The sequence below is a fragment of the Carassius auratus genome, chromosome 28 (assembly GCF_003368295.1).
Source record: "Carassius auratus strain Wakin chromosome 28, ASM336829v1, whole genome shotgun sequence".
NCBI lineage: Eukaryota > Metazoa > Chordata > Actinopteri > Cypriniformes > Cyprinidae > Carassius > Carassius auratus.
Window position 1 is genome coordinate 4874428 of NC_039270.1, and position 140701 is coordinate 5015128.

Genomic DNA, 140701 nt, shown 5'->3' on the forward strand with positions numbered 1-140701 from the left:
GAGTTTCTTCGAGGTTGTTTTTATATAACTTACAGATGCTTTTAATGAGTGGATTGAAGGAAGAAAATTGGTGCAAATTACAGACAGACAAGCTTACATTTGTGAAACGATCTGTGGTTTGTCTCATTTTTATACATCAAATTGCATTGCTGAGAAAATGAATGCTACATAATTACAAAAGCACTGTACAAAACCGAACCGTATAATTAATACATTTCTTTTTTTTTTTTTTACTTTCTATTCATAATATAAAATCTTATATAAAAATAGAATAGTATAGTAATGGATCCAAACTTTTGATCTACAATTTATTTTTATATTTTCATTGCCCCTATTTTACATTTGAGCCCCTGCCCGAGGAACTCTGCTGGTCCCTGAAGACAAATTATCAATATTAAGTAAGTGACATGTTATTTAGGTTTAAAATAATATATAAATAATGCAAAAAAAAATAGGCTTTGGTAAATTTGCAAAAATGTCAGGTTAAATTTAAAGCAATCATATTTTACAGAAGCTTGCATAGAATTATTTGAGTATGTGATTACATTTAAATCCGATTGAATTTTAGTTATTGCCAGTATATAATTGGAGCATTAAATAAGCTGTTTGACAAAGATACGCAATAGGCCTATAAGGAAGCGTCATGTTGTTTTGATATAGCTTGCTTTTAGACTGAACAAATTGCACAATAAATATGCAGTGGCGAAGCTATTGTTTTATAAGTGGGGTGGCCAAAGCTAATTCATGGGATCCATAGAACATGACAGGAAATCAGTATGTAACTCCAAACTGACATAAAAAAAAAAAACTTAAATTAAAATGCGTATAAAAGCAGAGTGATGAAAACCCAGCTGTGGATTTGGAAAAAATAACTTATTTTCATTTTTTAAGAAACCTAAAACTTGTGAGTTCAGCCTTGAGTGAGAATTATTCATGAATTAACAAGTTTGCTATTATTACTTTTTATAATTTCTTCTAAAATAACTATTTAGGGAACCCTATTGTTAAGATTAAAAATAATTGATATGTATTCAGGTTCATATTAGACCTTTCTTATATATATGAAAAACACCCTGGCTAAAACAACCCTAAGCTGGTTGCCTGATTTTACCTGGTTTAAGATGGAAGTAGCTGGTTTTAGTTGGTCTCCAAGCCTGGCCAGCTAAGACCAGCCTGACTAGCTAAGGAAGTGGCTAAAGCCAGCCTGCTGACCAGCTATGATCAGCCTCGACCAGGCTGGATGATCAGGTTGGCTGGTTTTAGCTAGGGGAGGGGGGTTCAGCAGGGCAGACCATACCCATTTATTTTATTAACAATAAAAAAAAAAAGAGCAAAAATTAGTAATTTAATTCTTGCAACATTCTTGTTGCCGTTGACACTGAATTGCTGTTATGTGACTATGTAGTCTAGTTGCTGTCTTTCCGCGGTCTAAACATTAATTGGACGATTACATGATATATTCACTATACATTTCGATAAGTCATAGTGTATCTTTTCAAATATTTTTATTAGAGCACATAATCACATCATTATATTATCTACATCATACACAAGAGTATAATGTATATCCACATAGAAATATGTGCAGTTAGGACCTACTGTCCTCTTTTTGTTTTTAGAACATACAACAATGGTAAAAGAAGAACAGAATCAACAGATAAACATACTGAGTACAGAGAAAAAAAAACCAACATCTAAATAATCCCTCATCCCCATCCTACCCAGCCTTATCCTTCTGCCTAAATACTACTATAATATAGTTAGAAGGAAACATTAATTTCCCCTGCCTGAAGTGAATGAGAGGTGACCACACTTTTTCAAAGTGTGGGAGTTTATCCATAAGAATATATTTTATTCTCTCTAAATGGAGAGTGTTAGGAAGATCACTAAGCCATATCTTTGTGGAGGGTGTTTCTTTATTTTTCCAATGCATGAGAAGTAGCTTCTTTGCAGTGATGAGACTATAGGACAGGAAGCATTGTTGGTAGTTGTTTAACCTTTTAATATCGTCTGAAATTCCTAAAATAATAATGAGTGGATTTGGCTCCAGTTGTATCTTGAGTATCCTAGAAATTAAACTGAAGATATTAAAAGATCTTAACCTTGGGACACAGGACGAAGCTGTGAAGCAACGTGTCTTCTGCAATAAGGCATCTGTCACATAGAGGGGATATCTCAGGGTATATTTTGTGTAACCTTTCCTTAGAATAGTGAAGACGATGTAGAATCTTAAAGTGAATTAGAGAGTGCCTAGCATTGTTAGAACAATGGTGAGTATGTTCCAAACTCTTTTCCCATAGAGGATCTGGGATCACAGTGCCCAATTCTTCCTCCCATTTTGTTTTTATGGAAGTGGAGATCACTGGATTGATAGACTGCAAAGTGTCATAAATATAAGATATAGATTTTTCTAAGCAAGACATGGGTCGGAGGCATCGATCAAGACAAGAGCCTGAGAAAGTCTCAAAATTTTGCAAATATTTTTTTACATAGTTTCTAATTTGCAAGTATCTAAAGAAACTACTACCCGGTATATTATATTTACTCTGTAATTGTGCAAAGGATGCAAAAAGGCCATTAATGTATAACTCTCCTATTGTATGGATGCCTCTATTCATCCAGAGATTAAAAGTATTATCAAGAATGGATGGAGGAAATGTAGGGTTTCCAGTAATAGGTAATGCATAAGATATAGGTTTCAACTTAAAGTGTGATTTGATTTGTTTCCAAATACGCACTGTACTGTGGATCATCACATTGCTATTGTACAAAGACTTCTCAATAGTGTAAGGAGCCAGAAGGATGGCACCTATAGAGTTAGGCTGGCATGCCTCTTGTTCTAATTGGAGCCAGTTTGGTGGAGTAGCATTGTTGTCCAGCCAGTACGTCATAATCTTGATATGTGAGGCCCAGTAATATGATAAAAAAATTTGAGAGTGCCAAGCCTCCTTCTATTTTGGATTTGCAGAGGTGTTTCTTGCCTATTCTGTGGGTTTTGTAGTCCCGTCAATTTAAAAAAAAAAGATTTGGGGAGAAACACTGGAATGGACTGGAATAAATATAGTAATTGGGGCAAGAAAATCATTTTGATAGCATTCACTCTGCCAAGTAATGATATTGGCAAGGTCTTCCAGAACTGTATATCTGTTTGTAATTTAGACAGCAGTGGTGGGAAATTCTCCTTAAATAAATTAGAGTGGCATTTTGTAATCTGAATTCCTAAATAAGTGAATTTTTCTGAAGATACACTAAAAGGGAGGTTCTGTAACCAGGCAGTATTCTGCACCTGCATGGGCATTAGCTCGCTTTTATTCCAATTTATCCTGTAACCAGAAAAGGTCCCAAATGAATTTATTTTATCTAGTATCTGTGAGATTGTTACTTGGGGTTGAGAGATAAATAATAAAACATCATCATCAACATAACCATGAATTAGAGGGTCTGAGCGGATACTCACGGCAAGGGGTTCGATTGCCAAAGAAAAAATTAAGGGGGGAAAGAGGGCACCCTTGTCTCGTTCCTCTATGCAGACTGAAACGGGGGGACAATATTTGATTAGTCAGTATCTGTGCACAGGGGTTGTTGTAAAGGAGCTTTACCATTGTTATGAATTTTTCTCCAAAATTAAATCTCTTTAAAATTTCAAATAGATACGGCCACTCGACTTGGTCGAATGCCTTCTCAGCATCGAGTGAAAGGATGGCTAGTTCTTCTTGTGTTCTATTAGTAGCATACATGATATTAAATAAACGTCTAAGATTGAAAAAGAGTTTCTACCTGGTATAAAACCAGTTTGGTCTGGATGTACTAATTTATCTATGAGGGGGCTCAATCTATTGGCCAAAATTTTTGAAAATAATTTCCCATCTTGGTTTAATAAAGAAATAGGTCTAAAAGAGCCAACCTCTTCTGGGTCCTTACCCTTTTAATGTATCACTGTAATAACCGCTTCTGTTAAAGTAGGAGGTAGGACACCATCCACTTGGGCTTGAGTGAACACCGTGTGTAGATATAGGCACAGGGTTACATTAAATTTTTTATACAGCTCACCTGGAAGGCAATCAGGGCCTGGAGCTTTATTACTTTTGAGTGAAGTAATAGCCTTTTTAACTTCTTCAATAGAAATTTCAGCTGAGCTGCCTCATTTTCATCTAGTTTGGGGAGATTGCACTTATTTAAGAAATCTTGCATAGCTGTATAGTCTGCATTACTTTTGGAAGTGTATACATTTTTGTAGAATAGGAGAAATCGATCATTGATGTCCTTAGGTTTAATCAGAATCTCACCTTTATCAGATTTAATTTTATGTATCATGCGATCATTTTCCTGCTTTCTGAGTTGCCGGGCTAAGAGTCTATGTGGCTTGTCATTAAACTCAAAATGTTTTTGTTTTGTATATAAAAATGCCTTCCTAATCTTTGCCGAAAGTATCTTGTTATATTCATATTTTAAGGCAGATATCTTTTTGTGCAAGTCACTGGAGGGAGTTTTGGCATTCTATTTATCCAGGAGGTTAATTTGGTTGTCTAGTTCGAGTAGTCTAGCTTTGTTCATTTTCCTTCTAGATGCTTGAAATGAAATTATAGAGCCTCTAATAAATGCTTTGAATGCCTCCCATAGAACCGAAGGGGTGGTTTCTGAATTATCATTAGTATCGAAATAAAGGGATATCTGAGATTCTAGGTAATCACAGAGCTCTTTTTCGGCTAATAAAAGAGGGTTTAGCCTCCAGTTCGTCTGTGGCTTCACAATGTTTTGAATATTCAGAGTACACGTAAGGGGACTGTGATGTGAGATCAAAATGTTGTGGTATTTCGGGTTTACAGCATAAGGTGTTAGTTTTGCATCTATAAGAAAATAATCTATCCTGCTGTAAGAGTTATGTGTTGCAGAATAAAAGGAGTAATCTCTGCTAGTCGGGTTGGCTATTCTCCAAATGTCAGACAGATTAGTATTGTTGATAAATGTATTAAGAAAGACACTTGACTTACTCTTCTCTGCTCTGCGAGTGGAAGATCTGTCTAAATACGGATCTAATACACAATTGAATTCCCCTGCAATAATCAAGATCGATTGGAATAAATCTGGTATAAGAGATATTGCCTTCTGAAAAAATGATGGATTGTCTATATTTGGAGCGTATATGTTCATCAAGGTGAGAGGTGTAGAATATATTTCCCCAGTTACAATCAGAAATCGACCTTCCTTATCAGATATTGTATCTTTGTGAATGAAGGGGACGCCTTTCCTTATTATAATTGCTGTACCTCTTGCTTTAAAATTAAATGATGAGTGGTAAACATTATTAATCCATTTACACCTTAACCTGATATGAGCGTCTTTTTTCAAGTGGGTTTCCTGTAAAAATATTATCTGGTATTATCTGGTGCCAAAGATTTAAGATGGGCAAAGATTTTACCTCTTTTAATTGGGTTGTTAAGTCCACGCACATTCCAGCTAGCTAAGGTTACCCCCCTCCTTCCTTCTCTTGTATTCAGATCATTTTGTATAGGCATAACAGAAAAAAAATAGAGTAAATAGCTGTTCCGATTAGTACACTTTCAAATTGTGATTTTATAGTAGTTAGACAGCTAAGTCCCACCCTCCCCCCCCTCCCCATCCTATAAACTCTTTTAAACCCTCTAGAACAAACTGAGAAAACAAAGAATAAGAACATTTCTAGCCAATACTAAACAAACGTATGGCACGAAAGTACTTCGGGAAGTATTAAAATAATTAATAACTGCTCTGTCCATTTAGCTGGGCCACCTGATGTGTCACTTCCTCTGTCAATATCTATTATGGCTGTCCAAAATATTTCTCAGCGTAATCTTGAGCTTCCTTTGGGTCGGTGAACGACATTTTCACTCCTCCGTGTGTCACCATCAGCCTGGCAGGATAAATCAGTCCGTATCTGACGTCTGACTTTCCTCGTAACATTTCTCTAACTTTAGTGAACGCCGCTCTCTGTTTGACCACAGAGGGAGGGAAATCTGGAAATATGTGTATTTTTCGCCCTTGGTATTCCAGCTTTTTCTTTTCTATGGCCTTGCGTAATATTTCCTCACGGTCGTGGCAGTAGTGAAATCTTAAAATGAAGGGTCTTGGGGGGTCCTCTGGTTTCGGTTTCTGGCGGTTTATCCTGTGTGCGCGATCTATCAGTGGTTGCTCCGGCAGAGACAGCGTTTCGGATAGGAGTTGTGAGATGAACTCTCTGGGCCGAGGCCCCTCATTTCCCTCCGGTATTCCTATAATCCTAATATTATTCCGTCTGGATCGCGCCTCGAGGTCCTCACATTTTTCATCCAGATGTTTAATTTTAGTTGTCAGATGATCCACTGTAGATTGCAGTGTGGAGAGGATGTCGGAGTGGGAAGAAGCGCTTTCTTCCAGTTCTTTTAGTGCGGCCTCGTGTACTGCTGATTTGCCTCTCAGCTCAGAGATAGATTTCTGGACGTTTTCATTAAGTGATGAAATCTCGCCCCTGATGGTAGCAGAAACTTCTGTCATGCGGTTTTCTATGGTGGCGCAAACCTCTGATCTGATCCGGTTCACATCTGTGCTTAAAGCAGCGATGGCTGCGAGCACCGTCTTATTAGAGGGTTCCTCCACAGTGTTGTCATCAGCCTCCGGGGCCTCTGAGCAAGGCGCGCTCGAGGTCTCTAGGCCTAACTCAGGTGCCTCGCTTTTCTTGACTTTCGGTTTAACCATTGTCGAAACCGAGCAGAATATTTTGTTTCCGGTGATTACCGCGACGTTTATGTTCTTCACAAAGTGGGTAACAATCTATGATTTTGCGTTTTTGCTCAGTTTTTGAACGGATTTTTGACGAGCTATCTGGAGGTGCGTCTTAGCATTCCATTGCTCGCTCCTCCCCCCATAGTGTATCTTTTAACATGCATCAGATGTTTATTGTGTATTTCATGTTAATAAGAAAGCACTCCTGCTTTGCTTGAACATAAGCAAAGCTGGAGCGCGCATGAACAGTCACACCACTGAAGAGCTCCAAAACTGTGGATGCATCCGAAAACGTAGGCAGCTGACTTGCTGCTTCACTACCGTATCATGCAATGATATTGCAGGCAGTGTTTTTGCAGGAAGGCACCTCATGAAACAGATTTCGGACAGACTTTCTGAGGCAACAAAATAGAATGAGTTTTGGTGACAACTAAATGGATACTTAATTACTATAAAACTGATTTCTTGCTTGAGCTAACATTAAAATTGTAAGAAGTTAGTCAGTAATACACATTTACACACAAACTGACCACCAACGGAACTTTCAGATGCAGATTTTTTTGGGCTGAACCATCATGGAATAGAACGCACAGGATTGTGGGAAGGATACATCTACACTGCCTTAAAAAATTCTATGAGAAAAAAGGTACCTCCGGAGACAGGAGGTAAAGCAGAATTTGGATTTGGACATGCCTTGTTGCCTTTCTGCCTTGGAAATTTGAGAGTTTTTGGATGTACGCACTGTTTGAATTTCTTAATCCTATTTTATCAATCTAACGTAGAAACGTGCACAGATCTGTGTGCACAAATCAACTTATGACAGAGTTCCTGTGTGATTCATGAAACATTCATATGATGCCAGTCTCATCATACGAATGATCACACGTTGATAAATGTGGTGGCAGAAAATAATCATCATTTGAATATCACGCACCTAAAAACATCCTGGTTTAGAAACCTTACCCCTGTAGTTTACAACACAGATAAATGAAACCCGGCTAAAAAGAGGAAGTAATCTCATGAAAGAAAAACTAATCTTACTCAAAAAACACCCGTTGCAAATAATTAGGCTACATTAATGTAATTTATAAGTATATTAAAATACTGGTAAATATAAACATTATATTATGAATGATATTTAGTTCTGCTCATTCTACAACAAATATTTTAAATTTAACCGTATTCAGAACAAGAATGAAAAAAAAGTAGGCTAGTTCTACAATTATATATTAAACTATATATATATATATATATATATATATATATATATATATATATATATATATATATATATATATAATAAAACACAAATTAGTCTACAGTGGCATTCATCATAAACAGCATACAAATGTCACGTAAAACTGAAACTGCAAAGGGCTCACAAGTCTTTCTTATATCACAAGCCATATTGCCATATTTGTAACATTTGTTTGCATAACTGTTATGCATTATGTAGCCTGAAAATGGAAAAAGTTCTAATATGTAAAATCCTTCACACGTGCAAAAATGTTTGTTTTGGTGCTGCACACTGATTTTACAGCAGACCTAAAATAAACTGTGTAACTTACGTTTGGTTGTTCAGGTAGGCCAACTCAACTTGCATACACGAGCTGAGTCCAGACATGAGTTTTGATCGTAGCCATTGCTCAAGTCCATATTGATAAATTCCAAAGTTTTTAATAATTTTATGTGATACTTTCGTTTCGTAAATGAGGCCCTGCTCTGTCGTGTCTGTCAGCTTGCTGTCTGTGAGTCCTCTCTGCTCTGCATTGTTTTTGGACACCCCTATGGCTCGGTCACATATGAAATATTTAAAATTAAGTTACAATGAATTATACTCACCTTCGTGGGACGCCATTTGAAGGACTGCAGCTCTGAAGTAAAAGCGAAAGTGTAAGGCATCTCTGTTAAATGCAAGGCCAGAGTTGGGGGGAGGGGGGTTGGTGGTTTGGCTTTTGGAAAAGTGTCTGGCTGTAGCCAGAGTAGTTGCACAGACGGAAGTTAAAAATGCTTGATCACATGATTTGCATAGACTTCAAATAGTTCCAGGCACTGACCCTTTGCGGAAAAAACACTTTTCCTAGTTACGGTTGCTATCCCTGAAAAAATGCTGCCCTGGCACTATGCATCATGTTCAAACACAATAAAAAAAAAAATCCATCAAAGAGCAAAAAAGAAAATGACAATGTAGGAAGGTTACTTGTGGTATGAAACAAGGTCTAAGGACTCTTTTTGTCAATTTTGTCAATTTTAAAGTCCCGGTAATGGCAATATTAAATATGTATCTTGAGTTTGTGTTCTGTGAGTTCTGTGTGTTCACACCACAGAAAAATGTATATGTATGATTAACCATTTAGATAAATATGAATGATGAAAAAATCCGGCAAGTAAATCAAATAATCCCAAGGTCAAAATGCACGATTTTAGCCCAATTTTTCACTCGCTGCCATATTTTGCGTGTCAGGTACCATGGTTAAATCAACATGGAAATACCTTTTGATTTTGCAAATTGGATCAACGTTTATATTATGTTTATTCATGGCTGAGAACACGACGTTGTTTCACCGTTTTACCATTCGAGTGTTGGTCTTTTGTCGATGTTGAATCAACATTAATTGATACAAACGGCTCAATTTACCATGTTATTTCAACAACTGCATATAAGTTGATTGAATTTGACACCTAATGCTTGCTAAATTTGCTAAACAATGCAACAAGATGACTTGACTAACAGTCCACAAGTCCACAAAAATTCATAATAAACGTGCCTCACACCTCTCCAGGGGGTGAATAAAGGCCTTCTGTAGTGCATGCATGCCTTTTTGTAAGAAAAAAATCCATATTTTAGATGTAATAAACTTTTTTTATTACACTGTTACTATCTGTCATATACGGAAGCCATTTTGGGGGATGATGTAGCACTTATGCACAGCACGCGCCTCTCTGATATCTGAGTTTGTTTATAGGAGCAAAGGAAGCAAAGTTTCCCTACTTTACGAAACGAAAGTTTGGAAAACCAAAACTTTGAAAAAAAAAAAAACGATCTCCTCTTGGTTTATATTAAAATCCTATAATTTTTTTTTTTTTTGCAAATCCTCGGTTTGTACTTCTAATTTGTGACTGGCATTTTGTTTTGTTCTTTCTCCGTGTTCGTCACTAATAACGTAATGCCTACATCCTGTGTCATCCGCCAGAATGGCTTCTGCGCGTGACAGATACTGGAAGTGAGAGAAAAGTGTTTATTACATTTGAAATATTTGTATTATTCTTACTAAAATGCATGCATTCAACCCAGGGGTACTTTATTCACCCCCTGGAACCACGTGAGGTACGTTTATTATGGATGCGGGCACTTTACTTGACGACTTGTGGACTGTTCGACTGCAACACCTGCTGACTGCAATGATGGAGCTTGGAATAGATAGGATAATTTTTTATTTAACCCCGACTGGATTTGTGTGAAAGAAGAAAGTCATATACCCCTAGGATGATTCGAGGGTGAGTAAAACAAGCTAATTTTCATTTTGAGGTGAACTAACCCTTTAACCCACTCTTTTGCGTTTATTGATGTCACAGCATCTTTGTATGTTTGGGGTTGTCATGATCCGGGTTCCTCCTTTCTCTGTCTCCCTCTTGTGGTCATCCTACACACTCTTTCTCCACACCATCACTTTAACTTCATTAGTCCCAGCTGTTCCCACTTACACTTATCTCACCCAATCCTCTCACCTGTTTCCCCTTTTCCCTGATTCTTCCTGCTATTTCTACCTCCGCTTTCTCTGCCCCTTTTGTCAGTTTATTCCTAGCTATCAATGCCGAAGGAGCATCTCCTACCTGCTGAGTAAAGTCCTGTGCGGTTTGTCTAGAAGCCTTTCTCCTTCATGCTCCTTACTCTGTTCTACCAACTCAGACACTGTGGTCCTGAACAGACTCGATATCCAGCCTACCCACTCTCTCTGTGGTCTTCGCCTCTCACCGTATTCTCTATTGGGATCTTCCACTGCACCTGGCGTGGCTGCTGCACATCCTGAATCCCAGTAATTAGTTTCTCTGCAATGTTTTGTTAATGCTCAGGGTTTACGAGCGAAGAATTGTTTTGAGTGCTACCTCTGTTTCCGGAGTGGATTAATGTTTCCCGTAGATTCTATGACTGTTTCTCATTTTCATTAAAAAGACTGATTTGAGAATCTCGCCTTTTGGTCCTCTATCTCCCACCTAACAAGGGTACATTGCATACAAGTCTGTAACGATAATCAATGTCAGTTACATCATTTTCAAAACCACAAACAAAATCATCTAAATAACCTACATTTTCCTCTCCCTGGTAGGATTTTTCCTTTGTTCAGGTTTATTTTCTTCCTCGTGTTTGGTTATTACACATTACTGGTTTGTTTGTTATGACCTGTTCCTGAGTACTTTGCAGATCAACATGAGGGCTTTTCCCAGATTCTCTTGTATTCTCGCTAACCCTGAAATCATCATCAGTTCGTATCATATCCGTCTCAGCACTCATTTTGTATACAAACTCTACAAGTCTGTGTTTCTGTATTTTCTTGTTAATAGGATAGTAAATCATGTAAATCATTCCATCCCAAAGAAGTTCAAAATCACTTTCACGGATCTTTTCCTGGACTGTGCCCAGCTGGAGGAATGACCTCCCAATCTCAATTCGTACAGCTGAGTCTTTACTCATTTTCAAGAAACATCTAAAGACTCATCTTTTTTGCCTGCACTTAACCAACTAACACTAGCACTTTTCCTTTTCTTGTCTTTTCATTTATTAAAAAAAAAAAAAAAAAAAAACCCTGCTATGTGTTCTGTGCTAGACTAATTGAGACTTGTCATGGCACTTGTATACTGTTGTTGTTCTCTTGTTTACCTGACTGCTTCTATTGTTCTCATTTGTAAGTCGCTTTGGATAAAAGCGTCTGCTAAATGATTAAATGTAAATGTAATGTATGCTGGAATATTCTTATAATATGCTACAAAAATAACCTTCTCAGACCTTAAGTCCAACTTTCCTTTATGTTTGTAAACTTAACACGCTAATCTGAATTTCTGCATCCTAGAAATGTTAGGTTGTCTGCCTGTTAACATAAAGCTGTCGGTTTATTGAGGTTGTTGAAACCTCTGTTTCTCACTACAAAAGCAGTGTAAACTGCATAGGTCCATAATATTTTTGGTAACCCACTTTCTATTCGTATGCACCTGGCCATGTCGAATAAGGTTCTCCATTTTTGTTCTGCAGTGGCATTTTGGTGTGGAGCGTATGGTGCTGACCTCTCATGTCTAATACTGCATCTACTTAGTAATGCTTGGTTCTCTACCTGTGAACTCTTTACCATTGTCAGACCTTATGCATTTACCCTTTCCATATGGAGCATTGCCAGCAAGGAATGTTTTAATATTCAAACTCCTCACTGGAATAACCATCTGTGAAAGATAATGCATACCTATGACCGTCTCTGGACACTGGGTCTAAAGGCCCTGCTAAATCTGTGTGTACCATTTCTAGAGCTGCTTCGGCTCTTGCCTCTGGCCCTCTGTTCCTAGTCTGAATATACTTTCCCTGCGTGCAGACTTCCCAACATGGGATAGGTTTATCTGTAACACTTTCTATGAATTTATATTTATAAAACATTATAAGGGTATTTTAAGGCATTATAATGAATCCATAATGCATTATAAAAACCTTATAATATGTTATATCAACTCATGAATAATCATAACAACAATTATAATACATCATAATACTTATGTATATGTGGTTATAAGTTTAAGAGTATGGTTATTTATAACACACAAGGAACTCCTATCAAATCTACTTCATTTACAGTATAATGGAGTGTATCATATCTTGACATTGTTTATTTAAGATCTGTACAGTATCTTACTACAGCTTGTGAGTGGTTAGATGTTGAGTGTTATTTGAGTGTTTCTGTGGAGCTAATGTTAATTAATTGATGTGAGCTTAGTACTTAAGTAACTGAAAAAAATGCACTGTTTTTTATGGTTACATTTTATTTTGATGGTCCCCTTAAACAATTGACTACAAGCAACTTTGCAACTACATGCCAACTAATTAGTATGCTCAAGAATGTTAGAATCTATTATGGTAGAATAAACTAATGTACTAACAGTATAGTCAGTTTATCTGTTGGTTGACCATCAAAATTAAGTGTCAGCATACATTTATAGTAGCATGCATACTAATACTCTAATGACCGCTAGTTGATCTAGTTGCAGAGTTACTTCTCAACAGCTGTCTAAAGGTTACCATCAAAATAATCAAACTGATATTACAATAAAAATAGTTCAAAGCAAATGTGTCATATTACACATTCATTTTTTATTTTTTATTATTATTATTACTACTACTTATAAGTGGTCTTTGACCACTTTAAGTAAAGTAGCATCAGAAAAATGGCAAGATATGAGACTTATAATACATTTTAACTATGAGAAATATAATCCATTGTAAAAGTGGATGCAACGTGTTCATTGTTATAAATCATCATACTCTTAAAAGCTATAACCACAAATAAGTAAATATTATAATATATTAAAACGGTTCTTATGAACATTCATGAGATGATACAAGATATCATAAGTAATGCATTATGCATTCATTATAATGCTTTAAGATACCCTTATAATGTATTATAAATACAGGCTTCATAGAAAGTGTTTCCGGTTTATCTCTTAATTTCTATACTGTCAACAACATTCTGCAGTTTAAATATATTTTCATAATTGCAACGATCTAATATCTCATGCCAAGTCTGCAAGTCATAACACTTCTTATATTGGTCAACTTATTCATTGTCTATTGTGTGCAAATAGTACAGACTGTGGAAACTTAACACTGGACTTCAAGCAACTTGGGCTATGAGCTTCTCCAGCCTTCCTCCAGACTTTAGGACCTTGGTTTCCAAAGGAAATACAAACCCTGCTCTCATCTGAAAAGAGGACTTTGGACCACTAGGCAACAGTCCAGTTCTTCTTCTCCTTAGCCCAGGTAAGACACCTCTGATGTTGTCTGTGGTTCAGCAAATTCCTTGACACTTCTGTGTGTGTCTCTGTGTGGTGGTTCTTGATGTCTTGACCCCAGCCTCAGTCCATTCCTTTTGAAGTTCACTTCAATTCTAAAATAAATTTTGCTTGACAATCCAACTTTCTGTTAACATGCTTGGAATGCTCTGTGAACAGCCAGCTTCTTTGGCAATGAATGTTTTACCACGTTTCCACCGCAGGAACTTTAACCAGGACTAAGGACTTTGGCCTGGTACTCTGTCTGTTTCCACTGCAGGAACCAGGAACTAAATAAAGTTCCGGGTAAAAAAATGCCCCTCAGAAAGTCCCTGCTGGCGAAGTAGTACTTTTTCAAAGTTCAGGAACTTTCGGGTGCGGGACTTGGACGCTAAACATCCTGATTGGTTGAGTTCAAGCAGCATTGGTTGAGTTCAACCTCTGGTTCAACCACCATTTATTCGGATAATTTTCAAAATATTACTGTTATTTTGTCATGAAATGTAATTTTAAAAGTATTTCAGGTGAGAATGTAGTTGTTTAAAACTCAAATCTGTGGTTTATTTATAAAGACAGCGCCTATTTAAAAATGAGTTTTGCCGATCTCGGAGACGGTGAGCTCCACTCGATCAGCGGGAGCTCAGTCCTCATGTATCCACAGAGAGCAGCCTCACCTCGGCTAGACCTTCTGATGTGTGCTGCTAGCTCTGATGTCTCTTTAGTGGTTAAACATAACATGTAATTATTTTGGGGTAAATCTAAAAGGTTATCTTTGGTCTGTATTCAATTTATCTGTGTTAAAATGAAAATAAAAAAGGGCAAATTTATATAATATTTAGTTTCATTGTAATGACTGTATATACACATTTACCTGAACTAAGTACATGTCTGCAGCTGTTATTATGCTTAAATGAAAATGAATGGAGGCAGTGGTATTTGATATCCTATTTCGTTTTATTGTAAATATAAAGAGAGGAAAATTGCAGTAGCCATGGTCAGATGACTGATGTTATCAAGCACGCTGCTGTTTGCAGATTTACCGGATTTGCGAAATCGGATCAAAAACACAAATCTGGTACAAACTAGCATGCATGCATTTTGAGTTTTGTGTGTTGAGGAATACGGTAAGACTTCAGTATAGGGACCAATTCTCACTATTAACTAGTTGCTTATTAGCATGCATATAACTAACATATTGGCTGTATATTATTATGTATAAAGCACATATTCTGCATGAACATGTTCTACATCCTGAATCCCAACCAATACCTAAACTTATCAACTTACTAAGCAGTAATTAGGAGTTTATTGAGGCAAAAGTTGTAGTTAATAGTTTATTAATAGTGAGAATTGGACCTTAAAATAAGGTGTGACCAGGAATATGGGCAGGTTACTGCAATTTTTGTAGGCAATTATTTAACTATCAGTTTATGATGTTTGCCTCTAGTTTTAAGAGGCAAATAATGTTCATATAGTAGCTTTGAAAATCAAACTTCAGAGGAAAGAACAAGTATTGTAACCCATTGCTTTACTAAATGTTAAAGTGGAAGTGAAGGAATCAGTCAAGTTTACAGTATATAACAAACATAATTAATGTAACCATTTTAAAGAATAATGGATGTTTTGTTATAGCTTTTGATGCAAGGACTTGCCATCTTGTGATACCACAACATGTGACGTCACAGGGTTGGTTTGCTCCTATACTTTTTGAACACACAGATATTATTTTAACACAAATATTTTGGTTTTCACCATAATTTGGATGAATATACAACATTAAACTGTCTACATCACAAAGGTTTGTTCGCAGTATCCCAAACATTGCTTTCGTAATGCGAGGCACAATGTAAACAAAACTTACAATATTGTTTATGTGGCATTTTATTATCGCGTCAGGCCTTTCAGACATATTTGCATTACATTGGCTCATTCACCATTAGTGGTATATTTATATGTTCACCTGTGAATACCTGTGTATACTTAACTGCAGTTAAAAGGATGCTCCAGTGTTTAACCCTCTGGAGTCTAAGGGTCTTTTTGGGGCCTGGAGAAGTTTTGTCATGCCCTGACATTTGTGCTTTTTTCAGTTTTTTTAGCCATTTAAAGTCTAATCTCACTGTAATCAGCACAAACTGGGCTATAATAATATGTGAAATGCATGTATGGACATAATTGAGTTTTTGAGAAAAAAAATGTTATGCGTGGTTAGTGAAAAACTAAAAATGTTAAATCACTTGAATAAGGCCATAAAACACATACAAAACATTGGTTCCCGGGATTGTTAAGAACGGGAGCTTGTAGCCTAGAATTTTTCTTTCTAAATTATATGAAAATCATCTTGTTTACTCACTTACAGAAAACAATATATTGATTTAAATTTTCTAAGACACTTTTTGTTGGTAAAAGTCATATTCAAGTAGGCGTCAACTATCATGAATATCATTGTGATTTACACCTGAGAAGACAAAGGCTGCATAATGAGCTGCATAATGAGCCGTTCAGTCAGGTGTGTGTGTCTAAGAGGGAAGAGTTACAAGAGAGAATGTGAGAACAAAATAAATGTATATAATTTTATGTTTGTAGTTTATTAAGAATATATTTAATTATCCCACAACATAATTAAATATCCACTTGGGGGAGCAGTTAAACAGTTTATTAGGAAAGCTGACTTTCAAACTTATTTTTTGGCATCATTACTCCAGTCACACAATCCTTCAGAAATCCTTTTAACAATCTTATTTTCTACAAAAAAAAAAACTAATTTATTGTTAGGATTATTATCATTATTATTAATGTTGAAAAGAGCTAAGAATATTTTTCAGGTTTTTTAGGGGGAATAAATTGAAAGAACAGCATTGTTTGTTACATTTGTTACAGTTATCTATTTGTTACATTTATATTATTTACATCAAGCTTTTGAATGGTATAGTATTGTATATTGTTATTGAAACTTCATAATGTTTCACTTGATTATATATTTAGTCAGGAATTATAGTTTGGAAAAAGTCTTTGGAAAAAGTCTAACTAGTAAAATGTTTACACGTTATTTGAAAACTAGTACAAGTATTTAAATAAATAAAAAGAGACTTATAGTACTCATGTTTATGATCTCTGCTGAATAAAGTGCTTATTTCTTTTTTTTCTGAGGAAATCCATTTCTCAAATCCTCAACCACATCACATCTTTTTGGGGTGATTTATGTCTTATTCCTCTCATCGCGAAGCCAACAGTAAATAAAAAAACTTGAAGAACAGTCTCGCTGCTTTTTCTTCTGTGTGGGTGTATTCAAGCCGTGCGCTTCAGTTTGAATCTGAATAGCGTGCATTAAGCGCGGGGGCGTGGTCACATTAGATATAATGAAGGGAGACATGAAAAACTGACATCGCGTTGTTTTCATATGGATTACTTTATCACAGAATATCTGTTTTCGGCGGCACTTGTTTAATTTAAAAATAGACATGTCAAGCTTTCTATAGATATCTCTCATGTCTTTTCGTTGAGTATTCATGGAGTTACACTTCATTTTAATGACGTGTTTGTAAATGAAGATCAGCGCAGACAAAGGCTGCAGACAGCACACCTTGTTTGTTATCTTTATTTTGTAAGTGCACAAAGTTTTGTTGTTATTATGTCTGTATTAGGGCTTGAAAATGAAAAAAAAAATTTAATAGGTTTACTCCAAGCAGAATTGATATTTTTACGTTCCTCTGATATTATTACCGTTAAGAAACTGGTAGGGGTGGAAGAAAAACCGGTTAATAACGTTATTTAAAAAATAATAATAATTTGCCTAATAATAATAACAATTATATAATAATGATAAAGTAAAGTGTTTTCTTTATTTAAAAAGAAAAAAATAGATCTAACGCTTAGTCACAGCCAATACAGCTTCATCTTCTCTAGATTTTGGCCAAATGTAAGATACTTACAAAAAATAAAAAAAAATCTATCAACACTTTAAAGACATCAAACTATTTTTAAGATATTTACAAATGTTTGCTGCATTGTAAAAAAAAAAAGAAAAAAAAGACACTTGCATAATATTGCGTTTTGAGAGTAAAAAAAAAAAAAACTTAAGTCACGGCTCACATCGCATTTTATTAGCCCTATTACTTCTGAAATAATGAAGGCTAAAATGCCTGCAACTAGTCTAAACTAAAATGTTTAAAACATTATAAAACAGTTATTAGTTTATCTCCAAAGCAAATCCTCTAAAGTTATAGGCTATAAAAACGTCAATCTAAAAACAAATGAAAGACGTTTTGAAATGTCGAAATTGGGTTGCGCATCTGTCTGTGCATGATGATGTCCAATGCAATCGGCGAGCAGAGCTTCTCAGAGTTGGGAATAATCAGAAGAGAGCCGCGGTCCTCAGTTGGGCAGGAAAGGTTAAGCATGCTGGCGCTTGAGTGTTGAATGCACATGCACCAACGCCGAGAAAAAATAGGTTGTTTTTGCGCTGCATCATCAGGCCTAATTTGTTCTTAACCCTTAGGGGACTAAGCCCTTTTTGGTCCGTTTTCTCTATTTTTACATTTCGGCTTATAAACCATATGTAATGAGGATGGACCACCATGTATTTGGTATCAATGGATTCAGAAGACCCTAAGCTACCATAAGCATGCATGCAATATGTCTATAAAGGAAGTATGACTGAAAAATTGTACAATAAACTAGAGAATTTCAAAGACGAAAATGAGATTTTTGTCAGTTATTACTGAAAATCCTACCTCACACAACAATAGTTAAAAGTTTTTGACCCAAAAATATATTTTTCAAACTCTTTGCTTGACAGAAATGGGTTAATGTTCAATCATATGTGTAAAGATCAATTAAATAATTAACTTTATTTACAAACAGTCCTAGGCGTTTTTTTTATTTTTGGGACTAAGCCCTTTTTGGTCTGTTTTCTCTATTTTTATATTTGGGCTTATAAATCATATGTAAAGGAGATGAAACACCCTGTGTTTGGTATCTATGGATTCAGAAGACCCTAAGCTACCATAAGCATGCATGCAATATGTTTATATAAAGGAAGTATGAGTGAAAAATTTTACAATAAACTAGAGAATTTCAAAAACGAAAATTAGATTTTTGTCATTTATTACTGAAAAACACACAATATAGAACAGTTTTTGAACAAAGAAAATATATTTTTTCAAACTTTTTGCTTGACAGAAATGTGTTATTGTTTAATCAAATGTGTAAAGAACAATTAAATAATTAACTTTTTTAAAAAAAACAGTCCTAGGCATGCCAGTGAGCAAAGAAACGCCTCTCCAGGCCTTTCCAGTAATTGTTCCAGAGCTTGTTCTGCCGTAAATCTTTTACTGCTTGCCATTTTGATAAAACAATTCTGTAATAATGCTGTATCTCTCTCGAATTTATCTCTTTGTGCTCGCCAACACTCCGATCACTTTCTGCTATCTCCACGTGATGCTGATTCTCCGATCGCTCGAATTTAGCTCTTTGTGCTCGCTAATACTCCGATCGCGTTCTGCTTTCTCCACCCTGATGCTGATTCTCTGAACGCTTATTGATTACATGTCTTTTACTTAAGTCCAGCCAGCTTTTACAAGGCTACAGCAGAGCTACAGAGTCCTCTGAATCGCTAGAAGACATAACCTTCCTCTGATTGGGTTAGAAAAAGACTCCTCCCAGCGGCAATTTTTCCATTGGCTGTTGCGTGTTGAATCTGCCTAGCACAATCGTTTTCATTGGCCTGTTTACGCAGTGGTATTGCGCAATAAGGGAAGTGTTTATATACAAACTGGACACCGCTGTTTTCAGCGGAATCTGAGGAAGACGGCAAAAAAACCCGCATCTCTCTAGCATTAATAGTTTTTGAGATAACTACACATTTGTAAAAGTATGCCATTTTGGGCGGTACCGCCTAATCCGTCCCCAGAGGGTTAATCTGGCCCTGAAGGCGGTGCATTGCCATTGCGATTTACCTATGATGAGTTCACAGCTGAGCGGACATTTCACTCGTTGGCTTCAGCACATTTGCGTATGCCGTACTGCTGGAATTGGTGAATTGGTTGACAGCAAATTTTAAATATTAAATGGAACGATAAAATAACGTTATTAACCGGTTAATGGCCATTTAAATTTTTCGATTCTGTTCGGAACTATAAAATTTGATTTCGTTTCTGTTTCTGGTTCTGTTCCTGTCAAAATTTTGTTCGTTTCCGGTTTCCGTTTTCGTTCTTTGAATCGGTTCAGAGCCCTGGTCTGTATCCAAAAAAAAGTAGACCCTTTACAGATTCGATTGATGTTTTGCTCTTATCTGTACGATTAAAAACTGAAAGTGTAATTTAAGTTCTTTTCGGGGTTATCAGGAGAAAATGACTCATAACGCGTATCCGCGTTAATCGACTCCAGAGGGTTAACTAATCACCTATCTCACGTGTCAAACACAAGCACGCCTATTTTGGCGCCTGTTGCCCATTATTTTATGTGGCCTGCGTGAGCATATGATTGTTTTAAAATAAAAAAATCTATGCTGCTTTACATCATAAATTATCATCACCAATATCAATTGCGTGTCAATAACACAAGCTTGTTTCTATTTTGGCGTTGTATTTATATGCAGAAATTGACTTAAGTGTGCATATGATACGCAATGTCATGACCCAGGCTTCTGTGGCTCTCTCCAATGGCCACCGGAGGGTACCTTCACCTGAGTACTAATACCTTCCTTGACTACATTACCCATATGCCCCGTACCTTGGACTAATCACTGCCAGGTGTTCCTCATTCCACGCCCTATATAAGCTGTAGCCAAACACTAACTGAATGCAAAGTCTTGTTTAGCCTGTCTAGAATTTCTGAGTGTTTATCCCTGCCTGTTTATCTGTATTAACTTGGATTGTTCTGATTCTGCCGATCCTCTGCCGCCTGCCCTGATTCTAGCCTGGTAACTAATCTTGATTCTGATTGTCTCCGATATCCTTGACTCTGTTGTCTGACCCCAGCCTGGTACATTTACATTTTCTAAATTAACATTGCATATGGATCTGAATGTCTCGGACTCCTCGTTACAGAAGAATTTGCCAACTCAGGATCCAGCAATGTTCTTCCAACTGTCTTCCGAGGTATCTGCTCAAGCTTCTGTGCTGGCCACACACCAACAACAGCTGCAGAGACTCACCTCTCTCACAGAGGAGCTCGTGAAAACACTAAAGGTCCTCAATGTGACTGCCCAAACAGGGAATCCAACACCAGCGCCCGCTACCGCACTCACAACTCCCGTTTCGACTCACGCATCACATGGTGTTCGACTCTCACTTCCGAAAAAGTATGACGGTTCCCCAAGCAAGTGTAAGGCTTTCTAATGCAATGCTACATTTGCATCAACCAGCAACCCCTCACTTACTAGACTGATGAGAGCCGTGTGGCGTTCGTCTGCTCACTCCTTACCGGTAAAGCCTTGGAATGGGCTACAGCGATGTGGCAGGGTAATCGCATGTCTTTCCCCACTTACGACTGTTTCATTCGCCAATTCTGGGATGTGTTCGAGCATTCTGCCAGCGGAAAGGAGGTGGGAGAGGAGTTAATCGTGCTACGTCAGGGTCACAGCACCGCTGCCGAATATAGACTGGCCTTCCAAACCATCGCAGCTCAGACGGGCTGGGATGTTGAACGTCTTGGGCTATTCTGTCGTAAGGGACCCTACTGTGGTCTACAGTCAGAACTGGCCTGCAGAGAGGAAGGAAAGACCCTGGAACAATTCATGGACCTAGCCATTCATCTGGATAACCTGATACGCTCACAATGCACTCCCACCTGGTCAGCTGCTCAAAAATTCATCAAACCAGAACTCATGCAAATCAGCGCCACTCAACTATATACAGAGGAGCGTGAGAAACACATCCGACAACATCTGTGCCTATACTGCATTCAGGATGGTCATCTGAGGGCTTCCTGTCCTACTCGGCCCCCTTGTCGAGATTCCACCGTGGTGAGTTCTAGTCTTCATTCATTTGGCGTACCGGTTGCTATTAGCACTGAAGGGAGGAATTTTGGGAACTTTATTGATGTATCTTTTGCTGAAACTCATAACATCCCTCTCCTTTCATGTGAATCCCGGGTGGCAGTGGGAACGCTAGATGGTCAACCACTGGGCTCAGGGAGAATTAAATAAATAACGCCAGAGATCCATCTTCAAACTGGGGCTCTCCACACAGAATCCATAAGACTGTTCGCCATTGAATCACCCCAGAACCCTGTCATCCTAGGACTACCCCGGCTAGAGAAACATAACCCACTCATATCATGGTCAACACAAGAGATCGTTCAGAGGTCAAAATCCTGTCAAAGCCATTGTCTCATCACATGTCAAGCATCCACTCATTTCCAGGTGGAGGAGCTCAAACCCTGCGATCTCTCAGGCCTGCCCCGCTGAATATCAGGATTTATCTGAAGCCAAAAGCTTCCAAGCTTCCTCCTCACCGACCCAGCGACTGTGCCATCGACCTCATTCCAGGTTCTACTCCTCCTAAGGGCAGGATTTTCCCTCTCTCTCAACCCGAATCGGCAGCCATGAGGAAGTATATTGTGGAGGAACAGGCCAAAGGCTTCATCATACCATAAAAATCACCAGCTTTTTGCTGGGTTTTTCTTCGTTAAGAAGAAGGATGGAAGCCTTCGACCATGCATTGACAACCGGGCACTCAACGAGATCAGTGTAAATTTCCGCTATCCATTGCCCCTGGTTCCTTCGGCCCTAGAGCAGCTCCGCAACGCCAAGTACTTTAGGAAATTAGATCTACAGTTACAGAAGTGTGAGTTCCACCACACATATTTCTTTCTTGGGGTACGTAATCAGTGCAGAGGGGGTAACCATGGATGAGAAGAAGGTACAGATCGTGTTAAATTGGCCAAAGCCATCCTCAATCAAGGAACTGCAGCGTTTCTTAGAATTTGCAAACTTCTATCAATGCTTCATAAGAAATTTCTGTGTAATAGCAACACCTCTCACTTCACTGTTACACGGTAAAGGTCAATGGTAATCCACTCAAACTGTTTCCATGTGCTGTCTTCTCTCGCAAACTCAACCCAGCAGAGAGAAACTAAGATGTGCGATAAAAATAATTATTAGCCATGAAGGCGGCTATTGAGGAGTGGCGTCATTGGCCGGAGGGAGCCAAACTACCGTTCCTCATACTCACCAACCATCGCAACTTGGAGTACATCCGATCCGCCAAACGTCTCAAACCCTGACAGGCAAGATGGTCTTTATTCTTCTCCCGTTTTGACTTCAAAGTAACCTATAGACCGGGAGTGAAGAAAGGCAAGGCAGACGCCTTTTCCCGACAGTTTGATCACCCTCAACCTATCTCTAACTTGAACCCATTCTCCTCTCCACAGTTATCCTAGCACCCATCCAATGGGAATTCATGACAAATCTCAGAAGCTCAGGCAGATGACCCTGCTCCAGCCGAGTGTCCACCCAACCGTACCTATATTCCTGCGGAACTTCACCACCGGCCGACGTTACACAATTCATCCAAGGCTGTGTCACTTGCAACATTTCTAAGTCCTCACATCAGCGACCGGCCGGTCTGCTCCAATCTCTGCCCATTCCACAACGACCATGGTCTCACATTACTAGTTCCAATAATTTCACAATACTCACCATTATTAACCGCTTCTCCAAGGCGTGTTGTCTAGTTCCTCTCCCCAAGCTGCCTAGAGCCTTTGAAACAGCCGAAGCTCTCTTACAGAATATGTTCAGGTTCTATGGTCTTCCTGGGGACATTGTCTCGGACTGGGGATGGAGAACAATCTGTCAACAACTGAATATAAATGTCAGTCTTACCTCAGGATATCACCCCAAATCCAATGGCCAGGTGGAACGACTCAATCAGGAACTTACCCACTTACTCCGCACCTACTGTCAAAACAACCTGACCGACTGGAGTCGCTATTTTCTGTGGGCAGATTATGCCCAAAACTCTCTCAGAAACCCTGCCACGGGTTTCACCGCTTTCCAATGTGTCCTTGGCTTCCAGCAACCCCTATTTCCATGGTCTGGAGATCCTTCGGAGCTCCCTGCAGTAGACAATTGGTTGAGAGGGAGCGAGGAGACTTGGAACACTGCCCATGTTCACCTCCAATGAGTGCTTCGCAGAGTAAAGGAACAGGCTGACCGACACCGCAGAGCTGGCCCAAGCTTCAACCCTGGTCAATGGGTTTGGCTGTCCACCAGAGATCTCCGTCTTCGTCACCCCTGCAAGAAGCTCAGTCCAAGGTATGTGGGTCCCTTCAAAATCATCAGAGAAATAACACCAGTCTCATATCGTTTAACATTGCCCGCCAATTATCGTATCTCACCCACCTTTCATATCTCCCTGCTCAAGCCTGACGGTGGTCCTGGAGGAGAAAGGGACCAGGAGTAAGCCGCAGAGGAGAGTACCCCTCCCATGATCATCGATGGTGAGGAGGCCTATCAGGTGCGAGCTATCCTCAACTCACGACGGCGGGGTCCTCTAAGTGCAAAACAGCTCAAATGCGGAGAAACGAGGCCAATTTCATTAGAGATGGCAGAGATGGGCTATTAGGCTATTAGATACTACAGATATCAGTAAAAAAAAAAAAGCTTTGGCTTAAAAGCACAAGTGTTTTATAGTGGATGCTGGCTGAAGGTGTTTTAAATTTAGATTATGCCGTCAGGTTTAGTAATTCTGGAACAGACAGGTCAAAGTAGCTCGTTTAGTGGTCTTTTGGCATCCCTGTGTGTTTCTGTTTGGTGTAGGGTTGCCACCTATGTCTGATAAAAAAACCTGGACATATTGATGACCTGACTGATTGCTTTGCTCACAAATGAAAATGTCCATTAATTAACATGTTATCCTTACATGAAACAATTTAGAACAGCATCACAGTGTTCTTGGATGTCAATTAACATACCTGTGTGGTAAAACACACAAACAGACAAGCACTGTTATTTGCAACACTTTTCTCTTTTGCCTCTTAACCACAAAATACATGTTTAAGTACACCAGTGTAAGGGAAACAGGTCAATTTAGCTCAAAGGGAATCATTTAAGATTTTAAAGGGAATTTAAACAGAATCACTGATACGCCATGCGATTCACTGAACGAGCCGTTTAACATAAAATCTTCGCTGGATATTAATATCCAAACTATAGTGAAAACACTATCAATTAGCACAGTAACAAGATCGGCAGTTTAAGACATTAACTTGTAAGCACAAAACACAAGATACTTCTCTTTTCAATATGAATAAGGCTTTATTAGATAAATCTAAGACGTATAAACTAATCTAACACAGAAACGCACGCACTCACACATTCACACAAGTTGCAGGAAGATCGAAAGTTAGGGAAAGATGAGTTTAAGATAATGGAAATGCGGAATCCCAAGTTTACAGCAATACATTAAATTGCATAGACATGAACAACCATAAATCACGTAATTAGCCCTCGCATTGAGTTCCTCAATGAGGTTAAAATTATATTAGATACACCAGTAAAGGTCAAAGTCTGGAGGTTACTTGCTTCTCCTGTGAAAAGGGAGTCCCCTTTGTTGTCGTTGAAAGGGGTATCCCGATGTCGCTGATTGGCTGGAAGTTCAGTAGTTGCTGAAGTGACGTCTTGGGAAGCCTGTGGTTGGGAGTTGGCTGAAGACGGAGTTGTGTGCGGGTTGAAGTTGAAACTCGATGTTACAAAACTTAACTCAGAACACGAAACTCTCAAACGGAAAAGAAAAGAAGTAAAGTTTGACGAGACTAGGTTGTGTTTCTTCTCATCGTGGCTAAGTAGCAGCAGGCATGCAGGCTGAAGCACGCTGGAACCTCGCTCAAAGAAAAGTGATGACTAACAGCATGGCTAGAAGCTAAAGCTAAGAGGCAAGACTAAAAGCTAAAAGCAAGCATGACTGATAGCAAAAGCAGAGCTAAAACTAAAATCTGGCATGACTAGTAGCAGAAGCAAAGCTAACAACTAAAAGCTGGCATGACTAGTAGCAGAAGCAAAGCTAGAGACTAAAAGCAAGATTTTATGGTGTCCTGAGTATTTAAACTGGCCTGTTGGCCACACCTCAAATGTTGTCTTGACCAATCAGATATTGTCTTTTATCTTACCAAGCATGTGGTCCGAATTTTCCCGCTCTTGCAGGGTCTAATTTTGGACATGATTCCTATAACAAGAATATGATACATTTGACAAATAACTGATGGCCTGTACTATTTCAAGCAAGCAGATTCGATTACATAGATACTAAGCATGAATATGTATCCTTAAGCTATCCCATAGTTATTAAAAGACATACACAATAAGTGATTATAACATGATAGTCAAATGTGTGGGTTACATATAAATTAATATGGAGTGAAGCGATGGACTGACATTCATTTATAAGTCTTTTTGAGTTAATTTTGGTCCATATATATGTAGAAAAGACAGTTTCTTAGCCATTCTCTTGACAAAGATTTCTGTGGAGACCAGAGGTTCAAAGGCCCTTCCTCCTTAGGAATTTCAGTCTGGTTCCGCTGGGTGGGGGGGAAGTCAAAAGATCTTGTGTAGTACTCTCATGGGTTTACACATGATGTCTGGCGTTGCTTATCAATTACGAACAACAAATTTGACAAATCTGTTCTCCAAAGTGAAATTGTCAATAATTGTTCTAGTGGTGTTAATGTTGAGAGCTGTTCTATGAAAGCGTTGGTTGGTTGGTTATCTTGCTTGGGGCTTGTGGCACAGAATGTTTTATGACTTCCTGTCGCCTTACTGAGGAATTCAGCTCGTGTTTCAGGCACAGCTCTGATCGACTCTTTAATTTGTCTGGTTCGAGTCATTTCTGCTACACCAGGTCAACTCCCTGACTGTGGGTGTCGCTGTTGGACAGTGTTTTCGCTGCTTCCTGCTGGCCTTGCTGGAGCTGATCGTAGCTCCGTGTAGCTGTTTATTTACTTTTTTACCGATTTTTTTATTGTATCCGTTAGGATTCTTATTATTATTCTGCTTCTTCTTCCGCCGTAAGTCTATGGCAGCCCATAGAACTGCTTGCGGGAAAGTTGTGCAGTTTGGCACACTGATAGAGGACAATATCAACATTAACCACAGCACGTTTAGAGACTCTGATTCCAAATCTCTAGCACCACTTCCTCAAATTTTCAATGTCTTTATGCTAATAACTTTTGAATTGTAAGCCAGAAAAGTACAATTATTTTTCCTCTGAAACACTGGCTCATGCCAAGTCAAAGGTTTAGTTTTTTTGCTGTATTTTATTGTTTGTTAAACCTACTTTTTCGAACTCATCCTAGACCGTTTGTCTGATTCTTACTAAAATTTAGTCAGATCATCTTCAAACCATGCTGGCAAAAAGTTATGGAATTCAAGTTAATTCGTCCAACCGTTCTCGAATAACACTTGAACAAATTTGACGAAAAGCTCACAAAAATGCATGTGAGGCTATATCTCGGCAACGGTTTGGCGTATTGAAACCAAACTTGGTGTGTGCTATAACAAACATAACCTGAGACTACCTGCAGTGCTTCGACAAAGTGCCACCTATTGGTCAGGAGATACGAAAAATTCATATTTTTGCAATAACTTCTGAATGATTTTACCAAAAACTTCAGGTCTCTTCAGATTCGGTGCATCATGTTGAATCGAATGATACCCAATTTTCCCATGTCAGCCATTTGTGGCGTCAGCCATTATGAATAATGTTTTAAAATGCTGTATTTTACAAACGAATTACCGTATCCTTGCGAAACTATTACAAAAATGTTTGCCACAATGCCCTGATGGTACACAAAAGTTTTGGGCGCAGCGCCACCTTATGGACAAAAGTTATAACTTTTTTTACAAAAATGCTAATAACGTTTGAATAAATTGGACTATTGGAATGAATGTGGTCTCCCTATATTCTATGGCTGATGCCGAGAACATCGATACCAATTATGACAAAATTGGCCAAACTTCCTGTCCTGTCCAAACTCCTCTTAGACCGTTAGTCCAATTTTCACCAAGTGTGACTCAGATCATCTTCAGACAATGATGGCAAAAAGTTATGTATTTCGTGTCGATATACTAAACGGTTTTTGTTTAGCGCACCAACAAAGTTGTTGGAAAGATGTCAAAATGTATCTGAGGCTATATCTCTGCAAATCTTTGACATATTTACACCAAACTTTGTATGTGTCATTTTCATCTCAAATTGATCACACCACATCCATTTGGCAACAGCACCACCTATTGGTCTGGAGTAATAAACCAATCATAAACCATTAATAATTACACTTATAAAATGCTAATAACTTTTTATTGCATTAGCCTATTGCAATGAAACTTGTCTCAAAATTTTCATGGGCTTATACCGAAAACGTATATACTAAATATGCCAGAGTAAGCTAAACTTCCTGTCCGCCATTTTGATTTATGTTGAAAATCTACTTTTTCAAACTCTTCATTAACCGTTGGTACAATTTTCACCAAAATTGAGTCAGATGATTTTCAGACTGTGCTGACAGAAAATGTTATGGATTTTGTGTCGATAGACAAAACTGGGGAAGTCGTGGCCTAATGGTTAGAGGGTTGGACTCCCAATCGAAGGGTTGTGGGTTCTAGTCTCGGTCCGGACGGAATTGTGGGTGGGGGGACTGCATGTACAGTTCTCTCTCCACCTTCAATACCACAACTTAGGTGCCCTTGAGCAAGGCATCGAACCCCCAACTGCTCCCCGGGCGCCGCAGCATAAATGGCTGCCCACTGCTCCGGGTGTGTGCTCACAGTGTGTGTGTGTTCACTGCTCTGTGTGTGTGCATTTCGGATGGGTTAAATGCAGAGCACAAATTCTGAGTATGGGTCACCATACTTGGCTGAATGTCACTTTCACTTTCACTTTCACTCACTGTTTTTGTATACCCGACGAATTTGAGGAATGATGCCAAAATGAAACTTGATGCTGTATCTCTGCAATGCTTTAGCATAATGACACCAAACTTTTTTGTGTCATTGACAAGTCACACAGAGTACACCAAATTGATTTGATAACAGCACCACCTATTGGTACAACTTGATAAGCCAAGTAATCATGCCACTAGATGTTGTATTTATGATTTTTTTTTTTTTGCCATTTCAATTACAATAATCCAAAAATTGCTGATATTGCTCATTAGTGCATTTGGTGTGACGCTACATGCCATGCCTAGCTCCTAAATTTGCCGTTGGAGTGCTTGGCCCCGTAATTGATGCTTACAGCTATATTTTTCTGTGAAGCTGCTTTGCAACAGTTTATCATGAAAAACGCTATACAAATAAATTTGAATTGAATTGCAAACAATTATGAGTTAATTTAATAAAGACACTGCCACGTGCATTTGCAGCTTTTGACCACTGAGTGGCATTTTAACCGCAAGTTATCAAACAAATGCATCAAAGCACATGTTCACAAATAGCCATCAGCTTTGCCTCACTGCTGTGTTACATATGACGACTGCAGTCGGGTGGAAAATGAAAGAAAAAGTGTAGTTAAAATATTTAAGATTTATTTAGACCAAACTAAAACAAAAAAACAAATAAAACCTTGCCAGGACTTGGCCAAATCATTGAAACTGAAAAGAATGGATGGATTATATAAACGGATAATAAAATTATTCTGCTTAACCTGTTAACTATACACCCCATTATGGGACTCACATCTGAAAGTGCTCTACCTAACTTAAAATTGTAACAGTTTCTTACTTCAGTGCATTACACACATCATTTTGGTGTCTTTGAAAAGAAGACTCTTTGGGCTGTACTTTTCACCAAAAAGTAGGAGTAGGTGATGCTCAATAAGCTTAAAAGTCATGGACACTGAAGTGCCTTGAAAAAAGCTTTACCATGCTGAATTTAGATTTTTTTTATTTGATATAAAAATACATGAAATCAGTCCTGGAGCAATCTAGAAAAGTAATGGGTCTTGCAACCATTTTTCTGAGACTATGTCTAGCATCCCCCCCCCCCAAATAAAAAAAAAAGACAGAATCTTAGATACCATATAAGTGATTTATTTGAGCACTAGAAAAATACAATAGACTAATTAGAGTAATTAAAATGAATAAGAAAAATATTTTTTTAACTATGTATGCCAATTACAGTACATCCTGAGATTACTAGAAATGCAAATTTACAATGATTTACAATGAAAATACGTGCTGATGTGCTGATGGCCAGTTATAGAGATGGTAATCATACAGATGCACCATAAAGTCAATAAATACACTCTATTCATATAGATGGCGTTCACATCAATAGCTGTGATTACACAGTAATAGCATGTTGATTCGCTCTAAAACAAATGGTAATCATGCAGATAAAACCACATTCACCATAAATCACTCACACATATGTGAAAAATGTTGAAAAAATAAATAAAATAAAGATGACAGGTGCGTCACAGCGCATGTCACGAGAGAGTGCCAGAATTCAAATAAAAAAATTTCTGCCTATCTTTGACTTTTTATTTGTGGGTCATATCATTCTGTTTATGATACTGTATGCTACAAAAACATGCTGTTTTTTATACCAAGACACAGTTTTCTTGAATGTGAGTTATTCCATAACGGACACAAACAATTCTGTCCCTAAAGAACTGAAAAATAAACAAAGGAATCATCATCCATATTACAACGTTATTGCTTTGTTAACATCAGAGTGCAAGATTTCTGCGGTGCACAAATCAAATAAAAATCAATTAATTGGAGCGGCATCAGCCATTAGATCATTTTAAAATGTCAAATAGCCTTTAATTTACAGGTTATAACTGCATCTGTCTCGGTTGCAGCCTTGTGAGCCTTGTGTTATTTTTAACGGATGCGGATCCTATACTGTAACCTAAAAGAAATGTGCTCTATTACTATTTAAGTGTTTGTGCAGAAAATTATTAATGCACATGCCTGACATGGATGCACCATGAATTTCAATTTACAGCTGTCAAGGAAACATTAGTTTATTAATAAATAAATAAAATGTCTCTTTTTTCACAATTATTGGGCTACTTCTGCTTGTGCTTTGTGGCAAACTCACTGCATGTGCTTGAGTGCAGAATATATTAAGGCTCATTATGGATTATAGATGTTAATTTAATATAAACATGCGATTAGTTGAATAATGACAAATGAATGACTAGTAACTAGAAAATCTTACATGGGGGCAGACCTATTAAGTACCCTCTAGACATCTCTGTTAAAGTGTTTAAAGTATTTTATACGCGTTTGCATACAGTCTGCTTTCAGAACGGTCCGTAATGGAAAGATGCCTTAACATTGATTTTTTTTTTCTCTGAAACACAAAAATGAACATAACGCATGTGTATTTCCCAAATCAAAAATAGCTTATAAAACATGTTCATAGATGGATAGTTTTCTGATGTCTAGACTCTGTTTGGGATTTAGAAAAACATAAAGAGATGGTTCAATATACTGGTAGCAAATGAATACATTCTGGTCGTATGAACTAGCCACCTCGAAAAACATGCAAGAACCAGTTGTGAGATAGCATTGCAGACACTTTGCCTAAACCTGCTCTGCAGGTTTGAAACCCTCATCAGACACTGTCCATATGAAAGAGCAAGACATTCACACCTTTATTTTTCATTCCCTACAAGCTATACAGAACTACCCCCAAACCCCTATGGCAAGCCTTTTGATTGTATTTTTTCATTCCCAGGATATTAATTCTTGATATCAAAAATTCAGTTTGAAATAGTTACTAGTTAGACATTAGATTTTTTTACTAGTAACAGTTGCTATTTTTGATATTAGCAATTACATTTCCACTAGTAACAATGTTAATTGTTGATATCAGGAATTACATTTCAACTAGTAAAAACTATAATTCTTGATATCTGTAATTGTATTTTTCACTAGTTAAATGTCACCATAGGCTGCCATTCAAATTTAATTGTTGATATCAATAATTGATTTCTTACTAGTCGAAATTCCAATTTCACATATCAGAAATACAATTCTTACTAGTAAAAACCTTTATTTTCGATATCATTAATCACATGGTTACTAATACAGACGACTATTCTTGATTTCAAAAATTTAATTGTCACCTAGTGATAATGTTCTTTTTTTGATATCATAAATGTGATTGTTACTAGTAAGAAAGCCATTTTAGAAATCAGAAACCGATATCAGATATACATTTTCAGACATCAGAAATGAACATTGTGTTGATATCAAGAATTAACATTTCAACTAGTGACAATGAATTCTTGATATTAAGAATACACATTTTTACTAGTAACGGGAACGGGGAAATCCGAACGGAGCCAGATTGAAACTAGCAAACACACTTGCGCTGCTTCTTGATATCAATCATTTAATTCTTGATATCAGGAATAACATTTCCAGTAGTACCAACACGAATTCTTAATATAAAAAATGATGTCATCACTTACAGAAATATGTTTATCATATCAAAAATGAAATTACAACTAATAATACACATCCTTCTTGATCTGTAACTTAAAAAAATTTAACAGTGAAAATGTAATTTTAATATGTAAGAATTATTCAAGAATTATGAATTCCTTTTTGGATATTTGCATAATTTAATGACGAGTTCAACCCTTTATGAATGTTTTTGGCAAAAGAGAATGGGCACGTTCGATTGCCCTCTCATGAAAATAAAACGCTCCTGTAGGCAATTTTTTAATCATTATTTTTTTTTTATTTTGGCAGAGGCTACTTACACTAACTATGCCTACCAACGTGTGGTAGTGTTACTCAACACTGCAAAAAGACTTTTACCAACTAACAGATTCTGTGCCCCTGCCAAAATCAAATTCCAAGCCATTTATTTCAACTGGAAGATGAAATCTTTGATATTAATTTTATCCACTAGAGGGAGCCACATGTTTTCAGTTTTATTGAAAATAAATGCAATAAATGTGTATAACCGTAGTGTAGTTACAGTAGTTTAATATTATTAGTGTGCATAGAAATATGTGAAATGCTTGTAGATCATTTACCCCAGTAAAACACACTTGATTAAATATACAGTATCTCAAAGTAGTAAGTACACCCCTTGCATTTTTGTAAATATTTTATTATATCTTTTCATGTGACAACACTGAAAAAATTACACTTTGCTTCAATGTAAAGTAGTGAGTGTACAGCTTGTATAACAGTGTACATTTGCTGTCCCCTCAAAATAACTCAACACATAGCCATTAATGTCTAAAGCTCTGGCCACAAAAGTAAGTACACCCCTTAGAGAAAATGTCCAAATTGGGCCCAATTAGCCATTTTCTCTCCCCAGTGTCATGTGACTAATTAGTCTTACAAGGTTCTCAGGTGTGAATGGGGAGCAGGTGTGTTAGATATGGTGTTATTGCACTCACTCTCTCATACTGGCCACTGGAAGTTCGACATGGCACCTCATGGCAAAGAACTCTCTGAGGACCTGAAAAAATAATGTTTGCTCTACATAAAGATGGCGTAGGCTATAAGAAGATCGATAAGACCCTGAGCTGCAATACGGTGGGCAAGACCATACAGCGGTTTAACAGGACAGGTTCCACTCAGAACAGGAGTCCCCATGGTCTACCAAAGAAGTTGAGTGCACGTGGTCAGCTTCATATCCAGAGGTTGTGTTTAGGAAATAGATGTATGAGTGCTGCCAGCATTGCTGCAGAGGTTGAAGGGGATGGGGGGGTCAGCCTGTCAGTGCTCAGACTGCATCAAATTGGTCTATATGGCTGTCATCCCAAAAGGAAGCCTCTTGTGAAGATGATGCACAAGAAAGCCTGCAAACAGTTTGCTGAAGACAAGCGGACTAAGGACATGGATTAGTGGAATCTGAGGGTAAAGGTGATGGATTGGTCAAGCATGGGCATCCTCAAACAGAAGGTGGAGGAGCGCAAGGTCTCTATCATCTGGAAGAGGACTCCAGTGGCAACCTGTGAAGCTCTGGTGAACTCCATGCCCAAGAGAGTTAAGGCACTGCTGGGAAATAATGGTGGGAGCACAAAATATTGACACATTGGGCCCAATTTAGACATATACACTTAGGGGTTTACTCACATTTGTGGCCACCGATTTAGACATTAAAATTATTTTGAGGGGACAGCAAATTTACAGTTATACAAGCTGTTCACTCACTACTTTACATTGTAGCAAAGTGTAATTTCTTCAGTGTTGTCTCATGAAAAGGTATAATAAGATATTTACAAAATGTGAGGGGTGTACTCACTTCTGTGAGATACTGTATAGTGCTGTACTACAGGGACGGTTCTAGACACTTTTAGGTGGGCTTCAGCCACCCTATTTGTGTGCCTCTGCCCCCTAGAACTATAATCCGCTATCTGAAGGATTTTTTTTTTTCTTTTTCAAAAGGTTCCGTATAGTTCACTTTAATTTTTTGCATTCAGTTTTGGCTTTCTCATATGTCCCTATTTCTGTTACATTCCTTTTTAGCCATGAGGCATATCAGGTGAATTAACTTAAGTTGACTGTTATAGGTTGACTTATTGTTTTCCTTTTTTTAAGCAGTGCAGCACTCAGAGTTTAAGGAAATGTGGGATCAATCTGAGTTTTTTCCCCTCACTGAATGTTTGTGATTCACCTGAATCTGTATTCATTTTTGCCACGTCACTCACACCAGGCTCCTGATCTTGATTCAGTACAGGATTCATTTCATGTGATTCTGTTGCATATTGATTTTGGTTTGATCCAGTGGCTGGAGTTTCATCAGATGCTGCTGCATTCTGGGTCTAGGATAAAGACAAAAGTTTTAAAAAACTTTATTCATAAGACAACTGTTCAATATAAAGTAAATATCTATTGTAGATAAAAAAAATCAGTACATCTGTTTATAAGAAATTAACCTGAGAATAGTGGTTCCCTATCTGTTGGTCACTACGAGTGACATCGAACGACATATGGGGTCTCACTTGGGAGGCCAATCATCTCTGTGCTTAAGAGAAAATGGCAATGAAAATTGGCTGGTGGATTTTACATACCTGAGGTGCATTCACTCATTCAGATTTTTGCTTCGGAGCTGAGTGGTGGTATGAATAGCGGTTATACTAAATAAAGCCATTCAACTGCTGTGTGTCTGGAAGCTGTTCTGGTTGGCGGTATGGCGCGAACAGCGATGTCCCATTCAGCGATTCCCGTGGGTGCTTCAACAAAAAAAACGGATGATTTGCGTCTTTTTAAACACACTGCGTGTGTGACCATTGCAACGCTGCGATAGCATCTCTCCTTTCTTAAAGGGAAAGCAGCAGACCAATCTGAAACTACCCGTTCCAGTTACTCTGCCACAAGCAGAGGACCGCCAGCTAGTGCTCTGAGAGATTTGAGGGTGACAGTGAAAGCTTCTCCGCTGGGCCATGCCCCATGGACCTCTCACCCCTTCCCCAGTGCTTGTCCTGTGCGGCTGCTGAGTGATTTCTGCTGGGCTGTCTTACGGCAGTCCCAGCATGTCCTTCAGTTTACGGCCGCCGGATCAGATGTCGATTGCAGCATCGGGGGATGGGCTGTTGACCTCTGTGGATGAAGATTCGGACCCAGAGTTGCCATCCATGCTTGCTCGGGCAGCTGTGAGCATCAGGTTGGAGGTGAATACACCATCCAGCCCTGAGTGCTTATGGCTGTGTGATTGGTTCTCAATGTAGAGTGCGGCTAAGCTGGTCTTGGGCTCTACCCTACCCAAGTATGCATTCCCCCAGTGAGCCTACTCGCACAGACACTGTGAAATGTCAGAGATTATGAGGAACGGGTCCTGTTGGTTGCGCCTTACTGGCCCACACCAAAATGGTTTTCGGAACTCATGCTCCTCGTGACAGCCCCTACCTGCCGCATCCCCCTGAGGAGGGACCTCAGGCTGTCACCCTCCACCTTGAAAGTGTATGTGCCTGTCATTGCCCATCATGCAGTGGATGGCCGGTCCCTGGGGAGGCATGATAGGGTTATGCCAGTAGACGATAGAATCATGTATCGACGATAGTCAGAGATATCGACATAAGCAGATGTTTCTGTCGATAGTCAAGATGATATTAGCCTCATTCTCCTATGAATGTATTAAATAATAATGATAACAACTATTATTATTTTTAATTTTATTAGGCGGCCTATTATAATTCGGCTATCAAACTGCCCAGCTTTTTCACTTCAGCACCGCATTTCACACACACACAGCGTGCACGCAAAAGAGGTTTAGAGCCTGTCGCTGAAGAAGTTGTAATGCTTTGACTCAGATAACTCGTTAAATCCATGAAATGAAAGAGATAGAAAATGACAAGTTGGTGTCCCACACATTTAATGGCTGGAACACGGCAACTCACTGTTCTCATACACGAGAGATCAACTCTTTATTGGTGTTACAAATAAAGTTAAGACAAAATAACAAGGCAGCAGAGTGAACTTTTCATCCATAGTGGTTCTCACATAGTCCTTCTCTTAAAGACTGATCACTAAACACACTATGTGGTGATGACGTAGAAGGACTACGTGAGAACCACTATGGATGATATCGCTTTGCCGCCTTATTATTTTCATGCACTCCGCACTATAATGTGATGCATGCAAAATACATAGTTTTGGCCGTTACAATGTCTCCATCCACAAACAGATGTACATCGTCTGCAGATTAAGGTATTTCATTGCACTTTAACAACTAATCTGAATGGCCTATATATGTGCAATATTTTAAACAAGCCCTCATTAACGGAGTTTAATGCCAAAGTTATGTTTGAATGCATCTCTTTCTTGTTTCTGTAGCGGTGTGTCTGTCTCATCATGAGGTGCACAGTCTGGAGCGCTGTATGACTGATGCATCAGTTCAATTCAACTTTATGCATGGTTAGTGAAAAATTAATAATGTTATATCACTTGAATAAGGCAATAAAACATGATGTATGTTCTGTATGTGTTGATGTATTGGTTCCCGGGATTTTTGAGAACTTGAGCTTGTAGCCTAGAATTTTTCTTTCTAAATTATGTGAAAATCATCTTGTTTACTCATTCACAGAAAACAATATATTGATTTAAATTTTCTAAGACACTTTTGATGGTAAAAGTCATATGTGAGTAGGCGTCAACTATCATGAATATCATTGTGATTTACACCTGAGAAGACAAAGGGCTGCTTAATGAGCTGTATAATGAGCCATTCAGTCAGGTTTGTGTCTGAGAGGGAGGAGTCACAAGAAAGAATGTGAGGACAAAATAAATGAATATAATTTTATGTTTGTAACTTATTTAGAATATATTTAATTATCCCACAACATAATTTAAAATTCACTTGCGTGTGCAGTTAAACAGTTTATTAGGAACAATCAAAGCTGACTTTCAAGGCTGATTTTTTTGCATCATTACTCCAGTCACACAATCCTTCAGAAAAACTTTTAACAATCTTATTTCTACAAAAAAAAAAAAAAAACATTTATTGTTATTATCATCATCACCATTAATATTATTATTTTTAATGTTGAAAAGAGCTGAGAATATTTTTCAGGTTTTTTTTGGGGCTGGGGGGATAAATTGAAAGAACAGCATTGTTTGTTACATTTGTTACAGTTACATTTATATTATTTACATCAAACTTTTGAATGGAATAGTATTATATATTGTTATTGAAACTTCATAATGTTTCACTTGATTCTACATTTAGTCAGGAATTATAGTTTGGAAAAAGTCTAACTAGTAAAATGAACCATTCACTGTTGCCGGGACAAGTTCTTGGCTCCTAAGCATAAAAAGAGTGGATGCACCTGTCACCTATTTATACCTGTAGACACGGGGAGTGGTTCAGGTATGTGAAATTCACTAGCCAATTTTCATTGGCGTTTTCTCTTAAACTCAGAGATGATTGGCCTCCCAAGTGAGACCCCATATGTCATTTAAAATAACGTCTCTATTCCCTCCATCAGGAACAAGGGTTATGTACGTAACCGAGATGTTCTGTTCTGTATCAGTGGATGGAATGCTAACTCACTTATTTTAGAACGGATGTGTGTAATTATTGAATTTACATTAAATGCATGCAGTAAATACTTTAAAAGTACTACTTTACAATAAGGTTTCATTAGTTTGTTAGTTAAGTACAGTACTAAAATTAAATAACACTAGATAATTTTCCTAAAACATTAACCATTAGTTAATGTTAATATCAACATGTAATATATATTATTAAAATTTATCGTGGTCCTGAGCTAACATAAACTAAAACAATTATATTCTGTTGATGAAACCTAATGATTGTACAGCAATACACAATGAAGAGCAATATAAATCCCTCATTCATTCATTCACTTAGCTTACATTGTTCTCTAGTTTGGCGTTTCCTTTACTTGTTAATCTCTAATCTCAAAGCCCATCTGCACCCCTCTTGGTTGTTATTTTTTCTCCTGAGTTTCCAAAATCTGTTGGATTTATTGGATTAAAGTAATTCTTTAATTATGTTATTCGTGTACTAATCTCTAAACAACCTTTCTCCTCCACATCTCTCTGAGCTGAGTGTAGTACACAATCCAGCTGGCCCCAAACTGAAATAATTTGCCATTATCCATCAGAATAGCTTCCGCAGTGTCTGAGTTCAAAAGTATTTTAAAAACTTATCTTTTTACTCCTGCTTTTAATGTTTTGTGATTGTGGTTTTCTAATGACGTGTTTATTGTGTGATTGGATCAGTGTAACTTTGGTATACTAAGTTTTTTTTTAAGTGCTTTATAAAAAAAATTGAACATCGAACAAAGACTGTTTGTATTATATTCCCCTACGTTAGGGGCCACCAAACCTGTATCTGGAGGGCCAGTGTCCTGCAGAGTTCAGCTCCAACCCTAATTAAACATATCTAAACCAGCTAAGCAAGGTCTTGCTTGGTATACTTGAAACTTCAGGTTAGGTTTTGTTGAGGGGTCACCACAGAGGCAAGATGGTCACCACACTCAGTCCTGGAGGTCCAGTGTCCTGCAGAGTTTAGTTCCAATTTACCTCAACACACCTGCTCCGAAGTTTCAAGCATACATAATAAGACCTTGATTGGTTTGTTTGAACTCAGAGGGAGTGTCAGCCACATTTAAAAAAAGTTAACATCTTAAGTCATTTGTGGATTACTGGTATTAGAGATGCGAACCGTTTAAAATGATTCAGTTCGATTTGGTGAACTGAATGATTCGTTCGCGAACCGGAAATCCAGACTGCTTTGTTTTGAAATCTCTCACACAACAGACACGGAAGAGAAGACAATGCTGAATAAAGTCATTGTTTTTGCTAATTTTGGACCAAAATGTATTTTCGATGCTTCAAAAAATTCCAACGGACCCTCTGATGTCACATGGACTACTTTGATGATGTTTTTCTTACCTTTCTGGACATGGACAGTATACCGTACACACAGCTTCAATGGAGGCACTGAGAGCTCTCGGACTAAATCTAAAATATCTTAAACTGTGTTCCGAAGATAAAAGGAGGTCTTACATGTTTGGAACAGCATAAGGGTGAGTTATTAATGACATAATTTTCATTTTTGGGTGAACTAACCCTTTAACTTACATTAATGGGACCTTATTGTAAAGTGTTACCAGTAAATCTAAGTACAGTGACACTAACCTGACAACACTTCAGAGACTTCGTGTCTGAAATACCTGTTTGTTAAGAGCAGCAAGACAAAATATGTTAAATCAATAAATAAACCACAACTGATGCACAGAATTAATGTGAAAAATGCTTTCAAAGTCAGAAAAATACAGTGTGATAGAAATATCTGCCTTGAACATTGTTGTACTTACAGCATCCAAACATGAGCAAAATCAGCAGAGAAAGAGTAAAGATGCTTTCAGAGGAGAAGACAACAATTCTCAAATCGCCAACTGCACGCTCACCATTAACTGAGGATAAAATATTATTCAAATCAATCTTTATGACAGTTTTGTTAAATAATGTCAAATTGATGTAAGTGGTGTGCTTGCTCACCTGTTTTTAGCATCATTTCTGTAATCAGTGCAACAGCATTCAGCAAAACAACACCAATGGATCCCAATGCATACAAAATCTTTTTAAAGGTGAGGGTTAGATCTGCAGATTCATGTAAATTTATCTGTTACATTATTTGTTTAAAATGCAGATGTCTTGTGGCAAAAAAAAAAAAAAAAAAAAAAATCCTCAGATGCTTGTCCAATTAGTTTTGATTGATTTTAATTTGGCAGACCAGTAGTTTTAACAGGTGTATAAATTTACCCTTACTCCTTGGATATGAATTGCAATTGTAAATTCAGTTTCATTTACTCACTACACTCTTTTCTAACTAAAGATCTGTCAAAATTAATGCTTCACTTCCAAATACTTCACATCTGCCCTTTGTATATTTGTGATAGTTTTATATTCTGTACTGTATTCATCAAATTTGATATTTTCTTTGGGTATTTAAGCCACATTTTTAAAGCTGAAATTTGGGCCGCTTTGATCTTTAAAGTGAGCCATAACAATCATACAAGTTATTTTTAAAACAAGACACTGAAATTGAAAATGAACAAATTGCAAAGTTATTGTAAGTAGATAATTTATACAGTACCTAGATTTTCATTACTATGATTATATATTGCAATCATCCACAGCGCTTGCTGAAATACAGTCATACAGATCCATCCTGCAAAAACATCTGTGAACAGATATATATTAAAGAAATTAATTAATTAATTAAGATTAACCTTTTTATCAGTCAGAGATATAAAATGAAGTTATTATACAGTGGGGGAAATATTTATTAAATATTATAAAATATTGATACTCTGCTGATTCTGTAAGTTTGCCCACTTACAAAGTAATGAAGTTACTCCTAATGTCAGATGGTTAGGTGTATAAGACACCTGTCCACACAATCTGTATCTTCCTTTCCAATCTCTCCCATCACCATGGGCAAGACCAAAGAGCTGTCAATGGATGTCAGAGACAAGTTTGTAGATCTGCACAAGGCTTGAATAGGCGTCAAGACCATCAGCAAGAAGCTTGGTGAGAATGAGACAACTGTTGGTGCGATTATTCGGAAATGGAAGAAATACAAAACAACCATCAATCCTCCTCGGTCTGGAGCTCCGTGCAAGATCTTGCCTCATGGGGTAAGGATGATCATGAGAAAAGTCAGGGTCAGCCCTGAACTACACAGGAGGAGCTTTGTAAATTATCTTAATGCAGTTGGTACCAGAGTTACCAAGCAAAACCGGTAACATCCTTGGAACAACATATTAACAATACTGGAAATCCTGCAACGCCCACAATGTCCACTAGCTCAAGAAGCCACATGTACAGGCCCATTTAAAGTTTGCCAAAGAACATCTAAATGATTTTAAAAAAGCTTGGGAGAAAATGCTGTGGTCAGTTGAGCATTTTGGCATTAACTCGACTCGAAGTAAGAGAAATGCTGACTATGACCCCAAGAACAACATCCTTACAGTCAAGCACGGAGGTGGACACATGCTTTGCGGGGGCTTTTCTGCTAAGGGTACAGGACGACTTCACCACATTTAAGGGGCAAATGGATGGAGACATCCACTGTAGAATCTTTGACGAGGACCTCCATCCCTCAGCCAGAGCACTGAAGATGGGTCATGGATGGGTCTTCCTGCATGACAATTACCGAAACATACCGCCAAGGTCATAACGCCTAGCCAGTCTCCAGACCTCAATCCTGAAACTTTGAGTTGCCAAACGACAGCCAAGTGGCCTTAAGGATTAAGAGAGGATCTGTAAAGAGGAATGGATTAAAATTCCTCCTCAGATGTGTGCAAACCTGCTGACCAACCAACATGACACTCCTTACCTCTAAGCTTGCCAGCAAGGGTTTCTGCACCAAGTAGTTAGTCATGTTTTGCTTAGGGATCAAATACTTATTTCACTCACTGAAATGAAAATCTATTTCTAACCTTTATATAATGTGTTTTTGTCTGGATTTTTTTGGTTGGTATTCTGTCTCTATCCATTAAAATAAACCTACCATAAAAACTTCATTTCTTTGTAATAGGGCAAACTTCAGCAGGGTATCAAATAAATATTTCCCCTACTTTACTTTCTAATATTAGAAGTATAAACTGGGTCTATACCTTTTTCAAATTTCATTGTTTCAATGCAGAAATAAATCACTACTACCATCATTATAAATGTGAAGGTTATCCATGCAGTTTTACGGAGTAAAACTGAACCTGAAAAATATTTGAATGTTTTTAGTCAACAAGCCATTTAAAACTCTTGAAGCATGAAGTCAAAAACACCAAACATGAAGACAATCAAGGAAAAGATATAAGATATAAAATAGAACAACAAATAAGTTAAAGTAAAAAAGTTCTGATTCAGTCAGAGAATTGATCCATAAACTCTGACTATTGAAATTCCAAATGTATGGAAACAGTTTTTTAAATTAAAAGTTTTACAGACACAGTTACCCAATTTTAATTTTTAGGTGAAATGTCTCTTTTAAACTGAAAGTGAATTTTCTCAGTATCACATAGAACTATAGACAGATGAGTTAACATACTTACATTTCCCCTTGTTTACGTCAGCCAAACAGAAGAATGACATAAAAAAGGTTATTGGGAAAATTATGGCAACAAGAAACCCTAAAAACAAAAATTAACAATGTTCAAGTAAGATTTCTGACAAAAAAAGGACATTGTAATGTCATTGTAATCACAAACCATTATTTTTCATCTCTCTTTAACCTTTTGCTACTTAATAAAGTATCTTATAATAAATCAGATTTTATTACTGTGAGGCTAATTCTCATTGTGCTGTTTGTTCTCAAAAATGTGATCTATGTTTTATTTTATTTTTTCTCTCTCAATATTGTAAATTCAGAAATGTCATAGATTTGATAAAGGTTTACTAACCTCCTCTGGCAGCTCCAAAAGCAATGTACAGGAGGGTGACGTGTAATGAAGGTAGAATAAAAGTAATGAATGCAGCAACAGCTGTTGATTTAACCCATATACATTCTGATATCTCTCCATGGCATGACTTTTCAGTCAATACTACAAAATGTAAAAAAAAAAAAATAATTCTAAGTACTTCAGTTCAACATTAAATTAAGGGGTTAAAATAATTAGCATTATTAAAAGTTGCAGACATGCTGGAATGGGAGTATTGATCCAATTCCATCAGAATATATTAATTTTACATAGTATTAATTGGAGAATTGATACTTCACACACAATTTTACTGAACTACTGCTTCACAGTCTAGTGATTGTTTAAAGTATGAGATGGAGATATTCACATTTATATAATATTCTTCTGAACACCTAACAAGATTAAAAGGTAGTAGAAAAATTATAATGTGTGTGAGTATACATATATTAGAGATGCACCAATTCAAATTTCTCCACTGATACCAGTGGCTGATTATTCAGAGTGATATCTGCTGATAACAATAACAATACCTATAGTTTGGTGTGTTTTTTTATAGTAATAATTAAGTTTTTTTTTTTTAAATAAGAAATCCAAATAAACTTTTGTGACAAATTGTTTCAGAGTAACTGGTATCAGTTCTAAACACATAAACACATTAATATTATTCATATTAATTTAATATTAACTGACATTAAATTCTGAAGATAAAATTACTTCTTTCTGGCAGTTATTAATTCATAAAATTACTATTAATATTGAACCTCAAACTGGTGAGGTTTCTAAGGCCACACGTCAACAGGTATTTTTTATAAACAGAGTTTTTCCTTCTTCCGTTTTTTAACTGTCCACATTAAAACGCAAACGCATGCTCTGATGCAAGAGCATGCCAAACCAATAGGGAGCGATATAACCTCAACCGTAAAGCCATGTTGGCCAATCAGTAGTGTGAAAATGTTTCCAGTAGGTGGAGATAACAGTGCATGCTCCAACGTCACAAGCCAAAAACTCTGGTTTCAATGTTTACGTGATTACACTGCAAACAGAGTTTTTGAAAATCTTTAACCTGGCCCTGTGTTTGCGTTTGGACAAATGGCCAAACCACATAGAAAAAGCTGCAATTTTAAAAAATAACAGCGTTCGTGTGGACAGGGCCTTAATAAATTCAATGCATTTCCTGCCCTCCTTTGATTGACATAATGTATTGGCCCTGATACTCTGCTGTTTTTAAACTAGTGTGAATAATTGCTTTTATCAGCCGATAACAATTCTACCAATTATTGGCCAATATATTGGTGCATCTCTAATATAATCAATTACTCATAAGCTGAAAATGCTGTCTTTACAAACTAATGGAAAGACTTACAGTAAATGAAGTAGATGACACAGAGCATAATCATGAATCCAAATATAATGACCATTAAGACTCTATCAGAGGCATTATAATGCACCATTGATCCCAAGGCTTTGCTGAAAAGAACTGAAGGAATATTAATGAACAACTTATGTTGAGAAATTCAACACTAAACACATGAAGAATCATACTAAATCATGACTTTCAAGTGAAAATAAAGTAGTAATACCGGGTAGGGCTGTGCAAAAAATCGAATGCCATTTTCATGCGCATCTCATCAGTAAAGACGCTCCTGTAATTAGAAGTATATCTCCAGCACGTGTGTTCAGATCAGGGTTGCCAGGTTTTCACAACAAATCCTGCCCAGTTGCTTCTTAAAACTAGTCCAAAACTAGCCCAATTGCGTTTCCGGGAGGTTCCCCGATAAAAATTGCTTCCCGGGGTTAAAGAGCCACACAGATGGGAAATCAAAAATTACCTGTATTACAGTGTATGATGTAGCTGTCCATCAGTGTAAACAATGTGCAAACAATTAAACCAAAAAGTACACGATTTATAAAGTTATTGGCTTCTAAAGTAAGGAGTCGACTCTGAATCGCTGAAACGAGTCGTTATAGATTTCAAATCTTTTGCCCATCTCTATGTACGTCACTAGGAACACTTTGCATAATAATCTCCGCCTACCGTCTTGGGAGAAACGGAACTCTGACCTGCCCCCCCCCACACACAGACGCTCTGGTTGGTGTGAGAGGATCATGTCGAGGAGACAGTGTGTTTTTAATTGTAAAGGCAAGTTTGTTTTATTTTCACTGCCAAAGAATGAAGATCAGAAGAACCAATGGCTAAAATTCATTTTCACCACAATACCAGAGCAGTACAACAAATCCCTTTTGTTGTGTTCACAACATTTCACTGATAACTGCTTTTCTAATCTCGGTGAGTACAGCGGGATTTTCAAAGCTTTTGGCCATAAAAGAGGGTTCATTACCACCTTTATTTAGACCAACAAGCATCTCCGAATCACAACGCGAAGTATGATATTGAAGTTATGTGGCATCTTATCAGTATGTGTGCTGTCTGCAGCCTGTCTGCGCTGATCGTCATGTACAAACACGTCATTAAAATGAACTGTAGCTCAGTGAATACTCAACGAAGAGACATTAGAGAGATATCTATAGAAAGCTTGACATGTCTACTTTAAAACTAAACAAGTGCTGCCGAAAACAGATATTCTGTGATAAAGTAATCCATATGAAAACAACGCGATGTCTGTTTTTCACGCCTCCCTTCTTTATATCTAATGTGACCACACCCCCGCGCTGAACGCGCTATTCAGATTCAAACTGAAGCGCGCGGCTTGAATACGCACACACAGAAGAAAAAGCAGCGAGACTGTTCAAGTTTTTTTATTTTACTGTTTGCTTCGCGGTGAGAGGAATAAGACATAATTCACCCCAAACAGATGCTAACGCATAGTTTACCATGGAGGTGTGTGCGGAACAACCAATCCAAACTGCTTATGTTAGTTGACCAATGAGAACACAGTATGCTACCGAAAGGTGGGGTTTAAGGAAACAGAATCATTTGAACAGCTTCGCGCGAACCGTTTGGGGATCTCTTGAGAATTGAGGTAATTTTAAAATGATAGTTTGACAAAATGACAATGTTTTTTAACCTTGGATGGATTTAAACCTATTGTACAGGACTTATAAACAGTGATAGGAAGCTTAGAATTTTCATCTTACTGGCTCTTTAAAATATAATTTTTTTGTAAAGGTTGCCCTGGTAAAATTAGCATTTTAGGGGCTAAATATCATGTTATTGGTATTGGGGTTGCTTCAAACCGCGGACATGAAAAACAACCGCAGCCTTGGCAACACTGGTTCAGGTGGAGCGGCAGTTACTACACAGAGCCGTAGTCTATGACAACTAACATAAAATCGTTTTCAAAATCGACAAAGAATCGCCTGCGATTTTAACATCGATTTTGTGTAGATTGTCAGTGAATTACGGCTCGGTGTAGTAAATGCCAACCGGTGTTGCCAAGTTTGTGGTTGTTTTTCATGCCCGCGGGTCAAAGCGACCCCAATACAAATAACGTGATATTTAGCCCCTAAAATGCGAAATTTACCAAGGCAACCCTGCTAAAATACGTATATTTTACCCTGGGAAGCAATGTTTTATCGGGGAACCTTCTGGAAGCGCGATTGGACTAGTTTTGGACTAGTTTTGAGAAGCAACTGGGCAGGATTTGTTGTGAAAACCTGGCAACCCTGATCTGAATGCACGTGCTGGAGATATACTTCTAATTACAGGAGCATCTTTACTGATGAGATGTGCATGAAAATAGCATTCGATTTTTTTCACAGCCCTAATACCGGGTACATGCAATTTTTGGTCGCTGCAGATTATTGAAACTTTTTTTGTGCATGAATGACAGCATGATAAACATGACATCATGTGTTATAGCATTTAGATTTACCAACCTGAAGAATAAACGACTATTTCCAGGAAATATTCAGATTGAAGAGCTAAATCTGCAAACAAAAATGATTTGGGGTAGCTTAAATTCTCTGTATCAGTGTCAATTTAAACCGAGTACAAATAGGCCACCTTGTTGGCAGAGGCTATTTATACTCATCCTGTCACAGTTTGTGTTATGTTATGGTCTTAGTCTTCCTTCCTCCCCTTTGATTCAACTGTGTATCATTAATTATCCTCATGTGCTCACTACTTAAGTTCTAGTCTGTTCTATGTTGGGTATTGTAGATATCTATGGGACTGTTTACACCTGGTCACTTCATGTGTTTTTCTGATTGGATAGCTATCCGATCGTGACAAGACCAGGTGTTATAGCTCTCCGAAACGCATTTGAGATGGATATAAATCCAATTGCTCAAATCACTTCAGGAGATGGTCTGTGATTTATTCCAGATGAAACTAAACAAGTGTAAAGGCATCTGGTTGATTAAACCCCATATGTAAATTTTACTTCTCTCAAAACGTTAAAATAATAAACGTGTGAGAGTGTGTTTTAGGCTATATGAGATTATAGTCAGATACGCATTCCCGCGGACGAGTAGCTGACCTTCTCTCTCAAACTGCTGCAACTGTAACTGAATATGAAATATGAGTAACGTAATCCAATCAAAACCCTTTTGTTTAGAACCATGCCAGCAAATAGTTGATTGTCCCCTGATGACCCGCTTCATGTTTCACAGGAAGAAAGTAATTTAGCTAGCGAGCTCCAGGCCTCCAGAACAAGTATAAAAGGAACAGCGATAATGTTTAAATGAACAACAGAACGTTGTATCTGGTAAGGTTCCAGTGACAGACACAGCAGGACACCATGACTGTTTAATGCATAAACTGATAATCGAATCAGTTAAATGGACAGAATTATACTGATGTTCCCCTGGCTTCATGCTTCACAGGATCGCCCAGCATGAATCTCAAGAATCTGGTCTAGGAACTTCCGTTCACTCACCGCCATCCATTGCACTGATAACACACACAGCTGAAACCAATCACACATTAACTATATAAAACTCACTCAGATCACACTTTCAAACTGCTGAGTATTGTTTAGCCCATGTTGTCTCGTTTCCTGCCTTGTCTTGCCTTCGTGTTTTGTCCTTGGATTGTTTACCTGGTTTTTTAGACTTATTTTTAGATTACCCTGTCTGAATATTGTTCGCTTATCGAAGACCCACACTTGCCCCTGGGTTATTATTGCGTCTTGCCCTCTATATACCTGTTTGCCATTGTTTGACCCATGCCTGTTATGACCACATCTTTGTTCAATAAAAGCTTGCACATGGGGATCTCACGTCTCGTCAACCCCGTGACAGTGAATTTCTTAACCTCAGGACTGTCCCCACTCTCCCCTTCCTTTCTTTACATTCCAGAAAACCAGACGTTTTATTTGCAATGCTTTGGTATGAATTAAATTAAATCTGATATCGTAAATCTCATGCTCGCTCCACATGTTGTCTATTAAATACTGTTACGGTCATGTTTACAGAGGATAACTGACATCGTGGAAGCTCTTTCATGAGATTTGATTTCTCTGATATAATACAACCTTATGCAAAATACAACGTAGGGTTGGGCCGAAAGACGATAGAATCGTGTATCAGCAATAGTCAGAGATATCAACATAAGCAGAATTCTATGTCGATAATCAAGACGATATTAGACTCATTCTCCTATTTATGTATTAGATTATAATAATAATATCTATTATTATTTATATTAGGCGGGCTATTATAATTTGGCTATCAAATTGCACAGCTATTGCGCGTGAGCACGCAATAGAGGATTAGAGCATGTATTTGGTGAAGTTGTAACACTTTGACTCGGATAACTCATTAAATCCATGAAGTGTAAGAGATAGAAAACAACGAGTTGGTGTCCCACACATTTAATGGCTGGAACATGGCAACGCGCTCTTCTCATACATGAGAGATTAACTCTTTCTTGGCATTACAAATAAAATAAAGACAAAATTCATCCATAGTAGTTCTCACGTAGTCCTTCTCTTAAAGACTGATCACTAAAATTATAACACACTCTATGTGGTGATGACGTAGAAGGACTACTATGCAAAATACATAGTTTCGGCCATTACAAAGTCTCCATCCACAAACAGACATACATCGTCTGCAGATATAAGGTATTTCATTGCACTTTAACAACTAATCTGAATGGCCTATATATGTGCAATATTTTAAACGAGCCCTCATTAACTGAGTTAAATGCCACAGTTATGTTAGAATGCATCTTATTCTTGTTTCTGTGATGGTATGTCAGTCTCATCATGAGGCACACGGTCCGGAGCGCTGTATGACTGATGCGGCAGTTCAACTTCAACTTTACTCCAAATATATGAACTTACCTGTTTTCAATACTTTATATATAACGTGTTCGATTACGTCCAATATTAGTGTTAAACTGTTGGACTTTAAAATAAATCTACTATCGATTTTCACCGTTGACTGGTTTTGCAGAACATATAGACTGATTACCTCAGTGCGTAGATGCTGCAGAGTTGTCACAGGACAAACGTCTCGGTTACGTATGGTAACCCTCGTTCCCTGAAGGAGGGAACGGAGACGCCACGTCGGATGACCGACGAATATGGGATATCGCTTCGATAGACCAATCTACTTCGAGTGTAAACTAAACGAGCCAATGCACATTGGCATGCAATTATTGCATCCAGCTGCCGCTGATCACTGCGTGAGTATAAGAGGGCAGCAGGTGCAATGCATACCAGTTTTTCGCTGAGGAGCCGAGCCGGGAACCCGGCAGCTCAGCGGCGGTACAGAAACCATGGCGACGGGACGTGGCGTCTCCGTTCCCTCCTTCAGGGAACGAGGGTTACCATACGTAACCGAGACGTTCCCTTTCAGTCGGTCACTCTCGACGCCACGTCGGATGACCGACGAATATGGGATCCCTATCAAAGCGCCATGGGTGCTGCCCCTTCCAGTGCCCTGTGCGAGCCGCCTGCGCCCCTATTAGGTGTAGGCCGGGGCTCAGAACAAGTAGCTCCACTCACCATTGTCAAAGCACTACCTCACTGGGTGAGATTGGATAACACTGGGAAAACGTACCCGGTCCGCTTGGAGCCGGGATGCTGCGGAAGCCCCATCCTTCCCGAAGGAGGTCTCGGAGGCAAATACACATATAGCATCCGTTTAGGAGTATACGGAAAAATTTGAGGTGATTAAAACCCTCTTGGGAAGGCAGAAGTCTGCTGGGGAAACACGGGCTCTAAGGCTATACCGTGGACTATACACATACGAGTACCGCTTAGGTCTCAATATGGAGCCCAGCCTTCCATGGTTCTCATGGATTCATCATGAAGGCCTGGCGCCGGACGTTCCGCCGCGTCCAGCTGCCTAGGGTGATGGAGGATCTCAACAGGGTCTACAGTACGGACACTCTGGAGCAGTTTTAGCAAGCCGACACTAACCGGGGCCTCTCAGTGCCACTACCCGTTTGAGGTGAGAACACAGGAGGATACCGGCTCTACACGAAGGCTATAGAACCTAGCGAACGTGTTAGGGGTCGCCCAGCCCGCAGCTCTACAAATATCTGTCAGCGAGACACCACGAGCCAGCGCCCAGGAGGAAGCAACACTTCTAGTTGAGTGAGCTCGCAACCTGAACGGGCAGGGCACATCCTGAGCCTGATAAGCCAGGGTTATGGCATCCACAATCCAGTGGGCCATCCTCTGCTTAGAGACGGCATTCCCCTTCTGCCGGCCTCCGTAACAGACAAAGAGCTGGTCTGAGGTCCTGAAGCTTTGCGTCCGGTCCACGTAGCACCTTAATGCTCGAACAGGACAAAGCAAAGCCAGGGCTGGGTCTGCCTCCTCCAGGGGCAGCGCTTGCAGGTTCACCACTTGGTCTTTGAAGGGTGTAGTGGGAACCTTGGGCACGTAGCCAGGCCGGGGCCTCAGGATTACCTGGGAGTCAGCCGGCCCGAACTCTAGGCACGAATCGTTGACCGAAAATGCATGCAGGTCCCCTACCCTCTTGATGGAGGCCAGTGCAAGCAGGAGCACAGTTTTCAATGAAAGAAACTTTAGCTCAACTGAATGCAAAGGCTTGAATGGGCCCTGCTGTAGTGATTTAAGCACTAGAGACAGGTCCCAAGAGGGTATACAGGGGGGCCGGGATGGATTTAACCTCCTGGCCCCTCTAAGGAACCTGATGATGAGGTCATGCTTACCCAAAGACTTCCCATTCACAGGGTCATGGTACGCAGCAATAGCGGCAACCTGGACTTTGAGGGTGGAGGGAGACAGCCTTCGCTCCAACCCTTGCTGCAAAAAGGATAGCACGGCCGCAATCGGGCATCTTCGGGGGTCTTCTCGGCGAGAAGAACACCACTCAACGAACAGGTTCCACTTCAAGGCATAGGCGTGTCTCGTAGACGGTGCTCTTGCCGAAGTGATGGTGTTAACTACCTCTTGGGGTAGGTCACCTAGAACCTCCGCGTCCCGTCCAGGGACCAAACATGGAGTTTCCAAAGGTCTGGACGCGGGTGCCAAATGGTGCCCCGTCTCTGAGTCAGTAAATCCCTCCTCAGAGGAACCAGCCAAGGAGGGGCTGTCGAGAGGAGCACTAGTTCGGGGAACCAGGTCCGAGTAGGCCAATATGGCGCTACTAGTAAGACTTGCTCCTCGTCCTCCTGGACTTTGCACAACGTCTGTGCGAGAAGGCTCACTGGGGGAAACGCATACTTGCGTAGGTCCCGCGGCCAGCTGTGTGCCAGTGCGTCCGTGCCGAGAGTTCCCTCGGTCAGGGAGTAGAAAGCCTGGCAGTGAGAGGTCTCTGGAGCAGCAAACAGGTCTACCTGAGCGGCTCTGAACCGCCTCCAAATCAGCTGGACCGTCAGGGGATGGAGTCGCCATTCTCCCGGGAGCATTGCTCAAGACAGCTCGTCGGCTGTACGACTGAGCAGGCCTGGAATGTGAACAGCACGAAGTGACCTCAGAACCTTCTGACTCCAAAGGAGGAGGTGGCGGGCGAGTTGCAAGATGCGATGAGAGCGCAGACCACCTTGGTGGTTGATGTACGCAACAGTCGCAGTGTTGTCCAATCGGACCAGCACAGGCTTGCCTCGTAAGAGACCTTTGAGACGGTTCAAGGCAAGGTGCGTTGCTAACAACTCTAGGCAATTGATGTGCCACTGCAGCTGCGGGCCCGTCCAAACCCCTGAGACTGCATGCCCGTTGTACGTGGCCCCCCCGGCGGTGGTGGAGGCATGCGTGTAAACCACAGCATGCCTGGAGATCTGCTCTAGGGGCACCCCTGCCCATAGGAATGCCAGATCTGACCACGGAGTGAGGGTTTGGCGACAGGCCGGTGTAACTTGGACCCGGTGAGTGCCGCGCTTCCACGCCCACCTCGGGACTCGGCCATAAGCCAGTGCCGGAGCGGTCTCATATGTGATAGGCCGAGCGGTGTAAGTGCCGCTGTGGCCACCATATGCCCCAGGAGCCTCTGAAAGAGTTTCAGTGGGACCGCCGTCCTGCTCTTGGACGTATTCAAGCAGGCTAGCACCGACCGCGCACGTTCCTCTGTGAGGCGTGCTGTCTGTTCGACCGAATCCAACTCCATACCGAGAAAAGAGATCCTCTGCAATGGTGAGAGTTTGCTCTTTTCCCAGCTGACCTGAAGGCCCAACAGGCTCAGGTGCCGGAGCACCACATCCCTGTGCTCGCACAACTGATCTCGAGACTGTGCTAGTATCAGCCAATTGAGAATGCGAACACTCTGCTCTCTGAGAGGAACGAGAGCTGCCTCCGTGACTTCCGTGAAGACACAGGGAGACTGGGACAGCCGGAAGGGCAGGACCTTGTACTGATATGCTAGTCCTTCGAACGCAAGCCGCAGAAAAGGTCTGTGGCGCGGAAGTATGGACACATGAAAGTACACGTCCTTCAGGTCGATCGCTGCAAACCAATCTTGGGGACGGACGCACCTGAAAATGCGTTTCTGTGTCAACATTTTGAACTGTAGCCGATAGAGGGCCCGATTCAAAACTCGCAGATCCAAGACCGGTCGTAACCCACCGCTTTTCTTGGGTACAATGAGGTACGGGCTGTAAAGCCCCTTCCTCATATCGGCTGGAGGGACCGGCTCTATCGCGGCCTTCGCCAGTAGGACTGCGATCTCTTTCCGCAAGACAGGGGCATCGGACGCTTCCACTGTAGTGAAGCGGACACCGCAGAGCTTGGGGGGAAGCCGGGCGATCTGAATCGCATAGCCGAGGCTGATGGTTCGCAGAAGCCAGCGAGACGGGCTGGGTAGCGCTGACCAGGCGCCTAAGAACCATACAAGCGGGACCAACAGAACCACAGCCGTACCTGCAGTGGGGCAGCGAGGTGGAACACAGGGGCCCAACTCGGGCGGCTTGTGAGCAGGCCGGAGTGTGGTGCGAGTGTGGGGTGCAGGGCTCACCTGGTTCCACGGGTTGGCAGAGGGTGCGTGAGTAGGGCCTTTGTTGACGCTCTCGAACCGCCCGCAGCTGCCATCTGGCGAAGGAGGAGGATGAGTGAGGTCCGGTGCTTGGCCGTCCGCAACTCTCCGTGCCCTCCTGGGACCCAGAGAGGGAGGAAACTACTCTCCGGTCGAGATTTCCAAATTCTCCGCCTGGCCCTCCTCCAGGGGAGGGAGAGGTGCCTACACCATCCCCCAGAAAGCAGCTACCTCTCTCTGGGTCACCCGTCCCAGGGCCTCTTGCTCTTCTGCTTACCGTCAGGTTTGACGGGGGCCAGGACGGGAGGGGCAGTCTGCCTGTGCCCAGCTCAACGGCACCACTTGGAGGCTGCTGCAGATGCGACGCGTGAGCAGGGGCGGATGCAGGGGGCTGCCCTCGGCGACGAGCAGGCTGGGGTACTGCAGCCGGCGGGTGGGTAGAGATAGCAGCAGCTGCCCGCCGGGGCAGGATGTGTCGGATCGCCTCAGTCTGCTTCTGGGCAGCCGAGAATTGCTGGGCCAAAATCTCGACTGCGTCGCCGAAGAGGCCGGTCTGGGACACAGGGGCATTGAGAAACCGGACCTTGTCGGTGTCCCTCATGTCTGCCAGACCCAGCCACAGATGGCGCTCCTGGACCACTAATGTGGACATCGCACGACCCAGCGAACTCGCGGTGACCTTCCCGACGGGATTCCTGAATACCCCTTCGCTGCACCGCCCTCGAGGGTGGTGAGGGAGGAGGAGCCCACCGGCTGGTTTCTGGCAGTAAAAGGTGCCATCCACGACTTGGTGAGCTCGTCATGCACTTCCGGAAAGAAAGGCACTGGGGTGGGGCGCTGAGAACCAGCGCGCACCACCCCGAGAAACCAATCATCCAGCCGTGAGGGCTCGGGACGCGGTGGGGGATTCCACTCGAGCCCTACCCTCTCGGCGGCCCGGGAAAGCATAGCCGTCGTCTTTACAAAGACGCACCCGTGAAGCTCTTTTAGAGAGAATTTGCTCTTTTAGGAAATGCTCTTTCAGTGCTGAGGCGCACAGGGGGGATGGCCGCTTGCAACACGACAGGGGTAGTGCAACCTGAAGTGTGCAGATCCACTCGACACAGGAACGACCGCCGCTGAAGCGCCGTCTCGCCAACACACGAAGCTTCCGAGAGCGTGCTGAACCCGTAGTTCACAGCAGACACAGTTGAGCAGAGCGATACTAACGCTCGGCTCCGAAGCGAAAAGCTGGTATGCATTGCACCTGCTGCCCTCTTATACTCACGCAGTGATCAGCGGCAGCTGGATGCAATAATTGCATGCCAATGTGCATTGGCTCGTTTAGTTTACACTCGAAGTAGATTGGTCTATCGAAGCGATATCCCATATTCGTCGGTCATCCGACGTGGCGTCGAGAGTGACCGACTGAAAGGGAATCACAGTTGCGTATTTTTTTTTTTCAGTATTTTTATATTTAACATTAGAAATCAGTCAGTATGTTTTAAGTATATTTTTTGATTATTGGTGATTCCATAGGCTCTCTCTCACGCATCTGCACAGTTTAAAACACCAAATAGTTATGCTATTAAAAGAACGAACAGTCTCTCTTTGCACAAGAGTATAAATAGCATAGCAAATAGGACCTTACTACTATTTATATTTAATCCAAAATAATGCTATTTTTGAATATAAAATATCTATTGTGATTTTCACTTGTGTAAATAGCCTCTGCCATGTATTACAACACATCAATGATTTAAGAAATCCACATTTTAAATATTCATTAATACAAATAGCATAAAATCGCTCATTTAAATTGTTAAATTCATTGCTGAAGATTGAAATCTGAAATTAAAAATCCAAACCTGACATGTGTTCTAAATATGGGGCAACATAAATCAACATCAGAGGCCTCTGGATATATAGAGCACAGCAAGAGACGGTCTCGTACAGAAATCCTGCAAAAAATAAATGATGTTTGAAACATCAAGAAATGTTCTCAAGTAAGGAACAATGTACATCCAACTGGTTGTTATCGCAGAATAACCACCAATAGGGTGGTCTTGTATCACCATGAGTGTATAATGAGATGTACATTATCCTTCTTATTACATGGCTACATGCCACATAAATATTTAGAAAAAAAATATTGATTTGTTACGTTAATATAATTTTCATTCAACATAACCTAATATTTAATAATGTTTTTAAAAGGTTAGCACAAAAAAAATTATGTATTCTTTGTAGACTTTTGTCCTCATAATGTTGGGTGAAAAACAATGAGAACAAAATTTTTGTAACATCCTTTGAATATTTAAAATGGAAATTAACTTCAAATGCACAAGGTTGTGTGCTATTTTGTAGTGTGACTTACATTCAGTGGGTCTCATTCACTAAACATGTGTTGACACAAATTTTTGCCTGAAATGTGGATACGGACGTTTTCATGAATTAATTATTAAGAGAGCGGGGTAAGTTGTCACACAGGTAAGTTGTCACACTGTTCATAACTCCAACACTAGAGTCTCTATCTCAAAAATCAAATAGCCACTTTATGTGACTTCTTCTTGTATAGTCAACTTCCTGTTCACATGTGGTCAAGATCACTGTAATCTGAGGTTAGCACAATTTTCTTATTTTTCTGCTTAAAAAGTAAAAAAAAAAAACACTTTACATTTTATGCAATACAACTTTGTTAGGTGTGAATGTTTAAAATGATTATTTTGCACAAAATAGAGAAGACAGTAACGTTTCTTTTGATACTTTTATCTAAAGTGATATGATGAGATAAACTTGAGATTTAGACAACATTAGCACACAAGTAAGTATGGGGCAAGTTGTCTCAATGACTTTTGGGGCAGGTCGACACGTGTGACAAGTTGCCCCTGTACAAACAAACACATCGAACATGCTCAGAAAACATGATAAATTGTGATATTGTAATTTATTTCTAATTGCAATAAGCTGTTTAAAGGAAGGAAGGAAGGAAGGAATTAAGGAAGGAAGGAAAATCAGCAATTAAGGAAAGAAGGAAGGAAAATCAGGAATTAAGGAAGGAAGGAAGGAAAATCAGGAATTAAGGAAGGAAATACAGGAAGGAAGATGGTTCGAAATTATAAACAAAAGACAGAGCATGGCAGTACACTACCTGACATAATGTTAAAGGCAGTCAGGCAGTTAAAGTTGCAGAACAAATCCATCAGAAGTACAGCAAAGGATTTTGACACAAATTACCGTACTCTGACTTGGTATTGTCAAAAGATTACCAGAGAAGAAATTGAAAGTCAGACAGACATGTCAACAACAATGGTTGGTTATACAACGCCACGGAAGATTTTTTCACCTGATTTGGAAAAGCAGCTTTTTGAGTATATTACCAGGTCAGCTGACATTTATTTTGGTCTGTCGCCAAGTGAGGTCAGAAAGCTTACCTACCAGTTTGCTGTGGCAAACCAGCTGAATTTTGCACCTTTGTGGTCAGAAAAAGAAAAGAGTGGTTTACAGGCTTCTTAAAGCGGCATACAACACTGTCGCTGAGAAAGCCAGAGGCAACTAGCCTTGCCAGGGCAAGTAGCTTCAACAGAAAGAATGTTAATGCTTTCTTTGACAACTTAGAGATTGTGTTACGCAAATATGAATTTGGACCAGGAGACATTTGGAATGTTGATGAAACTGGGGTCACCACTGTACATAAACCAGACAAAGTGGTGGCCAGACGTGGATAATAGGGTCAAATAGGGTCACTGACCTCAGCTGAAATGGGAACCCTTGTCACACTGGCCTGTGCTGTGTCAGCCACAGGGAATAGTATACCTCCATACTTTATTTTCCCCCGTGTCAACTTCCGTGCTCATTTCCTGATCAACGGGCCACCTGGCAGCAAAGGAGGGGCAAATTCCTCTGCATGGATGAAAGACACACACTTTGTTGACTTCCTGAAACATTTCAGTGAACAAACAAAGTGCTCAAAGGAGAAGCCCTGTTTACTCCTTTTGGACAACCACAAGTCTCATCTGTCCATTGATGGACTCAATTATGCCAAAGAAAATGGCATAATCATGCTGTCATTCCCACCCCACTGCTCACATTGGATCCAACCATTAGACAGGTCTGTCTACGGGCCACTAAAGAGGCACATCAACAGCGCATGTGATGCCTGGATGAGGAACAACCCTGGGAAGACAATGTCGATTTATGACATACCTGGGATTCTGGCAATTGCCTATCCTCTGGCTGCAACCCCCTTAAACACTCAGGCTGGCTTTAGGGTGGCTGGAGTTCAACCTTACAACAGAGATGTATTTATGGAAACCAAGTTTGCACCATCCTACATCACAGAAAGCCCCATTCAGAACCCTGCGCTGTCAGGCTCCAGCACCAACTCTGCCCTGCCAGGCCCCAGCACCAACCCTTCCATGCCAGGCCCCAGCACCAACTCTGCCCTGCCAGGCTCCAGCACCAACTCTGCCCTGCCAGACCCCAGCACCAACCCTCCCATGCCAGACCCCAGCACCAACTCTGCCCTGCCAGGCCCCAGCACCAACCATTTCATGCCAGACCCAGCACCAACTCTGCAGTGCCGAGCACACACCGAGTTATGCTTCTGCTATCACCAGCTCACCCTTACCCAGCAATGCTATTGCTGACAGTGGGCTACCAACTCCAGAGGACATTCGGCCATATCCAAAAGCCGGCCCCCGAAAACCAGCCAGCAAAGGAAGAAAACGACGCAAAACAGCAATACTTACTGACACGCCAGTGAAGCAGCAACTAGAAATAGAAAAGAATAAGCCTCAATCTAGCAAAAAGCTGTTTCAAAAGAAAGGGAAGCAGAAATCTGGACCTATGAAAAACAAGGCAGCTAGAAGAAAAATCATGCAAGAGTCATCATCAGATGATGAAGAGTGCTTCTGCCTCGTCTGTGTAGAGCCATTTTCAAAGAGTCGTCCAAAGGAGACCTGGGTAAAATGTGTAAAATGCAACAATTGGGCCCATGATGCTTGCACCTCAGGCCAGGCAATTTATGTGTGTCAGAATTTATGTGTGTTATCTGTTTCCAGATTCTCCAGGCACAGATGTTTATATTTCCAGTTTGGTTTGAGTTTAAAAATTAAAATCAATATGATTCACAATTAAGTAGTTGTGTTCTTATTTTTAGATAATCTAGTGTGACAACTTACCCGCCCTATTGTGACAACTTACCCTCCGATGGGGCAAATTGTCACAAGTGCACACTCACTATTCAACAGTCTACAACTCTGTAATGAGATAAGATATAAAGATGTTATGAATACAACATATGTGCCCAAGACTTCCTTCTTTTATTTGGTATGAGATTATACCATTTTGATGTATGGTGCTCAGTAAATGTTAGACAGTGTGAAAAGTGTGACAACATACCCCGCTCTACCCTATTCTAAATGTATGGAAAATTCAAGAACAACTTATAACACATGTACGCAATAATCATATACGACCAGGGCCTTATATGCATGTGTTAAGAACACTACATATGATTAGATATGTTATTTACAGGGTGGGTGGAAAGTAACTAGACATTAAAATTGATAATAAAGTATAAATAGAGATCCAAACACTATCACCTGATCCTTATATAAAAGGTGATTAATGTGTCTTATCTTGTGTTTTGAAGCATTGGCACACTTGGTACTGCTTGAAGACATTGTGGCGCGTGCTCTAAGGAGAGAACGCGTCTTCAGAGAGTGCACAGATATGTTTGCTGAGAGTGACAAATGGCTGTTCAGTCACTTTAGGTTGCCCAGAGAGGTCCTTATTGATTTATGCATATCACTGGAACCACACCTAAGCCTATATACAGCTCTCACCCTATACCACCTTATCTCCAAATTCTGTTTACTATCGGATTACTTGCTACAGGAAAATTTCAAAGAGAAATTGGGGACTGAGCTGGAATTTCCCAAGCCTCTATAAGCCTTGGAATTCACAAGGTGGTAAAAGCTATTATAGGTCTTGTGCCAATTTATGTAAATTTTCCTTATGACGTGGCACACCAGATGGTAGTTAAGAGGGGGTTCAATGAGATCAGTGGCATACCTAATATCATCGGTGCAAAAGACTGTACCCATGTACGTTTCAAAGCACCATCCGCAAATGTAATAAACTATGTGAACTATGTTGTAGGTGACGTTATGGTCTCAAAACCTGGCTCATGACACCTCTAGCCAACCCAACAACCCCTCAAGAAGTGCGCTACAACCTGAAACATGCCCATGCGTGCTTAGTGATAGAACACACAATCGGGTTACTCAAATCCCTTTGGATGTGCTTGGATGCAGCTGGTGGAATGCTGTTATACTGTCAGATTGTTTTAGCATGTTGTGTACTGCACAACATCACAATGGCACGGGATGTACCCGCTCCTTATGGACCACACGTACAGCCCGGAACTTGTGTGTTGCGAAATGCACGCACCAGCCCAAGCAGCGCTTCAAACACGCCTTCAGTTGATACAATGTTTATATTAGTATATAAGCACTCTATTTTCTAAATAGCTTTTGTAGTTTGCTCCAGTGGAATTCTATAATTAAGCAAATGGAATTTGTAAAAGGGTTTTTAACGATTGCAAAAAGGTTTTAGGGAATATAAAAACGTATCAGAAAACAGAATATTTATTTACTTATGCTCTCGCCAAATATTTATTTACTATGTGATCGCCAAGCAATGCTATTAATTTATTCAGTGACTCATTTATTTCCTGTAGGCCAGCTGCCACGTCCTTAATGGCAAGGATGAGGGCATCTTGAGTAGCGAGCACATCGTCGGTCAGGACTCATGCATTGGTGCACCTCTGTGAAGGTATAACAAACACCGGTGGATTTTGCATCTGCGTTCAGTATATGTTCTGTAAAAGCCCAATTTAATAATGTTTTTAAAAGGTTAGCACAAAAAAAATTATGTATTCTTTGTAGACTTTTGTCCTCATAATGTTGGGTGAAAAACAATGAGAACAAAATTTTTGTAACATCCTTTGAATATTTAAAATGGAAATTAACTTCAAATGCACAAGGTTGTGTGCTATTTTGTAGTGTGACTTACATTCAGTGGGTCTCATTCACTAAACATGTGTTGACACAAATTTTTGCCTGAAATGTGGATACGGACGTTTTCATGAATTAATTATTAAGAGAGCGGGGTAAGTTGTCACACAGGTAAGTTGTCACACTGTTCATAACTCCAACACTAGAGTCTCTATCTCAAAAATCAAATAGCCACTTTATGTGACTTCTTCTTGTATAGTCAACTTCCTGTTCACATGTGGTCAAGATCACTGTAATCTGAGGTTAGCACAATTTTCTTATTTTTCTGCTTAAAAAGTAAAAAAAAAAAACACTTTACATTTTATGCAATACAACTTTGTTAGGTGTGAATGTTTAAAATGATTATTTTGCACAAAATAGAGAAGACAGTAACGTTTCTTTTGATACTTTTATCTAAAGTGATATGATGAGATAAACTTGAGATTTAGACAACATTAGCACACAAGTAAGTATGGGGCAAGTTGTCTCAATGACTTTTGGGGCAGGTCGACACGTGTGACAAGTTGCCCCTGTACAAACAAACACATCGAACATGCTCAGAAAACATGATAAATTGTGATATTGTAATTTATTTCTAATTGCAATAAGCTGTTTAAAGGAAGGAAGGAAGGAAGGAATTAAGGAAGGAAGGAAAATCAGCAATTAAGGAAAGAAGGAAGGAAAATCAGGAATTAAGGAAGGAAGGAAGGAAAATCAGGAATTAAGGAAGGAAATACAGGAAGGAAGATGGTTCGAAATTATAAACAAAAGACAGAGCATGGCAGTACACTACCTGACATAATGTTAAAGGCAGTCAGGCAGTTAAAGTTGCAGAACAAATCCATCAGAAGTACAGCAAAGGATTTTGACACAAATTACCGTACTCTGACTTGGTATTGTCAAAAGATTACCAGAGAAGAAATTGAAAGTCAGACAGACATGTCAACAACAATGGTTGGTTATACAACGCCACGGAAGATTTTTTCACCTGATTTGGAAAAGCAGCTTTTTGAGTATATTACCAGGTCAGCTGACATTTATTTTGGTCTGTCGCCAAGTGAGGTCAGAAAGCTTACCTACCAGTTTGCTGTGGCAAACCAGCTGAATTTTGCACCTTTGTGGTCAGAAAAAGAAAAGAGTGGTTTACAGGCTTCTTAAAGCGGCATACAACACTGTCGCTGAGAAAGCCAGAGGCAACTAGCCTTGCCAGGGCAAGTAGCTTCAACAGAAAGAATGTTAATGCTTTCTTTGACAACTTAGAGATTGTGTTACGCAAATATGAATTTGGACCAGGAGACATTTGGAATGTTGATGAAACTGGGGTCACCACTGTACATAAACCAGACAAAGTGGTGGCCAGACGTGGATAATAGGGTCAAATAGGGTCACTGACCTCAGCTGAAATGGGAACCCTTGTCACACTGGCCTGTGCTGTGTCAGCCACAGGGAATAGTATACCTCCATACTTTATTTTCCCCCGTGTCAACTTCCGTGCTCATTTCCTGATCAACGGGCCACCTGGCAGCAAAGGAGGGGCAAATTCCTCTGCATGGATGAAAGACACACACTTTGTTGACTTCCTGAAACATTTCAGTGAACAAACAAAGTGCTCAAAGGAGAAGCCCTGTTTACTCCTTTTGGACAACCACAAGTCTCATCTGTCCATTGATGGACTCAATTATGCCAAAGAAAATGGCATAATCATGCTGTCATTCCCACCCCACTGCTCACATTGGATCCAACCATTAGACAGGTCTGTCTACGGGCCACTAAAGAGGCACATCAACAGCGCATGTGATGCCTGGATGAGGAACAACCCTGGGAAGACAATGTCGATTTATGACATACCTGGGATTCTGGCAATTGCCTATCCTCTGGCTGCAACCCCCTTAAACACTCAGGCTGGCTTTAGGGTGGCTGGAGTTCAACCTTACAACAGAGATGTATTTATGGAAACCAAGTTTGCACCATCCTACATCACAGAAAGCCCCATTCAGAACCCTGCGCTGTCAGGCTCCAGCACCAACTCTGCCCTGCCAGGCCCCAGCACCAACCCTTCCATGCCAGGCCCCAGCACCAACTCTGCCCTGCCAGGCCCCAGCACCAACCCTTCCATGCCAGGCCCCAGCACCAACTCTGCCCTGCCAGGCTCCAGCACCAACTCTGCCCTGCCAGACCCCAGCACCAACCCTCCCATGCCAGACCCCAGCACCAACTCTGCCCTGCCAGGCCCCAGCACCAACCATTTCATGCCAGACCCAGCACCAACTCTGCAGTGCCGAGCACACACCGAGTTATGCTTCTGCTATCACCAGCTCACCCTTACCCAGCAATGTTATTGCTGACAGTGGGCTACCAACTCCAGAGGACATTCGGCCATATCCAAAAGCCGGCCCCCGAAAACCAGCCAGCAAAGGAAGAAAACGACGCAAAACAGCAATACTTACTGACACGCCAGTGAAGCAGCAACTAGAAATAGAAAAGAATAAGCCTCAATCTAGCAAAAAGCTGTTTCAAAAGAAAGGGAAGCAGAAATCTGGACCTATGAAAAACAAGGCAGCTAGAAGAAAAATCATGCAAGAGTCATCATCAGATGATGAAGAGTGCTTCTGCCTCGTCTGTGTAGAGCCATTTTCAAAGAGTCGTCCAAAGGAGACCTGGGTAAAATGTGTAAAATGCAACAATTGGGCCCATGATGCTTGCACCTCAGGCCAGGCAATTTATGTGTGTCAGAATTTATGTGTGTTATCTGTTTCCAGATTCTCCAGGCACAGATGTTTATATTTCCAGTTTGGTTTGAGTTTAAAAATTAAAATCAATATGATTCACAATTAAGTAGTTGTGTTCTTATTTTTAGATAATCTAGTGTGACAACTTACCCGCCCTATTGTGACAACTTACCCTCCGATGGGGCAAATTGTCACAAGTGCACACTCACTATTCAACAGTCTACAACTCTGTAATGAGATAAGATATAAAGATGTTATGAATACAACATATGTGCCCAAGACTTCCTTCTTTTATTTGGTATGAGATTATACCATTTTGATGTATGGTGCTCAGTAAATGTTAGACAGTGTGAAAAGTGTGACAACATACCCCGCTCTACCCTATTCTAAATGTATGGAAAATTCAAGAACAACTTATAACACATGTACGCAATAATCATATACGACCAGGGCCTTATATGCATGTGTTAAGAACACTACATATGATTAGATATGTTATTTACAGGGTGGGTGGAAAGTAACTAGACATTAAAATTGAAAATAAAGTATAAATAGAGATCCAAACACTATCACCTGATCCTTATATAAAAGGTGATTAATGTGTCTTATCTTGTGTTTTGAAGCATTGGCACACTTGGTACTGCTTGAAGACATTGTGGCGCGTGCTCTAAGGAGAGAACGCGTCTTCAGAGAGTGCACAGATATGTTTGCTGAGAGTGACAAATGGCTGTTCAGTCACTTTAGGTTGCCCAGAGAGGTCCTTATTGATTTATGCATATCACTGGAACCACACCTAAGCCTATATACAGCTCTCACCCTATACCACCTTATCTCCAAATTCTGTTTACTATCGGATTACTTGCTACAGGAAAATTTCAAAGAGAAATTGGGGACTGAGCTGGAATTTCCCAAGCCTCTATAAGCCTTGGAATTCACAAGGTGGTAAAAGCTATTATAGGTCTTGTGCCAATTTATGTAAATTTTCCTTATGACGTGGCACACCAGATGGTAGTTAAGAGGGGGTTCAATGAGATCAGTGGCATACCTAATATCATCGGTGCAAAAGACTGTACCCATGTACGTTTCAAAGCACCATCCGCAAATGTAATAAACTATGTGAACTATGTTGTAGGTGACGTTATGGTCTCAAAACCTGGCTCATGACACCTCTAGCCAACCCAACAACCCCTCAAGAAGTGCGCTACAACCTGAAACATGCCCATGCGTGCTTAGTGATAGAACACACAATCGGGTTACTCAAATCCCTTTGGATGTGCTTGGATGCAGCTGGTGGAATGCTGTTATACTGTCAGATTGTTTTAGCATGTTGTGTACTGCACAACATCACAATGGCACGGGATGTACCCGCTCCTTATGGACCACACGTACAGCCCGGAACTTGTGTGTTGCGAAATGCACGCACCAGCCCAAGCAGCGCTTCAAACACGCCTTCAGTTGATACAATGTTTATATTAGTATATAAGCACTCTATTTTCTAAATAGCTTTTGTAGTTTGCTCCAGTGGAATTCTATAATTAAGCAAATGGAATTTGTAAAAGGGTTTTTAACGATTGCAAAAAGGTTTTAGGGAATATAAAAACGTATCAGAAAACAGAATATTTATTTACTTATGCTCTCGCCAAATATTTATTTACTATGTGATCGCCAAGCAATGCTATTAATTTATTCAGTGACTCATTTATTTCCTGTAGGCCAGCTGCCACGTCCTTAATGGCAAGGATGAGGGCATCTTGAGTAGCGAGCACATCGTCGGTCAGGACTCATGCATTGGTGCACCTCTGTGAAGGTATAACAAACACCGGTGGATTTTGCATCTGCGTTCAGTATATGTTCTGTAAAAGCCGGAAGTTTTGAGTTATGATTACTTTAATACATTTCTTAAAATAAGGATTTTGATTTAAACAAATTACCATGTTGTAATTGCTTATGTAATGCCACTCAAGCTTGACTGTCCTGTAATTGCAGCCATTCTTTCATTGAAGGCAGACAGATCAGGTGGCCCCTGCCCTCCACCCATGTCTTTTTTCCTCTGTGGAACTAAAATTCTTCTTTTGGCCTTGAACTTCATGTCTAACCACATTTTTTTTTACTTCTGCAACCGTCGCCAGTGGATACACTTTTAAATAACACATTTTCCTGCCTTCCACCTCCGACAGCAATATCTCACATTCATTATTGTTAAAGTTATTTTTCTTTGTCTTTTGTTTCTGTGCCATAATTTTCTTTCTCTGGACAAGTGGTGCTTTGTGGAAAGCCCTTATATGGAGCTGGTTTGGGCGTATATTATGCTAATTACTAACCTTGTGCATGCGGGCGCTCATTTAGAAGACTACAAATTCACTAACAGAAGAACTAGTTTAAGAACAAGCTCATGTGCGTATGCACGTTGTCACGGGAGGAGCCAACGACAGACACAGTTGGCGTGGCATCAGGCCTCAGAGAGGCTTTTATTAACAGAAAATAAAACAAAGGAGGGAATAAACATGGCCAAAGGGGGAGAGTGTCCAAAATAACCAGGATATCTGGTGTCCTCATCGTGCTGCTGGGTTTGTGTGGGTCGGGCAGTGTTCATGGAGGAAGGGTCCAAGTAAGGGGCGGAGTCCGGCGGCCGCACGCGCTCCCCTCTTCGGTCCGGGGCGTGAGGGGTGGCTTCTTCTAGGAGGCGTTTAAAGACTCCATTTGTCCATTTATTATTTATAAAGAAACACGAAAATGTATAAAAGGTTCCATTACATTGTATCTTACGTTATGGCCCATAGAAGCATATTTTGGAAAAATTGGCTAACGATTGCATCATAACCTGCGACTCTCTGTCGCAAAGTAGGGAAATTACCATATGGACAGGATGATAAGCTCACAGACAATCTTTTACTGTCTATGAGGCATAAAGTCAAGGGAGAAGCCCATAGAGAGTCCATAAAAGCAACAGGACAAAATTATTCAACAACGTCTGCAAGATTCGGTTGGTGATTCAGATTTCTCTTGGCACAGCTATTAGAAGACTTACAAGTGTCAGACAGGTTGCTCACGTGACATCTATGTCATCAAGCTTAGTTTGAGTCTGCGCAGTACGCCCGACCCCCTGGTGCATGCTTCTAATTGACTTGACTTGTCTCCGTTGAATCCAATGGGGTCGCTGTGTCCATTTCTTTTACTGTCTATGGGTGAGTGCGAGCATGAGTGCGGATGCATGAATGGCGCATCATGTGTGTTTTGCTTGTCTACTGTCTTCACCGTGAAACACATTTTCTATAATTATGTACATATGTTAATGTTTACATGTTTATTTACATATACGTATATGGTAATAAAACGAAAGTTTTTTTTTTTGGAGCAACTGGCATGGTGCCCCCCAGGAAGCTGGTGCCCTACGCAAACTGCATACTCTGCGTGTAGGGAGCGACGGTACTGCATATGCAGTACAAGGTTACGGTCAGGCAGTGCATGCGGTCCAGGAGGGGTGCATCTGCAGAAGTGCGGAGATTGTTTCTGCACTGAATTTAAGTGACAGCACATTGTTTGTGGTAAAAATAACTGTCGGTGCTGCTCCTTCACTGCTTACATATCACACATGGACTGCATGCGCACTGCAAACAGAGTATGTGTGAACCTGGTGTAAAATGCTGCCTCACATACAGCTCACTAAATCGAGCTTGTGCTGTGTGCATTGTCAAAACAAAAATGCAGTGTATGATCAAACATTTAAGTGATTATATATATATATATATATATCTGTTTGAAAAAGGGGATCCACTCCTTCTTATTAAAAATCACGTAAGAGTCACGTAAGAGGGGAATTCATTTAAATTAAAATTAAATTCAGGCCCAGAATAAATGTCTAAAAATCTTGATTTGATCATAAATATTTCTACATGATAAAAAGCTTTTAAAAATATTGGTATTAATGATCTTGTTAGCAGATACTGGTCTCTGTGATTGGCAATCGGTAATCGGCATCAAAAATCCTGGTGAGAGCACCCCTAACTGTGCCTACCCTGGTTATAAATAATAATAATAGTGGTTTTGTTATTGTGTGATCAACAGATCTGAAACACTCACCTTCTGTAACACCCCAGAGGACAAAAGCCACAAACATCATAATATTTGGAAGAAATGCATGAAGAACCCCAAGAGTCCTGACATGTCTGGTTGCAATTGGGTCTAAAGAACAAATAGAGAATGTAAGTGTATGTAAATCATCTTTAGACACTTTTCAAACTCTTACCCCTTTAAATGCTTACTTAGCTGTGACTGGAGTTTATAAGCAAATCCCTAATTTTCCAATTTCCAATTTCCTGTAATCTGACAGGAAATGTGATCTGTAATCTGTAATCTGACAGGAAATGTGTCCTGTAATCTGATTTAGCAAAATGTCATTTAAAATTTGCTGAAATATTCAAGAATATTACATATGAACAGTGTTGGGGAACTAACTAGTTAGATTGAATGGGATTATGTTAATTTAATTACAAAATAAATGTAAATGTAATCAATTACAGTTACCGAGGGGGAAAAAGTGTAATTGTAATCAGTAACTTATGAAAATGTCAATGATTTCATAGGGGGTTACATCAGAATTTTTTCCCATTCACATTTAATTGATTTCTTTCATAAATTGCACAATGTTCTAAATGAGAAGCTTATATATATATATATATATATATATATATATATATATATATATATATATATATATATATATTTTACATTTACATTTATCAGACGCTTTTATCCAAAGCGATTTACAGATGAGGACAGTGGAAGCAATCAAAAACAACAAAAAGAGCAATGATATATAAGTGCTATAACAAGTCTCAGTTAGGTTAACACAGTACACCTAGCATGGGATTTTAAATAATATAATAAATAAAAAGAAAACGGATATAATAGATAATGAAAAGAAATAATAAATGAAAAGAAAATATAATAGAATACAAAAAGATTCGAAAGGTAGTTAGATTTTTAAAGAATAGAATTAGAATAGTGAGTGTTAAAGTTAGAGGGTCAAATAAAGATGGAAGAGATGTGTTTTAAGCCGATTCTTGAAGATGGCTAAGGACTCAGCTGCTCGGATTGAGTTGGGGAGGTCATTCCACCAGGAGGGAATATTTAATTTAAAAGTCTGTAAAAGTGACTTTGTATATCATTTTAATATATATATGAGATTCAGAAAACAATGCAGTATGCATTTGGGGGGTTGATGTTAAGCAGTGTGAATTCCTGACAATAAAGTGTTCCACAAATTAGTATACCCTCTCTATAAAATATAGAGACCATGGTGAACATCCCCTACCCCCTCCCCTATTATTACCTTTATTATGTGCAGTGTTGATCTAAATGCAAACTAAGCTCTAATTGAACATACAGATGCCATGTTGCATTACCAATGTTGATTCAGTTAGCAAAATCAATACCTAATTCAACATTGATCCAACATCAGAAACAACATCATCAACAGAAAGACCCGTGCTCAGTGGTCGAATTATAAATGGACGTTGCACACCGCATTGCTCTTCACTGTTGTATAAAATTAGCATATTTATGTGCTGATATTCAGGAAAGTTTTTCATTGCGTGAATTATAAGGACATTTGAACTCATCGAGCAGTGAATGCTTCTGGACTCAAGATTTGGTTTTGTTTGTTTTTCCACTCAAGTGGATGGTTAGGGGGGATTGTGGCTTCAATGGGGGGAGCGTTTTGACATTTTTTTCCACCAGGGGGATCACATTCCCCTCTATTCGAGCCTTTCCCATGCTGAGGTAAGATGTTGAAACAATGTCATTATTTAAACGTTGAAACAATGTCATAATTTCAGCGGTGAAACAAAATCACACTATCAACGTTGATCCATTTAGCAAAATCGAATCCAACTATGATTCAACCATGGTACCTGATGTTAATTCACCAGTGAATCAATGTTTAAATGCCGGCTGGGGAGCACTATTGTAAACTAAAATACGAATCAAAGATAATCAGTTACATTAATAATGTAATTTAACTAGTTACATTACTTATATTTTAAATAGGTTAACTTGTAATCTGTAACCTATTACATTTCCAAAGTAACTTTACTAACACTGCACCTGAAACACTCAACATTTCAGACATTTCAGATGTTAATAATAAGTTTCTGTACAACAGCTGAACATAAGGAAAAGTTTGGTTTTCTTTTCCACTTAGACACATTAAAGGTTGGATGCTGTTAACTTTCATTGTATTGACCTGCAGAGATGGGAAATTGTTCATCTGTAGAAAGTCAGTCATGACACAAGGGACAGTAAAATAAGATAATTATCTTATTTTACTACAATTATTTTACTTAAATATTGTGTGAACTATCTTTTTAATGGTTTTTTTTTTTTTAAAATACTTTGTCTTTTATCTTAAAAGTCAACTAAGAGGTAAACATTCTAAAAACGGTTGGTTGATTTCCCTAAAACTGTAACACTGGGACATCGATCTTTTCTGTTTTATCGAATAAATTTATTGAATAAATGTCTTGAGTAATTTTCCTGTAAACATACCTGTGAAAAATTGAGATCTGCAGTAGATTAGCCACCAGAGCAGAAGTGCAGATCCAGATGCAGTAATAGAGAAAATCAACACCATCATGTGGGAAACAGAAAGACCTGTGAAATACAGAGATTAGACTATACACAGAACACAAAGTTGGTGTCATTTATTAGTGGGGCAGATAAAACATGTACCCACTATTGTTTGCTAAGTCTGACTTACTCCCTACTGAAACAGCATTCAGCAATATTTCAAATACAGAAGAATCTCCAACATGCAGTTTTTCCCTTTTCTGCAGATACAGGGACTCACTACCCAAAGCAGCAGCAAATAAACATATCCCTGCTGTGGTTTATTAAAATTAAAATGTATGTGAAGTTGGATTAGGTTAGGAAGGTGGACATTCAAATGAATCATAACAGACCTGATATGGAAATTAAAATGTGTCACAGAAATATTTAGATGACAGTGCAGTGTTGAAAGGTCCAGTCAGACCAACACCGTAAAGCATTGTCCTGTGAATTAATGGTAGAAAATTGCCAGAATTTTGCCAATAATTTACTGTTAACAGTTATTTACAGTAATCTACTTTACAGTAGATTACTCTTAACTAATTTACAGAATGTGAATGTGCATGATTATTATCCAAGTTGATATTCTGATCATAATTTTTTTCCAACCATATTGCCTGTTTTACTCTGTATTTCCTATCTCTTGATACAGATTTTTGTATGGGGTGGTACTACTCTTTTGTTTATACAGGCTATTCGGTCACTTGTTATTTTCATGATATTGTCAATTAATTTTCCGTTTTTTTTTTCTTTATTATGGTTTACTCGCAGAGTTTTGAGTTTGTTTTCTTTTGGTTTAGATAGATTGCAGACCCTTTCCCCTCAGATGTGTGGCTTCATTCGTATTTGTAAATATTGTAAACATCTTCTTGTACATTATTCTTCATATTATTAATTCTTCTAATTCCCTGTGTTTTCATCTTAAAGTACACCTAACACACGACATGAACAAAACTATACATTTAAAGCAGATTATACGTTCTATTACTGTGCTTTCTACATACTTTCTAGAATAGAGATAGATACAGTGTATTTGCAAAGTATTCACTAGTTTAGACTTCCAGAAAGCCCAGGAGTAGGCAAGTTCGGTCTAGGAGAGCTGCAATCCTGCAGAGTTCTGGAAGACAGTTTGCCTACCCCTGGTCTAGCCATTCTACCATAAAGTTCAGATCAGTCAAGGGCTGTAATGACCGTTGTCTCCACACCAGAGTATGTGAGTGGAGTGGAGTGATTTTGACTGGAGCAAGAAGCAGATTTTTTAAAAGTTGAAACGTTGTGGTTTCCAAGAGCACTCCATCACGAGTACAATTCATGCAGACAGCCAGTAATATAACTGCATATTTAGCTATTCACAGGTTAAACATATTTAGCTAGCTTGATAGAGAAGGATCACTCAATTCAGAAAGAATGAGAAGGCAATGATGACAGCAATGGACATGAGAGGGAAGTTATAGTTCTGAAGGAATTTGTATGTTTCTTCTAGATACATAATATTTGCAGCTGAAAGTGAGCAAGGCGTGGAGAGGGAAATGGTGAACCTGGAGCGGAGCAATTATTAAATACTTGGAATGCAGAGGAGAAATTGTTGCTGCTCCAATTCACTCACATACTCTTGACTTAGCTCCAGAGATTCTGTGTGGAGCAGAGTGACCAGCAGGTTCTTAGTCAGCTCTCTTACTAAGGTCCTTCTCCAAAGATTGCTCAGTCTGGTTGGGTGGCCAGCTCTTGGAAGAGTCCTAGTTGTACCAAACTTATTGCATTTGGGAATTATGTGTACTTGAGAACCTTCAGTGTGTAAGAAATATTTTTTGTAGCCTTTCCCAGATCTGTGACTCGATAAAATCCTGTCTCTGCAGTCTGCAGGCAATTCCTTTGACCCCATGGCTTGGTTTTCACTCTGATATGCATTGTCAGCTGTGAGGCTTTTTATAGAGATTGCTAAGACATGTGACCAACTGGGCGGCAACGTCATCAGAACGCAAAGAATTATGGGTATGTTTGGCCAGTTAACATGGTCTGGCATAGAAGGCTAGTGTTCTAGCATGAAAATAAGGAAAAATTAGCGTGAAAAACAGAATATAATACTACAAAATGCAGCGTGCTAAAGAACAAATTGTCGGACCATACCGCCTAAAACTAAATCCTAATGCAAAGATATGATGAGAAAATAAAGAGAATCAAAGGACTCGATCCTTACTAGCAGAGCGACTGGTCAAGGTAACACCATCCAGCCCAAAAGAAGAGCATGTGAAAAGGCTGTGTTGTGGTGCTTTGGCAGACAGCCTGAAGAGCTTGATGACATGTTTGCTTGCGATAATCAGAACTGTCCTATACAGTGATTCCGTTTAGACTGCGTGGGACTCAGCAGCGCACCAGCCAGAGAAGAGTCATGTGTCTGTGACTTATCACCCACAACCTACCTCATACATTTTCAGTTTCTCATCATTTCTATCGACTCTTTATAAATGTAAATGTATTCATCTAAATGTATTTACATGTTAAATATGTAAAGAAACTGAAATTAAGTTGGTTGTTACTACTATTTAAGTTATGTAATTGTGTTTGCAACCAAAGAACACTGATTTTGCACAATTCTTCCTTAATAAAGATAAAGGAGGCAGAATTTCATTCAATCTTTGTGCATTTTATTTACAGACGTGGCTAAAAAAACATTACATGTGAGAAGAGACATTACAAAATCTTTTGGAAAAACAAAAAAACATTTTACATATTAGATGTGAGCATGGTGCATAATTCTAACATGACGCCTTCACAACAATACTTGGACAGATATTGGTCAAAGCACAGCACACAACCACAATTATTATCCAGCAAAGTCTTCAGCTCAGTCTCATGACCGGTGTGGACAGTGCCCGGTGATGGGGGTGGATTCTCAGGACCTTCTATCTCAGGTGCAGGTGTAGTGTCTGACAGTAACAATATAAAGAAATTGTGTCATATCACAACCTCAATTCCTAAGGAATCCAGATTAGCTTTACACAGGGGACAACATACACTACCGTTCAAAAGTTTGGGGTCAGGAAGATTTTTAAATGTTTTTAAAAGAAGCATCTTCTGCTCACCAAGGCTGCATTTATTGGATAAAAAAAAAAACAGTAATATTGTGAAATATTATGATAATTTAAAATGACTTTTCTATTTTAATATATTTTAAACTAATTTATTCCTGTAATCAAAGCAGGATCACACTCCAACATTTCATAGGCAGGTTTGCCTGCAAACACAGTCACCAAATAAATAGCAATGTAGCCTAGATGTACAACATTTTAAAACTGATTAACGTTACGCTTTAGTACATTGGATAACTTAAGCTCATTTTTTAGCCATTTCATGCTAGTTAACAGTTAACATTTACAGAGAGTTATTGTAACTTACCTTTGTGAAAATGCTTTGAACACACCATCATGTGTGGTGGAGTGTTATCGAAGGTAATCTTGGCCTCCTTACTGCTGCTATCCATGCCATTTGTTGCCTTTTTGTCACCTCTGAAACATGGCTTGTACTATTATTTTTCCATTCTTAAGCTTTATGCCACTTCTATCGTGAGAACGACTATTGCAGTTTATAACACAGCAGGTAGACGGCATTTTGAACACTGCGTTCTTCCCTCCATGCAAAGAAGTCTGCCGCGTTATGTTTGTGCCGCAGATTCCCAAAATGCTTTGCGTTCACCACTGGGAATACGTCATGATGACGACACATTAGCGATCTCTATAGTGAGGTGTGTGTCTTTCCAAATCATATCCAATAAATTTAATTTGCAATAGGATAACTCCAATCATGGTGTAGAAACATCTCAACAGAGATCAAGAGAAATGGGAAGTACCTGAGCTAAATTTCAAGTGTTGTTGCAAAGGGTCTAAATTCTTATGTAAATGTGATATTTCAGGGTTTTTTTTCTCTTACAGAAATGTACAGACATTTTTAAAATTCTCTGCCATTATGGGGTACTGAATTTAAACGATTGTACTAACAGGCTGCAACATCATAAAACTGCAAAAGTGAAGGGGCTCTGCATACTTTCTGAATGCACTGTACTTACTTTCTTACAATTCCTTGCAGCTTTAAAAAAAAAAAAAGAAAAAAAAAAACCTAAACCAAAAATGTATTCATCTATTGTATTGACTTGAAAGAGTAAACTGGTTTGTTTGCCAGTTAGTTCAGTTGTGTAATGTTTATGTTAATCTGTTACTCACCCATCCGATTCAGTACTCCAGTTGCATTGGCTGAAAGTCCTTCAGCAAACACTTGACACATGTAAACTCCTTTATCCTCAGTTCTGACACCCTTCAGTCTGAGAGAGAAGTTTCCTTTAGGGATTTCAGCAGTGAAGAACTCAACTCTATCTATGTATCTCTCATCTGATGAATCTGGAAAAGTCTTATTCATTTGATAGAGCAGAACCAGAATATCTTCATCTGTTTTCCTCCATGAAACTTCTTCAAAATGTTCAGGTGGGATGTGAGAGTCTACAGAGCAGTTAAGTGTGACGTCTTCACCCACAGACACAGATATGGAGCGACTCGATCCTGATACTAGCAAACGCTCTGAAATAATTAAATAAACAGTTCCAACATCAGATACAACATAGTTTGAATTTTATGTACAGTATTCCTTTTTTTATCATGAAAATTATGGAACTCTGATCCAGACTCACCAACATCTTTTATTTGAACCACAGTCTCACCAGAATCCTGCTGACTGTGAACTGTACATGTGTATTGCCCCTTATCTTCAGCTCTCAGATTGTTCAGACGGAGGGAGAAGTTTCCATGTTGAATCTGATCAGTAAAGAAATGAGCTCTATCATGATAATCCTGCTGCTGGGCCTCTGGTCGACTCTCACCCTCTAGAAACAGATGAACCAAAGTCTCTGAGCCTTTTTTTCTCCATTCCACCTCAAGACCCTCCATTGATGAAAGCTCATCAACATAACAGGGCAATACCACTGAAGATCCCAGAGGAGCAACCAGAGGACCAGGGGGACCATGTACAGTCAACCCTAAAATTTGAATAAACAATATTTATTAAATAAAACACCAGGATGCTCAGCATTTAACAGCTATAAATACAGAAATTACTTCTTTCTGCCATGTAGAAATTTGCTGTACAAATTCCTTTGTATAAAAAATGTGTATTACTGGAGCACAGAAACTTTTCTTTTTACCTTTGATTGAAAAGAAAAAAAGATTAAAACCCATTTCTTGTCAGGTTCTTGGTAAGGGAGGAACTCAGGTGCAGACAGGGATTCTCAAACAAAGGGTTTATTACAAAAAGGGGAAAACAAAAACCCACGAGGGGGAAAACAGGACTAGGGCAGATACAACAAATACTAAACAGGACTGATCAGACAAGATAAACAAAGACTCAAAACTAGAGAACACTAACTACAAATAACACTCACGGTTATACAGGGACTTCAGAGGTACAATCACAAGGGTAGAACACATAAGTAGTACACAAATCACAATGACAATGAACCGACGCAAGACAGAGCACACTAGGAGATCTAAATAGGGGGAACAATCAAGACGAGACAGGTGGCACAGATGGGACAATCAAGACACGACTAGGTTAACAAGGGGGGCGGGGCAAGGGAACGAGACAACACAAGCACATGGCCCAAAGACAAGGCCATGCGCTTGTACACAAAACATGGGTCTGCCATGATCCTGCCTCAAGACTAGGAAAAATCAAGGACACGAGGGCAGGATCATGACAGAACCCCTCCCTTAAGGAGCGGCTTCCAGACGCTCCTCAAGGGAACATCAAACACGGGACATGACTGACATGACGGACTGGGACACCGACACAAACCAACAAGACATGACTAATAATAACAAAGGCAAACATGAAAACACAATGGCAGGGTTAGGGTGACATAACAAAAAAAACAAACAGGGAAGGGGAGGAGGCGGGAGCACAAAGTTCATGGGGGACAGGCCAGGGTGGGTGGGAGGGGTAGGGATTTTAGGAGGACAGGATGAAGGCTGACGACGGGGGGTACGGGCAGGTCTGGGTGGTGAGGGGCGGGGAGGGGTCTCGGGACAGCTGGCCGAGGACATGACAGGAGCAGACACGGGACGCGGGGCAACACTTACGGGACGCGGGGAGACGACAGCTGGACAAGGGGGAACAACATCTACTGGACACGGGGAGACAACAGGACACGGGACATCTACGGGACACGGGGCAATATTCACTGGACACGGGGCTACATCCACGGGACACGGGGCAACACTCACGGGACACGGGGAGACGACATCTACGGGACACGGGGCAACATCTACTGGACACGGGGGGACCACAGGACACGGGGGGACATTAACGGGACACGGGGCCACATCAACAGGACACGGGGCCACATCAACAGGACACGGGGAGACAACGGCTGGACACTTGGGACTTCTGGGAACAGGGTCAGGGGACAAGACAGGACTGGTGGGGATTTCCAGGATACGGACAAGACTAGACAAATAATCAGAAAAGGCTTTAGCAGCCAGGACAATTGGCATCTCCTTACGAGATGAGACAGACAGTACAAGAGTCTTTGCTGCAGAGTCGGCCGCGGCTCTCTCCTCCGCTCTCACGACTGCAGACTTGAATAAGGCTCTCTTCTTTGCAGGCTCGGGCACGCCAGCGCTCACCGCTGCTGGCTCGGGCACGCTCACCGCTGCAGGCTCGGGCACGCTCACCGCTGCTGGCTCGGGCACGCTCACCGCTGCTGGCTCGGGCACGCTCACCGCTGCTGGCTCGGGCACGCTCACCGCTGCTGGCTCGGGCACGCTCACCGCTGCTGGCTCGGGCCAGCTCCGCGGCGGCACGCCAGCTCTCGACGCTGCTGGCACGGGCACGCCAGCTCTCGACGCTGCTGGCACGGGCACGCCAGCTCTCGACGCTGCTGGCACGGGCACGCCAGCTCTCGACGCTGCTGGCACGGGCACGCCAGCTCTCGACGCTGCTGGCACGGGCACGCCAGCTCTCGACGCTGCTGGCACGGGCACGCCAGCTCTCGACGCTGCTGGCACGGGCACGCCAGCTCTCGACGCTGCTGGCACGGGCACGCCAGCTCTCGACGCTGCTGGCACGGGCACGCCAGCTCTCGACGCTGCTGGCACGGGCACGCCAGCTCTCGACGCTGCTGGCACGGGCACGCCAGCTCTCGACGCTGCTGGCACGGGCACGCCAGCTCTCGACGCTGCTGGCACGGGCACGCCAGCTCTCGACGCTGCTGGCACGGGCACGCCAGCTCTCGACGCTGCTGGCACGGGCGTCCAGCATTGCCTCCTGTCCGCTGAGTTCCATTCGGGTCGGTTCATTCTGTCAGGTTCTTGGTAAGGGAGGAACTCAGGTGCAGACAGGGATTCTCAAACAAAGGGTTTATTACAAAAAGGGGAAAACAAAAACCCACGAGGGGGAAAACAGGACTAGGGCAGATACAACAAATACTAAACAGGACTGATCAGACAAGATAAACAAAGACTCAAAACTAGAGAACACTAACTACAAATAACACTCACGGTTATACAGGGACTTCAGAGGTACAATCACAAGGGTAGAACACATAAGTAGTACACAAATCACAATGACAATGAACCGACGCAAGACAGAGCACACTAGGAGATCTAAATAGGGGGAACAATCAAGACGAGACAGGTGGCACAGATGGGACAATCAAGACACGACTAGGTTAACAAGGGGGGCGGGGCAAGGGAACGAGACAACACAAGCACATGGCCCAAAGACAAGGCCATGCGCTTGTACACAAAACATGGGTCTGCCATGATCCTGCCTCAAGACTAGGAAAAATCAAGGACACGAGGGCAGGATCATGACATTTCTCTAATACACTGGTTATGGTTTTCAATTAAAGGAATTATGTTGTAAAATTAGTCTAGATATCTTTATAAACCGCTAACTGGTAACTTAGCAGCTGCTACATACATTTTTAAAAGTTAGCTTTTAGTACAATATACATGTTTATTAATTAATGTTAGTTTTGCTAGCGTTCTTTAGTTGGTAACATATTTCCCCATTGACACATTCTGCCCTTCTGATTTCAGAGTCTCCAAACACTGCAGCTGATTCACCAGAGACAGCATTGGAGGAGAAATGATGTGTCTTCGTTTGTAAATATATCATAATATTCCAAATGCAGTGTAAACTTAACTTGTTTTGTTCATGTCAGTGTTCTAGTTTTAATTTTTAGAAATCTACAATGTATTTTATTTCACTTTAGACGTGATTTAATGTATATGTTTCGATGTGTATATATATTTTATGAATTTAGGTCAGATAGCAAATGTTGCCGTTCTTCTGGAAAACGTTATGAATGTAACATCTGTTCCCTGAGATACAGAACAAGTACTGCATATGGGGAAGAGCTCCTTTTTTTCTCGATACTGAAGCCTTTTTTCAATAACGCAGTAAATAACTGCACTGCCATTGGTTTAATCTGTGGTTTAACTTTTTTAAACCAATGAAAGCGTTGCGGCGATGCAGTGCACCAAAGCCAGCCAAAATGGGCAGAGCGAATGGCTACATAAGCAGGCAAATTGCCAGAGGAAATCAGGTCATACGACAGAAGCGACGACACTGAAGCCGCAGCCTCGTGGCATGGCATATAAGGCAGTACTCAATCTATATCTCAGGGAACCGAGGTTACGTTCATAAGCGAGTGTGTTCCATTTCCATACTTCACTCATAATGCGTATGCACCGTGCTACTGTAGGGAACAGCAAGACTTGTCTTGGACACCTTGGGGTCCAGGGGACAAGTGAGAGGGCCGGAGGCGTTGAACCCTTTACACTACACTTCTAAGAGGGAGCTAGCTCCCTGGAGTTGGCATGATGATGTAGTCTGATAGAGACAGTCGTTGTCATACCGAAAGGACCAGAGCAATCAAGGTCGGGATGTCCAGGTTATAGAATCTGACAAAAGTGGACGGCGAGGACCAGCCGACCACCTCACAGATGTCCTTGATAGAGACACCACTAGACCAGGCCCAAGAAGAGGCCATCCCTCTAGTGGAATGGGCTCTTACTCAAGGCCCATAGAGGAGTAACACAGAGCAATAGCGTCGTTGCTATCCAATGCGAGAGGTGCTGCTTTGAGACCACTTAGTGTGGCCACCAAAGCAGACAAAAAGCTGGTCAGATTGCAGGAACGGCTGTGACCGCTCAATGTATATCCTCAAAGCCATCAGCGGGCAGAGTAATTCCAGCTCTTGCTCGCCTGACAAAGGAGTCAGTGCCGAGAGGAAATTACCTGTGCTTTGAGTCATTGGGTCCAAACTCAAGTCATGCAGGGCTCACTGGGAGGGTGTTTTTCTCCATTCCACCTCAAGACCCTCCATTGATGACCAATGTACCCTGATGCAAAAGTGGGCATAATGCCAAGCATGAGGTGGGACCCGGAGTTTCAGCCAGTATTGAAGGGGCCGTATTCGTAGGAGGCTGAGCTGTAAAACTGGGGAGGCAGAAGCCATCAGCCCTAGCATCCTCTGAAAGATCTTCAGAGGGAAACAGGCTTTGTTCCTGGCGGAAGCTGCGAGCTGCTGAATTACCAGAGCGCGCTAGAATTCGGGCTAGAATGAGCCAGTCGTCGAGAGACTTCAGAACACGGATTCCCATCTGTCTCCAAGGGGAAAGCACCTCGTTTATGCAATTCGTAAAAGTGCGGTGAGCTAGAGACAGCCCGAAGGAAAGGACTGTATATTGGTAAGCCTCAAACGTGAATCTCAAGAATCGTCTGTGATTGGGGGGTATCTGGATGTGAAAGTAAGCATCTTTCAGGTCCAGTGAGAAGAACCAGTCCTAGGGGCAAATCTGCGTGAGGATCTGTTTCAATGTCAACATCCTGAACTTCCATCTCATGAGGGAGAGGTTCAGGAGCCTGGGGTTTAAGATGTGTCTGAGACCACCATCTTTCTTGGGGACAAGGAAATAACGGCTGTAGAAACCCTGATCCGCTTTATGAGGGAGGAACTAGTTCTATGGCTCCATTCCTTAGCAGAGTCATTACTTCGGTGCGGAGGACCTGAGCGCCATCCGATTCTACCAAAATGCGAATCACCCCACAGAAAAGCAGGGGTCTTCGGGCAAACTGCAGTGAGTAGCCGTGTTTTATTATCCCCAAAACTCATTTGGACACTCCGGGGATGGCCTGCCAGGCCTTGGCCGTGTGACAAGAGGCTGGATAGCGTCGGATGGCAGGCCGCTGAACAGGGGCCTGAACATTGACGAGTGTGGAAGAGGAAAAATGTTCTCTTTTTGAAAATGTGAAATATTTCTGTTCGCCATAATAATGGCACTTTTCATGGGGGCAACAAAAGTGGGCCCAGGTGACAGGGCAGGCAGGCGAGAGAGCTTTTGGGGTGGTCCGGCCGTGGTGGGACTTTGCGCCTTCCTCTTTCTTCCTCAATGATCAGGAACATTTGGAGGGCGTCGGGTCCAGCACAATCCTTTGCCAGGGGCCCTGACGTCTCAGCGGTTTAACGTGCTTAGCGGGGCTAGCTTGCTGATGCTGCTCCTTTGGGGGCACCCCCTGTGAGGTAGAGGCGGCAGGCTTGCTCTGATGCTGAGTTGGCGTAATCCTGGGGCAACTCGAGGCAGAAGCAAAGCTGGAGGGGGGAAGAAGTGTTGCATGTCCTGGGACAACTTCTGTGCTGCAGTGAAAGCTCCGTGAATCCCTCTACAGCTGGCTTGAAGAGACCAGATGGAGAGACTGGGGCATGGAGAAAGGCCACCTTGTCGCTCTCTTTGCTCTCAGTCAAGTTGAACCAGAAGTGGCGCTCAAGCACAATCAGGTTGGCCATGGAATGTCCGATGGCCTGGGTTGTGACTTTCGTGGCACGCAGGGCCAAATCCCCAAAGGCGGGTGCGTCAAAGCTAGACTCATCCAGGGAACAGAGAAGCTTTGCCTCAAACACTTGAAGAATGGCCATCATGTACAACGCTGAAGCAGCTTGTCCCACAGAAGTATAGGCTCTGCCAGGGAAGGGCTCTCTTGCTTTTCCACCCCACAGCCGCGGGGGTGGGGGTGGTCAGAGGTGAGCATCCACGGCCTCGTCCAGGGCCTGCATTAGCTTATAGCCATTCTCCTGAGAGCCATCCACTGAAGTGAGAGCTGCAGAGGAGGTAGTGCGTAAGCGGGTCGAGAAGGGGGCGCGCCACGACTTAGTCAGCTCGTCATGAACTTCAGGGAATAACGGGACAGAGTGCTGGTGGGGGGCGCAGAAAAGCTTGGCATCCATCCCAGCTCTGGTGTCGATGGGCTCAAGTGATGGCATGTGGGCGGGGTCAGTATCACCGGCCCAAGCCTCTGTTTCGGAAGCCGCGAGTGACATTAAGTCATCAAGTTGCTCGTCCTCTGATCCGCTAAAAGAGACAAGGTTGCTCGCTTCAGCCAAGGGATGCTGCTCTGGCCGTGAGAAGAGGAAGGGGGATGGCTCTCTCACAGGAGGGGGTGAGGCATGTGGGTGCTGGGCCGGTGTGAGCTCTCCCAAATCCGGGCACTGAGCCTCTCTACCCTGCTGTCTTTTCCTGGCCAGCTCACTTAGAAACCATCTACTAATGATCAGTTTGATTTATTTCGTGATTTAAACTTTTTTTAATATAACTTACAACATATTTGTAAATCGTCAGCATACCAGTCATGAATCATTTATGAACATATAGTCATGTTTTGTAAATGATTCATTCATCATAAACTAATAACTTATAAGTGACTTATAAATGAATTAATAAAAAATTACTAAAATGTTAACTTATTTTTTATTAATCATTTATGAAAGTAAAGTCATGTTTTGTAAATGATTAATTCATCGTTAACTAATCATTTATAAATGACTTATAACAGAAAGTTATTATAAAGTGTTACCAAATGGAATGTCTACCTTTGGAGTCAACTTTGAGATTTATAACTTTGTAGGTCTTTTTTATGCGCAAACACACAACACACTGACTAAAATTCAAAAAGTAAAAAAAGCATAATAGGACCCCTTTAACAATATCTGCTTGTCACGTCTGACATCATGCTTCACTGCTTCTGGGTCCTAACACTCTGCCAGACAACCCCCAAAAAACAACAAATTGTGCATATACACGTTTATATGCATATGATGTCATGTAAAACTGAAAAATTATAACCCTAACCTTTTTCTCCATACTGAAATCCCAGATAGCCTGACAGTGATTCAGCTAAAGTATTAGTGTCTATGACATTGTGAGTACAGAGACTGTAGTGTGCACAGCGAAGATTTAAATGCTTAGCTTAAATATGTAATATTAATTGAGTAGTGCTCATAAATGCTGCTGAGATAGTATTCTCAAGTGAAATGAGTAGAGGCTTGGACCCGGAAACAGCAGTCCTAAAATCATGACTTAACAAGAGGATTCTTCCAAGCCATCAAACTGACTTCTTCAGAGCAAGAGCACCATTACAGAGCTGGAAGCGATGGCTGACAATTTTTTTCACAGTGTATTGACTTGCATGGTTCAATGGTTCGCCAAGACTAGTAGTGTGCACTAAGAAAGCAAGTAGGGTTAATTTTTTATTTCATAATGTACAATCATTTTCAATACCATTGGCAAAAATCACATACTGTATATTGCCATATAGACATTAATATTTTTTCAAGGCACTCATTATTTATAGATTTGAAATTGGTTTAATCCAAGTCTTCTTAAAAGATGAACATTTACGATGAACAGATTTTATATAGGCTCTTATTTACATTATTTTACAGGCTTCTATTTTTTTTTATCAATTACCATTACAAAAATCTCAATATTAAACATTTTCTCATTCTGTGTATTTGTGTCTTTAAAATAGGGTAATTTACAGCACAAGGAAGCTTGATTTCAAACTGAAAAAAAGACAAGTAGGCTTACACAGTAAGTAATAAAATTATAAATGACCTCAATTCAGTTTGAGGTATTCAAAATATGACAACACTGAATTTTTATAAGCAGTTATTTAAGAGCCATATACCATCTGTTAGGCCTATTTATGTAGATAAATAAACATCAAATGGCTTTGACCTGTAATGAATTTAAAATATAGTGATGCAGTAGACAGACTAGGATATTTATATGTACAAATCAGACAAATATCCCATTCCAAAACATTTCTAGCACAAATTTAGATTTGTAAAGAAATTAAAGTTCCATCTTTGTTTAAAGACTTTCTGTGCATTACACTTACAACCAATAACATTTCTAGAGGTATATTCATCAGTCAGGTGTGGATCTATTCTGAATGGTTGATAAATTTTGAAAAAACTTAATCCAGGAGCAAAGATAAATAATTTCTACTTTGAAAGCAAGGAGAGATCGCGACTGCACACAGTCTACGCTCAAGCAGTTCATTTAAGTTAGGCTTATTTGAGAGCTCGCATCCAGTTTTCTGTGATTACATGACAGTGTTCTCATGTTACAGTAAAGACCTCGCCACATTTGCGCGGGAATGATTACAATTATGCGGAATACCTGCAATCCCGTGTAGACATTCAGACTGTAATTGACAGGAGAAGGATGATTGTCAAACTCACTCGGAAAGGAGATAGAGACGCAGATTGTATCAAGTGTATATTCGGTAGATACTGTGGAAAATGAGTAATGGAACCGTGTCAGATATTTCAGTATCGGTATCAAAATATAGATATTTTTGATAACACTACCATGTATTTTGTTTCTCCAAGCTCTGAGTCCATAAATGACGCTGAGCTCCCTCACTGTCTGATCAACTCTTCACCCACTGCAGCAACGCTTTTCCCGGTTAAGATATCAGTGTTTACAATCGGATATCTTTATTGGCTGTTGAAGTGCCTTCAAAAGTTTGAATATCAATTCAAATTGTGGGTGTACTCCGTAACAAACTATGATTTAAACGTAACAAAGTAGATTATTTTGCTTAATTTGTACTTTAAGTACAAGTAAAAGTACAGCTTTAAAAATATACTCAAAAAAGTACAAGTACCCGGAAAAACTACTTAAATACAGTAACGTGAATAGTTGTAGTTCGTTACCTCCCACCACTGAGAATTACTAATCTGATGCAATACTAGTGAATGCCATTTGATGGCAGCATAGCACGCGGTACAGTTAGCGCCTACAGAAGAATTAGAATGCACTCGGTAACCCTGACGTTAATGAATGAAAATGAGTGTGGTGAAAAAAAAAGAAAAGTGGACTCTGAATATTGTGTGATCAAAGAAGAATGGACTACAAAATACTTCTTCACCAAAATCAGACAGAAGGCTGTATGTTTAATATGCCAAGAAGGTATTGCAGTTTTTAAAGACTACAAGCTCAGTCATCATTTCTCAAGCAAGCATTTGAATTATGCTCTCAACCTGTCACCTGCAGAAAGGGCAAACAAGGCATTAAAACTTGCCACAAACTTTAAAGCCCAGCAAAATACATTTAAGAAACAGTGCTCCATTCAAGAATCTGTAATGAAAGCTAGTTATGTAGTGGCACATAAAACTGCAAAGCACAGCAAGCTTTTTTCGGATGGGGAATTTGTGAAAGACTCTATGGTGGAGACTGCTGACATACTTTGTCCTGGTTCTATAGGTCAGTTTGAGAAAATTAGCTTATCATGGAGAACAATCACCAGGTGTGTGGAAGTAATTGCAGAGAAGCTGTACTCCGAACTAAAAAAAGCGGACAGCTTCAGTCTTTTTTCTATCGCACTTGATGAAAGTACTGACATCACAGACACTGCTCAACTTTTGATTTTTGTCAGAGGAATAAACGAAAATTTCGAAATTACAGAAGAACTCGTCGGGATGGAATCATTCATGGGAATGACCAGGGGTGTGGATTTGTATGACAGTGTGTCCGTCTGCCTTGAAAAAAATAACCTGCCGTGGAGAAAGCTGAAATTGTTACAACAGATGGATCGCCAAATTTAACCTGTAAACACACTGGCCTACTAAAAAGGTTACAAGTCAAAGTAAAGGAAGAAACCCTGAACTCAGAAGAACTGATATTTCTTCACTGCATCATATACCAAGAAGCCTTGTGTAAAAGTGTGTTGAAGCTAGAAAAAGTTGTGAAAGTGGTTGTGGAGCTTGTCAACTTTATACGGGCAAGAGCGCTGAACCACCGGCAGTTCTTTCAGCTACTTAACAAAATGGAGGCAGAGCACCAAGTCCTCTGGTACCATTCAAATGTGCGCTGGCTAAGTCTCTGCAATGTGTTTCACCATGTCTGGGAACTAAAAGGTGAGATAGCAACGTTCCTCAACACGACTGGCAAAACTGATGACTTCCTCGAATTACAAGACACAGACTGGCTGAACGACCTCGCGTTGGGAGACGATAAACTGAGGCATTTGAACGATCTCAACATGAGACTTCAGGTAAAGGACGTTTTTGTGCACGAACTGTAGAGCAATGTGAAAGCTTTCAAGGCCAAACTTGTACAGTTCTCCAAACCGACATCCAGCCGAGATTTTACTCATTTTCCTACACTGACCGGACTAAGCACACCAATAACACAGTCCCACGTCAAGAGGTACAGCAGGACTTTGATCGACCTGCATGCAGAATTTTCTCGTCGCTTCACAGACTTTGCTAAAATTTAGACTGAGCTTGAACTTGTTGCATGCCCCCTATCTTTTGATAGTGGGAAAGCACCACCAGACAGACAGCTGGAACTCATCAACATCCAGTGTGACAGTACTTTGAAGGAGAAGTTTCAGACAGCATCAGTTAACCAGTTTTATGCCTCACTGGATGAAAAAAAAATCCCAAACATTAAAAACACCAGGAGGGAGGTGGACCGGCGGAGGATCAGGGGGAGGGACGGAGGAACAGGCAACAGAGGGAAACAGAGACAGGAAATGCAAAAAACAAAAACAAGGAGACCAGGAGGGCGGAGGACCAGGGGGAGGGACGGAGGGCCAGGTAATAGAGGGAAACAGAGACAGGAAGTGCCAAAAACAAAAATGAAACAACAACAAGGAAACCAGGAGGGAGGAGAACCGGCGGAGGACAAGGGTGAGGGACGGAGGACCAGGTCCACAGAAGGAAACAGAGAGAGAGAAAAAAAAGAAACAAAACACAAGACCAGGAGGGAACAGAAAGTTCGGGGCCCAGGGCCGAGCCGACAGTGCAAGTATCCCAGGTGGATCAGGTGGAACTGGAGCTGTGCGGTTGAGACAGAAGCCCGCCAGGGTGGCGCAGAAGAACACCACAGCCGTGCGGTCAAGACCGAAGCCCACCAGGGTGGTGCAGAAGACCACCACAGCCGTGCGGTCGAGAGAGAAGCCCACCAGGACCACCACAGCCGTACGGTCAAGACAGAAGCCCACCAGGGTGGTGCAGAAGACCACCACAGCCGTGCGGTCGAGAGAGAAGCCCACCAGGACCACCACAGCCGTACGGTCAAGACAGAAGCCCACCAGGGCGGCGCAGAAGACCACCACAGCCGTGAGGTCGAGAAAGAAGCCCACCAGGGCGGAGCAGAAGACCACCACAGCCGTGCGGTCAGGACAGGAGCCCACCAGGGCAGTGCCGAAGACCACCACAGTGGGATCGATGACACAGGAGAGCAAATCTGAAGGCTTAGTGGGAAAGGTAGTGCCTGCGGTGAGGTGCCTATGGGGAAGTGAGACCACTAGTGGACACCCGGGGAAACACAGACCAGACACCGTGACACATACTAATAGCCATGCAAATGAGATCGCTGTAAATTTGACTCAATAATACATATTAAATAAAAAAAAATTGTTTTAATGAGTTAATATGACAAATGTTTGTCAGATAATTTATGTTGCATGCATACCTCCACTGTAAATAAAAGCTCCTTTATAAAGGATTTGGCATGCGGCTCTTCACTTGGTTTGCAAAACTTGATGTGGCCCTCTGGTCAAAACGTTTGCCCACCTCTGATTTAGGCTATTTAACATGCACTGTGACATTTTACCCTTTTTAACTTATAAACTCCTTGAGATTTTAAAGTCAGTTTAATAGTATTTAATTTCAAGTTTTCAACAACAAAAAAAGCTTTTGTTTGCTTTAATTATTTCTATGATTTTATAATATGTTATCATGTTTATTTTTGTAGAAAATAAGTGTTTATTATTTTAGAAAACAAGGGACGATCCAAAAGTTTATAATGTACATTAATATATGGCCCCTGTCTGTTAAAAAGTTATCATATTTGTTTTGCTTCACTGATTTATTGTAGGCTACAATTATTCTAATAATAATAATGTCATTTAAAAAAATTCCATCGGCCTGAGTAAATTTTAACATTATAGAATTGGGGTAGTAATTTAGGAGGTGAAAATACTGTGAAATTACAAATGGCATGGGATTTTATAGCATAACAACCGAAGGTTTATGAAACGTTAGACAATAAAGCATTTTTTCAACAATGGCACTTAAAGTTTTGAACTAAAATATGATTTCAACCATATAACCTGTGAATAAATAAAATGCATACTTTGCAATGAAAGAACAATTAGATTAGATTAGATTCAACTTTATTGTCACAGCACATGTAAGGTACAAGGCAACGAAATGCAGTTAGCATCTAACCAGAAGTGCAATAAGCAGTAAGTACAGAATATCCAAGGTCTACAATATGTACAATTACTATACAGATAACTATTATGAACATAATTTACAGATTTTAAATACTATTAGCATGATATACAGATAGGTGTGCTATGAGCATACTATACAGGTGGATTATGTAAAAGTGTATGTACACTATAAGCAGAACTATGAACATATGGACATAATTACACTATTGCAATGGACAGTAAAGTGCATAGAAAATATTTCAGTGTGCAAATGGATTATAAAGTGTTCCTGGATGAACAGTCAGTAGTGCAAGTAATAACAAGTTACTGTTTTTTTTGCTTGTTGTAAATAAATAAATAAATAAATCAGATGTAGGGTTGAAGAGGGGGAGGAGTCTGTGTGTATGTCTTGTGGGGGTCAAAAAAAAGGCAAATTATGACAAATGCCTGTCATTTTGGTTCTAGGAAACTGAAGGTTTTGATCCACTTCAAATGTTGACTACTGTATAGCGCAATATAGTTTATTATATATTATAACTTAATTTCAGAGGAAGTTGCCTTAACTCAAAAAAAAAAAAAAAGATGCAAACTGTTGCGTTAACTTTATTTGTTGCGTCCATACAATAATTTTTAGAGTGTGAAATATAAATTCTCACAGAATGTAACCTATTAATTACCAATATATTGAACCATCTCTCTTTATGTTTTTGTAAATCCCAAACAGAGTCCAGACATCAGTAAAGTATCTGTCTATGAACATGTTTTATAGGCTGTTTTAGATTTGGGAAATACACATGCATTACAGACGTGACAAAAAAACAGCCGTTACTTCTCACTGTTCTCAGGTCAAATATTTATATACGATTAAAATGCGATTAATTTCGATTAATTAATTACAAAGCCTCTAATTAATTAGATAAATTTTTTTAATCGAGTCCCGGCCCCTTTATATATATATATATATATATATATATATATAAACATATATATTTTTTATTTACAATGCCCAAACCAGAAGCAACAATATCTGCAGAGAAGGGTTGTTTTTGTGTTTCAGAGAAAAAATTATCTCTCCATTACGGACTGTTCTGAAAGAAGAATTTATGCAAACACATATAAAATGTCTCATGTATCTGAGACACCACAATTTTCAGTTATTTTATTATCAGGAAAAAATTTAAGTGAAAATAGTACCTAATGCTGCACGTCGCATTCTGCATCATGTGCACCGCACAAATCTTGCACTCTGACATTTTACACACCTGCATTTAAATGTGGCTGCAATTTTTTTTCTTTGCTTTACTTAAATTACATGAAAGCAAGTAAAGAAGGCTCTTTTTAAAATCACTGAAGTTGACGATTAATGAAGCTCTCTTTTTACATCGTATGCATTTTGTTGATTATAATGAGAGAACTTGAGGTTAAATGTGAGGACGTTTTATTAATCCCTCCATTCTTTAGTCAATGAGTTTCAATGATTTAACAACGTCCACAGCAGTGTATTTAGCATTTTATTTTATTTTAACTGTAAAAAAAAATAAAAATAAAAAATAGAATAGGCAACATTATGCCAGGATGGGAAAAACTATTTTGACAATTGCCATAAGCCTATGCTTACCCAAGTACAAACCAAAACCTTTCAATAAAAGTGCAACAATGCAAAGAAAAGTGTTTTTCATTGATTTTTAAAAATCAGAATATGTTTGGTGACTTAACTGAAATTAATGTTATTGAACAACCTCTAACCTTTCACATGAAATGAGAGTTTCCTTTCAAAAAAAAAAACAAGATGCTCTGCATTAACAGGTGACAGCCGGTTGCGAGTGTGGGAACGAATGTCCCCAGCAGTACTGAAAAGTCTTTCATTGGGCACAGAGGTTGGTGGCGCACAGAAGTAGATCTTTGCCGTTTTTGCCAGCAGTGGAAATCGCTGCTGGTTTGTCGTCCACCACTGCTCTACCACTTAGAGATCCTCTGTAAGTGGAATCAAAGGCTCACCGAAAAATCTCCATGTCTGCACCCGTTGTGACTGGCTCTGTATTGCTACCCAGCCACCCCAGATTCATGAACAGTGTTGTTTAGTGTGAACTGTCGGGCCATGTTCCTCCTCAGGCTGTTCAGTTGAAGTAGTAGGCCTAGCAGATGCGTCTTGATCGTATTCAGATAAACGGTATACAGCCTCCTGCACAAGCAACTTTGATCGACACTGTTCTGTTACTCCCCAAAATTTTGCCTTGTATCTGGGATCCAGACTTGTTGCCATAACTAAGTAGCTATTTTGCTCGCTACCCTCAAATCTATCCTACAGAGATTTCAGCAAGCGGGTTTTCATCTGCTTGATTCCATGATCGTCTGTTTTATTGTGAACAATGCTTCAACATCATCACAGCTGGCAAGACAGTGGATATGCATGCATTTTTCTCAGCTTAAAATCAGCATCAATCCAATGTGAGGTAACACTGATGTAGGACTGTGTACTGTACTCACAAGTCCATATGTCGCATGTAAATGCTAAAGCTTGTGCTTCGGCAATGTGTTCTTTTATGCGGGAAGTGATGGACTTGTGCAGTTCAGGGATGATTTTGTCTCCAATCCCTGTAGGGGATTTTGTAACGTGGCTCAAGCAGATGGAGTAGCTCGTTGAATCCAGTGTCTTCCACTATGCTACAGGGCTGCAAGTCAATGGCTATCATTTTCCCAATTGCTGCATGAATGGCTTTAGCTCGTGTGTGAACTGAGGGCCACTGTTTGTTCGGTATAGGGCTAGCAAAGCTAGTAATGGTCGTCTTGTTAGCACACGTTTTAAGCTGTGGCTGTCCTTCCTCTGACGTACCTGAAGATGCAGCATTTTAGCTGCTGTCTGTAGATTCCTTCATGCACAACTCATATTCTTTTGGATGTTTTAGACCCAAATGTTTTAACAGCAGTGATGTTGTGTACTGCTTAGGGTCCTTGCCACCACGAGACAAATCAGCATTGCAAATTGAACATGTAGCTCGGCTTGAATCGCCGCCTTTTGGTTGAAAGCAAAACTGCCAAACAAATCTTTTTTTGCTTATGAGTTCCATTTTCAGATTCTCACAGCCTAATACGTTCGAACGGTCCACATGTAAACACCTTCACATAATCAAAGGCCATGTGACGTTGATCAGCGTAGCACAAGCCTAGGGTTCGGTTCGGTGGGAAAAAAATCGGCCTAAACTGAACCCCGTCAAAAAGCCCAGTATTCGGCCGAATCTGAACCCTGGAATCCTAGTTAGGGAATTAAGGAAAAAGCTATGTAGCCTAGCTTGCAAACTGTTTTGTTTATTAAAATGTATATGTAATGTTTATGTCTGGCAGTCAGAATATTATTCTTGCCTCAGTTGTTTTTTTTTTAATGGACTAATCTATTAGTCCATATACATTTCAGTAGAAAAATGTTGTAAAAATTGGAAGTACCTAAGGGACACATATAAAAGAGAGAAAAATGAAGAGAAAGAGGTCAGATTCAGGGGCAGCAGGAGGCAATCGAAGGTGGAAGTTTATGTCCATTCTAAACTTTCTGGATCCTTGGACAGGGACACCTCTAGCAATTTCAGTCACATAGGACACGTGAGGAGGATGTCAGTGTAGAGGCTTTTCTTGAGTCCCTGGTAACACCAGTGGAGGTAGTGTTGCATACTATGTGAACTTCAATGTTAAAGTGATGTTATATCTGTTTTGCTGTATCTGTTTAATAAATTGTAATCATTAAATTTTTTTCTTTCAAATGTATTATTAGGCTATTACTAATAGTAGTATTAGCAGCAGTATATGTTAGCAATAAATTGTTATTATTATAATTTTTTCCCGCACACCCAAAGGTGACAATCCCTGTCACTGACCCAAAACCAGTCCAACAGCACACAGCCTGGATCTGATGTGCCCCCACCCTGCACAACTGAAATACCTGTGTCGCACTCAAAACAGAAAGTCTGAGCCAGATATCTCAGAATATCAGCGCTGTGTCCTGAAGGCAATTAATAATAAGCCAGATGATTAATAATAAGCCAGACTTCTCTTAAGTGTATCTGGAGCTTTGAGACGCCTTCCTCCATGCCAACGTTCAAAGGTTAAAATAAAATTCCAACAGATTTTACATGAGGCAGAATTTACCTCTGACAGTTAGTAAAACACTTACATACGCACACACATCTACACACACAAAGAAATACTTATATACAGCTGTAATTACTTCAATTTTTATATTTATTTTTTTCATCCGAAAGTACCCCTTGAACTGGATTCTGTCCAACTTGTGCCCAAAATCTCATGAACCCACACAGACCGGCGGGTCCATCCTTCTTTCTACGTGGTTCAACCACCCCTCCATCCAGAGCAAGTACTCTACATCCCAGCTAACAAAAAAGGTCCCCAGGACTTTCGAAGCAGAGGTTCGCAAAGACGTCCACCGGACATTCACGGGGAGGTTCACAGGACGTGCAGTGGCCATTCGGGATGTTTAGGAGACTAAGGCCGGTGACACACTGGATGCGTGGCGTAAGCGTCTCAGCTGCATGGCGTGTCCATTTTTAATTCAGCTCCCATGTTAACAGGTTAGAGCTTGCAGACTGCCTGCGTGAGACGCGTCTTGCGTAAAGCGCGTGCATGCTAGAAATAGAAGATGCCTATTTTTCACGCAACACGCAAGTGTGTCACCGGCCTTATGATTTAAGTCCTCTGAATGTCATTTTATTGTACTTTTAGGCTAATCAAAGACAACAGAGACATTGTATGAAGCAAAATACGTTTATTTTAATTGAACAATTGTACATTTGCATTGCTCTATTCGTGTGTGTGTTTGTGTGTCCGCATGTCTCTGGTTGTCAGCTGTGGTTAGTCCGATGGCAATTCTTCCGTCTGCTAACCTAAAACAACAAAATGAACATATTCAGTAGTGTTATGATTTTAAACGTCAAGGACTATCCTTTATCCACTGACAAATTTTTTTTTAAAGATTAATCAGTTTAGACCAAGAGGACCACTTAGCAGACATATGCCTTTTTGCCGCATTTAGGCGTATTTTTACCATATGGAAATTCAATACTTAAGTTCAATATGTCTATATTATATACGTTTAATCATTTCAAGCTAACGTTAGCTTCGAAAGTGTTCACATAGCCTAACTTCAGCAGCCGCTCAGTACAACTTCAGCAAACGTTTATAAAGTTAAACTTTTCATATAATGTAAGCATTAGGAGATAAACAGTAGTTTGGGCAGCTATAATGTCTAATAACATTATATAATAAGTATAAATAACTTTTTGACCAAACAAAAGCGAAAACTCAAGGCCGTGTCTGAGGAAATCACCAGGACGACCGTTAACTAGCGGCTGAGCGTTGCCATGGTTACATGCTGCGTGCCCTTAAGTGACGTAATTCGATCATGTGGTCTTTTGATCGACCCCTAATTGGATCTCATCTCCTAATGTGACTATGACTTTTTTTTTTTGGCTGCATTTAGTATAACAGTCTTAAATGCAATAACTAAAATAATATATTTCCTAAATAACTTGTCAGCTTACCTAACAGTTTAATACGTAAATGGAAATAATTAATGTATTTGTCTTACCTGTGTAATTTTCCACTTTGTTTTCTTCATGTTTTTCTTGGCTGCATTCATCACTCTAGAACATTCTAGTAGAGCTCCTGGGATGCAACTGTATTTTCTTCATTCATGCATAAACCTACTTGTGGTCTATATGTTCAATTATATTATTGAAGTGTAACATGATTTTGATGTTTAAATGCTGAAAACAGACACCTGATTTAATGACATTTTTAATTAGTTACTCCTATTTTCTTTTTCCAGAAATTAAAATTATTAATTCAATATTAACTTCATTTTATAATGGATTCAAATCTATTATACTACAGTAAAAAAAAAAAATCAATCTGCAAATCAAAACATTGCATTTTTTTTTTTTTTTTTGCATATTATTATCACAGTTTAAAACAGTATTTCGTTTTACAGAATGATACCCTTTAAAATCCAATGAGTTTATATTTTAGTTTGATTTTTTCAACTCTCTTTGTCTGAGTTGCAAGGTGTCAGGTCCAGTGTTGGGAAGGTTACTTTGGAATTGTTATAGGTTACAGATTACAAATTAAATTATTTAAAATGTAATTTACATTTGAATACTTTTCTACATTTCTATTGTTTTAAAATTATTTTTAATCATTTAATGCAGGCATGGTTAATGTTACAGTGGTACTCAACACTGATTACGGTCAGACTTTCAGAATCCTTCTTCACTTGAATTAAGATTATAATAATTTAATTTTAAAGAACAACCACCTCAAAATAGGACTTTAGCAGCTCTTTTTACTTTACAATCTTTTTGAGGTTAAATACAGATTTAAAATCATAAGATATAGTTTAATATCTATGAAACTGTTTTTGAAATCAAATCTTTGCATAGCTCTGACAGTAAACACTGGCATCTAACAATGCCTTGAAAAACAAACCATAATAGGAAATAAAACAGTTATGGAATAAGCATGTGTCTCATTCTGTGTCTTCAACTCCTGAAACATTGGTGTCTCATATTTTAAATATGTGTGTATATATTCAAATGTAACTCCCTTTGGAATCATTAACATTTTCATTTTTTCATAAGTAACTGTAATTTAATTACACTTTTTTTTTCTCCGTAACTATAACATATTACAGTTACATTTATTTAGCAATTAAATTATGTAATTTAGTTACATGTAACTAGTTACTGCCCAACACTGGTCAGGACTGATGATAAAGGATAAAGGACTGGATCTTTCAAGTGTCGGACAGAAATGTCAGAAACTGGGACATTCACAAGCTGGCTCAGACGAATGACCTCCGAATGTCCTTGGGGGGCGGCAAAATGGCGGCCGAGGTAGATGGTCTCTTTTAAGTGCGGATGTCTTAGGGGTGTTTTTTCCAAATATTTATAAAGGGAGACATTTTTTTCTTACTTTATGGACTACTTGAATTTTATATTGGATTGTTAAATAGATGATAGGCTCTGGAATAGTTCCCCCTCGGTTGTATATTGATTTCCTCTCACAAAATGAAACAGAGTACGATCAACAGCTCTGGTGGTGCCATTAAACGAAAAGAGAAGGTTGCCTCTAAAAGACACAAAAAGGCCAAGATGAAGGGACAAATAATGACATTGAGATGACAGATCATTCGTACACTTTTGAGAGAGATCTTCAGCGTTATGCCAGATATGGATGACATGCCAGAAAAAACTTGCTGCAAAAAAGTGAAAGACGAACCATCACACCTTGAAATGCAAGAGAATATCGTAACTCTCTTGTCTAAAAAAATTAATGAGAGCTGGAGAATCTGATTCGAGAAAATACGCTCAGGACTGGAACCTTGAAAAAGTAAATTGACTTCGCGCTAAATGAAGTTAAGGACTTACAAGATTATATAAAAGCAGTTAAAAAAATTACTAATTTACACGAGCAGAAAGTTGCTGAGCTCGAACGAAAAGTCAATGAGGCTGAGAGATATCGGCTGAGATGGAATTTGAGGTTGCATGGTGGTCCCGAGAAAACAGTTGAGGATCTCAAACATCTGGTGATTGGAATCTGCGGTTCAGTTGCTCCAGAACTAAATGAAAGGTGCAAGATCAATGTGGACATTGTTCATAGACTGGGTCGGAAAGAAACACGGCAAAAGCCCAAGAACAACGATTATTCAGTTTACAAACAGGTCTACTCGGGATCTACTCTGTAAAAGGGCGAAGAACTGTGAATTCCTTCAAGCGCAGCACTTACGGTTTACAAAGGACCTGACTGCGCTGGATGTGGAAAGACGAAAACTCCTGTGGCCCATGGTGAAAGATGCCAGAGAGAAGGGTTGTAAAGCTTTTTTGTGGGAAGTAGAGCCTTTGATGATGGTGTCGAAATTTTCCCCACATAATTTTCACAATTTTCCGTTTGGTTCGGATGATTTTTGACCATAAAGTAAGCACAAATTAAAAGACAATTGGTTGAGGGGGATGAAGAAAGATAATAATAATAATCTCCCAAGTTAAATTGTTAATAAATAGGAACTTTGCACCCTTTGAGTTACATATACGTTAGCTTTCAAGAGTTTTCTCTTTCTTTTTTCTGTAATTGTTAAAAGTTTATGTCATTTATTTTTGTTCTTTTAATGTCAGGTGTATTCGAGATTTAACTAAACGAAAGGCTGTTTTTTTGTATTGCAAGAGATTTAATATAGATTTTTATTTGTTACAAGAGACCCATTCTTGTTCTTCAGACATTTTTGGAAGGCACAATGGGGCAGTGACGTTTGGCATTCTTTTGGAAGTAATCATTCAGCAGGAGTTGTGATTTTAAAGGGTTCATTCAAAGGTAAAATTGTAAATACCAAAGTCCATAATGGGGGTAGGTGGATAATTCTAACAGTATCCTTGGATGGGAAAATGTTTTTGTTAGGTACTGTTTATGCCTCAAATATAAAAAAAATAGAATGTTGATTTGTTCTCTGATATTGAAAATGAGATTAATAAGATGAGATAAATATTTAATGATATTGAAATTCTTCTAGGTAATATTGTCCCAAATGCTAAAATAGATAGAATTCCTATTCCAGTTAAACCATCTACATCTGATTCAGAGCTATCTAAATTTTGTGAAAACTTAGGCATAATTGACATGGAGAAATAAAAATCCATTTATGAAAGAGTACACATGGAGCAATAGAGATAAATCTAAACAGTCAAGAATAGACCTTTTGTTCATTTCTAATTCATTAGAACACGATACGAACAAAGTTTCCATTGAACCATCAATATTGTCTGATCAAAAAATTATTTATCTTCTCATTAAATGGAATAATGAAACTTCTTTTAAAGGTGCCATCTGTAATGTTTGGCAAAAAAAATGAAGTCATACTCCACATTCCATAACAGATGGGGGCAGTATGCCTCAATAAAGTGAATTGGTCTACTCTAGAGTAACAAACGAGAAACGGCATAGTCTCTATGCTCCGCCCCTACCTTCACAACAACACTACAGCCATAGCCGAAAGCCTAACTGTGCGTTCACACCGCCGGCGTCGAGAGCGCCAAAAATCGCTCTTGCCGCTCTGCTCACGACGCTGCTGAAAGATTTGTAAGCGCTCAGACGCTCTAACGTAGATTGAATGCTTATTTTGTATTTAAAGCGGCCGCAAAGCAAACAAGCTTGTTGATCTCGTGCAGACTAACCACAAGGAGTTATAAGTTAACCTCATTAAATATTGTTGTGGACGAAATATTATGATCCTTTACTTAAAATGAACAATCTCAGACACCTTGGTCCACATATCACTTTTAATTTATTTTTTATGTCCCTGTACGCAAACAGGGATACATCATAGATTAATACAAACGCTAAACAGCAATAATCAACCTGTCCTTTATTCTGCTTGGGAAATAATGTGCCAACTCTCAAGCATTCAGCGTGAGACACACGCAATTGACTCTTTTCACACGCTTTCACGCCACACATCAATTTTTTCACGCACAGAAAAACCACGAAGCAAAGAGGACACGGAGACCAACATACTAGACAGAGCAGGTTAGTTATGATATAATAAAATGGGTAACGTTAAGTTACAGCTAGCTAATTATCAAATGCAGCTACGGTTAGCCATCGCTAACATTAGCACGTTTATCGAACAGCCTTCGATACATTGCTATGTTATAACTTCCCGAAAACAAATACACAAACATATAAAACAAACTTCTAGAGAAATACTAACAGCATCTAACTTACTGTTAGAAATGTTGCAAGTTCGGAGTCGAGCCTCATTTCTTTATGGTCCATCAGTTGTCTCCAGCGATTGAAAACAGTGCCGATGTTTACTCTGGGTCGGCTCCTTTTCTTATCGGATTTGATTTGCGAGTTATTCGTGTATTGCAGGTTGGCTGGTGGCTATGTTGCCCGCATAGATAATATAGATGAAGATTTTAAAGCCCTTTGTGATAAGAAAATATCCAATTTAGAGATTAGAACAACTATAAAAAAACTTTAAAACGTCCCCAGGTAATGATGGCTTAACTGCTGAATTTTTTAAAAAGTATTTCAGGATGATCTAGCTGAATTTCCATTAATGGTCTTTAAAGAGTGTAATGATCAAGGGTTTTTGCCTTTTTTACCTTAATTAATAATGATAGCAAAATTTTTGCTTCTATATTTGCTGAAAGGTTAAAATCAGGATTATAGAATCTATTGTTGATGAGGTGCAGTCAGGTTTTATAAAAGGAAGATATATTTTCAATAAAATTAGACTTGTATTAGATCTTATAGATTATAATGAAATTATCAGTGAAAGTGGTTTTATTCTGTTTGTTGATTTTTATAAGGCCTTTGATACAATCGAACATGATTTTATTTTTAAAACCCCTTCAATTTTTTGGTTTTGGGGACAAATTTCAAAAAGTAATCAGAACCCTGTATAACATGATTAATAGCTCTGTAAAATTGGCATATGGAACTTCTCATAGATTTTAAATCAAAAAGGGGGATTCGACAGGGCTGTCCTATTAGTCCATCACTTTTTTTATTGGTTGCACAAATTATGGGCATTCATATTAAAAAAGATATTTTCCGTGGTATCAAAATAGAAGAGAAAGAAATCAAATGCACACAATTAGCAGATGACACTACCATTTTCTTAAGAGACTACACTGAAGTTGAAAAAGCAATTAAATGCCTGCAATTATTTTTATAGGTATCTGGTCTTTCCCTGAATATTAATAAATGTGAGCTTATGGCTCTAGGTTCCTGTAACTTTCCTGCAATATGCAATATTCCAGTTAAAGAAGTTGTCAAATATCTGGGTCTTAATATATCTAAAAATAAGGAAGTCAGGAATGAGTTAAACTTTAAAGATAAAATAAAGGAAGAATAAAATAAAAATAAGGAAAGAGTTAAACTTTTCACCTATAATTCAGTCATTTGAAAAGAAACTGAATTCTTGGCTGATGAGAGATATCTCTTTAACTGGTTAAAGCCGAGGGTTTATCTACGTTGGTTTATACTGCTCAAGTGCTAGATATAAACCCCTCATTAATTAAAATGATAGATACCAAACTTTTTACATTTATTTGGAAGAACAAATCACACTATATTAAAAAAGAAAATATTTGTAGATCAAAAATTGATGGAGGATTGAATGTTTTAGATTTGAAGACATCGAACACAATATTTGAAATAAAATGACTCCAAAATTTTAAAAACAAATAGTATATTGTATACAGTACCTAAATTTATATTTCAAAAAGTAAGTGGTATTGAGTTCATATTGAAACGTGATTATGATATTAATAAAATACCCATTAAACTTGCAAATTTCCACCAACAAGCATTACTTTCATGGACTCTCATGTATAATCATAATTTTTTTCCCCCATAAATGTACTATTTGGAACAACAAATACATAAGGATTAGAAGCAAATCAATATTTTTTGAAGATTGTTTTGAAAAGGGAATTATTTGGGTTAAACAGCTGATCAAAAAAGATGGTGTTTTATACAATTATACTGAATTTGTTCATATTCATAGCTTTTTAGTCGATCCTATTCAATACTGTTTGGTTTTACAGGCAATCCCCAAGGAAATTCTGAGGCTATTACTAGGTACTAATAATTATTCTCTACAAACAATTGAAGAATTTACTTCTTGTATTATAACAAGACTTGTTATTATTATTTGAGATTTTTTATAGCACTTATATATCATTGCTCTTTTTGTTGTTTTTGATTGCTTCCACTGTCCTCATCTGTAAGTCGCTTTGGATAAAAGCATCTGCTAATTGAATAAATGTAAATGTAATGTAAATGTATTATGTTGCAGGGCAAGGAATTCACAAGTTTTGGATGTAATAATATTTTCTTACGCTCCCTTCTTCAATCTAAAAGTATACTTGCTGTTACTACTCGCTTGAATTCTCTTTTTCTTTTTTATGTCTTGACTGAAGTAAAATTTGGATGACACTTCATAAATATTGCATCACAAATAAAGTCAAAGAAGTTTCGTATAAAAATTTTCATCGGGTTTACCCAGTTAAGTCACTTGTGGTACAGCGGTTTAAAGTGAATATGGAAGATATTTGTGTTTTTTGTCAAAAGTCCCCTGAGACTATTAATCATTTATTATGGGAGTGTCCCAAGACCCAAATGTTTTGGAAAGAACTCAGTAGAAATTCATATTATGCTGAAATGTTTGTCATTTTGATTTAATTATAATGATTGCCTGCTACTATATTCAGAAATTCAAATGGAATGAAAAAAGCCAAATTTTGAAGAATAATATATTATATTATACAGACAATATCCAAAAGCAAAAACTTAAAAGCAATAAAAACTATTCAGTTGTTTAATAGATATAAGTTCATGTAAAATGCCTTTTTTTCTTTCTCTCTTTTTTTGTTGTTGTTGTAAGTATTACCCCTGACATGTATGGTCATATGTGCTTTTGTTTGTAAACTTAATATTCAATAATAATAAAAAATAATAATAATAAAAACTCTGAACGTACCCCGGACCTAAACGGACGTTCGGATCGCCCGGAGGACGTCCCATGTTTGCTGGGATTGTGTCATAATTTTAGTCAGAAACAAATTATCTACCGTATCAGATAGAAGTAAAAGTTTAGCGGATATTCCGTATCATAGCAACCAAAGCGTCTCAACTGAACTAAAAACGCTGCGCCATAAAAAAGCGCTCTCAGGCGCTCACAGATGGGCTTTTTTCATCTGGCTATAACTGCTTTGGTGGACGCAAGTCCTTACACATTGAAAATGTGCACGTCAATTCTTAAATGATTAACTCGGTTTAATAATTTATCCCAATGCTGTTTTTTTATCATCTAGGTGATAAAAATGCCTACCAGTGAAAATCCCGAAGTTGTAAATGAGATCATGCTTACCATCTGCGATCATCAATAATAATGACATCAAAATACAGGTCGGTAGGTTCATCTTCAAATTTGCGAAATCAAACAAAACGATCATGTCTTTCAACTATAAATGATGGCAGTCGTAGATACTAATCACGGTACGTTCACCATAAACCATTCCTATCAGTGTCGCGTTTACTTTCACTTTTGAATTGTAAAGGATTGGTCGAGGTGACCTTTTTTGTGCTGACGTCACACAAAGACTAAAGAAAAGCGGGTCTGGAAATACTTTATTTTGAAAATGTTAATACAACTTTTCAAGTTAATTGGATTAAAAAATGTTTGATAAATCGTTACTCCCTTTGGAATCACATCCAACACAGTCTCTTTAACCAAATAGGAGGCATAGACTTTCTGTTATCTATCTGTTTAATATTTCTAAACTCCCTCTTAAATTGTCGAAATTCCACCAGCAAGTGCTTTTAGCCTGGAAAATTTGCTACACACACAATTTCTCTCCTTACACTGCCTTCATTTGGAATAATATGAATATAACGATTGCCAATAGATCTTTATTTTTAAGGAATTGGTTTAACAGTTTTATTAATCACCTTATGAATATGTTTGATAATTATGGGAATCTTTTAACTTATGAACAAATCATGCAAATCCACAATTTCCCTGTGCATTTTAAGGAATTAATTTGGTCTTTAACCCTATTCCTCCTACTCTTGTTCATCTGGTTAAAAGTCATATTCACTACAACTCTATAGTAATGACAAAACCAAAATTAGTTTTAAACGGTCTTGAAGCTATTTAGTAAAAAATGCAATAACAAACATATTTTGTTTTCCAAAAACAAAATAAAATATCACCTAGAGGATTTTTTTTTTTTTTTTGGATCTCTGTTATTGATAATTGGAAGACTGCTTTGGTTAATCCCCTTTATATACTGTGTCAATAACAAAACTAAAGAAATACATTTAAAAAATTAGCATACCATCTACCCTGTTAATTCAATAATTTCAAGATACTTTTATATTGATGATTTATGTTATTTTTTCTAAAAATGAAAAAAAAAAGTGTTAACACATTTGTTTAAGGTATTTTTAGCTGAGTTCAATTGTTTTGTATCTTCATTGAAATTGTTAAAAAAACAAAAAGTCATTAACATATAATTATTATAATTATTATCATAAATATTATGAAATTATTTTTAGATCCCCTGTTACTAATTAATGTCACACTTTATATTACACTGACTGTCTTATGCTGTGCTCTGTATGCTATTTGTTCTGTATTCAATAAATAAAATAAAAAAGCGATTCAAAGCCAATTCAAACCAGCACAGATTCGGCTACAAAAGGAGCTTAAAATATCATCTTATTGTGATGTTGGTTGCCAGGATTGCCATAATACACGCTCCATTTTGACCTTTTATCGCATACTTGCTGCCAGTATAAAGACAAAAACAAAAAACAAACAAACAAACAAACAAAAAAAAAACAACAGCCCTTGGCTTCCTTAATATGAGTCTTTTAACGAGTGCAATCGTTTTTTTATTCTTCTGGAACCAGCATAGGCACAGTGAAAACACACAAATAGCTGGTTAATAAGCCTTTGGCATAACAAAAATTTACAATGAAATCCTTCCACCTTTTACAGTGCATCATCATGCATTTGTTAATATGCAATGCACATTAAATGACCTTTAAAGCTATTTAAAATAACAACACATAAACAATAATTTGCTCAGTTAACACATTAAACTCCTGGTACAAGTGGCACAACAAAATTTCCAGAAACTGTCAATGTAGACATTTTACATCATTAAAGATTTATGTCTGTAAACATGGAATTAAAAAATACACACCTCGCTCCACTCACCAATGGTGAGTAATATAATAATATAATAATATATAATAAATAAATATATAAATATATATTTATATATTATATAAATATATTATATTATATATTATATAAATAATATAATAAATAAAAAGAAAACAGATAGAATAAAAAATAAATATACTATATTATAAATATATATGTATACTTAGCACACAAGATCAATCATCAGACGATGCTTATTCTCTTGCAGTTCAAAACTTTGAAAATTTGTGAGATTCTTCGAGGTGAGACAGAGATGTAGATGTTTGTGAAAGATGTTTTCTGTTTTGAAGAATGAACACTATAAAATTATGCCTTAGTCAATTTATTGCATTGTTAATATTTACTATAGATTAGGGGTGGATCTTTTTGTCAGTTTGTTATTCATGCAACGATCCATATTAGTGTTATAGTTTTCATTAATAATCATTGCTCTATGATTACGTTGTCTAGTGCTCTTATCATGACTTTGAAAATGTAACAAATATTGAATAAAATAGCAGACTTCTTCATGTCTAGTGTTTGCGTATTTCATTTCATTCTGCAACCTACTTGTTCTACAGATCTGAGTACGAGTGTTCAATTTTACAGTTTTTGATAACGTTGATAATATCATCATATTTTGTGTTTCCCTTAACGAATGTGCTGTTAGCAATATCATGTCCATGGGCTCTTTTGTAACTGTCAGTTTAAGTGCAGGCAATGCAGTGTTGCCAGATATTGCTATTAAAACAAAATAAAAACCAATAAGGATTTCGTTGACTCAAAATTGCAACTTCCCACTCTATTGACTTTCTAAAGTTTCAAATTCAATGGAAAAGACAAGTCCAATATTGCCTATAATTGCTGGATCTGGCAACACAGTGCCCTCAAGATTCAAAATCGGTGCTCATTGTGGTTGTCAAAGCTCATTAAGCATGAAAAAGTCAGCAACACAATCCAAACATGTCTTGATCTATCACAGATGTGTCCTCATTTTCATACAGGTTTTATATTATCGCCACATGTTCTTGTAATGTGAGCGACACAATGAGAAGGTGGATCTAATCCAGCCAATCCCAGTGCAGAAGATATAAATGTAGAAATGTCAATCAAATAAACATACAATGTCTTCAAGGAAGAACGCAAGTGGTCCTTGGTGTGTTTGGACACGTGAACTAGAAAGCAAACTTGTAGTAGAGCTTTGGCAAATGTTTATTTGATGTTTTTTTTTTTACTTGAAACACCCAAAACTTTAAATGTGACCCTGGACTGCAAAACTAGTAATATGGGTCAATTTCTCAAAATTGAGATTTAAACACCATCTGAAAGCTGAATAAATAAGCTTTTATTTGATGTATGGTTTGCTAGGTGAACAATATTTGGCCGAGTTACAACTATTTGAAAATCTGCAATCTGAGGGTGCATACTGAGAAAATCACCTTTAAAGTCGTCCAAATAAAGTTCTTAGCAATGCATATTACTAATCAAAAATTATGTTTTGGTATTTTTATGGCTGGAAATTTACTAAATATCTTTGAATAACATGATCTTTAATTAATATCCTAATGATTTTTGACATAAAAGAAAAATCTATCATTTTGACCCATGCAATGTTTTTCGGCTATTGCTAAAAATATAAAATAGACATAAGTCTTAAACTAATAGTAAGGGCGGGGTTGACCACTAAAACACTTTGTGAAATAGTCTTAGAACAAAAATTTAGGAGTCTAAAATTTAGGACTGATATGCCCATTATTTTTACGATTTTATCCTAATTCTGTGAGTTATGAGCTACTTTTAGCCTAAAGATGTTTTGTGAATAGAGGTACATGAAAACAGTCACTGATTCAGCCGGTCTTTCAATCATTTAGTGTGAGCTTGCCACAAGTCTTTTTCTGCGTGACCTAATTTCTGTCTCCCCTTTGATTTTGTAATTTGATTCACCTGTGTCTTATCAATTATCTTCATTTGCAAGTGTATTTAAGTTCTGCCTGGCTGTGTTTATACCTTTTGTGTGGATTTAATAAAATACTTATTGACTTCATCATCCTTATTGTGTTTTCTAGACACCGTAGTGTGATACCAACAAAGCCTGTTAGGATTGGTTTGGTTTGCGTGAATGTGCAAGCAACATGGACTCGGGTGCGCACTTGTTCAGGAAGTAAAGTAACCCACGCATGCGCAACACTGTTGATATCATTGTTTCCTCAACACACGAGAACTGTGAGTGTCAGGGGAACATTGATATGTGCTGAGTCACACCATGCAATGGACACAAACAGTTGTCGTTCACTATGCTGTGCATGATAGCACCAAAATAACAAAAACATTACATTATTGTGCTCAGTCGCGTTGTGTTTTCCGTGTGCATTTGCGATGACGTAAGGTGACGTAAGGTCACACTGCTAACTAAATATATTTTTTAATAGGGGTTGTTTATAACCTCTCATCAAACTGTGTGCTCTCTTTCTCCTGTGTGAGTGCCCTGTCTGTCACTGAACACTGGACTGGCTCGGGGTTGATGCTCCATCCTACACCTCAACGCTAAACTGGCTAGAGCTCTCACTCAGCTGGTTCGCCTCACACTGCTGACTGTGTGTGTATATGTTGTTTGCGCTGACTGCCATGGCATCTTCTCCTGGGGTCTACCATATTACTGGCAGTTATTCTGTCTTCTAGGAAGGGGTTGAGGAAGCCTATGACCCCACTGTAGCACCATGGCCAGACACTGCTCGCCCCTGCTCCACTTCTTTTTCTCTCTGACTCCTTCCTTCTCTCTTTTCTGTAGGTGTCTCTAAGAGACTTCCACCTTTTTCTACACTCATCCGCTAGTGAGAAGACAACAATAAACACATCATTACCCACAATTCAGAATATTTCGTTTGCATGCTGTGTTTGAAATGGCACAGGTGTATGTGCCACTGACTGTATATATATTTAAGCCTACTGACATTTATCATTATTTTGTCCAGCTAAGCAATTTGTTGAAAAAAAAAAACACAGGGGAGACCAGTTATAGAACACTTTTGTTTTTTTACTTGTATAAAAAAAAAAAAAAAAAAAAAAACAAAGGCAGCAGTGACTGCTTTCATTTTAAAAAATATGTGACAAGCGCATCTGTCTTCATCAGATGTAAAAAAAAAACAAAAAAACTCTTTACAACACCTATTTTTCATTTAACCCAGTATGTGTCGATATGTCAGTGTAGCATTTGGACCAATCAGACACACAACTATTTGTTACATTTAACAATATCTAACGCCTCCTCATCTAACCAAAGGGTCTATGCCCCCCCCCCCCCCCATCACCTCAAAATGGACCGAACAGGCCTCTGGTTCCCTTGCAACCAAAGGCCCACTCTCTGATAACACTAGGTTCACGATGTCCAAAAATGTGGCTAAGCAACTCTTAACTCAAGTCTCTCAGAAAAAGACACATAATGCACATAAAAAAGGGACTCTTTCTCTAATGAATTCATAGAAAACCTTTAGGGCATTGTGTATGCTGTTACTGTTTTTGTATATTGTGTAATGTAAATGTTTTATGCATGCTTATGATGGATCACTAGTTAATATTACCTTATCTATATGATGTTTGGTATCTATGAGTTCGTATTTCCATGATCAAATGACAGTGTATATTATATGTCGATGCCTATGCAACACATAATTTTTTTAGTTAATATAACCTCATCTATGTGATGTTTGGTATCTATGAGTTCGTATTTCCATGATCAAATGACAGTATATATTATATGTTGATGCCTATGCGACACATTATTTTTATAAGAATCTTAAAGATCCTTCTCTTTAACTCCCCAATCTAATTTCATAGGCAAGACACCATACTAGGAACAAAGAGTGTAAAACTTCCCTCCGAAAGGTACAATACCTTATTGGCTCACTCAAATCCTGAGGGTGTGACATTGTCCCCCTATATAGATCACTGATCATCAGATCAGGGCGGTTCTTTTAGATTCAGGAACTCCAGGAGAAGATGCTGAGTTAAGAGCTCTCAAAACCACGCTAAGCTTGTGCCAGGCTTCGGCCTTGACTTTCCATTCATCAAGATCCTCTGATTCGAACTGGTCTCATCTATTCTCTTCAGCAGAGACCAACTGGAGCCCCAAAGTTAATCAGGACTCTTTATCAAACAGGCGAGACTAGCAAGTATCAAACTTAGTCTTATTATTTGACACATTAAGTATCATATGCACCTTTTACAAAGGTTTGTTTGAACTAAGAAACTGATATTTCCATTAGGCTGTAGATCTGCTGAATATCAAATTGTACCATAGCGTCATGTCTCTATTTCTTTCTTTTTTTATACTCCTTAAGCTTTAACCCTTTTTCCCTATGCCAACTATGCATGTGTGTGTGTGTGTATATGTTAGACTAGTTCAAGTGTTTATGTAGTTAATAAAGTCTTAATTGTATCACACTTGAGGTTGTTCATTGTTTCAGCGAGCTCATAACTGATTTTAGCTACATGCTCTGAGTAGTATTGTACAGTAAGAAAGTTATTTTTCCTAAACCAGGAAATTAACATTCTTAGAATTGACAGACAGTTGACAATGAGAGGTCAAGTAAAAACTTACAGTGGATCTAAATATTTATAATTTATCATAACTAGTTGTGATTGATTATTCATATTATCTCTTTGAGCTAATTTGTTACATTAGTATATAAAATCTTTAAGAAATCTACACAAAAAAAGTATACAAAATTGTCCCTCTTAGTTATGTGTATATATTATATTTTATGTATGTATCATTGCATTACATTAGATTACATATGTAATGCATTATATTACATCCAGGTACCATTAGTCGCACTGGATTATGAGTTGCATTTATTTAGAACCATCATTTCTCTTGGTTCATGCCAAATTCATTTTGATAAATAAGTTGCAGGACCAGCCAAACTATGAAAAAAAAATTATACTTAAACTTATAGTCCGGAAAATAGATCCAAATATATTTAAAATTTTAATATTCATAATTTAATATTTATATTACTTAAAATGTATTATTTTAAAACTTTGGTTTTGTCTGCATTAGAGGTGGGAATTTTATATTTAAATAATTAAACAATGTAATATTTCTGTTTGAAATTATTCTTGTTCCTTTAAAGTAAAAAATAAAATATAAATAAAAGACAAAGTTAATCACTAAATTCAACTACAATGAATCAATGTCTCTTTCTCTATATTTTAATGGCTATAACAATTTGAAAGTATTGATTTTAAAGTACTCATTAAAGAAAACTGAAATATTTTAATTAAACTTTTTCATATGTGGAACCTTTAATTGATTTTTAATTTCTAATAATAAGGCTTACTGCACAGCTGTCTCCATGGGGTCTCACTTAAATATATGGATAGAAGAATAACGCTGCATGACTATTGGCTGCCAGCTGAAGTTCACAGTGCTGACTGGCTGATCAATACTGTGATAGAGCAAGACCAATGGCAGATATTCCAAAATTCTCCCGAGGTAAGTAGCGGTAGTTTATTTTTCTAACATCTGCCTTTAAAAAAGATTTTCAATAAATATGTTGCCCAAGTGGTGTATAGTATTGTTGCTTGAAATTTGTGTATGCATTATCTAATTCTGAATATTAGCGCAATATTGAAAGAGTGCATTTTTTAAGGTATTTTACCAGAAATTAGTAATTAGTCATCAACGTTAGGCCGCTGGAGATCGATGGTATATTTCCTGCTTGAATGTGCTTTTAGGACTTAGTATTTCCTAAAATTTACCGCCTATTTAAGAAAAAACATTTGTTTGAAGTGACTGTGAGACCTGATTAATGCTGCGTGTTGGGCATGATTAATGCAAGTATTTTCTGCTGTTCCATAAATGTCTATATAATGTTTAAAAATAGGTAAAAATAGACAGGGCTCTGAAACTACACACTGGCCAGTCCCTCCAGAAAAACGCGGATTATTTTTGTGATTGTTGCGGGCAAAAATCCTTGATTTTGCGGCAGGTTTTCTTAAAAAATGCGATGGAACATGCGGGATATTTTTGCAATATTATGCGATGGAATATGCGGGATATTTTTGCAATATTATGCGATGAAATTGCGGGAACTTGCAAAAAATGTGGTTTGATGAAAAAGAGAAAAAAAGGTGATACCCCCCCCCAACACCCTGTTCTCACTAGGCTACTACCTTACTGTAATGAGTCATTTCTTATGACTTCCTATGATAAGCAAGCATACTAAATCACATAATATTTAAGTTCTCATTCTGTTTTATTTCAGACCTTAATTAACACATGGCTCAAACTTACAAAACATTGAGTCAAACAAGTTCTCTAGCTTTACAAAAGGAATATTCAACAACTTCTGTAAAAATGAATACAAATAAAATATACACACAAATATACAAATGCTGTTTTACAGGAATTGCAAAGTGCAATCTCTTACTGCAACATAAATTAATTTACATACTACTAATATACTTACGACTGTTAGGTTTTGGTACTATTCTGTAACAAAAAAAGTACAATCTTACAACTGTAGAAGTGCATCAACTTCTGAATGAAACTACAACAGTCCACTGTGAAAATGAAAGCTAACTGCGTAGCCTTTAACACTGGCCTATCATTCGCCATCCTCATACCTCTCTCAAAATAATTTGCCCCCACTGTCATGTAACACACCGGGTAACTGCTTGCGCCGTCTTTTGCGCTTATTTTTGTTGGCAGATGAGAATGATTTGCGTCCTTCACCCTGGTTTCACCGCTGGGTTCGCAGATGATGTTCACGTCGCGCAGAAAACTAAATGAAAAAATGAAGCGAAAACTAGAGAGAGAAATATGCCACAAATTTGCAGTTTCAGAAGAATAAAATGGAGGGTACCAAAAATTAGTATGATCAAGATCATTTTGGCAGATTCAAAAAGCTAGAGTATATGACCGAGAGGTACAAAACTGATGTTCTCTTCCAGAAGAAAAAGAAGGACTACATGATGAGGAGGTACAAGACCGATGCTCGTTTCCAGAAGAAACAGAAGTGTCTCACTGATGCAGGATTCCACATTCTACACAAGTAGAAATTTTCACCAAGGATCAAGAGAAAATACATGCCATGCGACAAACCAGCCTGTGTCCAACAGCTTGATGCAAAAGGCCAAATCTGCATTTCGGTGTCAAATTCTGCATGGTCCAAGTTACATCTGTACAGTCTTTCACAGGACTCCTTTTCCAAATCAAGTCAAGATGTATAATAGAACACGATATATGAAAAATGTTCATATTACAGCCTGTTGCTTATCCAAGAAAAATGTTCATGCTTGTGACAGTGCCTGCTCAGTTTCTTGTGCAGTTCCAGAAGAGAGAAGACAGGAATGGATCTGCAACACTTATGACACTCATCTGAAGAGAGGAACCATGCCTTATATTGCAGCAGGAAACAGACTTGAATTGCCTCTCTTCCCTGCAGAACTGATTGAATTGAATGTACTTGAATGACAGCTTATTGCCAAAATTGTTCCTTTCGCAAAAATAGTTGCATTGCTCAAAGGACAGCAAAGATCAGTGTATGGTGCTGTTGTGTGTGTGCCGTCTGAGGTGGAGAAAACAGTCAACTGTCTCCCAAGGACTAAAAGTGAGTCCCAGCTACTACAGGTGAAGCTGAAAAGACACATCAAGTTCAGAGGATACCAACACTTCCATACAGTGAATATGCACAATATGCTAGCAGCGTTAGCAAAACTGAAAGCGATGAATTTAGAATACAGGGACATCTTGATTAGTGACACTTCCACATTTGAATTTCTCCCTGACGATGAGCTGGATGACAGAGAGGAGAAACAGGAAGTTGTTGTCTCTGAACAGGATGACCAGAATGTCAGCACAGAAGAAAAGGATGAGCTCAGGCCTGGCCTCACTCTGGACACATGCATGCAGCCACTCGACATCGGACAGGACTTGCTGTCGTACAGTGAGGGAATCTTCAGCATTGCACCTGCTAAAGGAAAAAAGCCAGTCGGATTTTTCAAGGTTTCCAAATTAGAAGCCATGGCTTTCCCCGTACAGTTTCCCACTGGACAGAAACAGTTGATGAGGCACCACAAGTTGCATTATCACCAAGCATGTACTTCAATGCTAGACTGTTCAGCATGGATACTCGGTTTGCCAAAGAGTTATCTCTTCTTTGCACAGTTTGTCACTGAAATGCACATGTCCATCCAGTAGAGAAAAGGTAAACCTGTTACAAAAGATGGACGTAGAATCTCCAACAAGCTTCTTCAGGATAATTTTAAGGTCGAAAGACTGTTCCGCAGCCGTGACGCCACAAGGTTTATGCAACCCTTGAGAGGCACTCCATCTTATTGGGAGAAAACGTTGAAAGATCTACAGGCCATGATCAGGCAGTTAGGGAATCATCAGGTAAATCAAGAATTCAGCCCGAGGAAGCTGGCCTGGCCTGGGTAAAGGGGGCACACACGAATTTGAGAATGCTGTTAGAAAAGCAATGAACAAAGCCAGGACTAAACTCACGCCATTGTGGGATTTACTAATTGATCCCCAGGCCTCGTTTGACAACTTGTCAGCCTTGCTGACCAAATGTATTCAGTCCATGGATGGATTACTGTGAATACGCTGAGGCACTGTCCACTTCAAACGTGATTTTGCTGAAGTGTGATCCAAAAGAGGCTTGGGTGAATGGATACAACCCAGATTTGCTGAGGGCATGGAATGCCAACATGGACATTCAGTTCGTTCTTGGCTCTTTCAGCTGCATCATGTATATGTTGTCCTAGATTTCCAAGCCAGAAAACGAAATTAATGATTTCCTGAAGACTGTGATCAAGGGTGTTCGTGAAACCAACGTAAACGAAGAGGACGAAATGAAGCAGATAATGCAGGCCTACTCCAAACACCGGCAAGTCAGTGCTCAGGAGTCTGTGGCACGAACATGCAGCTTCCCAATGAAGAAGTGTTCACGAAGTGTTATGTTTATTCTGATAGATGATGATGCCCTGAAGATGAGTTCAGAGGATGTCTGGATATCATGTATGATAGATAAATACAGAGCAAGACCTTAAATGCTGGAGTTTGAAATTATGTGCCTTGTAGACTTTGTGTCGAATTACAAACTTTGTGTTGTGTATGGTCTGCAAACTAAAGGAGAAGAACCGGAGAAGTTTTGTGGAACAGTGGTTAAACTTTACATGCCACATTGTGTCTATGCACAGCTGAAACCTCAACGGTATCCAACATATCAGGAGTTTTACAAAAGTGAATTTGTTGAACTCCGGCACACCCTGGTCTCCTAATGCCTGTCTGTGGCTTAGTTAAAGCACAGCAGCATTAGTTAAAAAAAAAAAACACAATCAAGTGGATGAATCATTTGAACAGCAGCAGTGGGAAGGGCCATCTGAGAATGCTTGGTCTGCTTTTGCACCTGAAATGTATTGGAGTGTATTGCAGAACAACAAGATGTCTATCCAGAACAAAATGATGTTCCAGAATACCAGATTATTCATGAAGATGAAGACGAGTCGTACCACAGATAGAAACTACAGATGACTAATGAATTAGTGAGGAAGATGTTTAGCAGTCTTAATGAGATGCAGGCAGCAATTATTTAGACTGTCCGCCAGTGGTGCCATAAGCATATGTGGGGTCATAATCCAGAGCAGTTTTTTTACTTTTTGTCAGGTGGTGCTGGTTGTGGGTAATCACATTTTATTAACTGCTTACACTCAGAAGCAACCAAGATTCTGGGACAACTACCTCGACTCCAGGAAGAAGTGGATCTCTCCATGCCCACCGTGCTGCTGTCTGTATTTACTGGAATGGTAGCATTCAACATCTCTGGTAAAAGCCTGCATTACATTTTAAAATTGCCTGAAGCCTGATTCTGAAGCCACCATATCAAGGACTTGGAAATGCCCTAGATGAAATGAGAGCAGGATTACGCGTCATGGAGATTCTTATCATCGACGAAATATCCATGGTTTCAAAGGACCTGTTTACTCAAGTAAACTGAAGATTTCAGCAGATCAAAGGCAGCAAGAAACCTTTTGGAAGAATATCTTGCCTCGACGTAGGGGATTATTATCAACTGCCACCACTTGGTAAAGCCAAACTGCTCTGTGTGTATGCAGAGGATGTGCTGGACTTCTGGAAGGACCATTTTCAAATCATCACCCTCACAGAGATCATGTGCCAGAAAGAAGACCTCGCTTTTGCTAAAGCGACTTCAAGGGAAGCAGAATACTAATGTTCTCAGGGAAGACGATAGAGCTTTGTTATTCCAGATTGTGAAGAAGCCAGAAAACTGCCCGCGTGATGCTCTGTACATATTTGCCACCAACAAAGAAGTTCACAAGTGCAATACCAAGACTGTACAGGCCCTATTCACTGATATCATAACAATTGATGCCAAAGACTACAGGAAGGACCCAAAAACAGGAGGGATGAAGAAACTAAACAAACCTGTCACTGGGAAAAAGGACAACTTGCTTGACACAATGCAAGTTGCAGTGGGAGTTTGTGAAGGTTACCAGGAATTGTCAGTGGATGTTTTGGTATGATTGTAAACATTGTCACCAAAACAAAAAGATGGAATCGACTTCACCTCGACAATTCGAACGCCGGTCAGAAACAAAAAGGTATGAGGTTAAGAAGACATCTTGGTTTACATTGAGAGATCTGAAGAAAATCTGAGGAAAGGAACCATTCGTCGACAATTTCCCATCAAGCCAGCTTACTCCTGTACAGCCCATAAAGTTCAAGGCATGACGATGCACTCTACAGTAGTGTCACTGAAGAAGATTTTTCAGCAGGGAATGGCCTACGTTGCCCTCAGCAGAACGACTTCTCTACAAGGATTACACATTATAGACTTCGACGACAAGAATATATATGCTGATACTGAAATCACAGTCTCTTTGTGAAGCATGAGAAAAGCAAGAGTCAAAAAAATGATGCCACTTCTGCAGTATGTATGAGGAAAATAGGCACGAACATAGTTATCCTCATTCATCACAACACGGAAGGACAGGCATCTCACATAGAGGATATCAGATGCCATCATGAGCTACAACTCGTGGATGTTCTATGTCTAATGAGAAACGCACCTGACTGGATCGTGTACTTCAGATCTCCAATTGGAAGGATACAACTTGTTTACATGCAACAGGCATGTCTCCTACTCAACACATCAAGAAACTGGAAAGAAAAACGGTGGAGTCACAATATATTGCAAGGAGCACATTCCAACTAAGCCCAGGCAATACATACAAAATGTGACTGATCTGGAGTTTGTTGTAATCAAATTAGATTCCCCAATAAAAGCAGCAGTTGTAGCTGTGTATAGGCTACCACAATATGATATTGGAGATTTTATGACCAACCTGAAGAGTATGCTGGATTATCTGGACTTCGCACACAATAATCTCGTCATCATCTGTGGAGACTTCAATGAGGACCTCCTACACCCTGAAAAAAAAAACTTATTCTGGAGTTGTTTCAAGCTTGAGGATACACGCAACTGATTACATCAGTGACAACGGAAAAGCGCACACTACTTGACCACATCTACATTTCCAATCCGGACCTCTGCCATCAATTGGGTGTTACAGAGCTACCACAGTTACCACAATCCTGTGTACTGTGTATTGCGTTTAACATAGGTGATTTGACTGGTATGGTTGTGTCTTGGTGAGCATCCATTAACAGTGCAAGTGGGGCCTGAACGGCCTTAGCCAATGGGTTGGTGCGTATGGCCGTGTTGGAAGTGAAGGCAGCAGCAGCAGCATACAGGACGCAGTGAGGATTAGTGATAGCTAATTGTGCTAATTTCTTTCAAGTAGTTTTTAGTTTACTTTTTTATCCTTATTATTTTTTAGTTTATTTATAAATATGTATGTAGTGATCCTATTATTCATTTATTAATTTCATTGCCAGAGGTTGGGACCAGATGTGTTTGGAGTTGAGGACAATGCTGAAGCGGAAGAAGCAGATTAAAACACTGAGGTAAAGTTCGTCTAATACTGGTAAGGTCTAGTGTTTCAGTGCATTTTATCATACAATGTGTTTGTTCAGAGGCATGTGCTTTGATATGAAAACTTAGATTTTAAAGTGTATAAGGGTATTCTTAAAGCATTATAATGAATGCATAATGCATTATTAAAAAAAAACTTAGAATATGCTTCATCTTCTCATGAATAATCATAACAACAATTATAATACATCATAATACTTACATATTTGTGGTTATAAGTTTAAGACTATGATTATTTATGACACACAAGGAACTCCTATTAAATCTACTTCATTTACAGTATAATGGAGTGTATCATATCTTGAAATTGTTTATTTAAGATCTGCACAGTATCTTACTACAGCTTGTGAGTGGTTAGATGTTGAGTGTTATTTGAGTGTTTCTGTGGAGCTAATGTTAATTAATTGATGTGAGCTTAATACTCCAACTGAAAAAAATGCAATATTTAAATGGTTAAATTTTATTTTCATTATCCCCTTAAACAATCATCTATAAGCAACTTTGCAACTACATGCCAACTAACTCTCATTAGAGTATTAATACGCTCAAGAATGGTAGAATCTAGTATGGTAGGATAAACAGAAGTATAGTCAGTTTATCTGTTGGTTGACCATCAAAATAAAGTGTTTACATATAATTACAGTAGCAGACTCTGATGACTGCTAGTTGAATTGTAGTTGCAGAGTTACTTATCAGCAGCTGACTAAAGGTTACCATCAAAGTAATCAGACTAATATTACAATAAAAATAGTTCAAAGCAAATGTGTCATATTACAGATTAATCTGATCTGATATCTGATTTTAGGGCTGTTTGAGAGACTTTTTATTATTATTATTATTACTAATATTATTACTACTTACAAGTGGTATTTGGCTGCTTTAAGTAAAGTAGCATCAGAAAAATGGCAAGATATGAGACTTATAAAACATTTTAACTATGAAAAATACAATCCATTGTAAAAGTGGATGCAACGTGTTCATTGTGTTATAAATCATCATAATCTTAAAAGCTATAACCACAAATAAGTAAATATTATAATTGATTAAGATTGTTCTTATGAATATTTATGAGGTGATACAACATTTAATAAGTTTTTTTTTATAATGCATTATGCATTCAATATAATGTCTAAAGAATACCCTTATAATATATTATAAATATGAGCTTTATAGAAAGTGTTACCGAAATATCTCTTGCAAGACATACATCTGACCTGAAAGTTTATGCTCTATAGGTCTTACTTAATGAAAACAATTCAATTCAATTCAACCTCCTCTACCTCAGGGTGTCCAGCCTGTTTGCCATGTCAGATCCAGCGGCTAGATGGCGGGAGATGCTTCATTATACCCCTGATTGCATTTAATCATTGGATGATCAATTAATTAATTTTAATATATTTATAAATTATCTTATTATATTTAATATTGGTCTTAATTTATTATTTCATATTTTAACTTAAATTAGAAAGTTATAATGTGTATGCCATGCCAGAGGAGGATTGGTTCCCCCTGATGAGTCTGGTTCCTCTCAAGGTTTTTTTTTTTTATCTCCCTAAGAGTTTTTTTCTTGCCACTGTCGCCACTGGGGGTGTTGTGTCAAATCTTGTGTCCGTCTCGGGTACCTGCTGACCAGGGTTTCCAAAACAACAGTTTGCGAGGACTAAGGATTGCAAAAAAATGAAATAACCTTATGGTGTCCAGAAATCATTGAAATGCTTAGCATCAAATCTACAATAGTAGTAGTATTAAGCTCGTGATTCTTTATGGGAATGAATACACATAAATTTGACACATAAACCAGCATTCTCAAATGGGATTGGGGGTAGCATGCAAGAGGTTCATTCAAAGTACAGTATGTTTTCCAATTAAAATCGTTGACTGTATATCAAGAGTAGGAACATGTTTGTCTACATTTCATTTTGTGATTTCACCGGAACAAGCAGAGTGATCAAGTGGCGTTCAGCAAATAAAAGGGTAGTATCAAGTGATGTTCTTCACAGTATTGTCAGTAGTTGCTTTCTTTAGAAATTAAAAAAAAAAAAAATATATATATATATATATATCATCATTGTATATTTGCCATTTAATTTTTTTATTTAAAATATTATTTGTGTAAATGTATTTATTAAGATAAAATATGGCCAAAGTCAATTTAGGGGACAAATATTATCCTTTAATGGAAAGGTGTGCAGAAGGATGGTTAATTCCTCAGGAGGTACTCCACTCTACAAAGTTTGGGAACCACTGCTCTAATGCATCGGTTTTGCAGGGTTTATTGTGTAACAAAATATTCATTGATTATGCACTGCTCTAAAGCGGTCGCTGTCTGTAGAATGTGCAACAGCTTCACCTTTTGACAATGAAACGCAGCGATCATCTTAAATACTGGCACCAAATCACAGCACCCTCACTCTTCGAGATGGCGGATGAGAGAGTACCTCATGTATTGATTGTTGGCAGTTCAATTATTCGAAGGCTGTATGCTCAGATTGGTGAGCAGGGGCTCGACAGGATCCTTGGCCTTCGCTGCAGGATTACTTGGCAGGGCAGAGGAGGCAGATTCTGGGAGCAGTTGCTTCCAGTGCTGAGGTCTCTCAGGGCCAGAGCTCCAGCTCCCAACATCTTGATTATTCACCTCGGTGGAAACAGCTTGTGTCGGGAGGGCCAGAAACGCCTGGATTTCTTGAAGACAAACCTGGCTGAGGTCTTCAGGATGCTCCCCAGAAGCAGACTTCTTTTTTCATTCACTCTGCCCCGACTGAATTGGTGAGGGCAGACTGCTAGGTCTGCATACGGCATCGAACGGAGACAGCGGTGGCTCAACAGTGCGATTGCAGGCTTCTTGGCAGAGAGACAGATGCACTGCGTTTGCAATCCCAACATCGACCTGTCGCATGTGTCCAGGGATGGAGTCCACCTGAGCCCAGAGGGGAATGAGCGTTTGCTGAGGAACCCAAGAGAAGCTCTGCAGGTAGGACTCCGAAGATGAAGCCGTCAAATGTCCTTTTAAGGGCAGCAACGGCTCTTTTAAGAGCAACCCATTAATTCAAAATAAGATTTTTTTTTTCAAGTCTCCTCACATTACATAATGGGTTTTTAAAACATATGACACATTTCTATCACAAACAGTGATAAGAAATCGTATGTCTTTACTATAAAAAAAATGTATGTAGTGTTAAGCTCGTGATTTAGGATTCAGGGTTCGAAACCATTGTATATCATTTTTTCTTACACTTTACAATAAGTTTCATTAGTTGACATTAGTTAACATTAATAATTAACTGCACTTCTACAGAATCTACAGAATTTATTAATATTTGTTCATGTTGAACAACTTCTTGAACAACATCATGAACAACATCTCCAGCACTGCTCTGACAGTCACTTCATGAGCATTTGACCGTTTGATTTGAGTAAAACTAGCGTCTAGTGATGTCCGATTCGTGAACGAATTGTTCAATTTAACCGGTTCTTCTTAGTGAACCGGTTGAACCAGTTCACCAAGTTTTCAGGGAAGTTAGACAATAATTAAGACTCTATGTTTAATAGGAATAAGGGATGATTTATGAAATATCTGTAGTGTATATATAGTTAATGATGACACATTCACAAATTGAGTTTGTAGTAAACAGAACATGAACACGAGTAGAGCAGCTGATGAACCTGAACTGCAGCACGTGCCGGTTACAGCGATTCTCGTTCTCGAGTCAAGAACCGGTTGCATCGGTTTTCAGATCATCAGTACACTGAACTGAAACCGTTTCTTTCTGACGCGTCCGATTAGATAGCCGAGGAGCTGATGAGGAGCTGATGATACTGCGCATGTGTGATTCAGCGTGAAGCAGACTGACACACAGAGTGTCTGAACCGAACTGATTCTGTGCTAATGTTATGAGCTCGGGTAGACAGTAAAAGAAATGGACACAGCGACCCCATTGGAACTCAATTGAGACAAGTGAAGCCCATTTTTAGCGTTTTTTAGCACTTCCGTTTCTGAGGCGCAGACTCAAACGAAGCTTGACGACGTCTGCAACCTGTCTGACAGATGTAAATCTTCTAGTAGCTGTGCGTGCAAACTGCCATCGTTAATCTTGCAGAGACGGCAAGCTTGAGCGGGGAGTTCTTCGGCGTGAGTAAGTATTCTGATTAATTATTTTGTATAGTATTTTAAAATGTAACGCCAGTACGCTATATTAAGTTAATGCATACTATTAAGAAGTTATGTAAAATTATGTTCAAGAACTGATATGAATTAATACCCAATAGTTATTTAACCCAGGGATCGAATATTTTATATATAATAAAAAATGTTATGCACATGATGTTGTATAACGTTAATGGGCGCCAAATATAACCACAAAATGGCGTTAACTGTTATCTACACATCTACATCGCAAGAGAAATGGACAAATCAGTCATATAAAAAAGTTATTCAGTAAATCGCTTGGACAAAAGCTTCTGCTTTGGCCTGTTAAATAACATATAGATGATAATAAATGGACAATAACAAATGTCACCAATAACATCTATAACTAATGTTTGCCCTTTTCATTTTCCTTTCCTCATAGGTAAAAATACAAACTTTTCTTCTGCTAACATCAGAAAAAGAAGAAAGAAAAAAAACGAAAACCATGGCTAACTACGCTACCAACAAAGGTAAGCCATATTAATATAGTATCATTTAGAATATATAGTATAAAATATGAAAACAACACTGTTAGAGAGAATAAAATAATAAATTAACCTTGTGTAATACCTTTATTGTTATTATATTTACATTGGACAGATAAGAGCAATTAATTTGTGTTTTATTGTATATTTGCATAGACTTTTTTTCTGTTTTGTTCGGACATAAATAAATCAATGGCCAGAGACAAGTTACTTGTGTTAAAATCGTTTTACTCATACTGACAAAATAGTGTTTTGATTGTGATTGCTGTATGCTTTTAACAGGTCCAGTGATTTGGATCATCGGGAGTAGCTACATTCGTTTTGGGGAAGAGAGGGCCAGAGAGACCATCGGGGCCAAGTTTTACTGGTTTGGCTGGGGTGGACTTCGATGGCACGGACTCCTTCCTTTCTTCTACCGGTCCCTCAGAGGAAGAGCTGCCCCGGATGTCCTGCTGATTCACTGTGGCAGGAACGACTTGGGATGCAGGAAGAGCATCGATCTCGTCGCAGCGATGAAGCAGGATCTGCAACATCTCTATCGCCGTTGTATCGTGCTGTCTGACATCACTCAGAGACGTCAGTGGAGATCGGGCCTTCCGGGGAAAATTGACAAGTGCCGTAAATGGGTGAAAAGTGTCATGGCTACCTTTGTCTTGGGAATGCAGGGGAGTATTGTGCATCACCCTTAAATTGTATTTAACAAGTATCAGCTGTTTCTAAGGGACGAAGTTCATTTATCACCTAGGGGTAATGATATTTTTTTTAATTATTTAGCTAAAGGCTTGAGAGTATTAATCCAGAAAGGGTGATGCTGGATTAAACCTCTCAGCATGTTTTTAACTTGAAACAGTTGAAGATTGTTAAATTGTTTTGGGGTTGTGTATGTGCCTTTTGTCTTTACTTAAATACATGTTCACATTTGTAGACATAACACTGTTCAATAGACACTGCTCTTTCTCCCCCCACCCTTCTTTCTCCCCTCCGTGCCATTCATGTATCACCCTAGCCATCCACCCCATGGCCTCTCACTTTTCTTCCCCTCGACGAATGTAGCTAGAGAGGGCATCAGGATTAAAAAAAAAAAAGTATTACTTTATTTAAATGTTTTTTGTGTTTCAATAAATAAATATTTATTAACGAAATGATTGAATATTTATTATCAAAACACAGTAGACACTTCAAGTAGACATACTTTGACAGAAATGTCATGTGGTTTTATTATGGTTTAAAACTTCGTAATGATACATATTCAGTCAGTAGCCTTCACAGTGAATATTGATAAGGGAGATGTCAAGACACCTTTAGATTACATTAGATTTATCTTTATTGTCAATGTGTAGAGTACAAGTACAGAGACAATTCAATGCAGTTAGTGTCTAACTAGTGTTTGACTTAGATATCCTAGGAATGACCAGAAGTCTCAAATTTAGTGATCTTAAAGAGCGTGATGGATTGTAGGGCGATAGAAGATACGTTAAATACACAGGAGCTAAACCATTTAGGGCTTTATAAGTCAGTAGTAATACTTTGTAATTGTTACAGAACATAATAGGTAACCAGTGTAGTGATGATAAAATCGGTGTTATATGATAATATTTCCTCGACCTAGTGAGAACTCTAGCAAGCTGCATTTTGGACTAACTGTAGCTTGTTTATTGAGGATGCAGGACAACCAGCTAATAAAGCATTACAGTAATTACAATTGTGTTTCTGAAGCAATAATATTTATATTTTATGATTTAATCACAATTCGATTTTTCATAGATCCCACAGTGGAGTTATTGTTTGACCTAACTAAACGAGGAATAGACACAGTTTCTATAATATTCTACACTGGTACTTATATAAATTAAGTTGGGACAGCAAAGAGTGTGATTTGGACTTACTAGTCATATGGTGTGTAACGCCTAGGAGATGTTGTCAGACAGAAGAGCCACTCCGATTCTGCTGGGGTGAAGGCCATCAGCACGGAAGAGCCTAGGGTCGCTCCCAGAACAGATTCCAATTATTTACAATGGGCAGTCTCTGTTCATTAGTTAGCTTATTTTGAACAGACACACACACACACATAATATAGATATATACATATATATATAATCCCAGGAACCATACTGTCAGTATACAATATCCCCTCGAGTCATTTTCGTATCGATTCAATATAGGCTGTTCATTTATAGTCTCTTAAAATTGCTTATTGTTCTACATGATTTCATCTCTTCACGTAAAACATTTGCCCATAGGCTAATATTCAAATAATTGTGAGCTAGGTGTTAAATCATGCAGTTTTGGATAATAAATCATGGTCAAAAACACTTGAACAAAAAACTTTTTTTCTTTATTTCACGTTATGTAGGCTATGACATTTTGTAGATGGCTTCTGACCAGGATGAAAGTGATCACATTCATCTTCAAGCGTAGATCTGTAAATAAATAAAGGAACGTTAACCGCGATTAACATTGAGATTTTTCTTACACTGCCTGTATAATTTCCTGATAATTTCTCCATTCTCCATCAATATACCGGCCGTTACCCATACTTCATTATTTAATGAAGTAGATAAATTATTAAAGTTCGTGGATAAAAGCTGCTTCATATGTATTCACTTGCCACATACCGAATTATTTCAAATTCTCCAAAAACATTGTTGAAATATTTTGTCCCGTTGCTTTTATGGACTCTATATCTATGGGCTTCTCTCTTGACGTCTCCCCAATAGCCTGCGAGCTTCTCCTCCTGTCTGTATGGTAATTTCTCTACTGTGCGACAGAGTCGAGTGGTTATGACGCAATCGTTAGCCTATTTTTACAAACACTGTTTCTACAGGGCCGTAATGTAACAGAGAAGGGAATGGAGCCCTTTATACATTGTTGTGTATCTTTAGAAAAAAATAATGGACAAATGGAGTCTTGAAACGCCTCAGATGTAAAGTTATTCGCTGTCAAAGGGATGTCAATGGGATGCTAACAGCAAGTGAAATCTGCTACAAGATGGCGGCACGCGGCCGACTTCAACTTCCGGTCAACTTCCTTCCCGCCTGGTAAACTGAGGGCTTGGATGAAGGGCAATCTGTCAAAATGTAAGTTCATTTAATAAAAAATTCATCGCAATGGATTATGTATAGTAAGTGGATTATGGTTTCTGCGCTGATGACACCTAATTTATTTACTTTATATCTTCAAGACTTAAATCCTCGTATGCACATTATTGCTGTTACTGTATTTGGGTCCGTTGTTGCAAAACTCAAATGTAAACTTTCCATGATTATGAGGTTCTTAACTGACTAAAGTTATGATTACTGACTTATAAATAAATACATATATAAATTTGAAAGACGTGACACCATATTTTTTTACAGTCTATGGTCACATCATTTTTATAGTAAATCCCCTTTGTTTACCAAAAAGTACATTTTCAATAATTAAAATATAAATTAATGTTTTATGTGTTTAATGTGCATCTAAGAAAATGCTTTATTTAAAACCCCAGCTGAATGGCACTTAAATGCACTTAAGGCCGGTGACACACTGGCTGCGTGGCGTGAGCGTCTCAGCCGCGTGGCGTGTCAGTTTTTAATTCGGCTCCCATGTTAACAGGTTAGAGCATACAGACCGCCTGCGTGAGATGCGCGTCTCAGCGCGGCTCGAGCCGCGCGGCAAACGCTTGCTTGCTAGAAATAGAACCGACGCCTATTTTTACCGCGACACGCGCGCGTGTTGGAAGCTTTTCCAGGCTAAATATAATAGGAAAATGTGTTTAAATGTCATTTTGTACACAAATACATATGAATTCCTGATATTTTGATATTTGAAAGTCTATAGGTTGACATAAATTCAGATATAAATGTAATAAAAAAAAAAATAATAATTATCGATTTTCAAATATTGCACCTGTCAAACATAATCTATTTCGCGTCAATACTTTTGACGGTGTCCTTTATCAGTAGGCGTAGGTGTAGGTGTGTAAAAAAAAGTATATATTGTTGTAATGAAGACACGAGCCTGGTCTGTCAACGGTCTCCCTCTACAGCAGCAGCGCGCCAGCGCCGCGTCAGGCACGCTTCTGGTGTGTAAAGACACAGAATCCGCCACGCTTCTTGGACGCTTCTGGGACGCTTCAGACACGCGTGCGCTCACGCCACGCAGCCAGTGTGTCACCGGCCTAATTCATCTATCAACTTTATTGACATTGTTCACAGTACAAGTACAGACAGAGAAACAATGGGTAATAATTAAATGTTTATTTTGATGTATGCATTGCATTCTATGCATTTTTTTTTTAAGTTAGTTGTTTTCATTTTAAGAGGCCCAGGAGTCTTTTTTTCTCTTGCATAATTAATATTGCACTTTAATTAAGCAAAAACACATTTTATCCGATTAATTGATGGAATTTTTGGTAGAATACTCGATTAGTAAAATATTCGATAGCTACAGCCCTACTTTAGTTCAAGATCATGATGGTGCTTAAGTTTCAGGGTAGGAGGTGTGCTCTTTTGTTGCAGGTGAGAAACCAGTCTGCAAATATCAAAATAGTAACTGTGTAACCACACCCTAGAAACCATTTAGAGCACCTTAGCAACCATATTGCAATATAAAGAAGCCATGTCTCAGCACAAGAACATTCTTCAGACATGGTGGTTGGCTCTCTTAATCCAAACTACGTAGAACACCCTAGCAACGTAGTGCTGGATTTTGCCACTGCAAGCACCACTCACATTTTCTTCAGGAAATGTACATTCTAGTTCTCCTTGCTGTTGTGGATGCAAGGTATTGATGTGATTGATGTCGGGGGATATGGGCAGACATGTGATGGTGGAACTCAAGCCAACTCAGCCTTTGGCCAGGCACTCCTTGGTGGCGCCCTCCATCATCCAACTGACCGTCCTCTCCCGGGAGCTGACCACAGAGGACCCCAGCCCCATGTCCTTGTGGCAGATGAGGCCTTTTCCCTCAGGAAAAACCTCATGAGGCCATTCCCTGGGCGCACCCTTCCCCGAGAGATGGGTCTTTAATGTTTAGCTCTTATAAATATTCCCATTATTTAGTCTTTTCTTTTGATTCACACCCTTTATATGTTGTAAATAATGTTTTCAACCTCTCTTGTAAATATTGCTTTCGTTTTTCATCCTTAACTCTTGAAAATCTTTCATCATTTTTCAATGATTTTTTTGTTCCAAGTTTAGATTATAGTTTTCTTGTTTCCAAATGATAAATGGAGCCTCCAAAAGTAATCCCTGTCTCGTTTGCTGCATTCTCATTACACTTTATCACAACACTGCTCCAATCACAAATAACTGTCATTTAACTAAACTATTGTGAGTATATTTGAAATAGGATATAATTAGAATGAATGTACAAATGTTTACCATAAGTCTTTAGTCTTAACATACAAATACAAATTATGATTTACTATGTTATGCACTAAGTAATACACCAAACTCTGGTCATTGTATAGAACATATTATATCAAATAAAACGAATCAAATTAATATATATGTGTATACACACAGACACATACACAATTTACAAAGTACATTTACAACTATTTACAGTCTGATTCTCTTCACCCCCTCTCCAGATTCCCGATGGAGACGAAGGGGTCGAGGAAAGACAGGAGAGTACTTCCACGTTTTCCCTGACCCTGCTGCTAACCCACTTTCTCTTCTCCCTCTCCTTTAAAAAAACGTGTCACTCAGACTCTTCCACATCTTTCTGCACACTTCCTCTAAATAAACACATCAATTCAATATGTATATATAGCTCAAATTGAGAAAAAAGCGTTTTTTAAAACGGACCAGATTGTCCGACCTCCTCGCTCACTTTCTTCTAATCCTTTTTATTTCCGTTTCTGTCAAAGTATGAAGAAGTATCACACAGCTCTGGGTATCCACACACAGCGACGATGACTTCGTCCTCCATTGCTGTCTCGGATTTTCCCTCCGTTCGCTCCTGAATTGCTAACACTCCACGGATTTTCTCCATAATTCAGATTTTTTACGTGCGTCAAAACGCCCGAGACGCGCAAATCGCGTCATTCGCTCCGCAGGATGTTTACTCGCTCACTCGCGATTAACGCTTCATCCGCGTCTGGAGTTTTGAAAGCAGTCAAACAGAATGAATATTATTCTGAACAATCTAAACTCTTACCCTGTTACGTCACAGTCAGCGCCTGCGGGATTTATCCGGGCATTCTAGTCACGTGATTGTGCTCGCACCTCAATTAAAAAGAAGATATTTTTTTATAATACGGACTACCAGCAAAATAAAACACCTCAAAAGACAAAAAAACTGGGAAAAACTGGGATAAAAAAACACATACACACACACTTTGAAACACACGAGTAGCACACACATTCAGTACATACTCTAATTCTATTTCTACCCGTTTTCTTTTTATTTATTATATTATTTAAAAGCCCTTGCTACGTGTAAAATAACTGATATTTGTTACATCACTTATATATATCATTGCTCTTTTGTTGTTTTTGATTCCTTTCATTGTTCTATTTTTTAAGTCATTTGGATAAAAGCATCTGCCAAATGACAATGTTAAATGTACTCAGAAAAGGTGCATGTATTTCTCAGTATGGATGAGATCTACTTGAGAAAACCATTTCCTACAGAGAAGAAAAGAAATGAAAGGGTGAGAGTGGAGTAAATTTAATTTAATTCAGCCTGAAGAAATATTTTTTATACATTCTTGTGAGGTATTTCTTTGGTTTGGTTTGCACATCGGGTCTTTATAAAAGCAAAGGAGGAGAATAATGCTTTTTGAACTAATAAAACAAAAGAGATTTTTAGACTTTTGGACTTTTTTTTTCCATCAATGATGAAATACATAGAGAAAAATAGTCTTTTATTGAACTGAAAAAACACAAAATGCAAAAAATGTAGGTGCATTTTAAATAAACTTGCACTTAGTGAAATGTAAAAATCTATTTTAATAAATTTTATGCAGTTATGAACAAAATGTAAACACTGCAGAAGGTTTTGCCACAAATTCAACTGACAGGCAAGTAACTGTACATAATAGTATAAAAAAACAACAACACAAATATCCCTTTAAAATGATTTCCACTTACTCATTATATATATATATATATATATATATATATATATATATATATATATTCATGTTTAGGGCACTATGTTTTATTTTTTTCTTACTATAATATTTATATTATTATATTGAATATATAAACCACTTTGTTTATGAATTTTATTTTTTCTTAAAGTAGCCTTATGACCCCCCCCCCCCCCCCCCCAATATTAATATTAAACAAATGGGATATAATATAACAATTGATACATGAAAGAAATGTTGTGTCATTTAATTAAAAAATAATTGTTTATTTCATTTTAGTAGTAGTAGTAGTAGGCCATGTATGTTCTACTGAAAAATAGTTCCAGACTTTTATTTTGATGGGTTAATACCTTTACAGATCTTTGTATCTGAAATGATGCTAGTTTAACTCAAATCTGACGGTCAAATGCTCATGATCACTGCGTGCGTCAGCCACATTTCAGTAAATGTAACTGTGCATGTTTACATTGACTTTTGCAGCTCTATATTTACAGATAATGTCATGTTCTCGAGACACATCAGATCTCGTGAAATCTCGTCAATAAAACAGCTTACACACGCAATGTCACATCAAACTACCTCGGGAAAGCCATTCAGTGTCCACAATTAAACTCTGGATAGCAGTTTTTAAAATAATTGTACCGAAATAAATTCACCGTAAGCAAGTGGCCACTCCTATCTGTCGATAGCCAGACAATGTTTGTCTGATCAGTCCACACTTTCATTGAAGTCTTTTGGACTAATCGTGTTTTGAAAATAGAAAAAAAATATATTATCATATTTAATCTCTTAACCAATTGACGTGTTTGTTACTATATAACTCCTGTAATTTCAAATCAATCAGATTATTGCACACTGAGATGTGAATATCCATGTGTTCACACTGGCGGCCATTTTGAAAGCTGTCTGAAAACTTTCACCAAAAGAGGAGCCCCTTAAATGTATTTATTTTTATTTTTTTGTTATGTTTAAGCCTTTATTTTGGGGGTGTTTTACTACTTACTGTAAAAATTAAGAGATTAATGTTTATACTTTTCCATATTATAGCCTGGAACTTGTATGTGGGAAATAATTACAGTTAGATCCAAAAGATAGTTCTAGCAACACAGCGCAGATGCTACAGAACACATCTGTTTCAGATTGTGTGGTACGCTAATGTATAACTTAACAGGAATAACTGGCTTGGGCTTTAAAATCCATATTATAATAATTTTAGAGTGTTTTGCTGGTCTGTGGTTTTACAGTGTTGTAATTGTTAAAGATTTCATATTATTGTCTCATGAGCTTAAAGGTAGCTCTACTATGAAAATCACAGTTTCAGTGTGACCTCAATAAGAAAAAGTATAATTTCATTGATATTGTTAATAATAGTTGTTCATATTAAAATATGTATTCATTGTTTATCTTGCACAATCTTTGTCATCTTAATGTTACATGAAAATTATTAAATATTTTCCTGCTCCAATTAAGCGCAGTGTGTTTTCTTTAAGCTCTTCCACATTGAACGTCTATGTATATACTTCATAAACATACTTTAAATATTAACAGATGGTTGTCATCTTTAGTTCATCTTTATAAAATGGTTAATAACTTATTTTAACAGCTTTAAAATAAATAGACATAACTAGTTTATGGCCAAAAAATGAAAAGAGGCTTTTCATCCATTCAAAGGAGCCGTATCTGTCCAGGAAAAAACAACTAAAGACTAGAAATAAAATACAGGACTTTTAACATTTGAACAGATTTTGAAACAGCAGTGCATGATGTGATCCTCAGTCATTTACTGCATGATGGCTAGTAGTTTTCCTTTGTAACTTGTAAACAGTCATACACTAAATGACTGCGGATCACACACTGTGACACACTATGCAGACTTTAAATTCATTTTGATCACAACAAACTCCAGAAATCTGTGCATAGTTGCTAGGAGACACATGGAATGAAATGAAAACAATGTGTTCTAACTCCTTTGACTCGAAATTTGAATCAAATTCGAAAGTCTGGGACCATCATCATCTGTGACGTGACTTTTTTTTATTGAATCAGAATAAATCTACAGACTGACTTAGACCTTTGGCAACTAGCACCTTTAAAATTCACAGAGCAACTTAAGCTTACGTGTGACCTTGTTTGCAGCAGGAAAATCCTCCTTTTTTTGAACATTTATGATCAGTAATATAGTTCCGTTAAACTTGGCCAGAAGGACTCATCATGGGACTGTACGCCCTGCAGTGTGTTTGTGTTAACTTCAGGCATGCATCCATGTCAGAGTGAAAAAACAATGGGTACCCTGTAGACTGAAGAACTATAAGAACAGGAGATTTAGAGCCAATCCCAATTCTATTTTATACTTCTTCCCCTCCACCTACTCCTTCCCTTTGTCCCTTGAAACAGAGTGTCTAGTGGTAGGGTCAAAAATTTTGCCCATAGGATTGGGACACCACTATTATGCCATTACACATCATCATATGTCGTCTAGCTCCTACAATACACACATATATTGATGTGCATTAGAGCCTTTAATTTTCATTCTGTATTAATGCGCTGCTTTCTGACACACACACACACACACACACACACACACACACACACACACACACACAAACACATATATCGGAAATCGTGCAGCAGCTCACACGTCCAGGAGAAAAGAAACTTGTCAATGCTGCCCCACGTCTTCTATTAAATACAGTTTAAATACTGAATCGCTACATTAAATTTTCCAGCAACTAGAGGATAAAATCGCTCATTTAAAGTAAACTGACTAAAAACCCATAGACGCGCAACTTTCATCTTTCCCTCTCTCTCTGGAATTGGCAATATTTGTTCATTACCAACTTTATTTAGAACATCGAGCATCTCCGAATCACAATGTGAAGTATGATTATCAAGTTATTTGTTTGTTTTCTCCCGAGCGTCTTATCAGTATGTGTGCTGTCTGCAGCCTTTGTTTCTGCTGATCGTCATGTACAAACACGTCATTAAAAAGAAGTGTAACTCTGTGAATACACAACTTAGAGACATGAGAGAGATACCTATAGAAAGCTTGACATGTCTACTTTAAAACTAAACAAGTGCTGCCGAAAACAGATATTCTGTGATAAAGTAATCCATATGAAAACAACGCGATATCTGTTTTTCATGTCTCCCTTCGTGACCACGCCCCCACGCTGAACGCGCTATTCAGATTCAAACTGAAGCACACGGCTTGAATACACCCACACAGAATAAAAAGCAGCGAGACTGTTCAAGTTTTTTTATTTTACTGTTTGCTTCGCAATGAGAGGAATAAGACATAATTCACCCCAAACAGATGCTAACGCATAGTTTACCGTGGAGGTGTGTGCGGAACAACCAATCAAACCTGACTATGTTAGTTGACCAATCAGAACACAGTATGCTACCGAAAGGTGGGGTTTAAGGAAACTGAATCTTTTGAACAGCTTCGCGCGAACCGTTTGGGGATCTCTGAGAATTGAGGTAATTTTAAAATGATATTTTGACAAAATGACAATGTTTTTTAACCTTGGATGGATTTAAACCTAATGTACAGGACTTATAAACAGTGATAGGAAGCTTAGAATTTTCATCTTACTGGCTCTTTAATATTTTTGAACATTATCAACTCAAAAAAGTAAAAAGCTCAAAGGGTCTTCTTTCCAAAGACATTAAAATGATGTAGCTGGAGCTTGTGGGCTAGAGGAAATCTTTATTTTCATTTATTTAAAGGTGTGGTCATAAAACAGGCAATATTCTGACAATGGCAAACAGGAATATTGAAGACAAAAAGTAATCCAAAATGGGCATGAGTCAGATGACAGCGAACATCATCCAGCGGGCTTGACAAGGGGAAATCCAATAACACAAGCAATATTCCAGGCGAGGTGTAAACACAGTCTGAAACAGAAAGACAAATAGTTAATCCAAGAAGGCAAGAATCAGGTAACACGGGAGGGTAGTTAAGACAAAACTATGGCTGTGTTTGAAATGGCATACTGCTTACTGAATAGGTGCGTTTGACTTGAAGCATGGCTACAGACGGTGGTCAACGAAATTAGCCGAGGGGCAAAGTTGAAAATGGAGCTAGAAATGAATCTAGTCGGACATTTCTGGCCTCACATATTCGAGTTTGTATCACTATATATTTTCAAATGTGTAAACTAAGTTAACAAGTTTCACTTGTGACTGCATTGATAGAGCAACATTATTTATTTTATTTGTCCTCCTTCATTTTTCATATGACGTTTAAATTTGCCATATTCTTATTCTCATATATCTCAACCTTTAACAAAACCTTTAACTTTTAGTTTTGAATCTCGCTAGGTCTCTCGCGAGAAGTAAATCAAACTGCTTTGTGTTGCAAAGCTCTTGAGTGGCTGTTTGCCAGTGATGTCACAATTTCATGTGCATAGGCTCCACAAACTCAGGATCAAAGCCTGAGTTGACAAAGTTGATGAACGGCATCATGGTACCAACAAAGCAGTACTGGAGAGGTTTGGTTTTGTCTACTAAAAACTAATCCTGTAACTCTGAATTTGTTCAGCTACCATCATGGTTCAGGCCCCTGGTTTGCTGGTCTTAGCTGGTTTAAGCTGGAAGTAACTGGTTTTGACTGGTTTCCCAGCCTGACAAGTTAAGTGGCCAAAATCCCTCTTAAACCAGCGTTCTTACCAGCTATGACCAGTTGAGTCCAGACTGAATGGCCAGCTAAAACCAACCAACCAGCTTAGGTTTTGTTTTAGCTGTTTTTTTGTTTTCAGCAGGGACATGTTAATGTTTCTGTTATGTAGATTGGTACCAAAAATACTGAATTTTGTGGAGGATGTTGTTCCACTAGTATGTACAGTCCCTCAGAATTCCGAAGTCATTTCAGGCTTTCCAAACAATAGGTGGAGGTGCATACTAAATAATGTAAAATTCATTTAACTATTACAATTGTTTGCATGTTGTCTTGATAACCAATGTTCCATTTGTTATGGAAGCCTGTGAAAGGAACAGTGGTACGCTCCTTCCCTCCGTAGTGCTAGGGTCTTCTCCTTGGGCAAGAGAGAACAACCCTTTAGCCCCCCTTACTAGGGTTACAGTTATTTTTAATTATAATTATATTCTTGTGTGGATCTATTCCATTATCACACTTAAAGAAGTTGAAAGTAAACAGATCCTTAATATCCCAAATGGGACAGCTCGTTTGCGTGAGTTGCGACACATGTCGGTGGAGAAAGAGATCCTGGTCCCTGAAAAATGTGGTTTACTGAGGTTTCCGTTATTTTAACATGGTACTTTGGCTTCTCCTAGATGGGAGGTTAGAATGGCTCGATCAAATTCATCAGCTGGTCAAGGCATGCCCTGGGAAAAACCTTTCGTTATATATATCACCAGAAGGCATTGGCTTAGGGTCAATCGAGTGATTTGAGCAAATGATAGCTTACTTTGCTTGAGTATACCATTTTTATATCCCTAATGCATAATCTGCTGGAGATCCGTGGAGCTGTGCATCCCTTTTTTGGGGGGCTCCGAGGTGGGTGGGGAGTTAAAGATGATGAAATTTAAACATTTAAATTTGGCTACAAAACACAACTCAAAAAAACGTTTTTTGGAACCAGATACGGATAACAATGCAGCAAACAGAGACTTTTCTTTGTTGAGTAATGATGAATGGCCAAAGTTTATCACCAGTGAATCTATCTCTTCAGATCTCCCAATCACCAAGCCATACAAAAGGGTATTGCAGGAATAGCAGGAACTGTTAAAGAAGTGAAAAAATTACATTCGGGGCAAATTCTTGTTGAATGCTGTAAAAAGGCAAATGCTGAAAACCTGTTACATGCTAATATGTTGTCAGGAGTTCAGATAAAGACATCCCCTCACCCAACTTTGAACTATAGTAAAGGAATAATTCGTACTAGAGAACTTGATGATGTAGATGCAGAAGAAATAACAAATGAGCTTAAAACTCAAGGAGTAACAAATGTGAAACAAATTATAACCAAAAGAGAAGAAAGAATTATTAAAACCAACCCTTATGAAACAAAAATTTATTGCAGTATATTGGAAAATATCATGTAATATATTAGGCATATATTCATATATATATATATATTTTTTTTTTTTCAATATATTGCAATATATTGAAAGCGGCAATCATTTGTATATTTTGCAATATATTATATATTATATGTATCATCAATATATTATAAAATGTATTCAAATATATAAAATATTAGAAAATAAAAAGGGAAAAGAATATATTACAATATATCACAATATATTTTAAGAAATATATTGGTAAATATATTTTCCTTTCGTAGGGGAATACATACATCACTTTTAATAAACCACTCCTACTTGAAAGAATTCAGATTGGGTATCTAAGTGTTCCAGTAGACCTATATATACCCAATCCTCTGAGGTGTTTCAATTGTCGAAAGTATGGTCATGGATTTAATAGTTGCAAAAACAGACACATCTGTTGTAACTGTGGAGAAGAAGGCCATGACAAGGGTAGTTGTAAGAAACCAACTAAATGTTGTAACTGCACAGGTGATCATTCGGCTGCATCAAAACAGTGTCCCATGTGGATCAAAGAAAATACAAAAAAAATCTAATGTACAAAAAGGATCAGTTACATTGAAGCAAAGAAACAAGTGCCTATAACACCTATTTTTACTCTAAATAAAACATTTGCTTCTGCTGTAAGGAAATCTGTGAGATCAGTAGATTTGTTACGGTATTCAGGGACAGGAGACTGGATTAACAGGAGAACACGGTTTATTATAGAACAAGCAGAGGAACAGGTAGTGCACAGTGAGGATATGGTGGTTGAGGTAGCGGAGATGAATGGGTGTGTAGGAGATGAACACAAGACACTGGAGGTAGATGGCGCGCACACACACAATGGAGACTAGGAGACAGGTAAGCAAAGTAATGGGTTAGTCCTTTGAGTAGGCAGGCAGGTATAGACCTTGTTGCAAACAAGACCGGACGGCTGCGTGTGTGGCTTTTATGGGAGTGGGTTGATTGAAGGTGGATGAGGAGCATGTGGGAGTGATTAGTATTCAGTTGAGGGAGTGCGCTGTGATGTACAAAAATAAAACTCAAACAGTTAACCCAAGTAATACTCCCTCAAGGGCAAAATTTCCAGAAAAACAAAATAAAATCCCTTCAAATTACAAAAAATGAAAATCCAACCCAATTTCAAATTTTACAGTATTTGCCACCTTTGGACCCAATGACAAACCAGCTTCTGGTGGTACAGCAATACTAGTTAGAAACAATGTTATTCATAGTCCTATCAGTATTAATAGCAGACTACAAGTGACAGCAGTATGATTAACTTTGCAGAAAACCATTACTATATGCTCCATATATATTTCTCAGTTACCTATTTACATCCAGGGCATGGAACTTATTCTGCAATTGATCTAACAATATGTCAACCAGAAGTTCTTTTAGATTTATCATGGAAAGTATTGGATGGCCTTTGTGGAAGTAACCATTTTCCAATAATCGTTACTTTTTGTAAGGAGGATTTAGACTGAATGAATTCCATAAGCGGGCCTTTATTATAGGATCTGAGCATAAAATCCAAACAATAGTTGCAACTCGTGGTCAGGTCCCAGGCTTGGGTCAAAACACAGGCAAAACCATCCACTGGCAGACAAATCCAAAACAGTAATCCAAAAACGTGAGCAAAAGCAAAGGTCATAACAAGTATCAACAATGGAACAATGGAACAATGGAACAATGGAACAATGAAAGAACGCTTAGTAAGGCAGTGAACTGGCAATACTTCGCAAAGTGGCAGTACAAACAAATGATTTATATACAGGGTGACAGGAAATGACAAGACACGAAATGATGTGGCAGGAACAGGAAGTGGCAGAGTTCAATATTCAGGTGAAGGCTCCCTCTAGTGGACTGGAGCCTGATCAAACGTTACACTTTTAAAGGAAAAGAAGAGGAAGCAAAAACACAAAGATGGAAAATCAAAAAAGCTAACTGGTATCAATTTCAAGCTCTATGTTATGAAAGATTTACACATTTTGTGGAGGACAGCCCAGACGCCTTGGAAAATGTAACAGATACACTAATGTCTATTGCAAATGATACAGTCCCAAAAACATCATTAAACAAAAAAATCTAAAAAACTCCCATGGTTTGATGATAAATGTAAAGAAATTATTAAAGAAAAGAAAAAAGCTATTTCTGCAAACATCCATCAACTGAAAATCTTATTAAACTCAAAATTGCTAGAGCAAAAGCAAGAAGAACTATCAGTGAAGTTAAGAAGGAAAGCTGGAGAAATTTTGTTGCCAGTATATCACCTAGTACTCCTTTAACCAAAATCTGGAACTTGATACAGTAAATGAAGGGTGATACCATTGGTTCGCAAATACAACACATCAAGCAACATGATTTACTCTTGACTTCAAAGCAAAATATTTTTTTTTTTTTGAAAAGAATTAAACTTTTGAGAACTGTTCTCCTGCTTTTAGAACATTCCAAATTCAACAAGAGAAAGAGAAAATACATTTTAATTCAAATAAGTTAGAGCCATACAATCAGAATTTCTCCATGAAAGAACTACAACGAGCCATAAGGAAATCCCATGATACAGCGGTTGGACCAGATAAAGTTCATAATCAATTTATAAAGAACTTATCTCAATGCTTTCTGAAGAAGCTTCTGGGAACTTTTAACTCTATTTGGATATCAGGAAATATTCCATCTTCTTGGCTTGAAGCTGAAATTATTCCTATCCCAAAACCAGGAAAAGACCATAGTGATCCTATAAATTAATGACCTATAGCTTTAAACAGTGGTTTATGAAAAACTATGGAGAGGATGGTAAATGATCGTCTAGTCTGGTGCCTGGAATCCAAACATCTTATAAGTAAGGCTCAGTGTGGTTTTAGGAAAGGTCGAAGTACAACAGATCACCTTGTCAGCTGTTTTTCTTTTTTTTTCGACTTTGAAATTTTCTCAAATTTTTATTGAAAGATTTCTTTCAATGGAATTTTTAGAGTCAAGGTAGACAATACTGTGTCCAACCCGCTTAAAAAAGAACTTGGGAGTACCTCGAGGAAGTATTTTATCAGTTATACTCTTTTTAGTATAAAAATGGACAGTATTGCTCAGGTTATTGGTTCTGATGTTCTTTGTAATTTATATGTAGATGACATCTGCATTTGTTATAGAAGCAAAAATATAAACACTATTGAACGAAAAATCTGACAAAAAATAAATAAAATGCTCTCATGGTCAATACGGAATGGCTTTAAATTTTCACAAACAAAAACTCTCTGTATACATTTTTGTCAACTTCTTTCATTGCACAGTGAAACAGAATTATTTTTGGATGGAACTCCCCCTAAGTCGCAAAGGAGTCTAAATTCCTTGGCATAATCTTCAACAATAAGCTGTCATTTATTTCACATATTAAAAAAATAAATGTTCTAAAGACCTGAACATCTTAAAGGTTTTGTCCAAAACTAAATGGAGAGCAGATATGACATCACTTGTGAACTTATATACAATATATACAATCATTGGATACTATACATCATCAAGGCATACGACTAGCTTTGGGAGCTTATAGAACATCACCAATTCAAAGTTTATATGTAGAAGCCAATGAACCTTCCTTGGAAAACAGATGATTGAAGTTGGCCTTACAATATGCAATCAGATTAAAAACAAATAAAGGAAATCCAGCATATCCAGCTGTTTTTTCAGTCCAGTGTTCAATAATGTATGAAAGAAAACCTACTCATATTTGTCCATTTGGTCTACATATAAAACCTCATCTGGAAAATCTCAAAGTAGATTTAAACATCTTGGAACAAACTCACTTTTGCAAAATTCCTCCTTGGGGTATCAAAAAACCCTTGATTTTGTTGGATTTATCAAAGAATCAAAAATCTGAAACCCATCCAAATGATTATCAAATACAATTTTTAGAAATAAGAGCTACTTATCCTCAGCGTACTCTTAAAATATACAGATGAATCCAAATCTGGAAACGGTAACGGTAACGATCTGGAAGGTAGCAGCAGCTTTTGCAATGAATGAAGTACATCAAGGTATACGTATTCCAGATCAAAGTTCAATCTTCACAGCAGAAGCAAATGCTTTATTGCTGGCATTAAAATGTATTGAAACGTCCTCACAGAAGAAATTCTTAATAATTACTGACTCAAAATCATGCCTGGATTCACTGGAAAGTATGAAAACTGATCATCCAACAGTAGTCAAGATCTTCATTAAATTAACTATGCTCAAGGCTTTTAGCATCTACTTTTGCCGGGTACCTGGACACGAGAAGGCGGACAGTGCAGCAAAAGAATGGGATCAGAATGGGATCAATGTCTAAATAATAAGTTACATGAAATAAATCCTGAATAATAAATCAAAACCCATAGCTGTCAACTCTCAAGCATTCAGCGTGAGACTCACGCAATCGACCCAATTCACACGCTCTTAGCTACACCCCCATATACTCACGCAGACTCGTGCAGCAGTGAGGAAAAAATATTACGCCGCATGATTTCACAAAGCAACGCACAGAGAGACAAGACAGACAGTATAGTGATTTTTTTGACAATTGTGATGGAAATACTTTATCCCCATAAACTGTGTAGTAAGCCGTTCTCCCTCCCATCTGCACTTTGTGAATTGTGAACACAGGTAGAGGACTGCATTGGGTTTTGGGACCCCCGGGACCCAACGCAAATCTCGCGGGAGTGGGCAGTTTTACCTTTGCTGCGGGCGGGAGTGGGCGGTCAGAAAATTTCGTGGGAGACCGGCGGGGAACGGTGGTGTGTAGTAGAAATGGAGTCAACACAAGAAGTTGAGAAGAAAATTAAAGCTGCTGTTTACTTGACAAAATCAAAGTAAGGCAAGTCAAACATCTGGAAACAAACAAAATGTGTTTTATTTTGAGCATTGCCAGAGCATGTGAGAGGATCGGAGTGCTAAAATTTCCTGAAGAGCTCTGAGCGCTTTCTGGAGATTCCCCTCTGCTCGCTCAACCCATTCATTAATCTATGCGTTTTCTAAGTGCATTTTATCTTGTGTGTGCTTTTCACAGGCTTTATAATCTAGGTGTATTTTGTAAAGATCTACACACATTTAATCTCGTGTGTGTGTGTTTTGTGTTTTAATGAGCCTGTTTTGAATGTTCTACAGCTGCTATTTTCACTGAAATAAACTTAAAGTGAACGAAAATCAAATACACTTCTTCAGTGTTTGCATTTCAGGTAGGCGGTTTGTTTGATTATCCTATTAAATACATTTTAATTAGCCTAATACAATTACTAAAATTAGGAAGAATGTAAGAATTTCGTTTTGAAAAATTGCTATTTATCAGCATGCATTATTTTAGACAATTAACCAAGAATTTCTACATACATTTTATCTAGCAGACCTAATTGTTTATATATATATATATATATATTTATATATATATATATATATATATATATATATATATATATTTATATATATATATATATATATATATATATATATATATATATATATATATTAGTATTATGTTTTTTATTTTGTATTTATTTTGTTAAAATTATATCTAGCTCATTTTCAAAGTTCTTTAAGAGTAAACAAAGTGTTTATTTAATTTTTAAAGTTATTTATGTTTGGTGCATGTATGCAGTAGGCCTAGCCTGTGTTTAAAAAATGAGGTGCCGCTTTTGGTTTTGTTTTAATGATTTCTAATGGTTTTATTTTTTTTTTATAACGCTAATGAAAAATACCCAATGTTTTTGCCTTGTGTGGTGCTTTGGTTTAGCATCGGTTACTTTCATGTTTGAAATCGGTTATTCTGGATGTTAACTTGAACGAATATTTAGTCTGAGTAGCCTACCTATTTGTGTACATTTATAGTCCGCGGGAGCAGGCGGGAGTGGACCCAAACATTGCGGGAGCAGGCGGGCCTGGTCATACATTCAGCGGGAGCGTGCGGGTGCGGGTTTAAGAAAACAGTCCCGCACAGGGCTCTAAACGCAGGCAGGTCAGTGAGTTACAGGGTGCTCCGTGTCTCCGTCCAGTTTAGGCTAGTAACTAATAGGCATATGCTGTTATATAGTGTATATATGATTAAATAAGCATTAGCAGAGTTGTTTGTTTTGCAGCACTGAGCAGTTATTTTACATAACTTTATCATAACAAAACAGTACAAAAGCATGTCCAGATGACAAATATCTGGACATGCCTAGTAGTTAATGTTAATTATTGTTTTCTAAAAACATAATTTCAAGTCAACAACATCCCATACTAAACAGATTTTGTTTATATCAATCACAACTCATCAATCATGTCCAGATATTTGACTGGTGGTGGTGTCAGAATGGATGTTAATCCTATTTCTGTAAAATGTTTGTGAAAATTAAATGTAAATCTCCCAAGAAATTCTGTACATATACCAAATACTTTGACAATCAATATATACTTAATACACTTCTGCTAATGCAAGGATTTGGTGTTTGTATTTTTTCCCCTCCATAAGCCCCTCCCCCATGACAAAGCCCCGCCGCCAAAATCTCACTCTAAGATGAACTCAAAAGTTGGCAGCCCTGAAAAACCTTTTTTATTCCATTGATACTTTTGAAAAAAAAAATTAATCAAGTGAATTCAAACAGATTTCTAGAGGAAATAAATTTTAAACATCTTTTCTAGCCTTCCTTTGATTGATTGTACTTTATTCTTGCCATGAATATAGCCTTAGAAGCTGGTATGGCGTTTAAAAGAAAAGAAAGGAAGAATACATGCATGCCCCACCACATCTCCTGGCCCACAAGCCAAATGCTGCAGATGACAAAGTTGAATTTTGAGGCAAGGAGACCCCACTGTGATAATACCTTAATAGGAAACAGTTTTATTCAGTCATTTTAACTGGGTTTTGTGACAGTCAGCTGTGTTTCTGTCACATCAGTGTGGGTCACGCATTTCATCTAATGGAGGTTGGACGAGTTCTTGAAGAAGATCCTCATTCCCTTGTTCCACAGGGAATGCATATAATTGGAGATTCTGCCTATCCTCTGTTGCCTCAACTTATAAAGCCTTACAGAGAAAATGGACACTTGACTGCTAGACAAAGAAGCTTTAATAGAAAGCTAAATGCTGCCCATCTAGTCATTGAACATGTATTTTGCATTCTGAAGTCCAAGTTCAGGAGGCTTCAATTCCTGCAAATGCAAAGCATTTCAAATATCAGTTCTGCACTCTCAGCATGCTGCATTCTGCATAATGTTTGTTTAGAACCCTGTAACCAAGATGTTCAAGTAGATGTTCAGGAGGTGAGCCACAACCCCACAATCTTGATGCATGCCACTATAGGGACCTGGTTTGCAACATCTAATTTGAACAAATAGTATTTTCCGGACTAAAACTTTTTCAGTATTTTCTTTTTTTTTGCAAAAAGACATTTAAATATTTGACATATTATACTAACCGGCATGTACTGGTTCATTGGCTAACTTTTTTTTTTGACAAATTCAGTTCTGACAAAGTCATAACCTCATTTCTTAAACTGTAAATCTTTTGACACCTCTTCAGTGGACGCTTACATGAAACAATACACACAATCTGAAACAAGTATTTTGACAACTGTATCTTTTGTTCTTTAAGCAGATTTTGTTTCTCTTCCAGGTTTGTATGGTCTATGTTCCGTGAAACGGCGCTGTTTTGTACACAAAGCCTTCAGGACAATACAGCCATGTCTTTATCCAGAAGAGGTATAATGTCAGATTGTCTGAACAATTCTTTGTCATTGACAGCACCAGAATACAGTAAGAAAACCAAAGTACCAGCACCATGGGATGACACACAAATCATTCCTTTCAGGGTAGTGTGGTATTTGTACTGAGAAAACATCTCACTCTGTAAGAGTAAAGATGAAGGTGTCTGACATTTCAGCTCCGTACAATCAAAGGATAACATGGGTGTCAGAGTATTTAACAAACACATTCAGCATTGTGGCTCTGATGTCCTCAGGAGACATCCATATTCCAACAGTGGCAATTTCAGGACTAAAGTTGCCCATTCATGTGTAATTGATAATATTACTCCCAGTATAAATTACACTGTAACATGGACAACCTCAACCAAATGATTTAGAACAAGCCATGCGTACTGGTTTATGAAGTGCCTTGTCAGGTGCTCCAGCTGTGCTGGAATTGGATGTCCGTGTACCAACATGCACAATTCTCCTAGTTGCAGGTTCAATCATTCTCCAAAATGCTTGCAGATGATGGTATCTGGCAAATCTAAAATATTGAAATAAGGCCTGTTGTAGTATGTTCGTTGGAGGAAAGGAAGAGGACAAAGGGGTCAGCTAAACAACTAACTGAAAGTTTACAAACACCAAATGGTGACTTTTATTCTGACACGGTTGCACAACACTTTCGATTTACTCCTTCCGGTTTCCGTTTCTGGTTCGGGTCAGCAGACCGTCTCTCTCTCGCTTGCTTCCGTCTCTTCTTGTTCCAGCCAATTACTGAGAATCTTATCCATGAGGCGCTGAAAGGTAGCAGGTGCCCCGAACAAGCCAAATGGAAGGGTAACAAACTGGTGTAATCCAAACAGCGTTGTGAAAACTGTCTTTTCTCTGGATAATGGAGACAAGGGGATCTGCCAAGAGGCCTTTGTTAAGTCCAATGTTGAATAAAAACGAGCCGTGCCTAGCCGATCAAGCAACTCGTCAACCCGCGGCATTGGATACGCAGCGAATTTCGACACAGCATTCACCTTGCGGTAATCCACACAGAACCAGACTGAGCCGTCCGTTTTCGGAACTAAAACTATGAGGCTCGCCCAGTTACTATTGGATTCTTCTATTACCCCATGTCAGCAGCATGTCAGCATAGAGTCTAATTCGTCCTGAACTACTTTTTTCTTGTGCTCAGGTAAGCGATACGGCCGGCTGCGAACTACCACGCCCAGCTCGGTCTTGATATGGTGCTGAATCAGGTTAGTAGGGCCTGGTAGGGGCAAGAAGACGTCGGCAAACTCTGCCTGCAATTTCGTTAAATCAGTGAGTTAGGACGGCGAGAGGTGATCTCCACCCGGAGCCAGGGAGCGAGGGATTGTGGTTTGATGTTCGCCTCTGGCCCGAGATCATCCCCCCCCCCAATCACCGTTGCCAACATCACTGATTCCGCCTCATTCCATTTTTATAGGAGGTTGAGGTGATAGATCTGACGGGATCCG

The 140701-nt window shown here is 38.8% G+C and overlaps 2 protein-coding genes across 2 annotated transcripts in view; both read right to left on the reverse strand.

Annotated features, from left to right (window-relative positions):
* LOC113047423 (GTPase IMAP family member 8-like) overlaps positions 1 to 8717 on the reverse strand; it is a 22504-nt gene extending 13787 nt beyond the window's left edge. The window contains exon 1 of the mRNA XM_026208769.1: positions 8581 to 8717. Coding sequence (XP_026064554.1) covers positions 8581 to 8596 — 16 coding nt within the window. The 5' untranslated portion in view covers positions 8597 to 8717. The remainder of the gene's footprint in view (positions 1 to 8580) is intronic.
* A 25226-nt stretch (positions 8718 to 33943) lies between these two features.
* Positions 33944 to 100037, reverse strand: LOC113047433 (uncharacterized). Its single transcript, XM_026208795.1, has 16 exons — positions 99854 to 100037; positions 74036 to 74380; positions 73575 to 73925; positions 69298 to 69402; positions 66832 to 66933; positions 54830 to 54922; positions 46473 to 46523; positions 43999 to 44112; positions 42618 to 42758; positions 42270 to 42347; positions 41835 to 41933; positions 40310 to 40396; positions 39712 to 39813; positions 39528 to 39626; positions 39349 to 39383; positions 33944 to 34505 (listed from the first exon to the last, which is right to left on the reverse strand). The coding sequence occupies exons 1-16, from the start codon at positions 99936 to 99938 to the stop codon at positions 34293 to 34295; spliced, it is 2100 nt and encodes a 699-aa protein (XP_026064580.1). The 5' UTR covers positions 99939 to 100037; the 3' UTR covers positions 33944 to 34292.
* Between the last annotated feature and the right edge of the window lie 40664 nt (positions 100038 to 140701).

Coding starts and splice junctions, on each gene's coding strand:
- LOC113047433 (XM_026208795.1), bottom strand. CDS start 99,938: ATGATCGTTTTGTTTGATTTCGCAAATTTGAAGATGAACCTACCGACC. Junction 73,926..74,035: donor GGTTCAAATAAAAGATGTTG/GTGAGTCTGGAT, acceptor TAATTATTTCAG/AGCGTTTGCTAGTATCAGGA. Junction 54,923..66,831: donor CCTCTGGGGTGTTACAGAAG/GTGAGTGTTTCA, acceptor TATTTTTTGCAG/GATTTCTGTACGAGACCGTC.